The sequence below is a fragment of the Empidonax traillii genome, unplaced genomic scaffold (genome assembly GCF_003031625.1).
Source record: "Empidonax traillii isolate 1590-97213 ecotype Southwest subspecies unplaced genomic scaffold, ASM303162v1 scaffold242:size1152717, whole genome shotgun sequence".
In the NCBI taxonomy this organism is placed as follows: domain Eukaryota; kingdom Metazoa; phylum Chordata; class Aves; order Passeriformes; family Tyrannidae; genus Empidonax; species Empidonax traillii.
The window spans coordinates 482128-623059 of record NW_020955435.1 but is presented as its reverse complement, the minus strand read 5'-3'; the positions used below and the strand labels follow the sequence as shown (position 1 = coordinate 623059).

Genomic DNA, 140932 nt, shown 5'->3' with positions numbered 1-140932 from the left:
GTTGGTCAGTGCTGAGGATGGTGCTGAGCATTTGTACTGCTGTGTGACACCCAGACATGACCTGATTTGCCAAATTTTGGTGATGGAGACAGACAGTGAGGGTCCTGCTCGTGTCCCACGAGGTGAGGTGTGCAGCATCCCCCTTGGTGTGCATGTCACACCCCCTCCCTCTCCACTTGCACTGGCTGTGCCCTGGGGGAGCTACACCCGTGCTCTTGGAGCACATGGCAAAAACATCTCCAAACCTGGACTCCCCCCTACTGCTTGACCACAGTGCAAAGGCAGGCCCCAGCCCAGGATATCATCTCTGCTGTCTTTGGTGAAGAGTCTTTTCCAGTATTTAAAACTCCTCTGCCAGCTTGGTGTGGGACCAAGCAGGACACCCTGAGTGCCAGGCTCAGCCTGCAAACATGAGGTAGAGTAAGGCTGGCCTGAAGTCTCAGGTGAGGTCCTGCTCTCTGCACAGAGCACATTTCGCACCATTTTCCCACTGGAATTTCATCACCTACATTCTCAGCAAGGAAGACTGTTCCTAGTGAGGTATTTCTTTGTTTCCTCTGTTATTTGGACTGGAATCCACAAAGATGATGTAAGTGTGAATATATGTTTGTTAAAAAAACCTAAATACATCCCTGAGCTGCAAAGGCTGGGTTTTAAAGGGGCATCTGCCAGAAAGGGCTGAGGGTGGTTAATGCAGCCCATACCAGCCACTGGCTGAGAGGAATAAGCAGCGTTGCTGATAAGCTCATTTGATAAAGCTGTTGCTGGGCACTGCAGATGCAGGCTAAGTCCAGTCTTTAATATCCATCCCAGTCCTGCAGGCAGAGCTCTTAGGCAGTGCTGCCAGGATTATTGTAACCCTGTCTAGCTCTTGTGCAGCTTTCAGTGAGTCCTGACAAGTCCTCGTTGTGTGGTCTGACGTGTCACAGCTGTCACTGACCTGGACATAGATCACAGACCCAAGCAAATTGCACACACTGATGCAAGTTGGCTGCAAGATTCCACGGGCAGCGTGGACCCTCCTTGCAGCTCCGTGGGCTTATGGTGTCCTGTGTAGCTGAAGCAATGATTAAATCCCATGTAATCAGTCCAGCTGGTCACTTGACCACAGAAGTTGTTTCCTGTTGGCAGCTGCTCAAGTTGCCCCATGAGGTTCCACGTTGGGGCTGGGTTATAACAGCCTTCACGTCCATGAGCTTGTCCCACCATGAAAAACAGTGAAAGGGAGGGAGCTGTTTGAGGGAAATCTGAAGAGGGTGAGTGTGTGACCTCACCTGCTGGAAAGGGCACAGGATTGCTCTGTGCCTTGGTCCTCACACTGCATCCCTGGGGAATCATGCTGGGCTTGGGTGCTGCTGATTGCCAGGCTACACTAACCTAACTAAACAGCTGATGCCTTACCAGCTCTCATGGCATCCTGTCAACTGGGGAACTGGGAAGGGAGGATCTGGGCTCAGGGTGTTTTCAGGACATGCAAGACATGTGCCACTTGAAATGTGGCTCATCTCACTTCTGAGCCGGAGCAGAGATGAGTTGAAGTCTGGGATTTGCACTGGGTTGGATCCCAAAGCCCATGATTCGAAACCCAGTGCTCAGAGCTCCTTTCATGTGCTGCACTGGAGGGAGAATGGTCTGTTAGGGTTATACACCTCAGTATAACCCAGTCATCCCTGGGTTTATGGAGATGGCCTGAGCCCAAGCAGAGGAGTTCCTGGTGACTTCTCCATTTAACTCCATGCTGGGAGCATAATTTTCCAGCCTACCCTGAGGCAGGGTTGAAAGATCCTGAAGCAAAAAATAATTTGCTTTAGGGTTCTGCATGACTTGTCTTCAGCAGGAATATTTGAATGTCTGGTGTTGCACGTGGGCACCAGGCTGTGTGTGGAGGAGCACGGGGGCATTCTCCAGCCCCTCTGTCATGGTCCATGCATAGTCAGCACTTTCCTCCGCTGCTGACCTGGAGGTGGCAGATCCTCAGGGCTCCTGTAAATGCAGTGCTGATCCAGAAGACATTAAACCGTTATCTCTGTGTCTCACTCCATCAACATTTTTTTTTTTTTTCAGCCCGTATTAAAAATCCTACTATGGTTTTTTAGCACAAAAGGGGAAAGAAGAGAACCTTCTATGTTCAGGACATTTGGGACATCACTAGAATTTCATCCATCTGTGATTGGCCCTCAGACCGTCATACTCAATTTATTTCTCAGCCAAAGTTTTTCAGCCATCTGCTCAAGTGGAACAGCTTCCAGCATTTATTCCCAATAGTGCTCCTCTGAGGGAGCGCATGGATTTTCTCCAGTACGACAGCATCACTATTTTCCAAAAAAACCCTCAGCCCAACCCCGCAGTGACTGGCGGGGAGCCCTCCCTGCTCTGCACCCCGACCTTGAATTTTAAGCAATTGATCAAGAAAACACAGAACAGTTTCTCTTCCACTTAGGACCACCGTGACTGATGTTTTTTAAAGGGCTCCTCCGCAGAGATGTTAATGAGGTCGCCTTGGATACTCAGCTTAAAACGGTGTCACTTCAGCTTCTTTCATGTCAGCAGTCAACAACAACAACAACAACAAACACACAACAACCCATCAGCGGATCTGCTCGAGGAGGGGTGGGGGACTCCTGGCAGGTGACTGGAGCAGATAGCGATTCACAGTCCACCTGCTGCCAGCAGTTTGGTGCTGAGCCTCTCTGATTGTCTAGTGGAGCATCAACACAATGATCTCCATAATTATGATCTCCTTAAATTGAAAAAAAAAAGAAGATAGATTAAAAAAAGCCTGATTTTTTGAGGCTTCCACTTGAAAGTGCCCCAGGAAATGACTTTAAATTGGGAGCCATAAGAGGTTCAGGGACAGTCAGGGAAATAAAAGCAGAGGGGAGGCTGTGTGTCCTTAGGGAATTGTTTGCAAGGTTCAGAGACCCACTTGCATTACTGCTGCTTAATGAGTTACCATCCATCAGCTGAGCTGTGAGAGTGGACTATGTCCAGGTTTAAAAATCAGGTAAAACCACCTGAGGCAGGAACACAAGGCTGGTGCATTCAATGCTTTGATGATCTACCCAGCACAGTGCTCACCACACCTCCAAACGAGTTGTTTGTCTTCTCTGAACCTCACTCACCCTCCTAGTGAGCAAGGGTGAATTCAGTGACACATCTCACGGGTTCTCTGGAGCTCTGAGGGCAAACCTGGAAGCCCTGATGGAAAGGTGTAAGCAAGTTCAAAGGAGCAGCCTTAGCAAGCACCTTTACATGTGAGTAGACATCACACCGATTCCTCAACTAGCAGTTAATCAATCTAGAAAGGTTGTTATTATTTCTTTATTACATGCTTACTATTCCACTTACTGAGATTATATGGATATGGAGGGACTATTTCTCTATCCCTCACCAGCAGTGCCCAAACCTGATGACTGAGAGCATCCTCAAACCCTGAAGTAGATTGGTCACCGTGGTGTGAGCATCCTTTTCCTTTGAGGACCTCTGGGTGAGCCTGGCACTGTGTCTGGGGTCTCAAAACCCTGATTTAGATCACAGAACATCTCAGGTTGACAGGGACCTCAGCTGCACCTCCAAGAGTCCTTCTATCTTTTCTACCACCCCTTCCCTCAGGGAGCTGCAGAAAGCAGCTTGATCTTCCTCCTCCTGCTCTCCTCCAGGATGAACAAACCCACCTGGTTTTGCCTCTCCTCGTACCTCAACCAAACTGGTGGCCTTTGCTGGACCTGCTCCAATCTGTTGATGTTGTTTTTGTCCTAGGAAGCCCCAAACCAGACCCAGTGTTTCTGAAACAATCTCAGAAGGGCCAAGCAAAAGGGAATGATCACTGCCCTTGACATGCTGTCTATCCCTCACCAGCACAGCTGAAGGTGTAGGTTGCCTTTGCTGTAGTCACAGTACTAAGTCCTCTTTAACCCTTTCTTAACAGGAATCCCATCTCCCTTTCTGCAAAGCTGCCTCCCAGCCAGCTGTCCCCTAGCCTGCTCTGTTCCCTTGTGAGGTTATTCCACTAGGACTGTGCACTTGCTGTCACTGTCTGCCCATTTCTCCAGCCCATTGAGTCCCTCTGAACAGCAGCTGCAGCCTCTTGGGTGTCGAGTGCTTCCCTCCCCGCTGCTTCCTTTGGTGCCATCTGAAAACTTCCTGAGAGCTTGCTTTGCCAATTATCCAGGCCATCAGGGAAGCTGTACCAGTGCTGGCCTCAGTGCCAGTCCCTCCAGGGTCTCACCAGCAACGAGTTGCCAAGTGGGCTCTGTGCTGCTAAACATCACCCTGTGAATGCAGCAGTCCAACCTATTTTCCAGCTATTTTCCTCCTTTCCTATTAGTTGGATCCATATCTCCCCAGCATGGCTGTAAGGGGAGTATGCATCAAGGGCTTTATTACAAGCAAGGGAACCCATTTCCACTGTGTCCTGTATCCTCACAGCTGGTTTTCCTGCCATTCCAGGCAGTCAGGTCAGTCGGGTGTGACGTGTCCTGTGTAAATCCCTGCTGACTGTTCCCTTCTCATCCTTCAGGTGCTTGGCACTGACTGCTGGGAGGATTTGCTCCCTCACCTTCCCAGGGACAGGGGTGATGTTGGGCAGGCTGCAGTTCACCTGCTGGAGCTGGGTGTGAGGTTTGGCCTCTCCCACTCACCAGGAACATCCTGATTGCCACAACCTTCCAAAGAGATCAGACAGGAGCCTTGTCAAGACATCTTCCTGGTTTCTGAGCTGTGGCCCCAGCAGAGCATTTCCTCATGTTACCTCATTTGTTACCCTGAGGAAATTGTCCTCAAGACACCCCCCAGATCTGCTGCACTGCTTGCACCCAGCTCCACTGCAGTTCCAGGGCAGGGAGGTTGAAGTCCCCCATGTGGACCAGGGCATGTGCTCAATCAGGCTTTGTTCAGCTGGGTTCAAAATTCCTGACAGACATTCTCCTATCTAGAGCAACAGTTTTTTTCCATTTCACTGCTACTGTTTATGTAAAAGATTCTCAGAATCAAAGAATTATTTAGGTTGGAAAACACCTCCCAGCCCATGGAGTCCAACCCGTGCCTGATTTCCCCCCTTGTCCCCCAGCCCAGAGCACTGAGTGCCACATCCAGTCCTTTCTTGAACACTCCCAGGGATGGGGACTCCTCCACCTCCCTGGGCAGCCCCTTGCAATGCTTGGCAACCCCTTCAGTGTTCCTGATGCCCAACCTGAACCTCCCCTGGCACAGCTTGAGTCTACATTTCATCTACAGATCGTATTGATCCTGCAGTAGGCATGGTCTGTGCATACAATCAGAGCTGCTCCTTCATCCAGAGACTCCAGACTTCCTTGTCCAAATAGGCAGTGTGGTAGGAAGACAAAGAAACGTGAGAACACCAGGGATCATTAGTCTGAAGGAACAGAAAGTTGGATGTCACGGTGGTTTAGTTAAACTGCACTTAAAACAGTTGTAAGGACAGTCCTACTCGCAAAAGAAACAAATTTGGGTTTGGTTTCTTCTCGTTTACTGTGGACGTGAGGGAAGGTAGGATGAGTGGAGGCTGCTTGAATTCTGAACAGGAATGTCCACATAGACAGTTTAATGAAGTTTAGCTAATCCAATTTGCAAAGGTTAATTCAGATTCATTTTCCTGATTGTCTCTGTGTAGATAAGGCCAAGGTCACTTCCCCAAGGTGACTGGCTGAGCCAGGCACAGGATCCACACTTTCACCATCACTTTCCCAGGCTGGTTTGTCCCTGTCCACGTACCCCCTTCATACCCTTTGAACAGAAGAACGCAGTTTCTTACATTTTCCTCAGTGGACAGTGATTCTTGCTGATCAGCATCACTACAGACCCTTTTTCTGGGTGAAGTGCCCACTGTTACTGGGGCTGGAGCTCACACCAGTGCTTGGAGGTGAATTACAGCCCACATAAAGGAATTGGTGATGCTTTAATCTTTCCCTGGAATTCAGAACAGCCCATAGCATCTTGCTGGTAGAGGTGGGCACTTCCAAGCACTCCAGCTGGCTGACAATGCAGATCTCCTAAATCATCCCGATGCTGCTTTTTCTGACTCTCCTGGGCACCCGTGTACTTAACTACAGTTATGCAGAGTCTCCCAGCACAAGCAGTAAAAAAAGTTTAGGAAATGAACCTCCACTTTGCAGCCCAGCCAGGTGCAGACTGGGGTGGGTCCTAGTGCGGGGTGACATCTGTGCCACATCTCTTCCATCAGGGGTTCTCACCTCTGCTTCTCAGCATCTGCTGCTGGCCCCTGGCTGGCAACTGCAGTGCCCCAACTGTTCAAAAGGGATTGAGATCCAAAATGTAGATACTTTAGAGGATTTAAAAAGATATATATAATCTAACCAGAGCCGAGGAGCTGCCTTAGCCTTAACTGAAAACTTTCCCAATGGAGTTACAACCCTAGAACAAGTAGCTTACATCTCCTAGTACATGATGAATGGATGCAGGAGCTATTCTGAACAGCAGGCAACAGTGAATGGTTACATTTCCTTGGCCAAGATGAGGAAGCTTTAAGGAACTAATTAAAAAAAAAAAATCAATAGAGAGTCTTTTCCCACGATCTTTTGCCATGAGTCCTTGGCAATAATTTCAGTGCTCACTTCAAAGCATTGAGGTCTCTTTTCTGGGCTTCTTTCTACCATGGCAAAGGAGTTTACAAAGAGAAGTTGCTTGAGCTCAGTAGCTGGCTGTAAGCTTGTTGTTCTGCTTCAGGGAGGACTTGCAGTCCCCAAGTACTCGTGTTCAGGAATCTCTGCATGGGTTGTCTTGTAACCATGATGTGTTTCCACATCTCTGGCCCACTGCCATCATTAGAAGTTAAATTCATTTCCTCGGGACTTCCTGGGGTGTTCTGCTGCCCCAAAGCAGTGCAGTGGTCATTTCTGATGTGTCTCCACATAGCTGTCCAGCTCCTCTTGCCCTTCCTCACCATTTCAGACTCCTGTCTTAGGCCTCAACTACTCCGAACTGTCCAGGGTTTGGCCCCTGCTGCAAAAATGTGGGAAGTGAAGAATAAGACAAGGAGCAGCGGGAGCAGAGAGCTGGAGTGTGCAGGAACAGGCTGTGTTTCCTGCCAGCAGTGGTGAGAAGTGCTCTCCATCTTGCACTGTCACCGTAGCCTTTCCCTCCACAGAGTCCGTGGCAAAGCTGGAACGTCATCCAGTGGCACTCAATCTGTACTGCCCACGTCTGCAAAGCAGAAGTCTGTCAGTGCTAAAGGTGTGATGTTCTCTCTGTCCATGGGCATCTACCCATACTCTGATAATGCATCTTATTCACTGAAGAATTTCCCTAATTTCAGCAAAATTTTTCTTCCTTTTGGGAAACGTTCCCTCTTCTTGGTCTGGTTCAGCCACTCCAAGTGAAAGTCGAGTTCAAATCTGCCCTACAATTACTAAGGCACACAGATGCTGCATCTGCTCTTCCATCAGTGATCTGCTGCTACATTTTGCTGCTCTCTTCTTTTTCAGGTCTTAAGGAAGTCTCTGGGTGCACCTGCACAGCAGATCGGGGGAGCTGTGGGATCTGTGTTGCACGTATCCCTGAGGGACACATCTTTCTAAGTGGGAAAGGCCAGCTTCCACAGTCTCCCTGCCTTGTCTTCCCAGCCTGACAGCTTGGTGACAAGCCTGAAACAGAGTCTGAGCTCATACCCAAATATCTACAGGAAAATCTTCACCGCTGTTCCTCTCACTGGCCCGAAAAAAACATTAAAGGCAACCCTTAACTCTTCCTTTCCCTCCCTCCCAGCAGTCTATTCCTTTTTTGTGTGTGTAGCCAGAAAAAACCAACAAAAAATAATTTGTATGAAGGATCTTCCCTCTCCTCTTCTACTACTCTTCTTTCCAGAAGTTTCCTTTGAGGTAAAACAGGCAAGTTTTTTTACCTCAAGGAGCTGAACTTACCTTCCTTGTGGAAAGGGGGCTTTGAGCCACCTCAGACCATTCCTGCTTAGTGAAGAGAGAGCCAGTCACATTGCCCTGACTGAGTCACATATGATTTGCAGCACCATATTCTGGTCCAAATCTCTCATGCTACCCCACTACAAAGCAGGGCTTCCTTTCTTCCTGCAGCCCTAACAGGCTATTCCTCCAGCTCCCATGTGCTTGGGAAATCAGGATCCCAGAGTGTCCCACTGGCACTGCCCTGTGACAGCCTTTCCATCTTGCAGGAACCGGTATGTCTCCAGATGAATTCATAGTCCAAGACATGACACACACACACACTGATCACTGAGCATTAGGTGATGTAGTAATTGCTCATCTGCATCTTTCTGCTCAGTGCTGAGTGTCAGCTAATTCACATATTCCTGTTCTCAGTCAAAGCAGTGTGAGCTGCTCACACTGTGTGTGCCCAGGTCCCTGGAGTGGGTTGGCTTGCTGAGAGCTCACCCTGTGCCTAATCTGCCTGGTCCCTTCTCCATGTGCCACCTCCACATTCCCCTGGCATTAGCCAGGCTGACTCTGCTGGGGGCATCCCCAGCCCTGCCTCTCACCATTTTGCATTTGGTTTCTGTGGGTGCATTACTGGTTCAGTTCCTTGGCACAGCCCTTGCACTGCAGACACATTTAGGTATGGTCTGTGCACACTGTTACAAGGCAGTCGGGCTCTTCTGCAGTTGCAGAATATCTGAAAAGCATGTGCAGAGGAGTTCATGTAGCAAATAAGTGTAATTTTTTTACTTCATATAGGCCAAGGAACAGCTCTAAGGACAACCTTTCATTAGTGTCTGAACTGTTGGTCCTTTCTGCTTTGACCTGAAACATCAGATAATACTTAGGTTCCTAAAGAATTATTTTTTTTATGGGAGGGGAAAATATTAATAACACTGGGTTTAGTGGATCAATCAATTTTATTATGAACTAATACAAGATCCTATTGCTCAAGTAGAGACTCAAAAACCAGGATGCACTTTAAGACTAGGTGCTCACTGCTTCCCAAAACCTGTCCCATGTGCTCAATCTTCTCCCCAAAGCCTCTATCCTTCAGCCCTTTCCCATGGCATAAAACACTGCCTCAGTTTCAGGCTTTTTCTTGCTTATTTGAATTGGGAATTCCATCTGACACAACATAATAATCCTTGTGTTTGCTGTTGAGCTCCCTGTAAAGGTTCTCCACAATGCTGCCAGTCTGGAATGGTGGGCTGTGACGTCTTCTCCTGTTGTTGCACAAAGGTGCTTCTTCCATTAACCTGGGACAGGTCTGTAGGCATCTGTAGACTGAAGCCTACTTGATGGAAATGAATAACATGTTCTAGCACAAAAATATGTCCTTCCAGGAGATCCCAAGCAATAGGGAATATCGATTCCTTGACCCCCACTGTGAGGGCAATGACCTTCAAGGGACTGTGAGGAGTTAGCATCACTTCCCATTATCGAAAGGAACAGGAGATTTGTGGCTGGAATGGTGGATGAGAAACTAAGGTCTGGGGTCTATTCTAAACCTAATTGGCCTTTATGAGGGCAGGGATTTTCCAAGGACACTCATCAATGCTCCACTTCTTTCTTGAATGAAACTGCCTCTGGTGATAACCAGGAGTCAACTGCATGTGCATCTGCTCCACAGAAACATCTGTGCTGCTCAGCCATGGTATCAACCAGCACCTTTGAAAAGCCCAGGCAGGAACAAGACCTGCAGCAGGAAATCTCTTGGGGGCTGAGTTTCAGTGCCTTGGACATGGTGCAGCCAAGGGCAGCTACTTCCCAGCATGAGGCCCACAGTGCACAGTCGAGCAGTGTTGGAGGCAGGCAGTGGGAATTTCTCCCACCTGAAGGAGGCCCTCCAGCTCACAGGTTCTGGGAGTGGTTTTCCCATCACAGGACTGGGAATACCTGTGGGCTGCCACCTGTGATCTCACGCACCAGGGAGCACTCTGCTTTCAGGGGCTAATAAGGAAAATCAGGGCTCCCAAAGCTGAGGTTGTCCCAGTCATCAGTCATCTTGCCAGTGGGATTCACCCTCCCAGGACATCTGAAACAGGTCCTGGTCCCTCAAATTATTCAGTGGCTGAGCTCAGTTCTACAGGAGAATTTGATTTTTCCAACAGCTCAGTGCTGTTGTCCCCTAGTGAACAGATCAGGGCTGTTTGCTGCAGAACGTTTGTGTGTTCTGTTCAGTTCCTGCCTTGTCCTACCCTGGAGCTGCGGATGGTTCAGCAGGAGACAGAGTTCTCCCAGCACCAGCTGCAGCCCTCAGTCCATGCGTGCACCGGTCCCCGCCAGAATGCACTGGGAGCACAAAGGAGAAGGAAGAAACTGGCTCCTTGGCTGGTGTTTGTGTTGTTTACAAAGCCTCTTTTGCAGAGTTTCCGATCCCAGTTGGCCGGCGATGCCGGGCTGTCCCAGCACTGCTCTGCTGCAGAGAAACAGGGAGGGTGACCCAGCTCTCTCTTGAGAAGGGGCTGGCATGGAATGGGGACTCTGACAGCACCTACATCAAGGAGTCCCTGTGCTGGAAGCTGGCTTTCCAGCCAGGGATGCACCACTTTTGCTGGCCCACACTGGAAAGCCCTGTGTGCCAACAGGGGTGGGAGGATGGGCCAACCCCTGTAGCTCTCATGGATATAAAAGCTGAGGGAGCCTCACCTGCAGGTCTTGCAGTGGCCACAGACTGTACCCCTGCACCCCACAGCACCCTCGGGCATGGCAGAAGTGACCACTGCAGATGCCAGCTCTCCAGAGGAGGATGACAGCTGGGACACGGGAAGCTATGGCCACGGCTGTGATCACACATGGAAAGCTGCTGGTGACCAGTGTCTTTATTCCTTGACTCCGTTTTTGGTCACTGTTGATGCAAAAGATGGCTTCCCATCACATTTTTGGGGTGCTTCTGTTGAACAGTGTTTTGCTTTGGGCTGCCACAGATTGTGGCTCATCTCCTGGCTGGGCCTTGTCTGCAGGTGAGGCTGTGAGCTCCCTCAGGTGTGGACACCCTCAGCGAGGTGAAGTGCCTTCACACCACCCTCATCCAGGGAATTGTGCTTGTATAAACGATCAGGATCACCTAGATCCTGGTGGGCTTTGAATTTTGACCTTGTTTGCTGCAGGGAGGGGGCTGCAGGACTTTGTAGCCTAATGATCTGCCTCTCATGGGAAAGCCAACCTTCCCTGAGGGAAGAACAAAGGAAGATCCTTCAGATTTGAGGGGGAAAGGCCAATGTTATTTATTTTACAGCTCTGAGGAGGTAGACGGTGGGGCAGAGTCCAGGACAATTAAAATACTGACTGAACAGGGATGACTGCTCCAAGGTGGGCTTATTTTTAAAGCCTGCAGACAGGGAAACAAGCTGACATCACATGAGAGTTTAGAAATACGGCTGAGGAGAGGCCTCCTGCGTGGTGACTCCAGTACAAACCAAGGCAGGGCTGCCCAGTCTGGTCTCATGTCTGCTCTCCAGGATGGCTGGATTCCCTGCCAGAGGCTTGTGCTGTGCCCCTCAGCAAGCTGCTCAAGTAGAAATGCACAGTCTGTTTCCCTCTGCTGAGGCTGCCCAGGACTCTCTGCACCCCCTCGTCAGTGGGTACCCAGGGGATCCAGAGGGTCTGGAGGGAGGGGAGCTAACGGGCATGGACTGCACACTGCCTGCCATCCTCTGTCCTCCCTTGGGTTAAACACTATTGCTGATGTGCTCTGGAGCCGCTGAAATTACCAGGAGACCTTACCCGGGGGCGGGGGTGGGGGTGTGGGGTGGGTAGCATCAGGCTGTGTTTCTAGAGCGGGGCTGCCCCTGCCTATGAGGCAGGGGATGTGAGAGTGAAGGGCTGTGAGGCGTGGAGACCATCGCAGTGACGTGGGGACAGCACTAGGGCAGACTTCGGGGCTGCACGTCCCTCCTCCTGACCCCGGAACGCAGGGCACGGAGCCTGCCAGACTGCTGTCTGCAGGGGCAGGAGCAGGAGGGGGTATGGGGACCGCGATTCCTGCTGGCAGCGCTCTCGGCCCTGAGAGAGATCCCAGCGCCGGAGCCCAAGGAGCCCCGTGCCCGGGAGGGAGATGCAGATCCCGCCGGCTGTCCCCCGTGGGTGGGAGGGCTGCGCTGGCAATCCACCTCGGGGGAGGATGCTGCGGAGGGAGGAGAAGCTCCGGCACAGAGCTGACAGGGCGAAGCTGCTGGCAGGCGGCTGTCTCCAGGGTGGCTGAAGCACTGCAGCATCAATTAACCTTTGGGGAACTTCTGCCAGCGCCGCTCAGGCGTAGCCGCGGCTCCACCGTGCCGAGCGCTGGGGCGCAAACCTGCCCGCCGTGCCGCGTTCGGAAGGGCTGCAGCCAGACTACAAAAGCCCGACGAGGAGCCAGCCACCTGAGCCGAAGTGCCTCTGTCTCGCTCACTAGCCCCGCGCTAAGTGCTTTTATCTCCTCTCCTTGTGTTTACGAGGGTGGCTTTCTCCTTCGCGCGGGGGCAGCGCCGCGGAATGCTAATGGAGAGCGAGTGGCGGCTGCCCTCCGCAGTCCTTGGCAGGCAATTTCCTCGGGGCCCGGCCCCCGACCCCGCTGCCTCTGCAGGGAGAGTGTGACCCCCATCCTCCAGGCCTCCCTGTATCCCGTTCCTGCCCTGGCACCCACCCAGCTCCGTGGGACAGCGCCAAAATAGCCATTACCCCCCCGCCCCGAGCCGGAGGGGCCCTGGGAGATCCGAGCCCGTGCTCGTGGCTGTGCAGCTCAGATGTCTCTGCATCGCAGCCCTGCCGGTGCCAGCCGAGGGGCCGTGCTGGTGGGGCGGGGGCTCTTCACACGGCGTGTGTTGGCCCCCAGGCTGTGGTGAGCTCATGGTTCCTGCAGCTCCCTCCAGATCACGGTTCCTGCAGCTCCATCCCACGAGCGCCACGCTTTGTGTGCTCTTCAGGCACCTCTGGCCGTCTGGGAACACCCGTCTGGACGGGGAGGCTGGTGGGCAGAATGAGAGGGGAAGAGAGGGAAAATAACCACAAGGTTTTTGAAACACCAGCAGTACCAGGGAGGTGTCCTACGGGGAGGAGTCTGGCCAGGCTTTTCGATAAATCATGTGTGCTCCTGCACACAACCTCTCCTTGGCCACTCAGCTCTGCTCTTCAGGGAGCAAGACACTCCTTGGCCAAAGCCCTCTGAGGCAGTCAGGCATCAAATTCCTGGAAACGTGGGCTGAAAAAACTGCCCTTCGTCCCATCCTGATATGGTGACACTGCTGTCAGTGCCTGGGGAGCGAGGGGACAGCCAGGGTTAGCCCAGGCACCTCTGTCACTGTGGATGCTGTGGCAGGGATGTGCCCCTGTAGCCCCCAGCCAGGCAAGCAGCAGCAGGAACCTCCCTCCTTCACCCTAAAAGAGTCTGACTCTTTTCCTTCAGGGAGACCATAAGAATTAGGCATTTGAGGTGAGAATGTAGGATTCCCTGGATCCCATATCATCTTTCCCAAGGGCAGTCACCCCAGGAAGGATCAGTTCAGCCAGGGCAGAGTTGCCAGCACCCTCCCTTGGCTGCTCCCTGCCTCTGCCTCCACTGCCTGTTTTCCTGCTCCCAGCTTTCCCTTCGTGCTCCACGGGAGCTGTTTCCACGCTGCAGGGGAGCTGCAGGCAGCAGAGCCAAGAGGCAGCAGCAGCAGCACCTGGCTTGCTTCACATGCCCAGCCTGGAGACACCTTGGCAGCCCTGCCTGTGCCCAGGTCCTGCCCGGCGCCTGCCTGCGTGTGTTCTGTCACGGAAAGGGCCACATGGGCCACTTTTCCTATGATCTCACCCTGGCCAGCGCTGTGAGTCATCAGAAAAATGGTCCCTCTGGGGCCGAGCCAGAGCTGGCTGAACCGATGGAAAGACCACCAAGGCCTTTGGGACCAGCCTGAGCTCCACTGTGACAGCAGCCCTCGCAGTGGGGGACATGTGAGGGCAGGAGCAGGGCTGGGATCAGCTCCGTGGGGAGCACCAGGGGTGCTGCCACAGCAGCTCTGCCTCTCCTCCACCCCTGAGCCACCAGCAGTGGTGATGCTGCCTCCTTGGTGAGGAGTTCAGCTACCACAGCTCTGGGGTGGAGACCCAGCCCTCGCCCCACCGTGTGCCATCCTTGGCATCCCCTCCCTTGGCAGATGGTGATTTATAAACGCCCGGGGCAGGGAAGCTGAGGAGCAGCAGGGCAGCTGTGTGGCTCTGTGACACTGCCACAAGGTGGTTTCCAGTAAGGACAGCTCATTTCTTCCAGAGCATCTGAAAACACGAGCTGGAAATGTCCTTTGTAAGCGGCAGCCATGGCAAGTCTTCCCTGAGGTGGGGCTGGGCTCTTGGTCTTGTGTAATTGCTCACACTATGCAGATGTTTTCCGTGTGCCTGGTAATAAGCAGCTGAAGAGACAGCTCATTTACTGGCAGTAGCAAGGAAATGGCAAGGCTGTCTCTCTGGGTAGCTCCACTCTAGGAGATTCCCCCCCTCCCTGCTTCATGAATTAGGTGGTACTGGTTATTCCAGAGACTCCCACATATCCCTGTACATCCTTGCTGCAGCCCTGCAGGGAATATCTGCTTTCCCAAGGCTCCTGGTGCTCGGGTCACAGTGGGTGTCTGCCTGCAAGGAAGTATCTGCCAAACCGAGAGCTACCCTGAAACCTCACTTTGCCCACCAGCAAAAACACTACAGGGGAGGTTCCCAGACTCTCCCTTGAAGGGCATCACTGCTTTTATGAGGGACAGTGACACTTCTGATGCCACGTGGGTAACCCAGGCAAAACTGCCCCCACTGGTATCTGGTCTGGGATAATGCAAATGAAACCAAGAGGATCCAGGGCCTTTAGTGCTCAGGGTCTTACCTGAAAGGTGGCCAAGTGGCACATGGCCTTTGTCACCATGTCACAGATTCAGCACTGTGTGCAAAGGCTGTAAACTGCTGAATTTCCTTGTATTTCCTTGGACACATGATGTTTATGGACTAAGGCTGTGCTCTGCAAAGATCCTATGTTAATGGCACCAGGAGCTGGGAAAGAGAGAGATTCCTTACCCAAAGCATTCCTGGCAGCCTGATCTGTTCTTCTTCTTCTTATCCTTTCCATGGAAAAACACACTCTGAAGTCTACAGAAGGCATGTCACCCTCTGGCTCCACCAGAGAGGCTAACAGATAGCCCAGCCTTTTCCTACTGGCTTTTAGACCATGTCCCCAGTGGCATTGTGGTCTCCTTCTCACCTCCCTCAGCCATCACTTTCCTTTCTACTTCTGCCTTAAGGGGATCAATTTTATACTCCTAGCAAAAAGCTAAACTGAGGGGAAGAACCTCGGGCTCTGCACTCCAGAACTGGAATTTGATCTTAAGGGTCACAGTTATCATCTCTGGGGAAAACTAGTGGGTAAAAACCTGAAAACTAACTAGGTTTTAGGTCCAACTGAAGATGGGAGGTGAAGGGCAAGAACAGGAAGAGGCAGAAATAGTGTAGCCTCAAACACAGCAAGAGAGCAGCTTGGTGTGTCTTCTTCTGCTCTCTTCCTGTAAGACGTCTGTGTGGGGCTGTACTTGGCCACATCAAGTGTTTGTCTCCAGCTCCTGTTTTCATTTAAATGCCAAGGGTTCACTGACACCTGATTGTGCTTGTTCCTCCATGTCTGTGTGCAAAGAAATGGATAAAACCTCCTTGTCCAAAACCGGCCTTAGCAACCACCACTACTGCTGGGAACAGCAAAGCTTTTCCTGCTTAGTGAGGAGTGATGAAATCCACCAAAATCTCTCCATGCTGGTGCCCTGACAACACTGGGGGGGGTCTGGTGGCTGATAACACAAAATCTGGCACAGCAATGGGCAGAGCCTGTATGTTGATTTAAGCTCCTTTAAAAGGATGCAGTATGCCATCATCATTATATCATATTGCTGTCACATATGTGGGGTTTAGTCTGAGCAGAAACTGAATTCCCAGACAGCAGTATATCTTTTAGAACCAGGCTTAGCTAAATGCTTGTCATTGCAGGTTTATTAGTGCTGAATACAAGCAAGAGCTGCTTCAGCTTCTTATGAACTTGGTAAAATTTTCTGCATCTTTGGCTCTACCTATCATCTCAGGCTGCTTTTTAATCAATATCCCACAACTACACAGCAGCAGGTCCTTCAGCCACTGAGTATAACTGAATATTTGTAGTATATCCCAGAAATTCATGGTGTCACACATACCATGGCTTTGGAAGTTTGCACATGGTTCTTAAGCTGGATATTATGGCTGCATTTAGTGATATTTGCCACAGTGGACTGACTGGTAAGTTACCTTTAAAAACTGGAACAACTTCTTAAAGCCCTGGAAAGTGATGTTCTAAGAGCCTCCTCTTCTTCTCCACAGACTGTTACAGTTCTTCCATCTCTTCCTATCCTCCTAGTTCTGATAGTTTAAAACTTGTATCTCACAGATGTCCACCAGCAGGCAGTAACAGGTAGGGCTGCTTGGTGAGCATTAACCTTATTGCATGAGCAGGGAGATGTTCCTGTCCATGAAGAACAGAGCTGATCCAGCCCACAGTGGCCACAGGGTGTAAGGAGAAAAATCCAAGAGGTATATTTTCAGTCTCTGAAGAATTTCCATCTCATTGGGTTTGCTGAGGCAGCCCTGATGTTGTCAAACACTCTGCATGCCTACCCTGCTTTGCAAAGACCAAAACCATGTTACAACCAATTAATGCACAGACCAGTGCCTTTTTCATGACCTGTGAACATCAGCTGGGCCTTTTCCATACCAAGTGTGATAACAGTTCTTAGAGCTTTCTAGTTCCAAACCACTGAGGTGTCAAGAAGTGCCACACTGCCAGCCTGGGTCCAGTGGGCTGTCCCCTCTGTACAAAGTGTTCCACTGTCTAGTATGCCACGTTACAAGGCACAATCCTTGAGATGATGTGAAGTGGTGATGCAACACATTTTGACCAGTTTAAGCTATGACTCTGCTTTGCTTGGCACCTTAAAGTTCTGCCTTATAAACTTTGCCAGCGATGGAAAGAGCTCTTTTTACTCTTGTTTTGACAGTGGAATGGATGCCAGTTTGGGGGAAACACCATAAATATCCTTGAGTCTGTGATCCCTGGTGTTAGTATTTGCTGGCAGTCCTTTCAAGAGTATCTGATTGATAAGCACTCATCACAATGGTGAGTCCTGACATATTTTCAAGTGTTTACAGATGTAGGAGATAACCTTGTCCTATCACCTTTGAATGCCAGGTTGAGGGCTGGACACAGTTTATTGATAATCATGACTCCATCAAGGTCCACCATATGAGTGAGTCACAACTCATATGAGTGAGTTCACTTCATTTCCAAGACTCTTTAAAAGATTCTCCTCACATCTTCATCTTTTCATTGTTTTTAGGAGAGGATGAAGGATGACAGACTTTTTTTTGGTAGCAAAAGACCCCCCTATAAGTCACTTTCTAGATTCTTATAGATAATTAAAGAGAATAAAGCCATTCTGTTGTATAGGAAAGGTTACTTTTGTCTTTTGCAAGTGATCTTTTGGGACATCTGATGTGAAATAGGTTCTTAGAAAATTGTCCCAGTTGGCAGTTTACTCCATTTCATGAGCCTTTTAGTCACAAAATCACTGTTATGTTTCTGGCCAACACTTCCAATCATCACTAGATTTTCATCTGCTGCTGAGAGTGACCTGAAAACACACCAATGTTCCCCAATAATTTTCATGAAGGAATATTTCCACAGAGGTTTTCCTGGAAAGTGATGATTTGATCAAGTTTGCTGTGAGTGGGGTGTCAAAAGCTCCTTTGAAACACTGCTTTTAAAGCTGTGGTCAGCAGCAGATCCAGCAAGACATGCCAGAAAGTCAGCACCCAGACTGTGTGTGGAGCCACCTAAGTACCCACCTCTGCTGTAAGCTCATGACCTGCACCTCCCACCACTGCCAAAGGATGCAGATGCCTCCTGTAGGGAGCACTGAAGGTGGAGGAGTGAGGGGCCTTGAAGGATCCCAGCTATTTTTCATGCTCTCCCTCCCCTAATGTCTATTAGGCCTGTCCTACAGGTATGTAGACCCCTGGGTTTTGTCTTCCAACAGACTAGCAACAGCCCTAATCCCATCTCCTGACTCCAAGGAGCACCCAAGAGCAGCAGAATAGATCAGAGCATCACCTTCCTGCCCCAGCAGGATCTCCAGTCCTGCAGTGTGCCCTGTGTGCAGCCTGGACAGTGGCTCCCCCACGCAGATGGAGGCTGTGCTGATGGATGAGGGGCTGGGAGCACGTCCTGTGGGGACTGCAGGCACACTCCAGGTGGTGCAGGGACCTGGTTTTGAGGGTCTAATCCTACAGCCAACCACTTCTGCATTCCTACAGTTCCCTAGTGCTGAGCTGTTGCATTTTCCCCTCATGGTGAGTGGCTTCAGACAGAGCAGGATCTGTCCTCGGTGTCTGCATTGAAACCTGGTCAGAAGTGCTCAGTCACCAACAGTCCCCTCCCCTCCCCAAGCTCCTCAGTGCACTCCAGAGCATTGTAATGCCTTAAGATGATGAATACTATGCAGACAACACACCCAGCTGTCCAAGCAGACAGTCAACGGAGAAATGAAGATATGCCTGCCTAAGTAAAAGTTTGATTAATTGCATTAATTAGGCCCTAAGGTATGGTTCATAAAATAAGAGTACAACTGGTGTATTGGATTGGGGAATTGACTATGTGACAGGGAACAAACAGTGGCATGAACAGGAACTCTTCTCTGTCTGGAATGGCATGATAAATTATCAATTAAATAATGGAGAGTGACAAAGCTGCAGTCTGCAAGAGGCGACCTCCAGCCATCCTGTGGACAGCCTGGGTGAGTGACTCAGCCAGGGCTGGCAGTCTCTCCAGTGTTTCCATGCAAGCTTGTTTTCCCATGGTCCAAACAGCACAGCACTGGGCTTGTGGTGCTGTCTGCACCCTCAGGGCACTGCACCCTCATAGGGTGAGTGTGGCAACCCAGGGGCCCCTGGGCTCCTACAGGGACTGTACCAGAGCACCACACATTCACCTGGCTGCTGGTGTGCTCCTGCCATGGCAGCAGGACCACCTTCCACTGGGCAAGGTGGTGCAGAAGGATTAATTCATCCCAAAGGCACTGGGTTTGACTTTCCTGTATGCCCCACTTTCTCTTCTCAGTGTGTCTCCATCCTTTGGTCACCGTGGTCCTGCCCCAGTGGCAGAGCCACGGGGCAGCTCAAGCACAAGGTCCAGCAGCATTTCCCTTCCCAGACCCTGGGACTTTGTGCCAACCCTTTGTGAGGTCACAGCTGCAGCTCCTTCATCCTCCCTCCTGTCCTTGCTGCTCCAAACGATGGGCACCTCGCTGCTCTTGCCTCCCATCTCGCTGCAAATCCACAAGGGACTCGCCTGCTGCCAGACAGGAGCTTGTCTCCACCTTTCCAGGCAGAGGTGAGCGGCTGGTCTGTGTTTGTGGTGTGCTCCACCGCATCCATTTCCCATTTACCACCTGAGTGATTAAAGAGTTGCCAATACTCCAGGCTGGAGCTGCTCTCCCCGATCTGTCAGCGCCGCTCCCTCTCCTGTCTCGGCGATGCTGATGTGTGCGTGTGCTGCAGGCGCAGCTGTGCAGGAGGAGGCTCTCCAGATTCCTCGTTACCGGTTGTTATTAATGACTGTGCATTTCCATGAAGCCAATAGCAGGGACAGATGTATCCCCTGCTCCAGAAAGCTGATGAGAGATGCTGCCTCCCCAGTGGCACCGCTTCAGTTTCTTCTAGAAGAAGGTTCCTTCAGGATCATTTCCAGCAGTTCTCACTTTTCATGGCATTTTCTTGCATTCTGCTCTCTTTTCTGTTCCAAGATTTGTTCCATTATTATTTTTAGTGTTACATAAAGGCCTCAGTTGAGATCTAGGCTGGACCCTGACAGCACAACACCTGTACAAAATGAGTGAGCAGGTCTGTCACCAGTGCACTTGGCACACGATGTGGGGAACCCCAAGGGAACTTCAGCACTGACAATGAGGGCTCAGCAAGTGGTGTGGGCTGAGTAATCCCCTTCCTTCCCTTGGGAATGGTCCCTGTAAACAGAGGAGGGTGAGACTGGCAGCCTAGCAGGGGAATGATCACTCAGTTCCACCCTGACGAATGTCTGAGTCAAGAAGAAGTGCCCTGGTCATTAGTTGTGTTGTCTCCACTGTGGGTGTCCAGACGATGTAAGACATCACCTGAACATTTCTCTTGCCACATCCCCTCAGCAGGGTGGGATGCTGGGGAAGTGACAGCTCTCTGGTGCTTGGTGTCTTGTTCACTCTCAAACCGCCACCAGGATCATCTCCTCTCACCTCCTGTCTATCAGATTTCTCAGCCATCCATCTTGTACACTCAGAGAGGGCCCATTCAGACAGACCAACACTGACCCTGCTTGCCAAACAGAAACCAGAGCTTACTGAAATCCACACAGTCTGGTTTTCCCTCTCTTTCTTCCCTCCCTTCTCCACAATCTGATCTTTTTTGCTCTGGATGGAGCCCAAAGAGCAGCCTGGGACAGAGCAGTCACATTCATTAGTGTTTACTAAGTGCATGCTTAAGAAGGATAGATTCTTCCCAAAACTAAAGAAACAATTCCTGGTCCATTACTGCTTGTGGCTGCTATGCTGTAATGAGTGAGGATCAGAAATGGGAGGAAAGCTGGAGAGGGACAGGAACTGTAGCCATGGGATCTCCTTCACTTGGGATCCAGGCACATCCCTGTGGCTGATATAAACATATCTCTATCAGTTATCTTAATGACCTCACAGCATTTGTGCTTCCCTGTTCTTTCTTGAACACCTTTTCTATATGATTTTTGGGAGTTATAAGTTGTGGATTATCCAGCGCTTTCTCTCCAGCTTCCTCTGAGTCCTCTGTGTGCCATTCTCCTGAGCTAAGCAGGGCTGTTATTTCTGGACGACTGTCTCCTATCAGTGACAGTGACACTGCCAGTGCTGTGTCTCTGCCTGCCTCTGACATGATTTCAGCGAGTTGCTCTCTGTTCCCTGACAGATCAGCTTCTGGCAGGGATATTTGTGCAGCAGTGTCCCTATCCTTTTCAATATCAGGAAGTTTCTGGCATATGAACTGGGGACGGGTGGCTGCTCCATGAATTTCTCTCCTCACCTAAGTGGTTTGGTTGTAATACTACAGCCCAGGCTGCAGATGAGATACTGCCTTCACAAAGTGTGGATCCATTAGAAATTAGAAAGCAACACACCAGCAGATGATCTTTCCATTTTGCTTTGAAAAAAACCCCACTCATTCTGCAATTGTAAAGCCACAGTTTCTGTTAGAGAGGCTTTACACACCGTGGGGAGATTGTTGTCCTTGTCTCATTGGAGTCCTTGCAGAACAGGGCACAACATCCCACCCCAACTTTCATAGGTGATGCTCAGTGAACTTGCAGTCTAGCTGAAGCCTGACTTTCTGAAAGGTGCCCAGCCTAAAAGTTTTGGATGAGTGTATTTCCAACCGCAGACAATCTGGGAGAGCATCCCTCCATTCAGCAAACGAACGAAGCTTTTAGCTTGCTCTTGGAAACACAAAAATCTACTGGCAACGGGCATGCTACAGCAAGCAAACCTATGGTTGATTCATCTGTCTCTCTGCTCTTGCTTTGGGTGCCCTTAGTGAGGCAACCGGGTGGGAATTTGATTGGTGTCATCACAAAAAGCGGTCGATGTTTAACGAAAAGCTGTGAGAGCCCAGCTGCGTTTGGCTGCAGCCAGTACATGTTGCCTTTCAGTGCCGCCCTAGACCCATGGCCCCTCTCTTTTTGGGGTCCTACGAGCAGACCTGCCCTTCTGTCCCCATTCTCCAAGCATCCCATGCATTAGGATGTCCCACAGCACCCTGTGACTCCAGCTGCTGGTACCACTGCCTGTGGCTGCCCTACAGGAACTCTGTCAGCTGGAGCCCTTTGGAGTAGCCCTCCTGATACCTGCAACGAGCTGCAGGACAACCAGCAGCTGCTGTGTGACTGTAATTCAAGCTCCTGCCAGCTGTGGTGGCTTCCACGGGTCTGCCCAGGCTGGTGGGAGCACTGTGGTGGTTGTACTGTGCTGGGTGTTGTGCTGGTTGTCTTGCATGACTTTTTCTTCACCTCCTCTGTTTGCACCTTTCAGACATGACTGGGTAGCAGACAGGGAGCCTCCTTCCCCCTCCTCAGACCTCACCTGGGAAAACTAAAAGCTATTGGAAGTGTCCAAAGGAGGGACATGGGGATGGGGAAGGGTCTGGAGGGGCCATACAAGGACTGGCTGGGGGCACTTGGTGTGTTCAGCTGGAGGAGACTGAGGTCAGAGCTCACCGGGGTCTGCAGCTCCTCACGAGGGGCAGCTCCAATCTCTGCTCTGTGTGAGCAGTGACAGGAGCCAGGGAATGGCTGGAGCTGTGTCTGGGCAGGGTTAGGTTGGATCTCAGGAAAAGGTTCTTCCCCCAGAGGGTGGTTGGCACTGAACAGGCTCCCCAGGGCAGTGGGCACAGCACCAAGGCTGCCAGAGCTCAAGAAGGGTTTAGACAATGCCCTCAGGGACAGGGTGGGATTGTTGGGATGTCCTGTGCAGGGCCAGGGGTTGGACTGGATGATCCTCATGGGTCTTTTCCAACTCAGGATATTCCATGGTTCTGTGGTAACTGGGTGTGGCTGCCACTTTAAACAAGCAATCCCCCACATCCATCCATGTGCTGGCCTCCTGAAGGATCCCCATTCCTCCAAAGAGCTGGTGAAAGGCATGGGCTGTGGAATCTGCCAGACAGGACATATCTCCCAGCCTTATCAATCCCTCAGTGCTGATATCAGTCCCAGAGGGACTTCCTGTGCCAGGGCACTTTTTGGGTGGCAGACTAGATGAAAAAAACCTATGAACAAATGCAGCAATCCCCACCCATCCCCTTGCATCACGCATGGCAGATGCTGAATTCGTTGTGAAATGCCATCCGCTGTCCTGTTTATTCCAGATGAAAATCCCTTCTCCAGGGACTCTTTCTCCAGGCAAAATACTTCATTTGTGCAAGTACCTCAGAAGGAAAGACTCTGAGTCAGGTCACCCTGCTCTCTCATGAAGGCTGAGGAGTCCAGCTAAAGCAGTTACAGCACCCCTGCTTTACTTTCCAGGAGAAAAAGCGATCCTTCCCATGGCAGGGAGACAGCTCTGCCAATGTTTCCTTCTCATACCTAGCACTGGCAGTAATTTCAGCTGTGGCAAGATTCATCAAAGTTAATCATCTGACCCTCATCTACATGAGATAATTTTTCAGCGAGCAGAATTTGCCAGTAGCCTCAGCTGGCACCACGCAGACCAACATGAACAAATCACATCCTGTTCCAGGTCTGGCTTTCCAAATCCCAAGCAGGGAAAGAGAGCAGCGGGCGTCAGATCCTGAGGAAGACCTAGATTCAATTCAGCTCTTGGTGTTGGGCCATACGGCTGCCTCAGGTAGCTCTTCAGCGAAAATCTGACAGGCCCCAAAACTTCCCGAACACTTCTGGCCCTGAGTGGGGTTGGCATCTTGCACAACCTTCTGATCTGACAAGTTTGCCAACATCCTGAATGGTGAACATCTCATGGGGTAGGCGGTTCTTGGGAGGCTTCCACGCATCTTCTGTCGTCTCTGAAAAAACCTGTCTGAAAAAAATCGGTCTCCTTCTGGCTCTGCGTTCAGCCCGGCACCAAACCTATGGAGGCAGGTTCAATTGGAAAGGTCCCATCTCTGCAGGGGTTCGAGCCAAACCTGCTGATTTGATGTGAACAGTATGTACGAATGCCACTGAATGACATGTTTCCATGATAAAGAGCGTGGTGATGAAATTCCTCTGCGTGCCAAGGATGGAAACAAAAAAAGTCAGTGGGCAGCTGCAACACATCACAAGAGCTGGAAAACAAAACCCTTTCCTGTTCCCAGAGCAGTTCTTAAGGCACCTGGAAACCTCGAATTCCTGCCCCCTGCGAGGGACCTGCCCTCCCCTGGTACACATAAAGCACTGGCACTGTATTAAAGCTGAACAAATACACCACAGAGAATAGGGAGATATTGTTTGAGTGACAAAGGCTGATAAATCATTCTCTGGACTTTTTCCTCCATGCTTGGCTTCTTCCCATCGATCCATAGGAAATCAATGGGACTTTGCATGCAGAAATCCATAACCCAAAAGTCCATGCATTGATGACTTTGAGCAAGTCGTGTTCCAGGTAACACACCATTTGCTTTTGGTTTTTTGTCAGCATTGTTCTGTGGGGAGGAGGGTGAAGAAGGCCAAGGGTGATTTTTGATGTGGGGACAACAGAGCTGTTGTTCCCCTGGCAAAGCAGCCCCCAGGCCCACCCTGGAGAAATGTACAAGTATTGCCTGATGCAATTGCTCCATAGTTCTCAGGCCCCTGGAAACTCAGAGCAGGTAGATAATCACAGGGTATTGATGCAAATGATACCTCCCTGGACAGCTAATAAGTGGTGGGTACCTGAGGTTCAAGAATCCAGCAGAACCTGAGGAGCTTGCCCTGCCTGCTCCACCTCTGGCACCATCCCAGAGCTCCCTGTCTCTAAAAGAGGGGTGATAACATCGGTGTGGTCTCGGTGTATGAGCCTGATTTTCCAGCCTGAAGGCCATGTGTTTTAGACCTGTTGTGGTGGGTTGACCCTGGCCAGAAGCTGAACACCCAGACAGCTGCTCATTTGCTCCCTCCCCATGGCAGGATGGGGAAGAGAATCAGAAGTGCAAAAGTGAGAAAACTCGTGGGTCAAGGTAAGGCAGTTTTAGGAGTGAAACAAAGCTGAGTGCTAGCAAAGGGAAATAAGGAACTCATTCACTCCTTCCCATCAGCAGGAAGATGTCCAGCTGCTTCCTGGAGTTTTCAGGGCTTCAGTGCACGTGATGGTTACTTGGAGACACAAACAGCTTAACCATGAACAGCCCTGCTTCATCCTGCTCTCCCTGAGCTTTTATTGCTGCCATCGTATGGTCTGGAATATCCCTTTGGTAAGCTGGAATCAGCTGTCCTGGCTTTGTCTCCTCCCAGTCTCATGCCTGGGGATAGAATGGGAAACAGAAATCCTCAATACAATGGAAACACTGCTCAGAACTAACCAGAACACCAGTGTGTTATCAACACTGTTCTAATCATCAGTCCAAAACACGGCACCATATGGGCAGCTGTGAGGAAAATTCACTTCATCCCAGCCAGAATTACTGCACCCCAAAAGCTTTAGCCCACAAAGCCACTCTGTGCCTGGGGCATCACTTTCTGTCTGCCAGGGATGAAAGATTCACAGGGCTCTAAAATGCCACCTACACAAACAGGCCCACCGAGACCATCTTCCCCTGAAAATCCTCTGGTGATCGGAAAGGACAGACAGCCTGAGGCTGGAGGGAAGAGCAAGTGGCCAGATCAGGAGACCTCTATTTCACCTTGGTGTCCCAAAGAACAGTGGAGTCATTTACCTTCCCTGTGCCTCGTTTTCCCAGCTCCCAGAGCAGAAACCAGCAGCAGGGGTTGGTGGTGCCGCAGGGACGTCAGGGAGGGAAATGGGTGATGTAAAATCACTTGGTGCTGCTTCTGTTGTGCAGATATTGTGTCATCCTCCCTCTGTCCTTGTTTATCTTGGAGCTGCCTCTCCCACAAGACGTACCCTCCACCTGGGTACGGACCGGTTTGGTCCAAGACGCGCGGAAGTTTCCCGGCAGATCTGTGCCACAAGATGTGATGTGAACCTGCACAACATATGGTTCAGATCTCCTTATTTCATATAAAATGGGACTTATCTCTGCAATCCTGAACTAAACAGAAAGAGACACAAGCAGAGCCAGAAGGGAGCATCACTGCCACTCTCCTGCCAGTTTTCTGGGTCGGCACTGACTTACACACATCTCTGCACAAGCGCTCAGCAGTCAGCCAGTCTCACCCACCAAAACTCATTTCCAAGCATCCAGATGGGGACTGAGTCAGGTTCTAGCTGAACCACTTCCAGGTGGTGTACCAGGTAGCCCTAGGCAGGCCTTGTATTGTGCTCCTGTGCTCAGTTACACTGTCATGCAGGTCTGCACCAAGCAGGGTCCTCCTCAGCTTCAGGGTCCTGAACGAGCTCTGGAGTTGAGTCACCAGTGGCACTATGGACCTTGTGCTGGCAGGGGTGGGCAACAAGTCCCACTGTGTCCAGCCAGTAGCCTGGAATACAGCTTTGGAGCACGAACTCACCCATAAGGGCTTCTCAGAGTGAGTGACAGGCATGTGCCCAGGCAGGCAGGAGGCACTTTGCTGTCCTGTCCTCTGGCTACCTGTACTTCTTCTTAAGCCTCAGCCTTTCTGAGTCTGACCTGTGCTTTCACACTCTCCTTTATCCATTACTCAGCTGCAGTTATTCAGCTTGCTTTTACCTTCCTGAGTTTCAGGGCAGTGAGTAGCTCACGATTCAGCTGCTCTGGTTATTGGCTGTGTTTCCTCGCTTTCCTTTATACCTGTACCCTTAAGATCATTTCTGCATGGAAGTGTCAGCAGCCTCGTCTCTGTCCCCCTTAACCCCCTGGGACCTCACCTCCTGGTTCCCTGAGGCCACAGGAGATGCCTCCCAAGCCCATTGCCTTTCTCCTGCCACTCTCCTGCCACTCAGAGCTGTGAACTCTCACAGCTGCTCTCACCCAAGGTGCCTCCCACTTTCAGTTTGCAAAGATCCCACACCGAATGCATGCAGCCTGGAGCTAACAGATGTTTTTCCATCCCATCAGCTCAGAAAGAAACTGAGATTCCAATTTTTTTTTTTTTTTCCATCGCTGGTACCACCCGTACCAAAGGTTCTCTGGGATAAAAGCCGACTTGGCTGCACACCTGCTCAGCCCTTTTCTGCCCTACAGTCCTTCTGTAAAGGTCTAGTTATGCCATTTTCCTGCAGATGCTGCCTTAGGATGCAGAGTTGAAAATAAGTAACCTCTACAGTCTTAGATATCACGTATTTGTCTGATTGCAGGACTCCCTGGTCTTTCTCCAGGTCTCTTGGAGATGGTTCCAACTGAAAATGACTGCTACCTGACCATGAATCCCCACAGTTTACCAAAGAGCTGGTCTTTCTCTTTATACCTTGGCTCAGACAGCTGGAAAGAACAGTCACACTCACAAAAAAACACTGTTATTTTCCCAGAGGGGAGCTCTGAGTTCTGTGGAGAGACCAATCCGTGGTGATTACCCCTGACTGGCCATATTAGAAAAAGCAAAGCACATTAGAGAGCCTTTCCAAGCCACATGTCTGCACAAAGGAAGGACCAGGCTTTGTGCTGTTCCAGGGCAGAGAGACCTTTCTCTTCCTCCACGACAGTGGGAGACCTGTTTTGCTGTGGAGCAAAACCCGCCTTTGTGACCCACGTGCATCAGTGATCCAGACAGGCAGCCCTTCCCAGGGTGTCCCAGCCCACGTCCTCAGTGGATGGGAAGCGAGGATTTCTAGTCCTCACTTCCCACCCCTGCCACCAATCCTTCATTTTCCAGAGGGGAAGGACGGGTGTAAAAGGGAAAATTGCCTGTCACTTTTCTGTGCCCGTCAGGGCGTGGCTGCTCCGTGGCCTGTGCCAGGGCCTGCCTGTACAGTGTTAAGGGTAGGATGCCCTTTTTGATGATTCCCCAGAAAACACGTCCTGCTTGCTCCCTCCTTTGTAGCCAGCCCAGCTCTGCAGAGCTGTGAGTCACGCCAGGCAGCAAGATTTTATTCCTGTCATTACCACATCAGTTCACAAGGGAGCTGGTGGGTTGGGTAAGAAGGTGCCGTTTTCACGCCGTGTCTCTCCAGGCAGGGGCCGGGCTTTTCTCACATGTTTTTTTTACAGTGTCTCAGCAAATAAAACTCTGAGCACAGGGGGTCAGGACATGCTGCATATCAGCGAGGGAGATGTACAGCAGTTGCTGGATTCTCTATCTCCTGCTATCCCCTGTGGAAGCCTGGACCTCAGAGCTGACATGTCTTTCTGCTGAGGCCTCCAGAAGGACACACAAGTCAGCCTGGAACAGCAGGAGTCCTCAAACTGTCAGTAGAGGAGATGGGACACCACAAAGGGGCTGTTGGATGGAAGGTGGATTTGGAAAGCTGTGCATGACCACTGGCCTTTGATAAGACACAACCAGAGTTCCCAAGGAAGTTGGGAGAAGTACCTATCCACCCTCTGCTCATCCAGACCTACCCACCCTCCTGCAGACTGTGTCATGTTCAAGGAGGGATCCCACCTCCATGTTTCCCAGCAGCTGGGGAGTCTTGCTCTCCTGCCCTCACCATGTGAAACTCTCTTCTGACTTTAGAAAACCAGAAGTCTGTTGTCTAAGTGATTCATATGATCTCTTCCTTGACAAGGAAGGGAAACCTCTCACCTCAGAGACAAGCTTGTCCCAACAGAAGACACTGGTGGCTGCATCTGTGGGCTGTAAAGGGAGCTCAGATGTCAAGCTGAGAGTTAGGTAAAGAGCTGTGGGGTGTGAGAAGCTAACTTGGGTAGCTCATGGCTTTGTGGTGCATGGGACAGACTAATCTCCCCTTGCCCCATGCTGTTTCTGTCGCTGATCCAGTTGTTTGGCCATACTTCACTCAAGAGGGAAGGGGCAGAGAGTATCTGTTGAGCAAATCCAATATCTTAGGGCTTGTTGAAGGATTTCTTCACTTGACATCCAGAAATGCTCCAGTGTCTTTTGTTTTCACGTCAAGTTTGGTGTGAGTTGGAGACCAGCCCATTTTCTGGGCCCAGTGTGAGAGATTCTCACCCACTTTCAAGCTGACTGAGATCATGCCTAAATCAGTGTAAACCAATTGTGACCTGTGTCAATAACTTCTGCATTTTCCATTTTGCACAAACAAGGTCTCTACAGGAGCTGAAATCCAAGAGGGGACCCAGGTAAGGAGATAATAAAGGAAAATGACGCACCCAAGCTTTGTTACTGAACAAAAGGGAAACCAATGGCTTCTCCATCCATATCCATCACAGGCATGAGGACACGATGTTGGGAAGGGATGCCTGAAGATTTCTAGTCCAATCTGCTCAGAGCTGGACCATGGCCAGTGCTAATGGTTTGGCCTCAGAGCTTCTTGAAAGCACCAGTGCTCTAGTGACCTGTCAGGGCAAAGAAACACCCACATGGAGAAGACATTTTACGAGCAGAAGGACTCATGCACAACTTGTGGCCATGGCTCTTTGTTTTAGTTGTCACTGACTGATCAGCCTCTCACCTCCACAGGACTACACCCACCACACAGGGAAGGTGTTGGCAAAGGTGTCAGTCTGTGTGTGTCCCCATCACTGTGTCCACAGGAGAAAGGTTTCAGTGGGGTCTTTTTAGAAAACTATCAGAAAAAAATCTGCACTGACAGCCTCAGCACCCAGGAGTCATGCCCTGACTGCAGAAATTAGATATGCTCCAAACATTGACCAGGAGAGGCTCCAATAGTGAACAGCAGAGGCTCCAACAGGCAGTGTTAAGCAGATTGTTCCTGGCAGGACCTGACAGCATGGCAGTGCCACTTGAGTCCTGTCCAGTTTGTCTCTATCTTGGAAGGAATTGTCAAACCCAAGTGCAGCTGCTGAGCAAGATCTCCAAGTTACCTGCAGCTGGAGGAAGTTTTGATGATGCTGGGACCCAAGTCAGGAGGTTTTGCGATTGGCACTAACCCAAGCATTTCCAGAGGCATTGGTGGATACAGCCAATTGGTTTTTATTATTTAGGGATTAAAATATTCCATTTCCTGGGGCTGGAAATGGCAGAAGTCCTTTCTTCAGACCACGGAGGAGAGAAGAGAGAGGAGAGGAACTGACTCTCTGGGGCCAGGCCTGCATGTACAGACCAAAGAAGTGGCTCCAGACATGTCCCCTTTGCCTATTGCACCACACATCAACATTCCCCCTCCTGCTGGGCCTCCTGGCCCATGGCAAGAGCTGGCAAGAAGCTGCTTTGTGCTGGATAATTGAAGCCATGTGCTGGTAGTTATTATTTGGAACTGGGGAGGCTGAGAAAACGCATAAGCTTTCTTACCTATTGGCAGGAACAACATCATCTCTGTCCAGAGGCACTGGGTTGAACTGGGGGTATGTGAGGGATCATAAAATCATGGAATTACGGAATGCTTTGGATTGGAAGAGACATTAAAGATTATCCTGTTCCAACCCCCTGCCATGGACAGGGACACCTTCCACTAGCCCAGGTTGCTCCAAGCCCTGTCCAACCGGGCCTTGGACACTTCCAGGGCTGGGGCAGCCACAGCTTCTCTGGGCAACCTGTGCCAGGGCCTCCCCACCCTCACAGGGAAGTGTTTCTTCCTAATACCCCATCTAACCCTGCCCTCTGTCAGTTTGAAGATACTCCCCTTAGTCCTAACACAAATGCCCATAAGGTGTTTAGTAGCTTCTTCAAATCAGCCTCCCTGAGTTGAAAAATGGTTGGAATGGTTGCCTGAGAGCACACTCAAGGTCTCCCTGGAAGTTTACAAACCTCCTGATTTTTGTTTGCTAACACATTGTCTATTTTTATTGAAACTTTCTTCAAAACTGTTCAGAATTTGTCTTAGGCCAAAAGCATTCTGTTTAAATACGGTTCCTGAAAAAAAGTGAATGCTCATAATTCTGCAGAAAAAGGCAAATGTCAAATTGAATTCATGCCAACTCCACTTATTTATTACAAAGTGACAATATTTCCATTTAAGTAAGTTCCTGTCAAATATTTTGACCGGCTCCCCTAACCATGGCTTTAACTGTGATCTCTGTATCCCACCAGAGCCCGTCAAATGAACAGAGGTGAGGACACCGAACAGAAAATGCTTGCGAGTGAAATCGAGGGCAGGCAAGGAATTCCCTACCCCCATGATAGAAACCCACCCATTGCCAAGGAAAGCTCATTGCTCAGCCTTCAAACACTACAGCTTGTGCTTAATTTGGATACCACGGTTCTCCTGCTAAGAGGAAAAAGTGCCAGTCTTACTCCAGGCAAAAAAAAAAAAATAAAATTGGGGGCTTAGCAGAGCTGCCAGGCCCCGTCTCTCCGCAGGAGCAATGCCACGGTCGGCAGCAGTGATGGCTGCAGCAGGTACCGGATCCGGCTGAGATCCCAGCCGGCTCAGATGGATGGTGGAGAGTCGGAGATGGGTGGGGGAAGGCGTTTCTTCACACGCCGGGGAGCCAGTCTGGCTTTGTTTCTCCTTAAAACAGAAAGTTATTTCTGGCATGATTAACCCACAGGGTTAACATCAGCAGTGGTGGACGGGATAACCAGAGGTGGCGGCTGCAGGTGGAATCTTCAGACTGGACTGATCCCTGGTTGGGTGGTGAAGCCCTGGGTTGGGTCACAGAACCACATCTGACTGACAACAGTCCTGACCCAAGTGGCAGGATGGACCTGAGACCTCCCAGGAGACCTTTTGTCTTGTTGATTTTATTTCATGGCTCAGTCTGGCTCACTGGGCCATGTTCTCTGAGCTCAGGCGTAGCATCCTCTGCCAAGGGCTGCTGTGGGCAGGCATACCTTGGGAAAACACTGAGCCATTTCTGTGCAGGGTTTTTTTGGGGGACAGTGGGGTGAGCACATACAGGCAGGTTAAATGCTGGAGGCATTTCTTAGCCTACAGCCTCTGTCCCCATAAAGCTCTGGAGAAATGCCTTTCTTCACAGGTGACCTGAGGCTGCCACAGCTGGACGGGCTGTAGATGAACCTTCTTGACCTCAGGCCAGCTCAGGGCCAAGAAGGGAAGGTGGATCCCTCTTGGACCTCATCCCCAACCCCTCTGGGACCTCAGCCCCCACCCAGGCTCCCAGACTGGCTGCTTCGATTGTGCTCTGCCTTCAAACAAGGACAAATGAGGTGGAATTCAGAGAAGAGCAACAGGAATGATTACGGGGGTGGAGGTAATGGCTGAGGAGGAAAGATTTTGAAATTTAAAGATGGATAGCCAGGCTACAAACCTACATACAGAGACATTATCATCAGTCATTAAGCAACACAACACTTCAGAGCCAGGGCAGGCTCATGATTCAAGACAGCCCAGTCTCCAAAGTGCTGTAGCCCAGAGGAGCAGCACAAGGCCGGGCGGAAGGAACTCCCTCATGCTTGTGAGCAAGAGCATTTATTTTTATTTTTTTTTCCCCTCAACACAACATCTCACAGTAGAAAGTGAAATTCTGTTCAGCATTAGGCAGTACCACCGGGGCACCAGGGAAGGAGAACCTCAGGCTTAGCATCGGGACTCGATGATCTTGGAGATCCTTTCCAACCTTGGTGACTTTATGATTTGATGATTCCACTATTCTATGAATCAGTGATTCTATGATTCTATGATTCTATGATTCTATGATTCCATGGTCAGGGACACTATTGAGGAGCTGGAACTTTCTTGGTGTGGCACTGATCAGCCAGAGAAAGATCCAGAGCCCCATTGTTCAGGTTACTGAAGTTAGACTGGACAAAGCACCAGGCAGTGTCCAAGGGTGAGTAATCCACCAGTGGCTGGCAGGGGGACAGAGCAATCAGAGGAAGGCTTTCCCAGTGCAGACTTGCAGGAGAGGGGCCAGATTTGCCTCTGGTTTAACCCTCAGCAACCCACCCTCCCTGCAAAAGGTGATGTGCCGAGCCCTCCTCACACCTTCCCAGGGTTTGGGTCGCAGTGTGTTCCCACAAAGTTTGCAAACCACAAGCGTCACGTGGCGAGACGGGGAGGGAGAGAGAGAGCGGAGAAAGGGGAGCAATTAATATGCAGCTGGTGCACGGGCTGGAGTGAAAGAGCCGCCGGTGACCACCCGGAGCTGACGCTTAGAAACGTACAATAAAAGCCGAACGGATGGCTGAGTGCAGGGCCCAGCAAACCAAAACAGATGCAATAAGCTGGGGCCAGTGGAACCAGCAGCCAACAATGACAGCAGAGCCCATGGGCTGGGGGGCACGTGGTTGGCACAGAGAAAGGAGGAGGCCAGAAAGAAGCACAGATGAGCTCCGCCGAGGGAATCAAAGGCCTGCTGTTCCGAGAGCCAGAACAAACGGCGAGTGTGCTCCCGCCACACATGGCATCGACAGCGGGAGCTGCGTGGTCCTCGTGTCCCTGCAGGAGCCAGCCGGAGGCAGGCTGCTCCCAGCCTCGTCCTCCCTCCTGCCTTCCTCCGGGGAGGGCTGCCCTCAGCACACGCTGCTGCAGGAGTTCGGGGAGCTGCTCTCCCAAAGGGATCCTGCAGCCAAAACTCCCCTCTCTTCCACCGCCCAACCCCTTCCCATCGCAGGGCAGGGACAGCATCCTTCCCTCGCCCTGCAGGGTTTGGTCACCTGGGGCAAGGGATGTGCCAGCTTGGGGCTCACAGGTTGGATTTGCTGTGTGGAGGGACAGGGAAGGTTTGGGAAGGTTTGGGAAGGTTTGGGAAGGGCAAGTTTGGGAAGGTTTGGAAAGGGAAGGTTTGGGAAGGTTTGGAAAGGTTTGGGAAGGTTTGGGAAGGTTTGGGAAGGTAAGGTTTGGGAAGGGAAGGGAAGGTTTGGGAAGGGAAGGTTTGGGAAGGTTTGGGAAGGTTTGGGAAGGGAAGGTTTGGGAAGGTTTGGGAAGGTTTGGGAAGGGGAAGGGAAGGGCACAGAAACCAAGCCCAGGAGCTCTTGTGCCAGTGATATCCACAAGTCTGTGTAGGACATACAAGCACATGGAAAACAAGTGTTTGTGACTCACAGCAAACACCTGGGGCAGCAGATTCGTGTACCTGGTGAGGAACATCTGTATTTTGAACACCTCGCCCCTAACTTCATGTGCAGGGGTGCAAAGGCCCCAGGTCTTGGCTTCCTTGCAGCAAGCAAAGGACAGCAGGGCAGGTGTTGGGCATATCTGCACTTACACAACTTTCAGGAGCAGTAAACCTGCCTTGAACGTCTCAGGCCATTTAAAGAAAGATAAAAACCCCACAAACCCACCTGAAAACTCCCTTTTGACTCCTGGCATCTCATCAGTTTGTTTGTGCCCTCCCTTGTGAAAGACCATTAAAGAAATTTTTGTGAAGGGTAGGGTGGGGTTTCTTTTGAGATCCTTCTTTCTGCTCCCAATGCACAGCCCAATTTAGAGGAGTGTTGCTTCATCTCCCCAGCTCCTCACAGTTAACCTGTAGAGCAAGACAGCCTCTGCAGTGCTGTAACAACCCATTAGACAGCCAGTCAATCACATCAGTGATCACTGTAATGGTACATACACCAGCAGAGCCCTCTCCACCAGAGCTGGGCACAGCAGTGCACCAGCCGGTGCCCCCAGTGTCTTACCAAGGGATCAAAGGATATTAAAGAGGTAAAAATAACATTCTCAACCTGTTCTCTTCTCCAGTTGCCTTTTCTTCCTGATGGCACAGACATGGTGTGTTGAGGATGCTGTGGCCACGTCACAGAGCGTCCCCTCCAGGTGGAGCTCGGCTCTCTGGGCAGCTGCTGTCTAAAAACTCTCCTCTCACCAGGTCACCAGCACCCCCTCCACAGGAAGCCAAAATCAGACTGCAGGGTGTGCTGAAAGCAGAGGTGTCTGTCTCTGTCCTTACCATTGGCCTTCTTAAGCCCAGGGATGACCAATGTTGTAGTGGAGATCCCGTACAGGGTGTCTGGTTAGAAAGGATAAACTGTCCTGCTTCTCCTTCCTTTTTCATTTTGTTGTGCCCTGTCCTTAGGGTGTGATGGGTACACAGGACAACTCCAGAATTACCTCTTTGTTCCCAGAAGATACACTCTGTGGCCAATCCCTCAAAATCTAGATGAGAACAGCTTTAGAAAACTGCACCAGGAGATGTTTTTATTTCTTCTCCAGCCTGAAGCCCTCTGTGAAGAGTGTCGCCCACAGGCTTAAGCTCTTCTCAGCAAGCCTAAAACTCACTAAAATACATCAAAGCAAGATTCTCATACACACCCCCAGACCTCCCAAATATCCAAAGCCTTGCATTAAAACCAGCCAAACCAGCAAAAGTCTTGATGCCTCAAAACAGAAGGTTTTTCTGGAAGGGAAGCATTGGGTCTCCTCAAATTACTGGACATTGTGCAGGGGCAACTGGTAAGAGCCTCTGGAATACGCCACTCAGAGTGATCTAATTGTTTCTTCTGGCCTTGAAAATCATCTATCAAAAACACACCAACTTTGTACTGTGCAAAACCCCTCTTACAGATTTGGCAACACAGTGTCCAGACCTACACTAGCCATTGACACCACCGTGATGGATCTGCCGAAGAAAGCTCAGATAAAGGAGTGGTACATCTATAACAAGGAATATGGTACACATATAAATATGTGCAGACTTCAGTAAGCAATAAATCAGTTGAGAACCCCTTAGTGTTTAGAGAAAACCAAGCTATGTTCTAGTCAATCAATCTGTTGCTGAAAATATTATTAATGCCTGGCACATAGATTTATGATGAAGGCTAGATGGATGCAAAGGAAACGTTTGTTAGTGGGAATTTTTGATGACTGTGCTGAAATATCGTTCATTTGTGGAAAGAAATCTAAATCTAATCATCATGGTTATTTATCAGGGAACAGAGTGGTGTTCATCTGTTCTCACCTAAACATGCAGGATACCTGCAGGAGGGCTCTCCTGCCTCTTCTTTTGCCCTAAATCATACAAGTTAAAAATGGGCACCTGTACACCCAGCATCATGACAAGAGCTGTGCCACCATCACATCTTCCCAAAACATTTAGGGATGTCGGGCCTTGGTCTGTGTTCAGAAACCAGTGGCACAAAGTCAGCATGTAGAACATCACCTCAGTGAGATCTCCTGTGTCCCCATGCAGGGATGGACACATGAGGAGAGAAGGGAGCAGTCCCTTCTGCAGACCTTGCTGAGCACAGGGGTTATGGAGCTCAAAAGAAATATAGTGGAGCATGTAGAGAAAGCCACTATGAAGAGCAGCTTGTACAGGTACAAGCATTTCTGACACTGCTCACAGCTCTGTGGGTGGGCTGTAGTTGTACTGCTGTTGTACTTGGCAGTGGGGCAAGTCCCAGCCCCTCCTCATCCCATCCCTGGTGCTCCTGTTTCCACTTTGCCATCACCAGCTCCTGCAGTCCTCGAGAAGATGCCTGAGTGGCAATTAGACCCTGGAGTGGTCCCTCCTGTGAGGTGTCCACGGAGTGGAACAGCCAAGCTTTGATACCGAGGGATCTTTGCCAGGGATGCCCAGGGGACTGTGAGATCCTGTGGGACACAGGGGTCAGCCTGCACAGCAGGGCATGGCTAAACACAGGCATGGATGGAGCAAACACAAGGTGAGTTACTGCCTCCACAGCAGGAGGAGCTCGTGGAGGGGGACACCCAAACCCATCCTCCACCAAGCTGAGCAGAGCAGCTCCAGGACCACTGCTCCAGCCCCAACCTCAGGCTGAGCTCTGCCCCTCCAGTCCCATCCCCAGCCTGCCTGGGCCAGCCCTGCTCAGCTCCCTCGCTTCCCTTTACTGCTGTTTTTGTTTTCTTTCCACAGCTCGTTTTCTCGGTCATCCATGTCTCTGTGCATCATATATCACGCCCATGTGTCCGGAGGAAAGAAAGATCCCCTCCAACCCAGCAGCCCTGTAACGGATGGACCTTCCCGACTCGCAGCGAGCTGACAGCTTGTGAGAACAACAGCTTGAATTACTGAAAGAACTTTTCCCACTGAGTTAATCTGCAATGGATGTAGGTGACCTTCTAAAGGCATCTATTAATCAAAAAACCAGTGCCCATTCACTGTGCTAGGCTGAGCCCTTTGGGGGAGGGGGGGGATACTAATTTCCCTCCGAGATAAATCATAATTTGACAATAATCATCTGCCCTAATCACTCCGATTCTTCCCTTTAATTATTTGTACACACAGCTCTTCCTGCCTGAGAAACACAAAGGACGACAGACATTAAACGTGGTGGTGGGAAATGCTGGAGGCTCCAGCTCAAGCCTTAAATCCCTGTGTGGAGCAGAGCACCCAGTGGAGCTGAGCTGAGCTGCCAGGTGCACCCTCTGTCCAGGGTGCAGGGAGCAGCCTTTCCCAGAGGGGAGCCACTGCCTCCAGCCATAGGGAGAGCTGTGGTGCCCAGCCCAGGGACCAGAGTACCAAGGAGAGGGCTGATGGAGGGGAGGCAGCTGAGAGCAGAGGGGCTCTAGGGCTGTCCCAGCAACCCAGGGTGACATGCCAGTGCTGCGTCTCCTGGAGGAGACTGCCCCCCCACACAACAGCCATGAACTCTTCCCCTTTGGAGGGCTGGAATAACGGGAAGGTTGTGCAGAGCACGGGGTTAATGTCACATCAGTGTCCCTTGGATGCTGGGGAACCAGTGGACAGGACCATGGGAGGGAGGAAGGAGGGAAGAAGGAAGGGAGGGAGGGGTAGTTTGGGTGGCCTTGCTAATGTGTTGTCTTGGTCCAAGGCTGGTGAGGGATTCCTGCCCAGGGTGTGACCCTCACCCAAGGTGAGTGCACTGTGAGGGGTGGCTCTGGCAGGCACCAACACCCTCCTGCCCTGGGAAGCTCTCAGGTGGTGCCAGAGTGAGTGTGATCCATGGGCAAGGGCTCCACTTCTTGTCACCCCCTGCCACGCTGCCATCGAGCTGGGGGTGTGGAGCCAGATCTCATGAGCGCCTCCAGCAGCTGGTCCTTTCCCTCAGCCACCTCAGAGCCCTGAGGTCCCCAAGGCACCCTCCAGGTGACACAACGCTGTCTCCTTGGGCACCCAGGAAAGCAGAGGGGACATTGAGGGGGGTCAGGTGAGCATCTGGTCAAAATCTGCACCTGTGAGGTCCGAGTTTAAGTGGCAGGGGTGTGAGAATTTGCCCAGGCATGAAGTGAGGGCAGGGAGCTGGGTTTGCCCACGGCAGCAAGGGTGCAGCGGCGCTCTGCGTGGGACTGACTGAAAACTGCTCAGCAAAACTCCTTTTTCCGTAGATTTGTGGGATGAGGCAAACATTGCTCGCTGTCCCTGGGAAAATGGGACTCCTCCTTTTTCTCCTTGGGAAGAAATCCTCTAAAACTGGAAACACCAGGAAATGCCGCGCAGCATCTCATGGGAAGTGAGATTTCTCACTGCATCCACCTCCTCTCCCACTGGCCTGTGCCCAGAGCACGTCCCCCTGTTCAGGCAGCCAGGCACAGGCTGGGACAGGCAGCCTGGAAAGGCACAGCTTGTAGCCAGGACAGGGTCCCAGAGCAGCAGCATCACTGCAGAAACACACCAGCCACATTTCATCCTTTGTTTAACAGCGTTTGGGGCCAGGACTTTTCAGGATTTAAACATCTGCCCTCCTAAAAAAGACAAGCAAAATAGGAGACAGCCTCCCCGCAAGCTTCCCCAGTGCTGCTGGGCTGACTTCTGGTAATTTCCGTAGCCCAGGTCACTGTGCCGCCTCACAAGCTATACCACGGACCTACAGCACCGTATGCTGGCCTAGCTTAGCATCTACACAGCAGTGCCGCCTGCCGCGCTCGCTCTGTGATCCCTCGAGCAGAGCAGAGCAGAGAATCCATCCGGGCTGGGCCCGCGGGCGCTGCGGGCAGGGGTGATGCTGCCGCTCCCTGCGGTGGGACAGGCGGTGACCGCAGGGGACACCTCCAAGGAGCAGCACGGCAGCCCTGGAGCAGCAGCCCTTGTGTGCACAGTCCCCAGGAGAGCAGTTTCCCGGGATGCCCGTCCCCTGGTGTGAGCAGAGGGCGATGGAGCTCAGCCGTGGGTCTGGGCAGCCTTGTCCTCCCTGACCTGCTCCAACCCCGTCCTCCCCTCTGGGCTTGTCCCCTCTGCAGTGGGAAAGCTCAGTGCCAGTGTCAGCAGCCCCAGGGGGAGTGGATCCCCCCTTTGGGACCCCACGGTTGCCCCAGGGCCCCTGTGCAGCTGCCCCACTGTGAGCCCAGCCCAGCCCAGCCCAGCTCTGGATCCGGCCCCACCAGCAGCGCTCAGACCTGCCCCGCCCGGCACAGCTCAGCTCCCCATCCTCCCTCAGATGGGAGGGACACAGTGACCTTGAGCAACTCTGGAAGTAACCACATTAACATTGAGCTGGGGAGGAGCAGCCTGTTTCCCGAAAGTCTAATCCGTGGGACTCCCTGCCACGAGAGAGGGGCGGTGCCGGGAGCCAAGGATGCAGAAATAAAGCCTTAATACGACTGCCGAGAACAAACCGCATCCTGGAGGAAAACAGGCACAGTGGACTATGTGCCTGGCACCTTTATCTCCCCTTTCCCATCCCTGTGGGCTGTCTAGGGCTGACCAGGGAATACTGGAAGCTTGGACTGCAGTACTTGGGGACATGGTTTAGTGGTGGCCTTGGCAGTACTGGTTGGACTCGATGATCTCAGAGGACTTTCCCAGCCAAAATGATTCCCTGATTCTATGGCAGTGAGGCATCACGGAGCCCTTTGCAGCGCTGTGGTGCTTCCTGAGCCGTGGGGGACAGCTCAAAACTGCATGTTCCTTTGGAGCAACTCAGGGGGCAGAACCTGCGAGTCTGGGACACCATGAGTAACTTTTGGCCTGTCTCTGAGTGAGTTCTGCCATGGGCATGAGAGATGGATGGTTCCTCATGGAAGGAGAGAGCTCTGAAGTGCATCACGGCCCAAACCAGGAAGTGCTGGGAGAAATCTGTCCTCATAGAATCAGAGCTGGGTTGGAAAGGACCTTAAAGTTCATCTCATTCCAACCCCCTGTCAATACACAGTGTTGCCACGACCTAGACCAGCTTGCTCAGGACCCCATCCAACCTGGCCTTGAACACTAATTGTACATCATCTTAGGTTCCTCCTGTCCCCAAAACCTGCAGGGGCAGGGCTGGATTTAGCAGTGACCCATCCAGACTTTGCATGTGCAGCATTATTTCACCACGTGCTCCAGCTGCCCTTGCTTTGCAAAGGAACACATCCCACCATTCCAGCTGAGCCTCTCCTCCATGTGGGACGTGCCCACAAATGAGAATATACTGAATGCCCAGCAAGCAGAGAGGTGACTCCACAGCCTCACAACACCTGCTGTGCCCCTGTTACCTGTGGATCGGTTTGTGGGGCCCCGGTGAAGAGCCTGGGGGGAAATGGAGAGAACCTTTGTGCCCAAAGTCCAAGGATGCAAGAAACCAAACAAAATGTAAGAGGTCAGCAAACACAATGCAGCAATTAGCGCAGGCAGTGGGGAGGAGGGAGGGAGACAACACAATTTATGGAGCTCAGGAGAGGGAATTCTCTGAGGGCACCGATCACGCACTATAAATACCTTCAAGGTAATGACAGAACTGGAGTGAATTATTCACCATCTCTGATGATGGGAGGGCAAGAGGCAGTGACCTGGATCTGAGGAAGGGAAGTCTGGGTGGGGGGAAGCCTGGGCAGCAGGAACAGCCCAGCGTGGGATGTGCTCCCTGGGGCAGCCCTGCTTTCTGTGCAGAGTCCATCTCTAATATGTCCTTGGGCTGAGTCCACATCAAAACAGTGCTGGAAGGGCCAAGGCCAGGCTGTGTGGGAGCTCCCAGCCTGCCTGTCCCTCCTGGCACAGAGGGAGTCACTGAAGTTTCCTGCATGTGGTGGCTCTGGCCATACACAGAGTTTGTTGCTCTCCCAGGGCTGCAGCTGAGTGGGCAAACACCTTCCCTTGCCTGGGAGACCAAACTGCAGCCACCTGGCCCCACACAGGCAGGATAGACATCAGTTTGGTATTTGTGACAGCCACAGAGCTGGGCAGATTGGCAGGAGGGAGGTAGAGAAGCTATGGCTTTGACTTGGAAAGAAGAAGCAGGGTCTGGAAGTGCAGCTTTCAGCAAGGTCACAGCATCACAGGGTGGCTGAGGTTGGCAGGGGACTGGAGGTCACCTGGTCCAGCCCCCTCCTCAAGCAGGGCCACCCAGAGCCAGTTGCCCAGGTCCATGTCCAGATGGCTTTTAAATATCTCCAAGGATGGAGCCTTCACAACAGCCTGGGCAGCCTCTGCCAGTGCTTTGGTCACCTTCACAGGGAAAAAGTGTTTCCTGATGTTCTGAGGGACCCTCCTGTGTTTCCATTTGTGCCCATCAGCTCTTGTCCTGTCCCTGGGCACCACTGAAAAGAGCCTGGTTCCAGCCTCTTTGCACCCTCCCTGCGGGTGTTTGTGCACATGGGTGAGGGTGGGCAGGCCCTGGCACAGGTTGCCCAGAGAAGCTGTGGCTGCCCCAGCCCTGAAGTGTCCAAGCTGGGTTGGACAGGGCTTGGAGTAACCTGGGCTAGTGAAAGGTGTCCCTCCCCATGGCAGGAGGATTGGAACAAAGTCCCTTCCAATCCAAACCATTCTGTGATTCTTTGAGGTCTCCCTTGAGCCTCAAAAATGGAGATTTCCTGTGCACAGGCAAGAAACCTGCTGCATGCTGAGGGGCTTATTTATCTGCTGTAGACATGTGTGTCTCTGTTAAAGAGCAATGACCACAATGAGATTATATTTGAGGAGGTCTACAAAGGTGCTGTGCTTCTGCTGATGCTCTGGGCGTGGGCTGGAGTTCAGTCCTACTCCCTCTCCCTGTTGCCTCACAGCTGTGAACAGCTTTCCCAACGCCTGCTCTTTGTTCTCTCTACCTCTGGATTGCAGCCAATGACACAGCCTCCCACGGAGGAGAGGTGGGAATAGCTCTGCTGTCCCCTTTGTCATGGTGACCTCTGGAGGCAGAGGTGCCTCCTGCAAGTTCTGGCATCCCAATCACCCATCCTGCCCCTCATCCCCCCTTGGCTGCCAGGAGAGAAAGGTGGCAGAGAAACACAGTCCCCTGCAGCATGAACCCAACCTTCTGCTTTCTCTTTGCCTTGCAAGAGCCCAGATTTCCTGTGTGCAGGTGAACACTCACGCCTGGCTTGCATGGACCAAGTTTACTCACCCAGGGCAGACAAATAGGAAATGAATGCCCTCCTGGCTCCTGGAGGTCTGTCTACATCGAGATTTTCTGTGTGTGAGCACCATCCAACCCCCAGGGACATGCAGGGGACTCGTATTCTCTCCCTGGCTGGGTATTACACCACAGCATGGCCCTGATAAGGGAAGATACCAGGCTGAAGCCAAGTGGACAGTAAAATGTTGAGGTTGTCCTGATCAGTTATGGAGGACACCCATGGCCTCTGCTTGGAGATCCGCTCAGATCTCTGAAGCCTTTTCTATCTCTCTGCAGATGTCCTTCTCTGCATCTCCCTCGCGGGGGCTCTTCAAGTGCCTTATCATGGTCAGCAGGCCTGGGAAATAGCTAAGGGTCCCCCAGAACTGTTTTGGAGGGCAGGGTGGCACTGAGGCAGCCACGGTCAGCCACCCACCAACCTCACTCCTGGCAGAGGCAGATGCTGGATCACAAGAAACCAGGGAGATGAGTGGGTCAATCTGGGTGGTTCTTGCAGCCTCTCCAGGAAACAGTTAAGAAACAGTGCTCTGATCTCATGCTCAACATGCAGAGCCACAGCACCAGCCAGGACCCTGGATGTGCTGTCTGAGCCGTGTTGGTCTGGGCAGACAGACAGGGAGAGGCCTCTCTGTGGTGCACGGCTCGTCCATCACAGCCATGGGCAGGAGGTGGCATGGGCTGGAATGGCTTCTGGAGCAGAGAGTCTAAAGGACATTTGCTGGCTCTGAAACCCACAGAAACCACAGGAGATCCTGTTCCCTCTTAGCTGGACAGGTGGCCATAAGCAGGGTGGTCAGCCCAACTGCTGAGGGAGAACACAGAGGAAGATCCACACTGGAAGAGCATTAAGGCTTTGGCAGCCCTGGGCCAGCTGCCTGGTTCGTGTCTCCCATAGAGAAGGCCTGTTAAATGCACAGCTTCTGGACACTGCAGTGGCACGGAGCTGTATGACAACAGCAGGCAAACAATGATCCCTCAGACCCTGTTTGGTTCTCTCTTGCACTGGAAGAGACACAGTATCTGTCCCAGGCACTGATGCTGTAGGCAGACAACAAGGACATGGGTCTGCTCCAGCAGCATGGGCTTCACAAGCCAGAAAAAGAGGAAAAGCAAAGGAAACTGCCTCCTAAATATGAAATAAGTGGAGGCTGGCTCCAGACCCTCAAGACAGAGCTATAAATCTGCCCAGCCCTACTGCGAAAGTGTGAGACACCCTGGAACAGCCACATGGCGTCACAGTGTCCTTGATCTCTGTTTTCCCTTCCACCCCTTCCTTTCATCCCTGGCACCCCCGGAGGCACGTTCAGTCAGTCTCCCGGTGGCTCCGGCTCCTCAGGCTGCTCCGAGGCTGCTGCCCTGTCCTGCTGTGTTTTATGGCAGGCTGGTTCAGGTTGCATCGCTAATGGCAGGCGCAGGGGGAGGGCAGTCCCAGCCGAAGGACGAGGCTTCCAGCGGGATGTGCTGCACCTCTGCCTGGCCCTGCTCCCCTGTGCCCGTTTGGGAGGCACCAGGACCGAGCTGTGCAGGGGATGCAGGCAGGAGGGTGTTCCCCCCGGGGCTGGGGCCAGGTCATGCGGGTGACAGAGCTGCGGGCATGTCCCCTCACGTGGTGGGCAGTGGGACTGAGGGGATGTGTGACCCGTGACTGTGGTGGCCATGAGGGACTGCCCCAGGCTGGCTCGGGTCACAGGACCCACCGGGACAGCTCCTGACCCTCCGCTGTTTGCTGGGCTGGAATTTTCCTGGTGAGCTGAGATGAAAGGAGGAATTCTCTGGCTGCCCCGACGCCTCTTCCCAACGCAGAGCTGACACCGAGATGTCCCCTGAGAGACATGGCCTAGCCCAGCTCCCCAGCTGCTTTAAAGGCTCTGTTTTGGAGCCACAGACACCCCCCCTTGCCACAAGAGCAAGCAAGGAGACAGTCTCAAAGGCCACCCAAACCACATCCAGGCAAGGCCATTTCCCGCTTGTCCCCATTTGACCATGTCCTGGACGTCATCTGGAAGTGAGGGAATGAAGCAGAGAGGGCGTAAAGCCATCGCCTGGCTGTGCCCTGGTTTAGCTCCATGGAGCACAGGCGGAATCAGCACGGAAGCCACAACAAGTCTGTGCCACATTTGTCTCCTTTGTGTCCCTGGGCTTGCTGCACAAGGAGCAGGGGGAAGAGAAATGTGTTCAGTCTGTAACTAATGCCAGAGCCTAAGAAATGGATCAATTCAACCCCAAACAATTTGCAATGCAAAGGGAGCAGTTCTCCTCTTGGTTTACTCCTCCCCACGACCAAACACATGCTCCAGCCCCTCTTTCCCAAATCCCTGCCTTGGGAGAAAAGCAGCTCACGGCCCCAGCGCAGGCAGAATCTCCGCCCCCCTCCGCTGCCCCCACCCCGCAGCCGATTTAAATCCCTGGCGCTGGCACTCGGTGCCCGTCCACCCTCTGGCACCAGGAGCTGGGGACAGGGTGCCAGGGAGGGGGGCACCCCAGCACACTGCCAGTGGTGCCTGCACACAGCTCAGCTCTCCCTGTCTCCAAAGGTTTCTCTCCCGAGTGTGCCTGACTAATTAGTAAACGGAGCCTAAACCTTTTGGTCTCCATCGATCTTATCTTCAAACCCTGCAGACAACAATTCCTCAATCGATACCTCATTTAATTGCTGCCACCAGGCTGACAGCTGGGCTGCTGGCTGCGCAAGCCTGGCTGTCACATGGCAGGCTGCCAGTGCCACCTTCTAATCCCAAACTGATTTATCCTCTTCCAGATCCTCTGTCCCACCCCCACCCCCCACTCCTGACCCTATTCCCACCCCTCTCTCCCTCTCTACCTGCCTCCCCCCACGAGCACACCCACTCCTGTGATAACTCATCCCGAGCACGGCTGTGACCAAACTCGTGTTGGTGAACACCTGAGCACGAACAAATAGCCCCCAAATGCTGCTGAGACCTGATTCAACCTGTCCCCAGCCCAGCACTGCTGCAGGGGGACACCTGGATGTCACCTGTGATGTGTTACAGGCAGACAGGCAGCTCCTGCCCTGCACACCCCAGTACCAGAGCTGGCCTCCAGGCATCCACAGCTGGGCCACAGCATGTGCTGGGCATGATCCATTCGCTGGCTGCTGCTCCTGGCCAGCCCCTGGAGCTGGAATTTTATGGATGCTCCTGGCCCTCTGAAGAGCAGCAGATACAGAGGCAGGCCATGGCTGCTATTTTGGGCAAAGCTGCCCCGTGGAGTCAGGCACCGACTCCCAGCTCTGCACTCTGCTGAGGGCTGGGGGAGGCATGGCAGGGGAATCAGGCTCCTGTGATGGGTGCTCTGTGTTTGCTCTGGCTCAGTTTTTACTCTTGCTTTGATCATGATTTTTGCTGTAGTTTAATGACAATCATTGGTGCAACACACATTTCCTTCAGTGGCAGAAATGGGGAATAATTGCTGCAACCTGATCTTTGATCAGCTACGTGTTTGTCATCTGCAGCTCTTGATGGCCTCTCTTTGTGGCAGTGCTGATTGCTCTGCCCTTGTGTCCCCAGGAAACATTAACGTGTAATTTTGGAAAGAAATGGCACTTGTATATGAACACATCACCAGCAATACCACCAGAATGAAGCCTCAAGACTGAGACTGTGTTCCACAGTGCAAACCCTGAGTCTGAGAGCTGCCCAGCAAAGGGATGGGTGCCTTTTTCCAGTGGTGCCTGTGTGCTGTGCTCATCCAGGGTCACAGTGCAGACCCTGCCTGGCTCACACCAGCTGTCAAACAGCAATACCCACAAATGTGCAGCGTAAAATGCAGTGGAGATGTGTCCCACTGCACCCTCTGCCCATCAGTTTCTACCCACATACTCCTCTGAAGGTCGCTTGATCCATCTCCAGCTTTACATGGAGGCAGCAGCTTGTCCAGGCACAGCTGAACACATCCTGGAAGACTTCTCAGCCTGGATGTGGTGGGAGTGGTGAGCTTGGCTGGTCTGCCAGCAGTGCTGCCTTCTGTGATGTCCATGGAGACATATCTGGGGACTGATGGCTGATTTCCCTGAATTCCAGGGGAGGACAGGCCACAGATCTGCCTTACAAAGGGTGACTTATCCTCTGGGTACCACCAGTGGCACTTTGAATATCACCTGTCTTTGCAGTTTTGAGTAACTCTGCTCCATGGTGACACAGAGTTGTTCTCCTCCAAGGAAGAGGAGGTTTAGAGACATAAAATAAATCACCAGCCTCACTCTTGGCCTTTACTGGCATTCTCATTTTGTGCTAATTAAGAGGGATGAGGCCCTTGCCATGCCAGGTGCTGGAGATGGGGCTGGGCCAGGCTGCAGTTAAAGGTACCAGAATCCCAGATGTCTGGGTCAGAAACCAATTCCAGAGCCTTTCAGTCTGCACAGAACCTCACCTGTACATCCACAGTGTCTTCCCACTGAGCTCAAACAGCATCTGTGCAAGCAAGGCTGTGCCCTGTCCAGGGGCAATCCTAGGAGACAGTCTGTCCTGTTCCCATCTCCCAGGCCACAGCTCCCCAGCAAGTCAGGGGTGGAGTGGAATGCTCAGTAGCTCCATGAATAAAGGCCATGGAACCTTGTTGTCACGGCAGTGGGAGCGAGGGGCTCGTGTGTGATCAGCCACGAGAAGTTTGTGATCAGCAACGAGAAGTTGTTTTCACTGACAGCTTGGGGCTGTCCTGGGCAGGGACAGGACCTCCCCTCGTGGGAGAGGTGACTGGTGGCAGAGGAGACCCCCAAGGGCAGGGATGGGGTTGGCTCCCTGTGCCGGTGGTGGCCGGGAACGCCGATCCCGCAGTCATCCTTCACCGTGGTGCCAGAGGGTGCCTGACACATGGCACTGGGAGATCTGCAGTTGGCCCCGAGCGTGCCCCAGATGGTTTGATGCCAGGGTGTTTGCACACAGCTCTGCCATTTAATGGGGAGAGAAGGCAGAGCTGATCCCAGCTGAAGCCGCGCACCGAACGCTGACAGACTGTTTGTCGAGACACAAACATTGGCAAATGGCCCCGCTTGCCGTGCACTGAGAGTCACGGCACAGAGGGAGGGAACCAAGAGCAGGGATGTCTCTGGCAGGGACTGGGAGTCATCAAAGTGCAGTTTAGCTGGGAAGAAGGAAGTCGCTTTCCGGGGAGATTTGAAGCGCCCCTCTCCAAACAGGAGGAACTGGGATGCCCAGCTCCCAAAATTGAGGCTGGGGGCGATGGGGGCAGCTGGGAATGAACCAGTTTGGGGGATGGAGCATCCCACCTGTCCAGCCAGGGTGGTACCCCTGTGGCCCCTCAGGTTTGGTGTGTTCAGGAGTACCTCTCCAGAGAAAGCCAGACCCATCAGCACATCGGATGTGCCAGAGACTCCTCTCCCAGCAGGACTCAGGACAGCAGGGGTGTTGTCTGTGATCCGTGATTTTTTGGTAGGGTTGTGCCTTACTCACCAACATCTGCTGTTATCTCTTCTGGGACCCCACACTATGGAAAGGAGTGGCTGGGAGCTGTGGAGAAGGTGACATGGAAAAAATGAGTCAGAGCTGGACAGCCTGGGGTAAAACCAGGGACCATGCGCCCAGGGGGGGACGGGTCTGCTCTCCCCAGGGACAGGCTGGAACCTTCCTACACCGTGTCATGAATTTACAGGGGTGCTGTGAAGGTGAAAATCACCTCCAAACAGCATCTTCAGGCCTCTAGTGCATCCCTGGGTTTGGATCCTGGGAAAGCCAGGTCACCTTGCCAGAGTTCCCAGCCCAGAAAAGCCAGCTCTTCAGAGGTCTGGGTGGCAAGAAGTGCCTGAGCTGGAGAGCTTTACAGCTTCCCATCAAACTAGGGAAAACAAGTGCTGCTCCTCTGCTGATCTAGGAGCTTCATTTTGCCAGCAGGAGCCTTTTGTCTCTCAGAAGATCCCCCTGGCTGGAAGAAGAAACTTTGGAACTTAATTGTTAACCTGGATGGGCCTCAGCATAAGGTGATAGACTTTTGCAGACAAGGAGCCCTGTGCTTCCAGGAGCTCTGCCCTGCAAAACGCTGAACACCTCCCAAAGCAGCAGGGTCAGGGACAGGGGGCTCCCAGAGAAAGGAAAACATGGCCCACATGGGGGTGGGGGGCACAGAAGGGTAATGAGAGGGGAGGAGTTACCACCTGGCAAGAAGTACAAGCAGGGTAAAGCATTGTCATCTCTCTGGACACCACCGTGGGGCAGTCTAATGTCAAAGAGTCCATAGTTTTAAATTACCACTGATAACATACCAAAAATATCGAAATTTGGGGTGAAGGTTCTATGAACTAAGGGAAGGACTCTTATGGATTGATGCTCTGCTTTGGAGCATCATCCAAAATGTACCTGCATCATAGTGAGAGCAGTAAATGTGTCCCTTTCACCAAATTTCTAGGAAGAGGAGGGGTCTCTGCAGAGTGCAGGGCTTGGCTGAGTGGTAGACAGGGGTCCATCCCTCTGCCAGCCACCACCACAGTCCAGCCCCCACTCCATGCTGTCCCCCAGCCAGCAGCACCACCAAGGACTGCTTGGGGGACCCACCTGGAGATGCAAAGGCCTGGGAAAGCCCAGTTGGAGCAGCCATCCCCTAATAAGCTTTGTGACAGCAGCCCAGGACTTTGAACTTGGTGCCTGTGACTGCACAGGAGGCTCAGCCAGGTGATGCCAAAGGATGTGGGGCAGTGTGGTCAGTCTGTCTTGTTCTGTGCTGCTTTCTGCTCTCTCCTGGGGCCTCCTTGGTGCTGCCAACTCACCATTTGTGATGCTTCTAAAATCTCAAATCACATGATAGAAACAGTGGTGGCATAAAAAGCAAAGAAAGTTCTGACTTGTGGAAGCTACTGTGAAAAAGGTACAGGTGGAAAAATGCCTGTTGTGGTACTGAGGGGCAGCTACTCACTCTGTAAAATGTTAGAGTATGTGTCAGACAGGGACATACTGTTACCCCAGTTCAGTCTCTAAGATGGTTTTCCAGCACTGGGGGAAAGTCCTGGAAGTTGGCTCCTGCATCACCTGTTGTTGTCCTTCTCACCATCCCCTGCACTGGCTTTCAGTCCCCTCGTGAATTCCTTGCCATATCAAAAGAGAGGAGACAAAAAAATGGGCTAAATGAGTATTTCTAAACCAATGCAAACGCCCCAGGCAGCAGCTCAGCCCTGCAGTGCCCAGCTCCCAGAACACTCATCCTTGCCCTCCGTGTCTCCCCGCCCTCCCCTCTGCCAGGTGCCCACTCAGCCTCCCCTCAGCTCACTCGTGCCTGCCCCCTCCATGGCCCCAGCAAGGGGAAGGGGCTGCTAACAGAAATATCTTGCTTCAGTGTGGCCTCCCTGACCCGAAACCCTCCAGAGCCCTCTCTCCAGATTATTGTCACCCCTCTGCTGCTGAGCTCTGCCTCTCGGCCTTGACCCTTCTCCCCCCTGTGAGGAGTGGGGGGGGGGGGTGTTCTCCCTCGTGGTGCCTCCCTCGCTGCAGCCTTTTGTGTGATCTCCCACATCACCCTCCCCTCATCCAGAGGTTCTCCCGCCCGATGTGCCGGGCTCAGCGCTGGCACCGCGGCATCCCTTGGGATCCCGTCTCTTAGCAACGCCAGGGAAGATGCTGAGCACACGTCTGGTCCATCGGTCCACGGAGCCACCGTGCACAGGGCAGAGGGGCAGCTGCTGCTGCCTGGAGGGAGCACAGCCCCCCTGCACACCCCACCTCCTCTCTCCCCCATCCCCAAGAAGCGGGTGAGGGGCTCAGGAGGTTGAGCGCTGTGTGGTAAGATGCACGCAGGTACCCCCAAAAATGCCAGGGCGGCGGAAAGGATCCAAGAAGGTTCATTCTGAAGGTAACAATTATATAAACTTGCACAGGAGAAGCTGTACCAGGCTGCAAAGCAGCGCTGGGCCTGAGAAAGACAAACCTCATGTTTCTTCTTTGAGTTTTATCATCTCTTCTGCCCCATCTCTCCCCACTGGATGCAAAGACCTGTGGGATCTTCTCTGCCCTCACACATCCATGAGCGAGCTTCTGGAATGCAAGGGGGGAGAGAGCAGCACTGTTTGGAAAAAATGGCAGGGAAGCCTTTCCTAAGCAAAAAGACTGATTCCTTGGTAGCAAAATCTTCTGGAAAAAGGGTATTTACTCCTGCAAGCAGCAGTGTGGGGCCCCTCAACCTGGTACTGCTGCCCTGCTCTCCGGCCTACCCCACAGCTTTCTGAAGCGACATTCTGAAGCTGGTGCATTTCCTGCACCAGTGACATGCAAAACTCCCACCACCCTTTTTCTCTTCTACCGCTCCTCCACTGCAAGCAAAGCCCTTGGGAAGTGCTCAGCCTTCCCCAAAATAGCCTGGGAGGAGTGCACATCCCCCGTGTCCCGCTCATTCCCAGTGTCCCGTTCATTCCCAGTGTCCCGCTCATTCCCAGTGTCCCACTCATTCCCAGTGTGTGTCCCGCTCATCCCAGTGTGTGTCACACTCATTCCCAGTGTCCCTCTCATCCCCAGTGTCCCATTCATTCCCGGTGTCCCGCTCATCCCCCGTGTCCCGCTCATTCCCAGTGTCCCGCTCATCCCCCGTGTCCCGCTCATTCCCAGTGTCCCGCTCATACCCAGTGTCCCATTCATTCCCGGTGTCCCGCTCATTCCCAGTGTCCCGCTTGTCCCGCTTATCCCGGTGCGGGCGGTGCAGGCGCAGTTCGGGCCGTGGCCGCCAGAGGGCGGTAGAGGCTATGCCGGGCGCTTTGCTGCCCCCTGGCGGCCCCGCGCGGCGCCGCGGCCGGTCCCGGCTGTCCCGGGGGATTCTCCCGGGGGATTCTCCCGCTTCCCCATGGCCGCACGCGTGTCCCGGGGACACGGCACAGGGAGGCGACCAGGGCGAGGAGGTACGGGGTGAGTGCGCCTATCCCTCCTACCCGGGAGGAGTGTCTCCGGGAGAGGGGCCCCTCGGGGTGAGCGGTGCGGTCGGGAGGGGCGGCTCAGGTCGCGTCGGAGGGACGGGGGTGTTCCCCGACCCGTGTTATTCCAATGCTGGAGGGATGCAGGTGCCCCTGGACTGTGTTATTCCTTGTATCAGAAGAACGGGGGTGTCCCCGGGCTGTGATATTCCCATATCGGAGGGACGTGGGTGCTCCCCGGGCTGTGTTATTCCCAGTATCGGAAGGACGGGGGTGCTCTCGGGGCTGTGTTATTCCCAGTATCAGAGGGAGAGGGGTGCTCTCCGGGCTGTTTTATTCCAATATCGGAGGGATGGAGGTGCCCCTGTGCTGTGTTACCCCCGTGCTGGAGGATTAGGGGTGCTCCTGGGCTGTGTTATTCCCTGTACCAGAGGAACAGGGGTGTCCCCGGGCAGTGTTATTCCCAGTATCGGATGAGTCACCCGGGCTGTGTCACCCCCGTGCCGGAGAGAAGCGAGTGGTCTTGGGGCTCTGTTATCCCCCTTACCAGAGGCGGGGAGTGCCCCCTCTGCTGTGTTACACTCGTGCCGAAGGGATGAGGGTGCTCCCCGGGCTGTGTTACTCGAGTGCTGGAGGGATTAGGGTGCCCCCGGGCTGTGTTATCCCCGTGCTGGAGCGATGAGGGTGTCCTGGGTCTGTGTTATCCCTGTGCCAGCGGGATGGGAGTGCCCCCAGGCTGTGTTATCTCCTTGCCAGAGGGATGGGAGTGCCCCCGACCTGTGTTATTCCCGTGCAGGAGGGAGGGGGGTGTCCCAGGGCTGTGTTACCCCCGTGCCGGAGAGAAGAGGGTGGTCCGGGGGCTGTGTTGTCCCACATACTGGAGCAATGGGGTGACCCCGGAGCTGCGTTCTCGCCGTGCTGGAGGGATGGGGCTGCTCCCGGGCTGTGCCATTCCCTGGATCAGCAGTAGGGTGCAGGACAGGCTGCTCAGGGCGCTGCATACCCACCTCTCTGCAAGCCTAGCGGTGCCCCAAGCTGGATCGTCATCCCCTTACAGGCAGTGTAGGGAGAAGTGACAGGCACTGAGCTGGCTCTTCTTCCCTGAGAGCCTCTGGGATGGAGCACCGCGGGATTAAGCTCATACTCAAGTGGTCTCGTGCTATCTCAAAGCTGCAATGCTTCCTGGGCTGCTCAGGGAAGGACTTGGAGTAGGGGTTTTGGAGGATTTGTGGCCTGACAGAGGGTTTGCTGCAAGGATTTTTCTGCTCCCAGGTTCCTGGCCAGCTGCTCCCTTGTCCTTCTGTGTAAGGCAGCAGGCTCAACGGGGTGTCAGAAACATCCTTTCAACCAGCAGTGGTGTGTAAGACCCGAGCCAGAGGAGCAGCATCCCTGCCACATCCATTCCTGGGTTTGCTGCACTTCCCCAGAGTAGGGGGAAGGCTGAGGAGCAGAATTAGAAAGGTGTGATGTGGACAAGCCTGCTCAAGCTGGCTGGCAGCTCATCTTGGTCTGATGGACGAGAATTGCACTGGGAAGGTTTCAGGCCTTTCTTGGCAAGCAGAATGAGCAGCCTCTTGGCAGGTTTGCAGGCATGGGATGCTGTGTCTGTGGGATGGGGAGCTCTTGCTATGAGGAGCTTCTCATGCTATGAAATGCCTTCAGCCTCCAGTTCACTGTCAGTCCCTCTGGGTAGTGCAGAGCTTGCCTGTTGATCATAGTGGAACACATCTGCTTCCACCCCTTTGTGTAGATACCCTGGGGGAGACAGAGGGCAGGCTTAGAGGTATCAGAATGTTTGATAAATTAGGTTGCTTTTCTGAAATATATATATATTTTTTTTTAATTAAAGGAAAATGCTGATCATGTCTTCAGAACTAAGTTCTTATTTGTGAATTTGAGATGATTCCTTAGTCAAAATGCATTTGCATGGGATGAATGGCAATCTTGGAGTTAAAAAAATCGTTGTCCCAGAGTGAGAACTTTTGGTTCTTTCTGCCTGGCATCAGTGTGACAGCAAAAAGGGAGACATGGTTACTGGGTTAGGTGTGAGGGAGGCAGTGGTTCTGGGTTGCTTCCTGGGCTGGCAGAGGTGGTGTGAGGCTGTGAACAGCCAGCTTGTCACCTACAGTCAGCTCAGAGCCAGCTGCAGCCTTCACCCTGCTGCTGGCAAACCGAATTTCAGTGCTGTGATGAGCCCAAAGGCATCATCCCATCCCCATTCCTGGCACCACAAATGGGCCTGGGCACTCCTGGGCTGGAGATGGTGGTCTCTTCTGTCCCAGTGTTCTCTGTCACCCCTGGGATTCATCCAACACTATCACTCAGGGTCCTGGACTGCTCTCCCTGGGAAGGACTGTGACAGGGCTCCAGGGCAGCCAGGACACCTCCCTGCTTTACTGCTGCCTGAATCTGCCCTGCCTGCTCCTTCCTTCTACCCCAAATTGCCCTCTCTGGAAGCCACTGGAGCCCTTGCAAAGAAAGAGAAACCTTTCTGCACCTTTCAGCTTCATTCCAGGCCAGGGTGCAGACTCCCCTGGCCCAGAGCGAGGGGGTGAGCAGCTGAATTCAGTGCAGGGCAGGTAAAAGATGTTGTGGGTGGCAGGTTAAAAGGAACCTGACACTTGCAAAGTGATCTCTGTGGCTTTTCCCAGGGAGGGCCCAGCCATCGGGTTAGCCCAGAAACACTCACCTCAGTTTTGGGTCTGCTGAGGGAGCTGCTGTGGGCCCCACCAGACAGCTCTTGGCAAGTCTAAGAAACAAACCACACCTGGCAGAGAGACCTTTTCTCTGGAGGGCCTTAAAGCTCTCCGCAAAGGGACCTGGACGGTTTCCTACTGCCTCTTTTGAGAGCAGGAACAAGGAACGGGGATTTGAATGGTGTCCTGAGACCTGATGCTCTGGGTTTCCGTTCCAGCACAGGGTTCTAAGCCAAGAAAACTGCCTGTCCTGCCAAGGCCGGGTAGGAAACTGAGCCCTGGAGCAGCGTCAGCGGCGTGGCGTTAACTCCTCTCTGCAAGGAGCACTGAGGCTCCTTTGATGAGCTCACTATCTGCAGCAGTTACTTTCTTGTTTCCTTCCAAAAGTCCTATCCCGCCTGGCTCAGCCCCGGCCTGACACTGTGGAGCTTGTGAAGATGCTCATTCAGGCTCAGTGATGAACCTGAGTCACTTCTTAACCATGTCCTGTCTGAGCTGTGCTCTGCCAGTGAACTGCCAGCCTGGGCTGGGGGTGGCTCTGGGGGGCAAGGAGTCCAGCAGAGGTAGGTGGGCTTGAGCCAGGGGAGGGAAGGGTTGCAGAGCAGGGACCTTGAAGCAGTTTACAAGCCTTAAACATGTTCTGGAACAACAGCAGTGGGACACGTGGGGAATCTTCTTACATTTTCTCTTTGGGTGATGGTTTCTTGCAAAACCCTGTGTTTAGCAGATCAGGCAGAGGGGATGAACTGTTAGTTTGGGCACACATATCCCACAGGATCCCAGGAGTGGGATGTTTCTGGGGGTAGGACAGGTGCACTGACTGCCAGCAGCAAGTCTAGCAGTCATGTCAGAGAGACTGAGAGCTGCTCTGCTTTGATCATCTCAGCTGCTTGCCTGAACACACCACACATCTGCACTGGAGCTGTCTCCCATCAGGTGAGACGTGTGCATGGACCAGCTGCCTCCCCTGTATTTGCTCCTCCTGCTGCGGTGACCAGATGTCCTACTCTTTCGTGATGTTGTCCTACTTTCAAGTAGGTTATTCTATTTTTGCCTGGCCCTGTCCTTTTTGTGACTTTGCCTCCCTACGTGTCCTGTGCCTGGCTTTCCCCTGGCAGAGGCAGAGGATCTGCAGGTCGTGGTCCTGAGCAGTACAAGCCATTTCCCTCTGCTGTGCTTCTCGAGGAACTCGCACTGCCATCATCCTTGCAGACCAGGCACGAGCTCAGGGACAGGATTAGATGCTGAAGGTCCTCAGAGGGAAGGGTCAAGCTTCCAGCTTGCTTTAAGGGTCTTGAATGACCTTGCTTGAGCTGGCAGCCATGTGAGTGTGTTTGCTGTAGTTTATATGTCTTATCTTCAAGCGCCAGCACTTCCAGGATCTGAAAGAGATGTCTAAGCAGAGAAGGAAAGGGCTGAGCTCCCTCTCAGGGCTGAGAGTCAGCTGGGAATGGAAATGGAGCCTTGTCCTGTCACTGCAGACTGGCAGCTTGAAGTCTGGGTACTGCAGGGACCTGACTGCCAGCTCACAAGCCTTCCTTGGAAAACACCTTGTCTTTGGCTGCCAATCCCTGCTGTCTCTGATCTCTGACTCTGGCTCTGACTTCTCCTTCCCTTACCCTTTGACTTCAGTTTGAAAACTGCAGCCTCTTGTTCAAGCCAGCCACGACACTCTGAGGGCAGCGTGCCTGAAGGGCTCTGAGCCGCCCCAGGTGCAGTGCCGGTGTCCTGGCATGGCTGCAGCCGTGGAAAAGGGCAGTGCCCTGTTGGACAGGCTGGGAGGGAGCACTCAGGCTGGATGCTGAAGGCTGACGAGCTTTGGACCAGCGCTGCAGTTTATTTATGGCCTGCTTAGCAATCTCAGGCAGGCAGTGCGGGTTAAGGCATCTCCTGTCCTGGATTGACAGTACAGATCCAATTAGCCATGAAAGCCTCTAATTATTTGTCCTGAATTGCTCCGGTGGTAACCAAGGCTCTGCTATCTCCTCCTTTTGTCTGTGTCCCAGCTGGAAATGCCCCAGTGTCCCTGCATCTAGAGCAGCAAGTGTGATGTGCGAGCAGAGTCAGCACAATCTAATCAAAGGAGACAGGCCCCGGGAGTTAATGAGGGGACGGGCCCGCTTCGTTAACTTTGGAGAGTTCTCTAAGCCCCGTCCTGAGAGACAAAGGACTGAGATTGCGTGTGGCAAAGATAAGGCTCACGAGATGAAATGCTGCAGTAGAGGGGCTGCAGACCCTGGGGAGGGAAGGGGGTGGCTGGCAGGAAGATTTGAAAGCAGAAAGGCCCTTGCATCTCACAGGAGAGGAATACCTCCCCACTGAGAAAGGCTGAGAGAACTGGGATTGCTCAGTCTGGGGAAGGGAAGGCTCAAGGGTGACCTTACTGTGACCTTTCAGTACCTGAAGTGGCTACTAAAGAGCTGGAGAGGGAATTTGGGCATGGAGTGACAGGACAAGGGGGAATGGCTTCAAATTGACAGAGAGTAGGTTTAGATTGGACATTGGGAAGAAGTTCTTCCCTGTGAGGGTGGTGAGGGCCTGGTACCAGCTGCCCAGAGAAACTGTGGCTGCCCCATCACTGGAGGTGTCCAAGGCCAGGTTGGATGGGGCTTGGAGCAACCTGGGATAGTGGAAGGTGTCCCTGCCCATGGCAGACTGGCAGACCAATGGAGGTGGCCATCCCAGAGAAATGACCCTGGATCTCTGGGAGAGAACTGGGTCTCTAGTGGAACATGTCCTTGCCCATGATGACTTCTAAGGTCCCTTCCAACCCAAACAATTCTGTGATTCTGTGATTCTGATTCTGCAGCTTGGCCAATGCAGGACACTGGAAGGACATTGGCTGCAGGGAGTCATGGGCATGAGGTGGGGTTACACAAGAAAGGCCTGAGAATTTCTCTTTCCCAGACGTGTGTGCTAAGTTCCAGATGTGGATTCTCAACTGCAAAACTATTTTAAGGTGAAAAAAAGCTTTGCAGGGCACTTATTGCCTCTTCCTGCTCATTCTGCAGTAGAGGAGCCTTGGCTCTCCGCTAGAGAAAATGTGTCATTTACGTTCTTGGTAACCTTAACTCTGACCTGAAATGACAGCGAATGGCTCTCAGACAAGACAGGGCAGCCAGCCTTGCCTTGAAAGCAAAATTTTACACAAGTAACATTCAGCTCCTGTATGAGGGGCCAGCTGAGTGCTTCCACCATTGTTTCCAGGTCACAGGGTCCCCCCCAAAGTGGGTTTTACATCGTTGTCTTGTGATGCTGCCTGAAGGCAAGCCGTGTCTTTGCTCACCACGTGCACGTTTTCTCTTTGTGTGGATGGTTTAGCAACAGACCTGCTGGCAAAATGGCTCTGCCCCTGAGCCTGAGAGGAAGGAGAATCAGCAAGGGTGCCCTGCTGGGGGAGGCTGGGAGCTGTTCACAGGCATCCCTGGTGTGACACTGGAGCACCAAATATGTCCCTCTGACCTCCAGACGAGGGACGTTCAGACAGGACCCATCTCTGCCAGGGCCAGTGCCGGTCCTCAGAATCAGCTGACAGATCCTCCAAGCCTCTTGGTGTCCTTCCCCTGCAGCCCAGAGCCTGCCAAGTTCAAGCCAGAGAGCTCCCTCCATACAAATGGGGACGAGGGGGGCGGGCTGGTAACGTACAAAAAGTGTTTCTTTCCTGCCCGCCTGCAAAGGGGAGCTATGGAATTTTAAGCAGCAAGGACAAAACTCTGCTGAAGAGCCCTCTTCTGTGCTTGCTTGGTGAAATCACTGATCACAGTGGTGGGGGGGTCCAGGAAGGTGCCAGGCTTGCCCTGATTAATGGCCCTGTTGTTGTCTGCTCTAGTTTGTTGGTCTTTGCTCTGGGAGACCGTTTGCTGGAGCGGCAACTATTTTCCCCAGAGCAGCTTCCATGGGAGCTGTCCCCGTGGCAGGGGCTGTCCCTCTGTGTGGCCGGGCTGCACAACCCCAGCTCTTGGAGCTGGCCTAAAGGGCTGGCCCAAAATGTTCTGGGAACCTCCTTTATGGCCCCAAAACCTGAACAGGTAGGGAGGGGAGAGGTGAGAGGAGAATCTTTGTTCCACGGGGGAGCTTTCCCTTCTGCCTTCTAAGGGTGCCCAGCCTTGCAGCTCAGTACCCTGACGAGGGGCACCCACTTCTCATACCTCAGTCTCTGTTCTCTCCAGCAGCACCAATTTGGCTGGGTTGTGAACTCAGCAGCAGCCTGACTGGTGCTTTTCATCCATCACTTTGCCCATCCAGTGAAGCAGCTGTGCCCTGCACACCTCCTGTTTCCCACCCCGAGCTCAGAGCATCGGGCCCTCTTGCCTGTGTTTTTCTCCTTGAACCACTTAGTTTTAAAATAGAGCAATTATCTTCCTTCAGCAAGGAGCTTACTCTCTCCAATCTAGGGCAGTTTGGCAGCACAGCAGCCTGCACAGCTCTCCCTGGGTGCAGGGGTGAGTTCCCAGCGTGGGGGCTCCGAGGGCTGGAGCCCCTCTGCTCTGGACACTGCCTGAGATAGCTGGGGTTGTTCAGCCTGGAGAAGGGAAGGCTCCAGGGAGATCTTAGAGCCCCTCCCAGTGCTGAAATGGGCTCCAAAGAGCTGGAGAGGGCCTTTGGACATGAGCATAGAGTGACAGGACAAAGCAAGGGATATGAGAAGGAAGTCTTTTACAAAGAGTGTGGTAAAACACAGGTTGCTCAGAGAGTTGGTAGATGCTCTATCCCCCCAGATATTCAAGGCCAGGTTGATCAAGGCTTGGAGAAACCTGCTCTAGTGGAAGGTGTCCCTGCCCATGGTAGAGGGAGGGGAGTAGATGATCTCTTCAAGGTCCTTTCCAGCCCAAACCATTCTGTGATTTTAAGTGTGGGGTCCTGTCTGTGCCTTAGGATGGTGGTTGGGTCAGTGGTTTGGGGTCTGAGGAGGGTCATTACTGCAGCTGAACAGTTTGAGTCCTTGGTCCCAGTCTTTTCTTTGTAATTGCTCACAAGTCAGAGGGATGCAGGTTTGGAGGCTTGGCTCTTTGGGAGCAAGGCCAACACGTTCTGCCAGAGTTCACAGCCCTCCCTCCACTGCCAAGCCCCGAGGGATTTCTGGATGGGGAAATTTGTCCCTGAGTCTATGTGATAAGAAAACACAGCCCTTCAGACTTTTACCTACACATCTATCAACAAGTGACAGACCTGCTGGGACAGGGCTGGCAGGAGCTTTCAGAGGTGGCCTAAGGCACATTCGTGCCTGAAGATGGGACCAGTTCTTATGTAGGTTGCTGCCAACAGAGGCTTCTCCAACCTGCTGCTAAAATCCCTGCCTGTGACCCCCCTATCAACCCTAGATGGGGGGGTTGGCTGTGATTCAGGGTCCAGAATTGCTTGTGGGGTTAAATGCTCAAAAAATAAGAACCTTTGCAGAAGCTTGTTGCAGGGATTAGTTCAGTGATGGAGCACATTCTGCCAGCCTCAGCTGCCACACTGGCCGTGGTGGGAAGGGTTTACATCCTCACATGTGTAGAGCACCTAATCTCCTCTGTCTTGGGATCCTTCTGCTGTCTCACAACTCCACACTCGGCTGTTGTTTAATTAAAAAATAAACAGACAGGTATTCACAGGGAAAATGAAGCTGTTTTGTTCTTTGTGCGTCCTTGGTGCTCTCCTGGCATCTTATCTGGGGACAACAGCTCTAAGCCTCAAATTTGCATTTTTGCCTTGCAAAGCCAATCGTTTTAATTGGGAGCAAAGCCAGAGAACAGTGACTGTCCCATGCCACACAGAGTGGCTGTGGTGTTAGAGAGGAACAGTGCCTTCTTTCCCTTCTGCCCTGCCCGATGGGCTCTGGGGTTCAGGTGATGGTGGCTGTGGCTCATGTTTGGTTTCATCTCTTGGGTGACTGCTGAGGGCACTTGGATTGTTCATCTGAAGAAGAGGAGACTGAGGTCAGAGCTCACCAGGATCTGCAGCTCCTCACGAGGGGCAGCTCCAATCTCTGCTTTGTGTGAGCAGTGACAGGACCTGTGCCAGGGCAGGGTTAGGCTGGATCTCAGGAGAAGGTTCTTCCCCCAGAGGGTGGTTGGCACTGAACAGGCTCCCCAGGGCAGTGGGCACAGCCCCAGGGTTGTCAGAGCTCCAGGATTGTTTAGACAACGCTCTCAGGGACAGGGAGGGATTGTTGGGATGTCTTGGGCAGGGCCAGGGTTTGGACTGGATGATCCTGGTGGGTCCCTTCCAACTCAGGATATTCTGTGATTTCATGATTCTCTGACACAGCTTAGTGTACCTGTGCTAAGCCAGCCTGGACAGCAACCACAGTTGTGCTGTGAATTATGGTCAGGATTGTCAGGAGAAGCAGAGAAAGGTCTGTGTAGGGCATCCAAGGTCACATGGAAAGCCAATATTAGCTACTGATGATTTCTAGTGTAGTAGAGGAGAGCCAGCTGACCAGCAGCTAAAGGGCAGAAGCAAACCCTTTGTAACAGAGGGCATTTGTCCACGGACACAAGACCAGAGGACTTGTTCTTCAGCTGAGCTTTGTGTCCTCTCAGTGAAGCCAAAGCTCCAGCTCACACCCCAGAAGTTTGGGACCTACAGAGGAATCCCAGGTGAGCCTGAGGTACCACTCAGTATGTTCATCTGACCTTGGCAAACCTGGAGATGCCAAAGCATGGGAGGAGACTGCAGCCATCTCTGTATTCCCTGAGTCAGCAGAGCTTCTCCATCTGGTGGCTTTGGATGGGACACAGAAGAAAAAAGTTAAAAGGTAAATTTTCCAAGGTTGGAGAAATGGAATCTCCTTGATTAAGGCATTATAAAGCACTGTGATCATTGTGTCCACCCCAAGTGTTTGTCTTGAGCCAAGAATGGGACCTCTTTGGGGTGTGGACCAAAAGGCTGCCTGGTACAAGAAGCCCAAGCATCCATGGACACCCTCTCAGTGGATTAACTGGGGCTGGGTTTAAGGCATGGCCCAGGTGACAGAAAAATCTGGACAGGACTTGGTTGTTTTGAACTTCCCCTGCAGGAGCACCAGGCTTTTACCCCCAGATCACAGACCCCCCAAACACCCTCAGGGTTCAACCCATCTTTGTACCTGAATTACTCCATCACTATGGAGCAAGTGCAGTGGTACAGACCCAGCCATGGCTTTGCTAATGCCTGGAGGCAGATTAGTGCCAGCCTTTTCCTGGGAGTCTCTCACCTACAGCACCTCTGACTGAGGCTCGTGGCTTGAGCTCCACTGCTCCGACAGCAACACTGTGCATTTTTCATACTGGAAACTGAGATTTGCAGAGGTGAAGCGAGCTGGTAAAAGAAGTCAGAGCTGTGTGGAAGGAGAGGAAAAAAACCCAAGAAAGCTGTAAAGCTGCCATTTTAATTTGCTGCACTGTACCCTGAGAACATCATCGTTGCTGAGCTACCACCCAGGTGCTCATCCAGTGGGAGCTGCTGGAGATTTGCAAGTAGAAGAGCTTTAAACAAGGGACAACGTGGATTAAGCCTGACACCCCACCGGATTCTCCTTCTCTTGGTCCCTGATGTTCCTACAAGCACCTCTGCCACTTTGCATATAATGTGACCTATTGTATAAATACTTAGTCACTCTGTTGGGAACATTAATTATAGATGGAGAAGCATCTTTTGAAAGCTGCCTGTAGGTCTGGGCACCCTATTTCCATTAATTTTAATGAGAACCAGACATCCAAATCCCATTCGGTGGCTTTGAGCATCTCAGGCAAGAAGCTTCATCCGACACCAACCCCCCCACCCCCCACCCGCCTCCATTCTCCCCACTCTGCAATTTAAGAGTGAGATTTGCAAATACCTCACAAATCCTGCGGATGCCTGAGCTGCCCTTGTGCCATGCCATTGTTGTCTGCTGGGGGTGGTTGGCTGGTAGCTTCAGAAGTATTTATAATAAGTTCATTTAATCCATCCTGTTAGTTCTTTTCCTCTGCATCACCACATCTTCTCCCCCAACCCCCCCCCCCCAGCACTCTGACACAGCAATGCCTGAATGAACCCCCAGCCTGGGTGGGTTTTTTTTGACAGAGAGGCTTTTGATGCTTGCAAATGACAGCTGTGCAGAGCAGGTCTGAAATGAATGATTGAATTATCTGACTGATTAAAAATGTGCTGTGGCTTGGAAGATCTGACAGCAAGTATTCACCGAGGCAGCTCACATGAAAGGGAGCTGCGTGCACGGAGGGTGTGTGTTTGTGTGTGCTTTGGGAAAAACAGCCGGTGAGATGGGACAAACACCCAGAGGAGCAGCTTCTTAAGCTCAGCATCCTTTCCAAAGCTCCAAATCTGCGCTGAGGTGCTCAGCAGAGTTAAAACTCAGCGTGGTCGTGGAGATAATGATTATTTAGACAGACGTCACAGCGGTTTAGGAAATGGAAATTGAGCTAAAAAGTAGTGCAGGGCTGGGGAACTACTTAACTGCATCTCAGCACTCTACAGACCTGTGGCTGAGGAGTGATGAACTCTCCTGTTGGAAGCATGGTTCCATCCACTGTGCTACAGGCACATGCCCATGGTGTGGGGCAGCCCCAGGGGTGCCAGCTCTACGGGAACGTGTCCCATGATCCAGGCTTTTGACAAGCTTGGGCCTCTGTGAGATTAACTATGAATGGCTGGGAGGATGGAGAAAGGAAGCTTGGCAGTGGCTGTGCCCTCGGTGCTGTCAGTGATGGCAACAGCAGATGTGTTAATGCACGAGGGACAGGAACAGCCTTTCCAGACCTATCTCAGCTTCCTTCCCAGTCCCCACAGAGCAAACTGTCCCTTCCCGATGCCTCACAGAAATTCAGCTCAGCCAGAACACAAGGAAAAATATCTGGTAGTGAAAGGAATGAAAACATTAAAATTTAAAAAAAAAAAAAATGGTTCTTTGCAAATGAAACCTATTTTGTCAGCTCAACAAGTTCACAGGTTCCGATGGGAGTTCCATCCAGGGAAAAAAAATCACAGCATAAAGGTTACCACTGTAGTTCTTCATCATAGATGGTCTTCCGATAGTTTGCTGAAATTGATTTTTCCCTAAATTGTTTAACTGCTCATCATCTCCCTACTTGCAGAAGATCACTCTCTTCCCCTGACCCCTGGCTCAAAAGAGATGAAACACTGGGCTATAACTAATTGCTTTATCAGAAATAGTTTTGGTTTAGTCTCCCAGCCCAGCCACTGAGTAATTTGTTCTCTGCCCTTTGCAGTGCCATTAGCTGAGCTGATGCTGGGTGCCTGTAGCAGCTTCAGCCTTGCTGGTCGTGCTCCCTGTCCCAGTTCCAGTGGCCATTTCAACAGGACTGAATGCTGAAGCTACAATAGTCCCGAGGGCACACGTAGCTAATGGGAATTCATTGGCATCTGTGTCATCTCTCCATCAACATCCCAAAATGTCCCTCTTATTGAATCCACTCCAGCAACCCGGGAACGCTCAGAGCAGGGGAGGTGCTGGGATCCTGCTCCTGTGGCTGCAAACCTCATCACTGCTAATTGTCCCATTCCTGCCCAGCCCTTTCCCAGATGTGGGAGCCTCAGGCCCCCTGTGCTTCTGGCCCCCATTTCTCCCAGCCAGGCCCTGACTGCTGAGTGTAAATGAAACATCAGATCATTTCAGTGCCCTCTTCCACCATCTGAAAACCTCTATTTATCAACAGTATTTCTTTATTTATAGACAACATTTCTTTATTTTCTAGACAAGTGGTTGATGCTCCATCCCTGGAAGCGTTTAAGGCCAGGTTGGACGGGGCTCTGAGCAACATTATATTAATGAAATCATGGAATGGTTTGAGTTGGAAGGGACCTTAAAGATAATCTCATTACAACCCCCTGCCATGGGCAGGGACAACTTTCATTAGATAAGGTTGCTCCAAGCCCCATCCAACCTGGTCTTGGACGCTTCCAGAGTTAAGGCAGCTTCTCTGGGCAACCTGTGCCAGGGCCTCACTACACCCTCACAGGGAAGAATTTCTTCCAAATATCCAATTTAAACCTACTCTCTGTCAATTTGAAGCCATTCTCCCTTGTCCTGTCACCCCATGTCCTTGTCAAAGTCCCTCTCCCACTCTCATGGAGCCCTTTCAGGCCACAGTTAGGTCAGCCCAAAGCCTTCTCTTCTCCAGGTTGAACATTCCCAGTTCTCTCAGCCTTTCCTCATGGGAGAGGTGCTCCATCGTTCTGATCATCTTGGTGCCTCCTCTGGACTCACTCCAACAGGTCCTTGTCCTTCCTGTGCTGGGGATCCCAGTGCTGGAGGCAGGACTTGTCCTAATACCCAGCCAGGGGCTGCTCTCCCACTCTGGTGGAAGCAGTTCAGCCCCATCACAGACATTTCCCTGCAGACACCAGATCCAAAGAGGGGGGTGGAGAAACATCTTCCCTAAACAGCTCCATAACAAAGGGAAATAAAGTCCATGTTCCCAGAACAGCTTTTCAGCCTCAGGGATAGAGGAAGGACTCGTGTTGCTGCCAGTGCACAGCCCCACGGTCTCTAAAAATGACAGATGATAATTTTCTGTTACCAGAAGTAGTGCAATGAGTCTGGCTTCATTCTGGATCAGGCCTCAACTGGACAGATAAGAGTGAATTGATTACTGAACTCAGAATTAATAGTTGCCTGAACGCCCTAATTGCATTTGTTATGAGCAGAATGTGATCTTAAACTGATAATACATATGCAAGGCACTTGAAAGTGGTCAATTTTCCTAAGCTGAGAACAATTACAAGCAAGAAATGATTGGAGGAAAAACTGAGAGAAAATAATTTGTGCTCTAAATGAGGGTTGTTTAGGAAAACTTTGATAGATGCTGTCTCCTCCACAGCATGCACACAGATTTGCAGTCCTGGAAGATATTCTTAGCTAAGAATCTATCGTTGTTGAGGAAGAGAAAAGCAAAAATAATAACAGTAATAAAACCCCAAATAGAACAAGAAGGGATTTGGTAACAAAAGCAATGAATTAACTGTTACATAACGCAGAGACCTGGAAGGCTAATCTGGAAGAGCAGTCAATGAAAATTATGTTTGCCAGCATTAAGGACTATTAGACACTGCACATGTTTGTGTTTACAGGCATATATGGCTGTATGGGAAGAAAATAAATGCTGCCTGTTGGGTTTAGATGAAGCTGATAAAGAGTCCACTCTGATATTGCCAAAAAACCCAAGAAATGTCCAGCCAAAGGTTCATAACTCTGGAGAAAAAGCAGCCTGGTGGGTCCACATCCTACGGAGGGGATGGAAAGCTGCTTGTTCCAGCAGTAACCAGCAGCACATGAAATGGCAACGGGGAAACTGAGATGTTTGTACACATCTAGGTAGGACTAGAAAAAACCTACACCGAATGGCCTCCTAAGGAATGGCTGAGAGATCCTTTTAAGGTGTTTATACTTCATTGGTGTCAGTACCTGAGGTGTTGGGAGAAGGGTTGCCTAGAGAAGCTGTGGTTGCCCCACCCCTGGGAGTGCTCAAGGTCACGGGGGATGGAGCTCTGAGCAACCTGGTCTAGTTGAAGGTGTCCCTGCCCATGGTGGGGGGTTGGAACTGGTTGGGCTTTAAGGTCCTTTCCACCCCAAACCATTCTGTGATCCTATGAAGTTACATATCCAGGATGGAAAATAGGACGACATTTGTTCAGTGGGGGTGATGGATGGCAGAGAGGGGGAGACTCCCAGCACTGGAACATGATAAAAGATGGAAGAGATGCTGCAGAACCCTGGTAGCCAGTAGAACAGCAGAGTCCCTGTGGGACCTCCCAGAGCTTGCTCACATCCCTTGCTGAGGATACAGTTTCGTACACTAAAAGTTACTGAAATTAGGACAAGTCAGATGCTGCGAGTGGTCGGGTCTGCTTGGGGAGCTGGTTTTATGTCAGCAGTGGGCTCTCAGGAGGACAAGTGCGAATTCAAACACTCATGAACCCACATGAGCAGAGGAAAGATGGTGTTTTGGAGGACAGTGACTCATTTGAAAGTTGTCGTGGAGGAAGGCAGTAAGCAGAGTGCTCATCCAGCATCAGTCTTGCCTTCTGCCAAAGTCTGAAATGCCAGGAACGATGCCTCCCATATTCCAGGCTGGGATTTCCCAGGCAGAAGTGCCTACACTGGGCAGGGAATCAAATATCAACATGGCACATAAAAATGTGCTGGAGAGGTGACTAATCCCTGCACAGGAGATTCGTGCTGTGCAGTGTCCTCTTGGGACTTCCAGAGGGCTCTGGAGATCACAGTGGCTGTGCTGGGCACTGGCCAGGCTGGTACTCCAGTCTGAGTCCTGGCCCAGCACCCAAGAAGTTATTGAGGAGCTCAAACAACGAACTATGGTATTGAAAACCAGATTCATGTGGAGCCCTAAACAAGTTCCACTTGAATGTACAGCCAGAGGGAGGTTATAGGGAGAACTGGTCCCTCTGAGTTAATTGTTGGACAGTTTGTCTCAGGGTCAGGTACTTGGTGTAGCTCAGCACTTCTCTGTCTTCCCCCATACACCTGTAACTCAGACAACTTTGATGCACAAGTTCTGGGTGTGGACTTTCTGACCACATCTTACCTCCAAGGACAACTTTCCCCCCTCCTCATACTCCTGCAGGGTCCTCTGGGAGCGTGGGCTGAGCCCTCTGGATCTGGCAGTTCCTGCCATAAGCAGTTTCACCTGCAGGCTGGAGGCTTTCTCCTTTTTCCCCACACATAACTGGCAGCTTCTTTACTGGAGGACACACTTCACCTGGGTTTCCCAAACCCCTCAGCCAAAGGCTGTTAGGGCAGAGGCTCCTGGTAGTTCTCCTTTCACATCTCCCTCCCACCATCTCCTCTCCCATCACTGTGGTCCCTTGCTGGCTCTGTGACCCTTTTCCAAGAAAGAGCCACCCTGGAACAAGGCACTGCAGAGCAGGAACTGATGTGAGTGGGGAAGAGGAGCCAGCAGGAGGTCTCATGTTCAGTGCCTGAGGCTTCAGCCCCAGTCCAGCAAAGCCCTGTGCTCCAGGGGGTCTCTCCAGGGTGTGCACTCACATGCTCTGACACACAAACACACACACACAGGTGGATGCTTTCCCTGGACTCTCTTCTGAGAGACTCTCCTATTCCCCGTTCCCTCCCATCTTCCCAAACTCACAAACCTGTTAACAGCCTCTGCCTCAGGGCCCTGGAGGAGCCCTGTGCATGCACCCTTTTTCTCATGATTATCTTTAAAGCATCATTTCTGCCTGTCGTCCTCCCACCCAGGGTGGGACTGACAAATCTCAGCTCTGCCAGCCCCTGGAAGAGCCACGAGGAGCCACCTCTGATGCCCCTGATGGGAACCACCATTTCCATATCTCAGAGTTTGCTCCAACAGCTGCAGGCCAGACTTTTCAGGACAGATATCACCCAGAACAGAGAGCTGATTTTAAGTGTCAAGAGGACTTCAGACAAAGGCTCACAAGGACCGAACCTTTTTCTTCAGAGGGCTGTTATCCCCCTCCACATCCCCCTTCCCACACTACCTGCATGCAGCAAGGTCCACACAGGGCTTTCTCCTAATCCTGGCTTCCATCAAAGTGACTTGAACTGAAAGTCAGTGAGTCCCAGCTGGGAAATCCAAGGGATTTCCTGAGAAAAACAGCTGTGTGAGGACATGGAAGCAAACTCATTGCTGGGCACATGAGAACACTTGTGAAGGTTTCATAATAGAAATTGGGAAGGCTGAGCAGCACCCAGGAGCATCCTTGTGTGCCACACTAAGCATCATGAGCAGGGCATGGCTGGAAAAGTGCTTGTAACAGGGATTCACCACTTCAAACTTCGCCATTCAGCTGCAGTTATGGCACTTTTAAAATGGTGAGGGGAAGTAAATAAACCCTGTGGGGTTGGTGGGTAAGTGTTCCTGGCTTCTCCCCTCAGAGTGAAGGGGGAGCAGAGCCAGTTTTTGTGGTGCTGCCAGCCTTGGAGCAGCCTTGGAGCTCTGGTTCAGTGGATCCCACAGGGCTACATGACCATGAACCATCTCAGGACCACAGGCTCCCATCTTTTTTCCACCTCTCCCACCAGCCTAGCTGGAGTGTTCCCATGGTCTGTATGGGGTAGGTGTTAATTTTAGTGCCTACTGTGTGGTCTGCAGTGTTTAGTTCTGGTGCCAGCAGTTCCCTGTTGCCTGAAAGGCTCCCAGGTGGGTGCTTTGAAGTGTTTGGGGCTTGAGGGGTGGCCCCCCTGATGCTAGCATGGATTGAAGGTGTCCTTACCTTAGGATGCTGCCACCTCTCCAGAGAACTCTTGTCACAGGTGACAAACAGCACCTGCAAGTTCACATGCACATCCAGACAGTTCAACAGCACATCCAGAATTGCTCTATTTTAAGAGTTTTCTTAATTTAAAAAAATATTATGACATATTCGAGGCATCTAATGGAGATCTACCAGCAGAAATCTCAGTGCCAGCAGAAATCTCAGTACCCTGTGACTGCTGGGAGTACCCAATCAATGACAGAGACAAGCCCACTACCCTGCTGGAGGGATGAGAGGAGGTTTCTCCCTGAATCCAGCTGTTGATAGGCTCATTCCCAGAAGCAGAATGATTGATAACCCAGTTATTTGGAACCCACTAGTGGATGTATTCTTAGAAACTAGAACCTCATTTTCTCATGCTGCAAAATGTCATTTCCTAGGACTGGCTGCTCAGAAATTGGATTTTGTTCCTTGCCTTCACACCTGAACAACAGACTGATGAATATTAATTGTGCTTTTTCATTTTTAATTTTTTTTTTTAAAGCACCCTAACCTGATAACTGTTTGATTACAAATACAGTAGAGTTGATCAGGGAGAGAGAGAGAGCAGCAGGACAGACTTTTGTGACGGCATCAGGCGAATCTCTTGGAGGACAGAGCCCCGGGGGAGGTTTCAGTCCCACACCTGCATTTGCCTGGCTCCTTGCTGCCCTTGACCGTGGCCACAGGATCCATTCCTTGTGTCTCTCCAGCACTGTACCTTCATTCACTCTTGCCTTTGTTGGACAGGTCCCTGGTATAGCTGCAGGGTGGCTCATTACATGGATCATTACCCACAGTGTCCCTGGCACAGAATGCCGTGTGCTGTGCCGGGGTATCCCTGCTGGAAGGATACACGGCCGTGCCCTGCCGAGCTGCTCCAGGACATTATTCCACCTCATGGCTGGGCCTCGGGGTTGGCATGTCTGGCTCTCCATTGTAATGATGCTTTTAATTTGGGGTGTTGGGGATTTGTCTGCTCGCTCAGCGACGTGTGCCCTCTGGAACGAGCTTTCCAAGAGACACAGAGATCTAGGGAGGGGTTTTCTCCACGGAATCAAGAAGCCATTGGATGTGCTGGGACATGTGTCTGGGGCAGACACCAAATCCTTTCTCCTTGCCTAAAGGTCCAGTCTGGGGCGTGCCCGTGGTGCTTTGGCACCGGGGTGGGGACAGGGCTGAGAGTGGGCAGTTCCAACCCAGGCTGAGGATGAATGGATCGAGAGCAGCCCTGGGGAGAAGGACTTGGGGGTGCTGGTGGGTGAGAGGCTGGGCATGACCCATGGCCTGGGCTGATCCCACAGCATGGGCAGCAGGGGAGGGGGGAATTCTGCCCCTCTGCCCCAATCAGGTGAGACCCCACCTGCAGAGCTGCCTCCAGCTCTGGAGTCCCCAGCACAGGACCCGTGTGGCTGAGGCCACAGGAGGACACCAAGCTGATTAGAGGAATGGAGCACCTCTCCCATGAGGAAAGGCTGAGAGACTTGGGGTTGTTCAGCCTGGAGGAGAGAAGACTCGAGGGTGACCTTATTGGGCCTTCCAGTGCCTGAAGGGGCTCCATGAGAGTGGGAGAGGGACTTTGACAAGGACATGGAGTGACAGGACAAGGGAGAATGACTTCAAATGGAAAGAGAGTAGGTTTAAATTGGATATGAGGATTAAATTCTTCCCTGTGAGGGTGTGCTGAGGCTCTGGCTCAGGTTGCCCAGAGAAGCTGCCTCAACCCTGGAAGTGTCCAAGGCCAGGTTGGATGGGGCTTGGAGCAACCTGGGCTAGTGGAAGGTGTCCTTACCCATGGCAGGGAGTTGGACTGGATGATCTTTAAGGCCACTTCCAACCCAGACCACTCTGGGATTCTACAGTCACACATCCCTGTGCAGCACTCAGGCAGGTGGGTGCACCACCCCTCACCTGTACACCCACAAGTGGCCAAGAGGCACTGTTTGCCCTACACCAGAGGTCTGTAATTCTGGTAAGAGGGACCCTATAAGCAGGAAAAGCGTGGTATCCCTGTGCCTCTCCACCCCACACTGCCTCCCCAGGCATCTTGGTGAGCCAGGTGCCTGGATGAGCCTGTAGACAAAAGCACTGGCTTGGCATGCAGGAGATGTCAGGATGGAGAAGCGTCAGGGATGGTGAGCAGGCTCCTGGTCCAGCCCACAGAGGTGGGGGAGGCTCTGGAGGCAGCTGGGCAGGCAGGCACACGGGCAGCACCCCTGCTGGAGACCAGTGGGGCTCTTCAGGCATGGGATGGGATGCGTTGGGATGCGATGGGATGGGGCTGCAGCAGGGGATAGTGCCCAGGGGCACGGAGCACCCCAACCTGCAGTGCTGGGGTGAGCACCGAGGTGGGTCCTTGAGGCACTTCCAGTGCTGCACGTCTGCGTCTGCAAGTGCATCACTTGTTAAAGGCAGTGCGAGCATTTGGCAGGATTTCAACCCAAAACTTCAAGCCAGTCTCAGTTTGCAGGGTGACAATTTGCTGGCAGGAAGCAGACCAGTCCCTCAGCACTCTGCAGGTGTGTGTGTGTGTGTGGTGGGGACAAGCCCCAGGCACTCCGGGGATATCCCTGGCAGCTCCTGCCTGGCGAGCAGAGCGTCCCATCCAGCAGCAGGTCTGCTCCTGCCAGGGGCTCTGCCGGGGGCTTCGCCAGCAAGGGCTTTATTCCATCCTTTCCCTGGTCCATTCACCATGCCTCCTGCCTCCTCCCCCTCTCCCCGTCCCCTCCCACCCTGCCTGCTGGGTCCCCAGCAGTCTCTTGACACCTTGGGGGAAGGCTGGGAGGTGTAACCATCGCCAGCGAGCGAGCGAGGGAGAGCAGGAGACGAGGGAGAAGGAAGCCAATAACAGGGAGGTCTAGGAAGGTGGTGGAGGGGGAGGGACGGGGCCACTCCTCCATCGGTGGGACTGCAGATTATTTTGCATGGATTGTTGAAGAGAAAAGGGAGCTGCATTTGTGAAGGGACCAAAAATTAAACAGCTCATTGCTCGGGTAAGTGCCAGTGCGAGCTGCCCTGCTCTCATTGTCATGCCGTACATCGATACCCCCCTCCTATTTTGCTTAGTTCTACCGGGTTTGATTCTTGTTGGGATTATTTGATGCATCAGCTGTATGCTTCAGTTGCTGGAGACTGAACCTCCCCATACATGTGTGTGTGTGTGTGTGTGTGTGTGAAGATGCCCATTCTCTGGATAAACGCTGACACGTTTTTCCAGCCCTCAGTGTGGTGTCTCGTTTGCAGTGTTACCCCAAAGCGTGCCGTACACACACACACACACACACACACACAAATGGTGTTTGCTGTCCCTGCCTTCAAAATCCACTCATCCACGCAATTATTGAAGCTGAAAATCTAAAGGGGGGTGGGTGGAAAGAGGCTCTTAAATCGCAGTCCTCATTGGTAGGGGGGCTACTTCTCTTTATCCTGAGCCTGACACGGTCAGTATTATGTTTTATAACAAAGCTACATTTAAAGATCAATTCGGCAGTGGTTATTGCATCCAAATTACATGGTTGTCATGGAGATGGTACAGAGAAGCTGAAGTGATATGACTGCATCTGGACTGGAGTGGGGCTTCACCACCGAGTGAGATCCTGCCTTTGCCTCCTGTGTCTTTTTGTCTCTGCTGGGTTACAATTCCTTTTAATCTTGAATGAAGCGGTACCGTATTAGGGGATTTAGAGGTCGAGCTGCTGGGAAGGGGGTGTGTTGCCCCCGCTCAGCGCTGTGTTATTATCGTAATTGTTCCATTAGCATCCGCTTCTCCCTGAATTTCTTCCACGAGTCTGGGGAGGAGGAAGGCGTGAGGAGGACGGATAGTTTCCCGAGCACAGCTAAGGCTGGGAGTACTTTCCAAAAAGGATACCTGCCATGCCCACACCTCCCTGCCGGCTCCCACACCTTGGGGGACAAAAGGGAAAGGATGCTCTGGTTTTAGCCATGTTTATCTTCCATTTTGCTGCCTCAACTTTGTGGATACAGGGAGCCACTCACCTGCTCGTCACTGTGTCAGGGGAAAGGCATTTTTAAAAAATTATTATTATATTTGTTTGCTTTGCAACTGGTAATATGGATGTGTTGGCAGTTGGGAAAGAAAATCCATAATTTATGAGAATGAAATTTTTCCTGCCTGAGGCTAGCTGGAATACAAAGAGTATATCTGTGGGAAGGGCATGTTATATGTTACAGATGTGTATTTCTCTAGAGACTGGGAGTAAATCTCACTATTGTGCTCATCTTCATTATTTTGGGTGTTAGGCTGGCTTTAGTCAATATTTAATCTAAGCTCATTGTGTGCTCGCACAATAAACGTGCAATTTGGAGCCTAACTTTACATCTCTAAAATGCTTTGGGAATGCATGTGGCATTGTCTCCATAAATGCAATTTCACCCTTTTCTGTGAGACCAAGCCTATTGTGGGGATGTAAATATAGTAAAAGGCACTGGTGGAAGCAAGCCCATCAGAACGGCAGTGTTTCTCTAATTGTATCACTAAACATAAGACAGAATTAATTACTAGGATAAACAGAGCTTTGTAGCTGTTGGATCAGGATAATATTTGCATGGAGTTCCAGGCCTGCATTATAGTCGCTGGTATTATGGCTTAAATTCCCCCCATGCCAGCAGATAATGTCTTTTAGCCAGGAGTGAAGCATATTATCGTTAGATATTTTTGCATTAAAAACATGGTAAATCCCCATGTCCTTGTCAAATTGTCCATTGCAAGTGCTCCAAAGTGTGTGATTCAGCTAGGATTTTCCTTAACGTGCTTTTTCCTGTACAAGTCCAGGCAAACAATGGATAAAGTCTGAAAGTGGGCGGCCGAGCCCAGAGGGGAAGTCAGAGAGATGGCTGATTCACAAAATGGATGGCCCTCATTTTGTGTCCCTTTCCCCCCTAAAAGTTAGGCACAAGTGGAGTTGAAGTAGGTGGTTTTCCCTGGAGGCACCCTTGGTTCTGGGAGGCTAGAAGCCAAGCAGTTCTGAATTGATACCGAGTTTCCTCCTGTCTCAGTGTATTATCACTCTTCAGCCCACCCCAGGACGTGGCTGGAGTATTCTCTGGGGAAACTGAGGCTCGGGGTGGTCAGGTGGCTTTGCCAAGGTGACAGCAGCAGTGGTGGGCAGGGGATGCAGGAGCTTTGCCATTCACCCCTGCCTATGCCCACTGGGGCTGTTCAGTGCCTGGATGGTGCTGTTCTGCTGTCAGGGGCAGTGGGGAGCTGAGGATGGGAAGCAGTAACACCAGTTCATGGTGACTGGATGGTGTGCTTTGCTGAGGCCACTCAGGAGAGCTTCACAGCGGGTGGCAAGAGAGAGCCAGGCAGTTTTAGACCAGTTCCTGAGGTGCCCAAGATGAGGACATGCTTTTCTGACCCCAGGGTGACTGAAATGAAGCCCCTTTGGTGGCCCCATCACATGGCCCATCATGTGGCTCTTCACACGATGGACACTGGGCAGGAAATACCTGCCTCATTCCTCCTCATGGCTGCACCCAGCTCTGAGTGTGAGGCCTTCACAGGGGTCTTGGCTTTCTGCTTTCCCCACTGGTGCTGCTCACCTCTCATTTCTCTGCTGAAATATCCTGTATTGCTCTTCTGGGCTTCAGCTTATAGTACCATCCCTTCTCTTCTCTCCATCCTGTCACCCATTGTCCCCTTCCTCCATGGGTTTTCCCATCAGTGAAGATCCCTCCATCCAGCATTGCCACAAGCTTCTATGCCGTGGTTTGTGCCAGGGGCACACAGCCCTGGGTGTGTCAGGCCATCAGGTCAAAGGGACAGAAGTGAAAAGTCTCCTTTGAAGTCTGGAGTTGTCCCACCTCGGTGGTGTCTGTGGTTCTGCCCAAAGCTGGAGCTGTTACTCGTTGCCAGAAGGAGATGGAATCCCCTGATCAGCTCAGGCACCTGAGTGTGGCCCTGCTGACTTGCACAGGTTGGTGGTGTTGCCAGGAGGATGTTCCCTGGGCTGGGAGGGAGCTGTGGCTACTGCCAGGGAAGATTCCTGCTGAGGGAAAAGCTTGCTTGGAGGCTGTGTGTGAGCAGCCCCTGGCGTGGGTGATCTGCTGATGTAAGTGGCCACATCTCTTGCGGTTGCTGCTGCTCTGCTGCCTCGCAGCCTCTGCTGTGGACACACCTCTTTTTACCACATTTGCTGGGGATGGAAACATCCTCCTTGTCCTTTCGGCAGGGATTAAATGCCTTTCCCAGAGATGTGCTGGGCCAGGGTCCGTGGCAGGCTCAGTGCACTCAGGCTCAGTGGTCAGATGGACCCATATTAATGGTGCAGTGGTGGTGTCTCCACAGGAGGCTCGTGGCACTTCTCTGTGGTGGTTATGGTGCAGGAACTGTAGGTGAGAAGGGTGGGATCAGTCCTGTATCTCTTCCTCATGTCCTGTGACCCTGAGGAGGTGACTGGCAGGCTGGGTAACCATCTCACCCTTCGTCCTCACTGCTGTCCCTTTGTCTTCCCGCAGGAGCTCCAGGAGGTGAGTGGCTGAGATGCTCAGGGAAGTCCTTCCCTGCAGCCCATAACCTGGCCTTACTGACCCTGGGCAGCTTCTAGCTCTGCTCAAGGCCCAGGTAGGGACACTTGTGATTCCTCCTTTAGAGACAACGTTGTTCCCATCACTGATCAGTCCCAGTGCTCCTTCACTTGCTCCAGGCAGGGTCAGAAAACATAAGAGCCATAGGAAGCCTGAGCAGAGATGGTGCAGCTGAGCCTGAGCCCCTTCTTGTGCTCCGTGCTTTTTCTGGGCTGCAGGCTTCAGCCTGGCACTGGGCACAGTGTTTGTCACCCACCTCTTCACTGCTTATATGTCCTCCACTCCTTCCTCTTCCTCCTCCCATCACCTCACATACTTCCCTCAGGGTTTCTCACCTCTGTGGTTTTTCAGTCAGTCTTGAAAGGCCTGACTGGTGGCTGTGGAGGAGACAGGGCTGTTAGGTTGTTTAAAGGACCAGTGTGTCCCCATGTCCTGGCCAGGAGTCATGCTTGCACTGGGTCCCAAAAGAGGAGGCCACACCTGAAGGGATCCTCCCAGAGCTGCTCTGAGGGGTCCCATGTGAGCTGGTCAGGGTGTCACCTCTGTGGTACCACCAGCCTTGCTTCATCTCCTCCTCCATCCTCCTGTTCTCTGAGGCAGCCTGGGTGTCTCCCAGCAAAGGTGGATGAGCACAGGGTTCATGCCAGGATTTTCTGCCTTCCTCTACGTCGTGGGACATGTTCTGGTCCAAGGATCATCTCCCAGAGGCCCACTATGGCAAAGCACTGGTCCACTGGTTTTGCATCTCCTGCTGTCCAGCTCAGACACCTCCACATCACGGAGACCCCTGGTGTCTCCTGCAGCTTCCAGTGTGATGTGAGCATGGCAGGGAGAGCACTGGGTACAGGATCCTTCTGTGATCTTCTGGATGAAGTGTTCTCTGGACTGGGGGGCTCACAGCTGGATCTGGTGTCTTGTGCGGTCACTGCCCATCCCGTGTCTCCCTGAGGGCCCTGCAGCTGAGCTCCTCATCTCTCTGTGGCCTTTCTGTGGCTCTGTGATGGAGAACTGAATTCCCCCTCAACAGACAGAACCTTCAGCTCTGCACTAGGAGAGCAAATCCCCGTGATGCCCCCTTTTTTGGGTTTGGAAGCGTGAGCTCTCCTGATCAGCATCGAGCAGGAAGACCTGCATCAGGTCCAGGTGACTGCTGCACTTAAGAGTTCACTAACTGAACTGAAAAGCCCAGGGAAAATGATGTGAGCTCAGCTTCTCCTCCCCCATGTGCAGTTGTCTCTGTATTATTTTCTTGATATGAAAAAACAAATGTGACCCAAATATCTTCTTCTTTTAAATCCTTAAAAAATCGTAGGATTGCAGGGAAATGCTGTAGTACCAAACTAAATTGAAAGGTTGCATTTTTTGTTCTCTGTATTTGTTTAAGTGCTCCTAAGTCCAAGCATAAAGCTCAGTTCTTGTAACTTTTTAATTTATTTTTTTACACTTTGGGTATTTTTTTCAAATCCAGCTCTTCAGTGGTTGCAGCACAAATGAATCACAACTCTGGGTAAGGTTTAGCTGACCTGTGATCACAATTTTCTGCCAGTGAACAATTCTTCCAAAAAATGTCACATAGTTCTGGGCAAGAGCCTCATAGAGGTGAAGAGGGAATTCCCTGTGGTACCTTCCCACCTCCTTCCAGCAGCTGATCCAGACCTGGATGGTCCACTTACAGGGATCTCTGCCCACTCTGTGCACAGCCACTTGGTGTTGGCTGGTGCTGGACACAGGAGGGAAGGGTGGTCCTGGTCTAGTGGAAGGTGTCCCTACCCATGGCAGGGGGTTGGAACTGGATGATCTTTAACCTTCCAACCCAAACCATTCCAGGATTCTGTGGCACCTTCTCCAGTTCATCCTTGGCCTCTCCCCATTGCACGTCCTGGCAGCTCAAGGAGCATTTGGACAACACTCTCAGGCACATGGTGGGATTATTGGGGTGTCCTGTGCAGGACCAGGAGCTGGACTCAATGATCCCTGTGTATCCCTTCCAGCTCAGGATATTCCATGGATATGGAATATTCAGGACATCCAGGATATTCCATGAAAGATGGATTTGGCAGACTTGGATGAGGCCTGCCCTCGGTGTGCCACGAGGCACCGCTCCCAAGGCTGAGTTTACCTTCCCTGGTCTCTGCTCCTGCCGGGTTCTGCACATTTCTCCTCACATGGGCATTGGTACCCAGCCAGTGGGAGTGGATGGAGGTGGACTGGGCCCCTGCTGTTTTGGACACTTCTTAGGAACAAAAAGTAACCTGGCTATGGTCACAGCCCACCCAAGCAGGACACAGGCATGGGGAGAACAGAAAGGGTCTCTGTCCAGAAGGGGATACACCGTGCAGGGGGATTCTGCTAAATTAAAAATATATATTTGTCTTTGCTGGTACAACAGAAGCTATGGGAGCAGGCAAGAGGAAAGCGAGAAAGCTTTATTTAATTAGATTATGAGGCCCCAAAGGCTTCAGACTCATAAAAAAAATGAATTGATTTTTGTAATTGAGGATGGGGTTTCTGCCAAGTGCTGCTTTAATGAGTATTTAGGTTTTGCCTCCTAAGTTAGCAGCACCAGGCAAGGGCAGCTATCCGAGCCACTCCTCACCAGAGTCCTGAGCTTGGAAAGAGGAGCTGACTGTCTGCAGCTGGGAGTGTTAACCTGCCTTTCGAGGAAAGGACATCCTGTGTCCTTTCAAGGCTGTTTATCCAGGTCTCTTGGTGTTGTCTCAACACTAAAGCTCTCTCTTGTGCAGGTCCCAGGAGGCAGCTTCCTCCATTGCCCGGGTGTGGAAACTGAGGCAGCAGATAATCACAGGGCTGTTTTCCCTCCCAGAAGTAGAATTAATCTGCTGCAGCAGCTGAGGCAGCTTCCTAGAAAGGTGGCTCCTTCCTAGGGGCTGGTGGGACAAGTGCATGCACTGCTGGCCTGTGGTCTGATGGTGACTTTTGCCACCTTTGAGCTGGGCTGGGCTGAGCTCTTGGGGTGGGTTGAGGGTCCTAAGCCTGAAGGCTTGGCTCTGTTAGTCTGAAGTGTCCTTTCCTCTCCGTCCCTGCCCCTGCCCAGGGGTGTGTTGGGTGGGGGGTGCTGGGGCTCTGGTCACCTGCACAGGAGCTGTTGCTATGGAGACTTCTTCTGCAGCCCCCCATGTCTTGGTGACCTTCTTCTCTGCCTCTTCCCACCCTGAGAAATGAACCCTGCAGGGCGCTGAAAGCCTTTGCTAATCATTTATTAGCCCTTTATTTACAAATGTGCTTTGTAATAAAGCCTGACCTTTTCCTTTGCACCTTCTCCTCCTCTCTGTTGGGTGGTCCTGGCTGTTGGCTGCTCCTCACAGGCAGCTGCCAGCCCCCAGAGCAGCACCCATGGGGCTCATCCTGTACCACCTCTGCCTGGGATGGTCTCTGTGTGCTCACCCCAAGTCAGAAGACTGGAAAGAGCAAGAGATTTTTATCCCAGACTTTCGGACCTGCCTCTAAAGCCTTTTTATTTTTGCATGCAAGAATGCAAAGAGCTGAGTGTGGAGAGGTGGCTTCAGGAAGCCTGGATTTCCTGTGTGTCCACAGTGTGAGAGCTGGGATAATGTCAAGAGGAGGTGGGAGTGTTGGCCCAGTGGTGCTTGGGGACCAGGAGCAGAGTAACATCCCCAGGTGAAACACAGGAGGTTTGGATGTGCAGGATCACAGCGAGATCACAGCGTGATAGCAACACCTGAAATGTAGATGTGTTACTATTAGTGCCATCAGACCAAGGGAGGTGGCCACAGAATTACAGGAGCTCCAGGTAGATGCAGGGGATGATCCTGTAGCACCTGTGCTTTAGTGAGCTGGGTGTTTCCTGCAAGCACAGTCAGAAGGGAAGGGGGTCTTCTGCTCTCCAGATAAGAGCAAACTGCAAGAATTGCACCCTAGGGACAATGTCCCTTTAATTTTGCAGGCTGTGAAAACCAGAGATCCCCGGTCCCAGACACACGATGTGCAGTTTGCACACTTGTCTCGGGCCATGTCCCCCGCAGCAGCCCCGACTGCCACTCCTCGTGTGCCACGATGTCATTGGGTCACCGCTGAACCAGGCTGAGCAGCATTCAGCTCCTGAACCTGTATTTCATCTTTACAGCACACTTCATTCTGGCAGGCCCCTCTGGCCTCGCTGTGCATCACTGAAGCCTCAGTTCCAGAATGTAATTCATCAGTTCCTGAACTCATTGTCTGGTGCCCAAATGTAATGATGTCTAAGGAGCAGGAGAAAAGCCCTGAGAACACCTAAAAAAAAAGAGGCAAAATGACCTACTGCAGCCTGGTGTACCCTTGGCACAAGATCTAGTGCAGGGCATCTTGCACACTGGGAGGCTGGGAGAGCCCCGTGGTCCCAGAGTTAAACAGTGCACTGTCCTGGTGCAAAATACATCAGCCTGATGGTGCTTTTTTTGCTCTTCTTACAGTTCCCCTGAGGACAAGAAAGCATCCTTGTCTCTATAAAGCACCTTTACATCAGTTTAGGAATGTGTCTGTTAGAGGCTGACTCCTTCATGAGGGAAACCCCACTCCTTTTTCCTTGGTTCTCCAGCACATCCATTAAGGGCAGACCAAACCTCTGCACGGGAGCTGCAAAATGGCTCCACCAGGGTTTCAGCTGCACTTTCTGGGCAACTTGCTCAGTTTTCAAACCAAGTCAGCTTTAACATTTCGTGCTGCTCTGAGCCATCCGTGCCTAGGGGAGGCAGTTCAGGTCCCTGAATAGACTCCCCCAGAATTGGTCAGCAGTGCTGAGCAGGAGAGCCGTGTTCTCCTCACGGGTGTCTGCACCAGGAACATCGGCAGCTGGGGCTGCTGTCCCAGGCTGGGGGGTCCAGTCAGTGAGCAGCAGAGCGTATTCTTCTGGTTGTAACACAGACTTCTAATGCAGATCAGATGCAGCCTTTCTGCTGACTGAACCCTGGGGGCTGAGCTCAGCTGGAGATGTCTACATTTGAGCGAGCTGAGTCCCACTCAAAGTGCTTTTCTGTGTATTCAAGCAAGTTCTGGTATATCCAAGCTCTGACTAGCATCTCCTGTTAAAGATAATGAGAATTTGCCACATCCTAATGGAGCAGTGAAATCCTGCTTTTCTCTTAGTGGTTCCATCCCGGTCTGTGAGTTCTTTGAATAAATCTGCAATTATTTTTTCAGCCATTTCGTTGAGTTCCTGCACCCTGCAGACCACAGGCTGGGAGACTGAGAGAGACAACACAGGTGGGATGGACACACCTAAAATGTAGGTGTGCCCCAGGTCTTTTTTTTTTTTCTTGAGGGAAAGATGCCAGAGAAAGGAAGGGGAGTGGTTGTGTTACCTGCAAAACATGCACCCTTGTGAACAGAATGAGTGTGGCTCCTCCAGCAGGGAAGAATGATGAGCTGTCAGTGCCTCCTCGGTGTTCTACAGCCAACAGGCAGTTTTCAGAAATTCAGTGACCATCTGTTTGCCTCTGGAAGAGGAAGATTCGCTTGGCCCCCACTTCCTTTATAGGGAATGTTTTGACAGAGAAGGTAGAATTTTTGGGCTAAACCACAACAAAAAATGGCCTGCTGAAGAATTAGAGAGTTTACAGGTGGACTATTCACCGGGAAGAGGGCTGATGCTCACATTCTAGTCTGAGAGGAGGTGATTTTCCTGCAGCATTGTCCTGTCTGCTCCTCTGTAGTTGCTTCCTTTCTCCAGTTTGCCTTTTGCCTCCTGAATGTCTTAATTTGGTCCCAATGACGTCTTAAAGTCCCTTCATATTAGATCTCACTCTCCCAGGCTGCTCCTTGCGGGTCCCCTGGGCAGACAGCTTTATGCCCAAGTGGAGCTGCTGACTTCAGTGGAATTGCCATGTTTCGTGCCCTGACACCCTGCAATGTTAGGCAGGGAAGTTCCAGCCTTGTTGGCTGTCAGCAAATCTTGGCTGGGTCTGTGTTTTCAAGCCAAATAAGTGCGTCTCAGTCTGATTTGTGTGAGGGAGGCTGCTCCTCTTTTCCTTCTCCGAGACAAAAATAGAACATCCCCGCTGGGGTGACAGTTACCCAGCTGTTTGCTCAGAGATGGTTCCTTTGCCTCAGGATCAAAGTGGACACTGGTTGAAGCCACGTTAGGCTTTGCTTGCTGAAGCCACTTGGAGGGCTTAGCCCTACCTGGACAGCCTCCTGTCTTTCTCCACCAGCCATTTCTGGATTTGATGCCTTCTGGGCATGAACATCTTCAGCTGTCATGATTTCTGCTAGTTAGTCATGGGTGCTCCTGTTTTGGAGCCCTGCTGGAAATGCAAGGCTGGCCTGGTGGCAGCCAAGAGTCTGTAGAGCCAGTTGTCTGTCTGCACAGGACTCTCAAGGACATGGGGACCATTGGGGTGTTCTCTGTGGCCTGGAGAGTGCAGGGATGTGCTGGCAAGCAGAAAACATGTTTGATTGATAGAGCAGGGAGAGCCCTTTGGAGACCAGAGGTGGTGCTGGGTCATAGGTTGGACTTGATGATCTCAGAGGTCTTTTCCAACCTAGCTGATCCTGTGACTCTGTGACCAGGGCTGTTCTCTTTCTCAAAGGAGGATCCTCCTCACCATCCTCCAGCTTCCAGAGTGGCTGTCCCATTCACTCTAATGCCATCAGGTTGCTCCTGGTGCTTCCCTGTGGATGAAGGAGTGCTGTGTGGAAGAAGGGAGATTTCACACCCCGACTGACAAGTGTGGAGTTATCTGGTGTTGCAGGTTGCTGCACATCAGCTTTGGACACCACCAGCTGGCTCCAAAACAGCTGTGTCTGATGTTAGCACCCACAAAAGTGTGTTTGCTGTCTTCCCACTCTCCTGACAGGTTTGGGAGATGCTCAGGCAGACCTTCCTCCCTTCAGTGCTCCCTGGGTCACACTGAGCTCCCAAGGAGCCCAAAGCCAGGGCCCAGCCATCTCTGCACATTCTGGGCATCTGGTGCTGCTGGTCCCTGTGTCTCTTGGGCTGGAGTCCATCTGTGAGCAAACAGCTTGTCTACCAACTTCTGTGGACAGAGCATCTGCATCAAAGTCTGGTGCCTTACTAATCCTCATCTCTGAAGTTTATTGATAAGTTGGAGTGTGATGGGAAGTTTACCTCCTTTCCAAAACTCCATTTCATTCTGCAGTATTGGCCTCCATCACCCTGGATGTTTCCCCCAGTGGGCAAACAGGATGAACTCACCTGCTGCCTCCTGAAATCTTGCTGAGGCATTGCACAGGTTTGGTGTAGACAGACAGCATGGCAGGAATTTCCTTTTCTGGGGTCTGAGTCAGCTGCCAGCCCTGTTTTATTATTTTGGGTACTGGGAGAATGTGGGGAGGGAGGATCAAAGCAAAGGGAGGCAAAAAGAAGGGGAGAAGGCTGTTTCCATTTATGGGTTAGGAGAAGCAGTTGCAGCTCTTGTGGATTTTTATGGAAGGTAACCCTGGCTGTGGGAAAGCTGGGTTTTAATGAATTCATTTACAATGCTGCACGGAACTGAGTGGAAAGGCCCCATAAACAGCCTGTTTTTGTAAAAAAAACTACAGACAACCAGGAAGGAAGTCAAGTGCACAGCCACCTGAACTATAAAGCTGCCTCTCAAGAGAAGATGAGCACCAGAGCAGGTAGGCACAGGTGAGGATGGAGCCAGCGCTGAGCTTAACCAAGAAAACCTGATCTTCAGGGATAAGGTTTGCCTGGAAGAACCCTTTAAAAACTCCTGTCTTGAACAAGATGGACTGATCATGAGCTGTTTGTTCTGCCCTAAGCCAGAGCCACTGGGACCCACCTGTTACCCCTGCTCTGAAGCTCTCTTCTCTGAGCTGGGGGAGCTGCATGAAGATGGGGTGCCAGGGCATAGAAAGCCTCTGCCCCTTTTCCCTGCCTTTCCTCCCATGCCAGGGAAGGGATGGTTGGGATCCTTTGGTGTTCCTGTGACCTGCCTTTACAGCTGCAGCCTTTAGATCTGCACCACAGGCTCCTGCAGCTAACAACCACTTTGGACAGATCCACTTTGTGGGGAGCATCATCCTGGAGAGGCAGGAACAACGGCCCTGTGGGAGCTGCCCTTCTCCTCCTTTGCTGTTCCCTCTCTGGAGGCTCCTGGTTGTCTCTGGACCACAGGAGGATTCCTGTGAATTGCAGTGGGTTTCTGCAGGTGTAATCCATGGGGAGCCCTGCAAGGTTTCCAAGGGGGTCACAGTTTCCTCCTGCAGGAGTGAGGATCTCAGGGTCAGACAGACCCCGCTAACTGCTGTAGGATCTTTGCCTCCCCACAGTCAAATTGGGTGGAGTTTAAAGGAGCCAGGAGGATTACAGACCCAACACACTGCCTAGAACACAGGGATGTTCAGGTCTGTGTTCATCATCCTCCTGGGCCTTCCACCTCAAGCTCACACTCCTCCTGGGATACATTAGCTCACTGTCCCTGTGCTTTGGCCATTTTTTGTGGAGGTTTAAGCAACTCCTACCACCTCACCAAGGTGGAAAGTGAGGGTGCAGTCACAGAGTCACTGAATCACAGGATGGGTCAGGCTGGAAGGGACCACAGCGGATCATGTGGTCCAACCTCCTGCCCCAGCAGGGCCATCCCAGAGCACATGGCACAGGAGTGTGTCCAGAGCCTTCTGGGATATCTCCAGTGAGGGAGACTCCACACAGTGTCTGGACAATCTGTTAAGTGCTTGGTCACCCAAACAGGAAATTTCGTCCTCCTGTCCAGCTGGAACTTCCTGGGCATCGAGCCTGGGCCATCCTCTGCCCCCTCTCTGCAGCCCCTGACACACCCTGGGGAGAACCCCTCTCAGTGTCTGCTCTGGAGGCTGAACAGCCCCAGCTCCCTCAGCCTTTCCTGCTCCCAGAGATGCTCCATCCCATCAGCATCTCTGCACCCTCTGCTGGACCCTCTCCAGGAGCTCCCTGTCCCTCCTGTCTCTCAGGAACCCAGAACTGGACACAGTCCAGGCTTTCACCCCCACAGGCTTGAGCCTGTGACCCTGTTTTGCCTGTGAAGGGAGCAGTCAGGTTTCGTGATGCACACCCAGGGCTAGAGGAAGGCTCAGTGCACTGAGTGCTGCCTAGCCAAGGTGTCAATATGAAGAAAGGAACATGCCAAAAGTGCTAAATATATTTTTATTTTTCGCCGTTTGAGTAACTGCAGAAGAGTGCAAACAGCAAATCTGGTAAGGATTTCAAGACTCATTTTTATTGTTTTCTATGAGCAAAAAGCTGGTGTTGTTTCCCCAAGATGAAGTTTAGCAGGAGTCGTTTGGATCTGGATGTGTCCTAATTGCTCTGGGGACTCTAATAAAAATTCAAAATAGGGAGCTGTAGGATCTGGCTTCAAGAAAGAGTATGTTCCATGCACAGTGATTTCTGATTACCCAAAGGCTCTTTTTTTAGCATGTAGCTGGTTTATTTTAGTCTGTGGGATATGTTTTATCCACGGCCTCTTTTCCACACTGGAAGTGAAGGATGCAGTTTAAACTGTCAGGGATGGATGGGAACCACTGGGACAGCATCTTGTCCGTGAGCTGTGGCCATCAGTGCCCCCAGGGCTGTGCCAAGCGTGACTCTGGCATCAGTGAGTGCTCTATGTCCTTGCTGAGCCACATTTTCTCCCAGCCCAGGTGAGTGCTGGTGTGTGGCATCACCCAGGCAGGAGAACCAACACCTTGGCTCCAGCACGGGCAGGATGGTCCTGGTGGCTCCCAGAGTGCTGTACTGGCCCCTGTCAATCCCAAATCCCTCCCAGATGGCAAGGCTTGGGGATGTGGGTTGGAGTGGAGTACACAGAGCTCACCCCCATGGTGGTTGTCCAGCCTCTCCATGTCTGGAGCACATCTCTCACTCCTTCCAGCCTCAGATCCCAGGTGAGGAGCACTGCTGCTCTACCAGGCTTCCAGGAACCAGAATCTACAAGCCTGAATGCTCTACCTTGTCTCAGCAAGGCTAGGGCAAAGCAGGGAACTGAAGGATGGAGTGGCTTTCTCAAGTTACTAGTCAAGACTGTAACCAAAAGTGCCAGCATTCCTCTTAGAGTACCCCAGGCTGGTGGATCCCATCTGTGTCTTCAGAGGGAAGGGCATCTCCATGGACCCATGGACACTGGAAGAGGGCACAGCCCCACCTGAACCTCTGAGCAGTCACACACCTCAGCTCTCAGCTGTCAGACAGGATGGGCAATGTAGCCAGAGCTGATCTCCAGTAGATGCTGGATGACCTCTTCTGGTGGGTCCAGCATCTTCTGGTGGGTCCAGCAGGTGCTGAGAGCACAGGGAAGGGCTCCATAGTGTAGTGTCAAAAGTAACATGGTCAGAGGAACAGTAAGGGGAGAACAGAGACCACCCCTCAAGCTCTTCCTGCTTTTGCCTTTACCCTGTCTTGGCATAGCACCTTGGAGGTCATCAGTGTGTGGCTGAAGGCCCAGCCCAGCCCTCAGAGATGTTGCAGGTGAGTTATTAGAGTTTGGTATCATCAGGGAGGGACAGATGTACAGAACAGTTTTGTGCTGGGTAAATCTTTACTGTGCCCACATCCTGAGTTCACTGTTCAGCCCTGTTTTTCCTCCCTCCAGACTGCAACAGAGTGGTAGAAGTAATAGAGAAAATCCAAAAAAGGTTGTCAAAATACTCAAGGGGGTGGAGAAGCTGTTGCTGTCTTCTGGGAACAGGCTAAGAAGGCAGGGACTACAATCTGGAGAGGAGAAGATGAGAGGTGATATGATTGAGGTCTTCAAAATCATATGAAAACAAGCCCATGGAAGAAATAAAGGAGGATTTTCACAACCAGAATGGGAAAAGGTTTTTATTTTCAGCCATGTTGAAAGGGCAGAGGTCAAAGCAGAGACATAAGAAGGAGGGAAGGGACTTCAAAAAGAAGAACCGTGGCTGTGATCTCTCCATCTCTCTACAGGGCTGCCCTTCTCAAAGAAACCTCATGGTGTCCATGTGCACACCCTCTGCCCAGGCTGGTGTGTGACAGGTGTGTTTTATAAATTCATTGGTGAGCCAGGTTATTGAAGCACATCCATTCCTGTTCTCCAGCCACATTATGGATGAGATCTGCAGCCTGTACATCAAACAGCTGTTCCTGCTTAGAGGGGCTGGGAACTCGGAGCATGTGGTCCATCCCAGCAGAGGATGTCACTGGAGATGTTTTAGCCCAAGGGGTTCAAAGGCATTCTACAACAAAAGTGACCAAGAGAACTTTTAAGCTCTTAATAATTCCCCAGGCAAATGCCCAGAAAATCAGACCTGGCTCATTAACACTTCCCTCTCTAAGCAGAGCAGGAGTCTTGGTGGTGGCTGCGTGTCTCCATAGCATGGATCATGGATCATGTCAAGGAAAAGGGCCAAGCACCAAATATCTGCCTGTTGTATCTTTCCGCTGAAAGCTGCCACCAAAAATTGCTTCTTACTCATGCAAAACCTGGATGGAAAGGAGTCTTTTAGAAATTGTGATCTTGAGAGGTCTTTGCATTGGCCTGGAAGAAGGTCCTGGGGGACAGAGAGCCCCTCAGAGGTCTGCATTTTGTGGTGGTCAGCAAATGAAGTGTGAAGGGGTGCCTCCTGCCCCGGGGATAAAATTGACTTAGAAGGAGCAGGACCAGGGGTTCCTGACCTGGTTGTCTGAGTTAGTGGGACTGGGGTTCCCTCTGAGGACAGAGATGCTGAGATGCTGCTGGTGTGTATGGGCTTTATTCACATCACACCGAGCAAATCCCATCCTGTGGGGTTTTCTCTGGCTGAGGAAGCTGTTCCCAGTCTCTGCTTGCAGCACCATGAGGCAGAGCTGAGCCTGGGCTGGAGCAACCCCAGGCCAATGCCAGTGAAGGTCAAGTGAGTGTGGGGCTGTGTTAGCAAGGGCACAGCCAGCAGCTTGAGGCAAGAGCTGTCCCCACTGTCCAGGGCTTGTCTTGTGAGTCCACAATTACACTCCATGCTGGTGTTGGACCTCCAAGTACAACACAGAAATACACAAACTGAAGCTTGGGTTGGATGTGCCTCCAGGTGTCTGCATGGACTCACAAGGCCAAGGGGCTGGTGGCACCTGAGAGGCAGCACAGACTTCTCTCTTCCCCTTCCTGACAGCCTGCACCTCTGTGCACCGGGAGAAAATGTGCTGAGAACACTCACAAGAACTGCCTCATCCCTGATAGCACCAGGAATGCTGCTGGAGGACTTGGGAAAGGACCACAACAGCCCTTCTCAGCACTGCCCCCACCTTCGGTCCAGCAGAGCAGGGTGATGTTCTGGGTGAGACCTTCCGCTACAATTTTACTGAAACACCCAGAAGGGTCAGTCGTGCCCTGCATCTCCCAAGGCTGCACACAAGCAGGTGGGAGGTCCCAGAGTCCTCCTTCCTCTGGAATCTGCATCCCAGCATATCCCAGAGCAGGGTACTTTGCTTTGCCACCCCTTTCCTTTCCTGACATCCCCACTGCCCACTCCCTGCTGTCTGATCTGACTCTGAGCTGTTCTGGTGAGAATTTCCTTGTTTTCTCCTTCACTCCCAGCACCACAGGAGCCACATCAGAATGCGCCTCCTCCTCACCCCCTGCACATCTTGTGGTGCCAGGATGAGGACAGACCCCTCGTGAACACCTCTGCTATGAGGAAGATCTGAGAGAATTGGGATGGTTCACCTGGAGAAGAGAAAGCTCCAGGGAGACCTTAAAGGTCCAGTACCTAAAAGGGCTCCAAGAGAGCTGGAGAGGGACTTTTCACAAGGGAATGGAGTGACAGGACAAGGGGGAATGGCTCCACACTGCCAAAGGACAGGGTTAGATGGGATGTTGGGAAGGAATTGTTCCCTGTGAGGGTGGGGAGGCCCTGGCACAGGTTGCCCAGAGAAGCTGTGGCTGTCCCTGGATCCCTGGAAGTTTCCAGGGGTTGGATGGGGCTTGGAGCAACCTGGGATAGTGAAAGGTGTCCCTGCCCATGGCAAGAGGGTGGAACTAGATGGTCTCTTCCAACCTAAACCATTCACTGATTCTATCTTCACCAAGCCAGAGGAATGGGATGAGGGGCAGCAAGGAAAAGCAAGGCTGCTGCAGGAAGCAGCCCAGCTCAGCATGAGCTTGAGGAAAAGCTCATGCTCCACTAAGCAGCAGGATTCTTCTCCAAGCCTTCCTGTGTTGCAGCAGCCAAGTGGTTACACAAAACTGAAGTGGGAGCCTTTCCAGTTCCGAACGCAGGGAAGAAAATTAAAAATAAATCATTTCCCACCAGCCATTCAGCTTCAACAAAAGCTGGGAGACTTCCAGAGCCAGTCCCTGAAAGAGCTGCTGTGTGGTTTCCAACCCCTCACACAATCAGGGCAAACTTTGCTGCATCTCTGCCCGGCCTCTTTGGGACTGGGGCTTCCCTGCAGTGGATGCCAGCCCGGCTTCGCTGGCCCTCCTGCAAATCCAGCCATCATGGAATGGGGTGTTTCTGCTCTCCTTCACTCCCAACCAGCCCTACCCTGTCTCCCTGTGGTCCAGGAGCCGTGCAAGACCCGGGGCTGGAGCAGGGAGCTGGTGGCTGTGCTATCCTGTGGCCCTGGGCACATCCCAGTGGTGAGCTGGCGTTGCTGGGATTCTGGTAAATGGAGCCAGTAGCAGTTGGCTTGCTTGGGTCTGGCCTGCAGGAGAGGGCAGCATCAAAGTCCACAGGGATGGGGTCCTCAATCCCTTCAGCCTCTGTCCCATCTCTCCCACCAAGCCCCATCTCTGGGAAGGAGATGGAAAGGCCATGGTTAGCAATGAATCAGGGATGCCTTGGCTTCTTTAGCATCTCCTACAGCAACAATAGCCTCTTTCTAGCATGAATCCATCTTCTTCTGCTTATGTGGGCCTTATAGAGCTGGTCTGGTCCAAATCATGGAGCTCCTGCTTAACAAATCTCTACTACTCAGCAGCTCCATCACTGTGCCCAGTCCTGGCTGGAATATATGACAGCTCACCACTTTTTCTTTCCAGAACCATTTTTTCTATGCTAACCCGTGGACCATGGCTGGGAACAGTGGACATGCAAGGGTTGCCCACTCTACCCACAGGATATGGGGAAGCAGCAGTGACTTGAGAGGGTGCCTGAGCCTGCAGAAAGGACAAGACTTGTGAAAATCCACTGTTGGGAATGCACATATCACCTTCCAGCCCTTACCTGCATTGGAGAACACTTTGCAAAGCAGGAACAAGAAGAAATGAGTGGGGATTTGGGGAATACCAGCCTGCAGTCCAACACAGCCGGGCTGTAACGCTTTGGGGGAGCAAAAGGAGCCCCAAAGGGGAATCTCTGAATGCCAGCCCCCACCGTCCCTTCCCCCAGTGCTGCAGCGTGTCCCCTCCCAACAGCCTGGCTGAAGCTGTGACAGCTTTAGGCCAGAGGTCGAGCTGCATTTCAGTGCTTTCCAGAGCAGACAGAACAGTGTTGAGAGCCTGTTTTGGGGCTTTGTCCAGAACTGGTGAACTTTCAGCTGTTTGCTGGAGGCAGATGTGGACAGTTGCAACCAGCTGTTCCACCATGGTTTGTCTTCCAAGTTGTCCAAGCTGTGTCCCCACAGCCTGTCTCCTCTTCCCTTTGCCCATATTCCTTCCCCACGCAGGTGGGGATGGCAGCAGGTCATGGGATGGACTGTAGGGTGGGAGGGACCCTCTGCAGATGATGTGGGATGTGGCTGGGCTGCCTGGCTGGGTGTGGCAGGAGTTGGTGTTGTGACTTCAGTACAAGGCATCGCCACGAGGAGCTGGGAATGGAGCCACGGACTCCAGTTCCATTTACAATCCAACCTCATGGTTCCTCTGGAGTTTCTGGGAAGCCTCAGCCACTCCTAACCTGTGTGTGCTTCCAGTGGCTGTCACTGCAAGCATAAATCAAGTAGCTGGTGCCTTGTTGGGTAGTTTGTGGTGTTGATACACACCCAGCTTGCCTGCAGATTTCAGGTGCCCAGGGCAGCCTCCCTGCAGGTGTGGGCAGTGGAATGTGGAACCAGCAGGAGACATGCAAACCTCAAAAGGGTCAGGAGGCTGGGAGAGGCCTGGATCTCTCCTCCTGACTCTGCTCAGCTCCCAGCTTGGAAACACTGGAATGGGATGGTCGTCCTGGCTCAGCAATAGTCTGTCCCTGCATCCTGCCAGGGCTTCCCCGGTTCCAGCAGGAACCCAGGCCATGGAAGAGCATGACTAAGGGTTTAACTATTGACTCCTCAGCCTTCCTTCCAAACCACAAACATCCCAGGGAGACTTCACAGAGGGTGAAACAGTGGCATAATGCAGTAATAACAAAAATGTTATTTATTTTTTTATATTAAAAATGTGAGTTGGTTAAAGTTAGGAGGGATGGCTGGGACATCACTTACTAAGGTTTGCCAATATTTCTTACTCAGGCCTGTCTCCTAACTGCTTTTAGTTTCCTGTTTTCTGGTTGCATACAGCTGTGCCAAGCTTGAGCTATTGGACTGGAATTCAGCTTGGGTGGTGTCTTGTTCCTACTGAAGCTTTTGGATGGATGGCAGGGAATTTCAGCCCAAACCCTTTGGCTAGTTTTTAAAAAAATGGACTAAAAAAAAAAAAAAAAGCCACATGTTAAGGAAAAGACCAGCAAAGCTTTGCTGGAAAAGCTCTTCCAAAGATTTGAGCAGTGGATCAGTGTTGCGTGTTTGTATTATACCTTCACTGTGGTAAAGTTAAAATTTGGCCCATGTTAGGGTTTCAGTTTTTCTTGAGGTTACAGTGTGGTTATGCTCAGGACAGTGTTGGTAGTTTTGCAAGTAAATTCCTGGAAGATGCTGCATTGGCTTGGCCCTGCTGCCAGTAAATGGAAACACCAAGTGCCTGGGACTGATTTTCTGTCCTGGATTTGGTGAGAAAAAGATTTACAGGTTTTCCATCTTCATTTGGATGGCAGAAGGACAAGCTAGAAGAGACTTGGCCCATATGTGGGAACCTGAGGGCTTGTTTTGACTCCCCTTGTGAGGGCTCAGCTCCTGCAGGTGGGATTCAGGAGGCTGATGCGCTGGTGTCCAAGGAAGTCTAGGCTGGCCTTTCTCTTGTCAGGCTGGCACAGAATGAGGCTGAAGGCCTGCAAGGGCAAGCCCAAGAGAGGGTGTAAGCACATCCCTCCACAGGGACTCGACAAATATTTGCTGCCAATCTCCTCCGTGGGCTCTTTCCAGCCACTGGAAAGCAGGTGGCACATCTGGAGCCTGATCCACCCATCGCCTCTAGGAGCACACAGGCAGCAGTGCCCTGTCTCTCTGTCTCCATCAACTCTGTGCAAGTCTGGCCCACGACCTCAGGCAGCTGTCTGCAGGTGACACACCATCACTGGTGACCTGGCATGCTCCTCCAACCGGGAGTCACCTCACAGGGAGGCATCACTGCCCATTCCTGTGTTGTACAAAACACCCTGCTGGGGAAATGCTGCAACATCAGTGGCTTTCACAGCTAACCAAAAGCTTCAAAACCTCTAACCTGGCTCTTGGTTTGTTGGTGGGGCTGGTGGGGGGATCAATCCATGACACAGGTGTCTTCCTCTCTGGATCTGGTGGGTGAAATTGGACATTCAGTGGGATCATCACCAAGTTTCTCCTGAAACCTGCAATCACAGAGTCCCTTTGCTCTGCTTCAGCTGGTCAAGGGGGCGTTCATAAGATATCAGAAGTCCTACGTGAGGAATACTCTTGTAGTGCCATGTCTGAAAGCCAGGGAGGTTTGTGCCGAGGGGAGAGCACCTTGCAGTGCTCTGCAGAGAGCAGACCCTGGGGTGGGTCGGGGAAACAGCCCAATGTGGAGCAGCAGCAGGGTGGCAGGAGATCAGCAGGAATCTCCTCTCTGGCCTGGGTCTCACTGTCTGTGCTCCCTCGTTGCAGGCAGGGGCCGTGCCGGGATCGGGAGCTCCGGGCTGCAGCGGCTGCGGTAGGTGTGGCGATGCTGCGCGCTCTGTGACGGCGGGGGATGCTCACGGATGCGCCTGGAGGAGAGGTAAAACTGCCGGCGTTGCCTCCAGGAGGGACCTGCCCCGTCTCATGACCCTGGCATGTGCAACCCTTGAGGAGGGCTCCACCACAAACCCGTCCCTGCGGAGCTCCCCACTCCTCCCAGCTGTGGGAACAGAACACAGAGGCAGGGTTAGATCCAAGATCCAGGATTGCCTGGGCTGTGGGACCGGAGCAAAGTCAGCCAGAAATTGGGGTTCCCCTCACGATCTGTCCTGCTCAGCCAGCAGCTCAGCACATACCTGTGTGGATCTGCCCATACCCAGGCTGTAGAGGAGTGTCTGGGTCCAAATTCCATCTTTCTCTTGCTCAAGAGGAACTGGCAGCAAGGAGGAGGCTGCTGACATCTCCACAGGGTGAGGGGTTGTAAGGGCAGAGGCAGTTGCAGCCCTGCACTCCTTGTTACCATGAACTGATAGAGCGCTGAGCTGGCCAAGCAATTAGTGATTGTCCTGCTAATGAGAACTGCTGCTGAGCAAGTCAGAGCACCCAGAGCCCATTGCTGACCCCTGGACACCCTCATGGCTGCTCAGAGAAGAGGTTATAATCTCTGCTTTACTGAGCAACATGTTCCACTGCCTCACGACCCTCACAGTCAAGAATTTCTTCCTAAACTCTAATCTAAACTTGCTCTCTGTCAGTGTGAAGCCATTCCCCCTTGTCCTGTCGCTCTGTGCCCTTGTGAAAAGTCCCTTTCCAGCTCTCTTAGAGCCCCTTTAGGCACTGGAAGGGGTTCTAAGGTCTCCCTGGAGCTTTGTTTCCTCTAGGCTGGACAACCCCACGAAGACACATAATGTTTTAAAAATATCTGTGAAGACACATATTGTTTCAAACCAAAATCAGCTGGTACAGTGGCCCAGCCTGGGGGCCATACAGAATACTCCTGCTTCCAGAAGTATTTCTGGTGGCACTGGATTGCAACTGGGGGGATTACCATGGAGAAAAGCTTACATGGCACTGTGGGGCTACAGCCCTCAGCCAAGGATGGTGCTCGTAAGACTTGCAAGCTTTGCATCAACAGGCATGTTGGCCAATAAAGTATCTTTTTTTTTTTTTTTTTTTTTTTTTTAGTCGAAAAGCTACTTGTCTTGTTTGGTGCAATGAGACAAGCGTCCTTCCCTTGCCCTACAGAGAGAGCATCCCAGGGTACATTCAATCAGGACGCTTTTGCCAGAGTTTTAGCTGGCAGCTTGTGACACCCTTCAGCAGCACTTGTGTGCCGGGAAAGGAGAAGTGGTGCTCTGGCAGGCAGGATGCTCTGCAGAACTGCCAAGTCAGCAGGGAGAATCACACAGGTTGGCACGTCACAGCTGCTTTGAAGTGTTAGAAAAAGAATAAATCACACCTATTGCCTGCTTTACCTATTTCTCCTATTTCTGGTAGGAGGGGAATACTAGGGAGTAGCACCCTGATAGCCAGCCCGGGAAAGGCAGCAGTGCCACATTCCTGTCCCCAGCCCTGGGCACTAACAGCCTGCGTGGGACAGGTCTCTTGTGCTGAGGCTGGGGTTGCCTTCCGCACCGCAGATAACCCAAACTCTGGAGAAGCAAGCCTTCAAGTGTAAAGCGCCAAAGCCTCAAGTGAACCCCTGCAGCTATTCCTCCAGCTTCGTGGATGCAGCTCTCCGTGTGATGAAGGCAGGAGGTGCTGGCTAGGAAGGGTTCCTGCCTTTGAACAGGAGCACAGACCCTGGCAGGTGTCCACAGGGGTTATGGGGACAGCAGGAGAAGGTGGGTGCCCGGGCCCCGATGTCTCAGGGCCTCAAGGGCATATTTTCCTCTCTGGATCTCCCTGTGCCCAGTGGGTCTCTAAGGTCCTTCCTTATTTTTGCGGAGGAGTGGGGGCTTCAGATCGCTACCCTGGTGCTATCAAAATCCCGTGCCGTTCTGACAGCCCTTGCCGGTGTCCATGACACGCTTTCTTTTCCCTTGTAGGTAGTGCCGAGCCTGAGCTGAGCGCGGGGAGCGGTCCCGCAAGCGCTGGGACAACGAGCGGAACATGAGCGAGAGCAGCCCCGTTCCACGGTCCGCCGAGCGCCAGGAGTGCGAGCCGCATTCCTCGGGCTCGCCGGCGGCCCCGCCGTCCTGCAGCGATGGGGACGAGCAGCTCGGCCAGCCCCCGGAGCCTGCCAGCGGCAGAGCCAGCCCCCGGCGCGATAATGCTCAGCCCTCCCGAGCGGAGGGGGAGCGCGGGGCCCCGCGGGACGAACATCTGGAAGCGGTGACAGAGCCAGGCGAGAGGCACAGCGAGGCACAGGGACAAGGGACAGGCGCTGCCAGCCAGAGCCCCCCTGAGGACGGGGCAGTGCTGGCCAACGGGGTGGACACAGCGCCGGTCACGGGGCCGGAGCAGCCACAGCAGCAGCAGCAGCAGGACGGGGACATTCCCAGCCGGAGCAGCCCGGATTTGGGGGAGAGGGGCTCCCCCAGCCCGGAGATACCTAGAGGGGCCCTGAGCAAGGAGAGGTGGCACAGCGTCCTGGGATCCTCGGAGGCTCTCAGCGCTGACGAGGCTGAGGAGCAGTTCGGGTGAGTGCGGAGCCGTCGGCTCAGGGCTGGTTTATGTGTGGGTTGTTTTCAAGGCTCCTTGGTTCGAGTTACTCTGCTCCGTGTGTAACTCATCAGTTTAAGAAGCTGCAGCTGCTCTCATGGCTGACTGTGGCTGTTCCCTCTTGTTTCTCTCTGGGCTTCTCACAGAGTTTTCCCCTGTTTATGACGTTTCTCTCTGGGCTTCTCACGCAGTTTTTCCCTCTTGCAAATGCAGAAAAGCTGTGATTAGAGCCAGCCCGCAGAGTCACTAATGTGAAGGAGAAGCTTTTGGGATCTCGAGGGTGCTGGGTGCCGGTTGTGCTCACTTTGGGCGTGTCTCACAAGTTGGGAATTCAGCTGCAGCACTTAGGGCAGAGTTACCTGAGATTATTTAGGGCAAGTAGAAGAGCCTGGGGATGGTGTAGAGTCAGGCTTGTCTGGGGGGATCGGTGTGCTCTGGAAGTCCCTGTCAGTATGGCTAGTTCTGGCAGTCCCTGGGCTAGCAGGTGACAGCTGTGCATCCAGGAGAGGGCAAGGCACTGAGCTTTGCCCTCTGCTGCAGCTGTGACAGGTGTTACCAGTGCCTGGGTGGCACAGGGGCAGCAGTGTGAGACAAAAGATATGAGTGTCATCCTACTCTCAAGTGCCTGAGACAAACCAGCACACGTGCAATGCCCCTCGGTCCCGGAGTCCTCTCTGCTGTCAGCCTGGCTCACAGGAGGACTCTCCAGGCTGGGGAAGATTTTATGCCTCTGCAAGTTTCTAGACCTCCCTGTGGCTCTGCAGGTTGGGGGTGAGGGGGAATGACTGGTCACTGGGATGAGGTGGGGTGCTTCCCATGCCATTCTTATGGGAGTGGTATGGATGCTTCCCTTTGCCACCAGAAATCAGCCAGGGCTCTGGAATTCTAGCCCCCCAGGCTTGATGCCCGTTGTGAATTTTATAGCCCTGCCTGTGTACCTACCCCGGGGTGGGAGAGATGCTGCAAGCAGGAGGGGCTGGAGAAGAGGAACAGGTGTCTCAAAGGTGCATGGCCTTCTGAAGAGAAGGTGTGGAAAGGACAGGGTGGCCGAGGTGGCCTGTGGAACAGCTCATGGCATTAGCCCAGTGCAGGCTCCAGGCTGAGCTGGTTGTTCGGAGCGTGGGCAGGAGTGTCAGCAGAGCTGGGGAGCCACACAGGGTGTGGGCTGACAGCAGGAGTCCCTCCTTCTTTGCCTCTCCGGTGTTGAACAGGCTCCCCTATAAAAACCTGGTGGTTTGTTTTACTCAAAGCCTCCCACAAGAAGCAGCAGCACCGTCCCAATAAACACAGCTGAAGGTATTGAAGAGTATCCAGTGCAGGCTGCTGCCGTGTGGAGAGCTCAGGGAGCCTGTCCCCAGGCAGGTCCCACGAGCCCTATAAGCTATGCAGGCAGATCTTGAATATCTGCAAGTCTCTCAGGTTTCAAGGGAATCATATTTGCTTGGTAGGTGGCTCCCTGGCAGAGGCTATGAGTTCAAGAGGAAGCTAGGAGTGGTCAGAGAATGCTGCTGCAATCACTGGAAGTGCAATTATTTTAAGGTACTTGGGCATGAATTGGGAGAAGTGGCAGGCTGAGGATTTGGAGATGATGCAACCTGACTGGGCTCTGCATGCACAGCCCGTGATCTTATGCTCTAAACATATTCACTTGGATAGCAAATAAGCCTTTTGGGAAGCTGAATGCACAAGGGACAAGTCACACGCTATATTCAAAGGCAGAAGGGCAGCTGGAAAACTTCAGGGACGCAGCTGAAATCTGGGAAAGCACTTACTGCCTGCGGATGGGGTGAGCTCGCCGTGTTCGAGCTCATTAGGACTTTGACCACCACTCTTTGGGCTAAATGGCAGAAACGTGTGGCTGGGCCAAGCACAGCAGGGAGCTGGTCTGCCCTGCCTGTGTGGACTGTCTGGCTCTCCTGGATCAGTGTGGGTCAGGAAGAGCGAAGCTGACAGATGGACCGAGGCACTGGGAAGTCACTGTCATCCTGCATCACCTCGGAGTTTTCCCCAGGTTTTTTTTTCTCCCTTTGGGGAGTTGCAGTTTCTGCAATGACCCATTCTGGATATAGGAGAACCCGGCCTGATGCTTTGCTGATGAGCAGTCAAGTATTTGTTCCTGATGACAAATCACTCGTCATCATCCACATATTGCTGCTGGATGCATTTTGTCCCTGAATTTTGAAGTACTTCAGAAGGAGGGGATGAGTCCTGCTCTTCCTGCAGAACCAACGGGGAATTAAAGGGGGAAAAGTCATCCAAGGTCTTCACTCCATGGTGGAGCTGGAGAAAAGAGCCATGACTGCCCTGCTGAAGGCAGGTTAGTGTGTCTGTGCAGGACATGGTTGGTAAAAAACTCCAGGAAATACAGCCAAAGCTTTAGTGCTTGTGCTGCAGTTTGTCATTAACTGAATCCCTTTTTCCCCTTTCTGATTTATCCCGTGGCATCCACTGCCAGACTGACACACCCTTTGTCAAAGCCCCCGTGTTCCTGTCATGGTGGCTGTGTTGGCTAGAGATCTTTCACCTTCCCAGAAGCCCCCAACATTGGCCCTGCTGCTCTCAGGGAGGTCACAGCTCTGCAGCCAAACTGAGAGCCCACCAGGGGATGATACTCTCTGCTTTCAGCCCCATGGACTCATGGAAAAAAAAGTCAAAATTTTAATAGAGAAAACCCCACGTTTGACTTGTAGACACACTTAGTCCCTGCAGTTTTGGGACTGCAGCCTTTGCCCGCAAAATTCGTCCCATGGCAACCTATAGCTGTTGAAAAATTCAAATTCCATCGTATGAAATTTCAGAGAAACTTTGCAAAAAGCCTGCGGTGCCAAGGCAAGAAAATCCTGATTTCCATCTTGTGCTTCTCTGGCAGGACTTCCCCACTCCACCAACACAGCGAACTTGTGACAGCAGGTTGAACGTGAGTCACATTGTTGGGGTGTCCAGTGCAGGGCCAGGAGCTGGACTCGATGATCTTTGTGGGTCCCTTCCAACTCAGGATGTTCTGTGATTCTATGATTCTCTGACAGGCTGTACTTTATTACAACTAATTAACCAGTGAGAAACGAAATGTAAACGACTCAGTGCATACAACAGCAGGGTGGTTCAGCTCAGCCACCACCGGGTGCCCTGCTCTGTGTGCCTCACTGTAAGCAACAGACTGGCATTCCAGAGGTGGGGAAGGCAGCACAGGCAATTTAATACCATGTTCCTTCAAAACACTTACAAAACCTTGTGGTTGCAATGCAAATAAATGCACAACTCCTTATTTCAGCAAAGCAATTGCCTTCCCTGCCGTGTAATAAGCAGGCGACACCTCTCCGTGGGGAGGCAATGTCGGGTTCATTCACACGAGCAAGGTCTTTCCCTGTCTCCTACCTTAGCCTGGCTTTCCTTGTATGGGATGCAGGTGGTGCTCCTGGATTAGTGTAAACTCTACAGTCTCTTTGTCCTCTGTGTTCTCTGGGACTGTGCAAGGAGAGATGTGATGTGCTTGATGCCCACTGAGAGGGACTTTTCACAAGGGCCTCTAATGACAGCACGAGGGGGAATGATCTTGAGATGAAGGACAGGGATAGACTAGAGATAAAAAAGGAATTCTTCGCTGTGAGGGTGGGGAGGCCCTGGCACAGGCTGCCCAGAGAAGCTGTGGCTGCCCCAGCCCTGGAAGTGTCCAAGGCCAGGTTGGATGGGGCTTGGAGCAACCTGGGCTAGTGGAAGGTGTCCCTGCCCATGGCAGGGAGTGGAATGCTGGGACATTTGCAGGGACACAGACTTTCTCCTTTTGCTGCCTGCTGTGAGTTTGGGCTCAAGGGATAAGTAAAGGTCTGGAATATAGAAGGTCTGTGGTGTGAACAGTCAGTGGAAATGATTCTGTTCAGTGTGGGGAGAGGGTGGGAGCTGTCTGGCTTGGGGTTATGGCAGTGGGACCTGCTAAGTAAAAACCAGGAGGTGCGGGGTTTGACGGCTGTTGATGGGTGTGATAGCCAGGAGCACCCAGGAGAACACCCACAGGCACAGCTGCTGTGCACAGCACCCTGGAAATGCCTGCTGTTCCCCAAACTCACGGGGATGGGCCCTCCTGCACAGGTGCCCCCACACAAAGCCATTCCATTGGTGGTTGGACTGAAGCAATGAGGGCCAAGGGGTGGTGTTGTGGCTCTCTTGGAGCACCTGCAGAAACCATGGAGCCCCAGGGTTTTCTTTGGTATATGGAGGACACAGAGGCTGAGTAGGGGAAGGGACATGGGAGTTCACTGGGGATAGAGGCTGTTGCAAGAAGTTTGGCAACTGGATAGGCTGCCAGGCAGGTCCAGAACTCCCATCTCTGCGTGTAATTTAGGCTGGAAAGTCCTTCCTGTCACAAGGAGATGAAGGTTTTAAGGTTCCTCCTGCTTTGTGGAAGGGGATCTTTCCAGTCCACATTGTCATGGCCAGGCAGTGCAGTTCACCCTTCAGGGAAGGATGGATTTCTGAAGACAAGCAGTCCTGGGGATGAGGGCTCTTTGGGCTGGAGCTGCTGCCCTCTGTCTCATTTCTGCTGTTTTGGGGCATGGCCAGCTCTGATGAACAGGGTGACAGTTTTCCAAAGCCTTGAGTCAAGGCTTTAGAATCCCTTGAATCCCATAATCCTTGAAGTCAAGGATTATGTGAGTCTCTGGAATCATGTAAGCTTTTACCCATGTGGCTGCAGAGCTGGGCTTGGAAACAGCCTCTCTGGTGGCTCAGACATCAGAGGGAACTTCAAAGGGTGCAAAAACTTGGGGTTTGGGGCCTGTCAGGTCTCATGACTGGTGTAAGCCACACATGGTTGTTGCTCTCCTTGCACAGCCCTGCAGGTGGGTCTGTCCTGCTCCCTGCTGTGCTGGGTTGCCCTTCTCCTGCTCCAGCATCTCAAGGAAGGGAGGGTAGCACGGCACAGCCATTTCATGGGCCCTGACCTGCTTGGGTTCCTCAGGCTCTTGGCACACTGAGAAATAAGAAACCCGAGAGCACAGCTGGCCTCTGTTTTTCAGTGGCTCTCACCCTGGCACGTCAGAAACGGGAAAATCTGCCTTTGCTCGAATTCTTTTCCATGAGCACTTTTCTTGCAGAGATGGGGAACAAGAAGCCTGATAGCTGACTTGTGCCCACTCCTCAGTACCACAAAGGGGCTATTTGCTCCTCTGGTTCTCAGTCTTCCCTCCTTAAACTGTTATTTTCTGTTAGTTGTCCATTGTTCTTGCCATGCTATGACAGTTTTTGGTGGTTGTGAATTCTTGGGGTGAAGAAGTGCCTGTTGGCAGAGCATCTCCCGTCCTGCAGGTGTGTTCAGCAGTAGATAAAAGGCTATTTTAGTTCCAAGTCCAAGCCAGAGCACTGTTATGTGCTGCTGTGAGGAAAGTGAACTCCGTGGCAGGTGGAGGAAATGTTCCCATAGCTTTTACCTGTGTCACCCATGAGATGTGGGACTGTGACAGGGCAAATGGCAGCAGTGGCTGCTGGGAGTGGGGGAGGAAGGTTTCACCTGAGACCCTGGGGTATTTCAGGCAGGTCCTGCTCTGTTCCATGAGCTCTCCAGGTCTCTCAGACAGAGACTATTGCTGGATTTGACTCAGATCAGTTCTCCCAGTGTGGGTTTGTTTGAGATGTGTGCTGGAATGAGTGCCCCTGCATGCAAAGCCAAGCTGACAGTCATCCAGCAATCCTGGAAGCTGTGCTTGTAGGTTCTTGCATCTCACAGCCTGTAATTCTGTGCCTGAATCCCCCAGGCCATCTGTAAAGCAGGATGGAGCCTCCCCAGCCTGGGTGTGTGTCCACCACCTTTCACATCCCTCTCAGTGGAGAGAGCACTGTTTGGAGGCAGCCTTGCACTTCCAGGGTACCTCATCCAAGGGAAGAAGCTGAAGTTACAGCACGTGGATTGCTCCCTGAAAGCTTCTGGATTTCCTCCTCTGTAAAAGGGATCAAAGACATTTGCTGCTGACATCCAAACTTAGATGAAATATCCTCAGCCTTCAGGATTTTTGTGCTTTTGAAGTAGCTGTAATTGGAACACTTAAAGGAAGATTAAATCCATTCTGGCATTGGATCCAGTAGCAGGTGTCATGTGCAAATGCCTCCAGTTCAGAGGTCTGGCTTTTTACTGGGACATGAGCAAATTAAGGGTTGATTGGGCCTGTGGGATTGCTCATCACAAAACTCTGCCTTTTTCAGTGGTAGAAACTCGTAATAAAATCAGGAACCAAGCAGGTTAAACCACAGAAAGGTCTCAAGGGCCTGTAATCACAGGGTCCATTTCTGCCTCTTCTCCTGCCTCCCAGCTCCAAGTGGAACAGGGCAGGAATTGTCTTGACAGTATTTTTATGTTTCCCCTTTTGGTCCAGGTTCGCTTCTGGCGACGCCAAGCTGAGCTGCAGCGACGATGACAGGGAGCATTTTCAATTCAAAGACATCAGGGATGGCTTCAGCTCGACCTTCGAGAAGATTGTTGAGTCTGACCTTATGAAAGGGACATACTACAGCAGCCTGGACTCTCTGGACGTGCTGTCCCTCACAGACGAGACCGACAGCTGTGTCAGCTTTGAGGCCCCGCTCACCCCGCTGATCCAGCAAAGGGCCAAGGAAAGCCCCGAGCTCCTGGAGCAGAAACTGGCAGCCCAGCAGAGAGAGGCCCTTCACCACATGGCTGCTGACAAGCAAGAGCAGGGAGCAGCAAAGCCAGCAGAGGGGGATTTTGGGAGCCCTCTAAGGCACTCCATTACCAGCAGCAGGTCGGAGAACGTGCTGAGCCGGTTGTCCCTGAAGAGTATCCCAAATGGGTTCCACGTGGAGGGGTCGGAGGAAGATGCCACCAAGATCATTAACTCCATCAGGTAAGACAGGGAATTTCTTGGGCAGTGGCTCCTTGTCTTATGGGATCCCAGTCCCAGAGCTTTGCTGCCTGTAGGTTAGGAATGCACTGGGGACCAAGGTCTCATCCAATCAGTCCAGCAGGGCTGTGTCTGAGTCCTCCCTGTGCTCAGAGCCAGGACCCCAAAACACAGGTGAGCTGCAGGATCCTGAGGAGTCCTGTGATCCCAGGAAAAGCCAAAACTCTGCAGTTGGTGGTCATGTTGGCTCTGGAGGGCATCACCATCCTTCTGGCTGCTCACAAACCCCGTCTGTCCTTACAGCAGGGGAAGCTGAGGCTTCTCTGGGCAGCCCCCTGACAGCCCCCTGACACCTTGGCAGGTTGGGGGCAGTCAGGTGCACTCCCAAATGTGCTCTAAAGTGCAGGGAAGCCTCAGGGCTTCCTTTGGAACTGGGTACCCCTGTAAAAGCCTCCCTAAAGGTTCTTCTGCAAGCAGTGAGGAGATCAGCAGAGACTTCATCCTCTGCACCAGCTCACACCCAGTCCATCATCCCTGGGAGGCAGCAGCTCATCTGTAGGGCACTTCCCTGCATGAGGCAGAGCAACATGGGAGACCTGGAGCAAGGTTCTGTGTCCAGCTCCCAGGCCTTCAGTGAGTCACACTGATCAAAAACAAATCAGTAGGTGCTATAACTGGCCCTGGACAGGAAAATAAAGGGCTGTATCCCCACCTCCATGGTGCCAGCAGGGCTGCTCAGAGTGTTGTCCATGGCAACAGTTGGCCACGAGGCCAGCAGGCAGCTGGGAGAGGAGCAGCCCACCTGTAGCAGCAGGTTTGGTGCCAGCCTCCTTGACACCATTTGTACAAGTGCAGGTTCCTCCTTCTCCTCAGCAAATAACCTGAACTGAAAAGCATATTATCTATCCCTAAAATTACCTCAATGTCCACAGTTTGGTATCCCTTCCCAAACCAGGGGAGAGAGAGGAAGCTTCAAAAGGTGTTGGGGCTGCTTATTCTGATACATCCTCATTACTCAGGGAGAAGTGACTCTCTCTGCAGCCTTTATTTGAAATTAAATTCAATTTCATTTGACTTGTCCAGTATCCTGTGAAGAAAGATAATACACAGGTACCCCCAAAATGCCAGGCAGTGGAAGGATTGTAGGAAAATTTATTTCCAAAGTGAAGAACTTTAAAAACATCAACCTCAACAGTGTTTCAAACACCAGGCCTGGGGAAAGACAAACCTCCTGCTCTTCTCAGAGCTTTAATCATCCCTGGATCCCCCCAAGGTGAGGGCCCTTACACATGTCTGCAAGTACTTATCTTTTTCTCATACTAGGGAGAGTTTCTCTAGAATGAAGGAGAGGAGAACATCTCAATCTGTCTCTGGGAAAGATGCCTCTTCCAGGCAGGAAAGTTTTCCTAAGCGAAATAAGCCCTGATCTCCTCGTAATAAACCTTCCAGAAGGATCTTCCACCCTTACAGTCCACCTCATAAACACGTGGGGGTTTTCATATTTTTTTCGTGGGGGCGAGAAGAAATCAAAATGAGGCGTTTTTGGGGTGGGTTTCACGGGGTCACGTGGCTGCCCCTTGAGCGTCTCCTGTTCCCGTGCAGCGACGCCAGCCTGAAGGACACCCTGTCGGACTCCGACTCCGACATGGGCAGCACGGAGCAGCTGGACCAGGGCAGCACGGACACCTTGGCCAACGGCTGCAGGGCGGACAGCGAGGCTGCCAAGAGGTTGGCCAAGCGCCTCTACAACCTCGAGGGCTTCAAGCGCTGCGACGTGGCACGGCAGCTCGGGAAAAAGTGAGCAGGACCAGGGTGGGAGAGGGTGGCAGAGGGGGAAACCTGGGGCACAGTGCTGGGGAGGGTCTGGGGAGCGCTGGACACAAGCAGGGAGGGGCAAACCTGGCTGCTTTATGGGGCTGTTGGAGGTCCTTCCAGTTGAAACTGGCCCAATGCCCTTAAAATAGGAATCCTACAAGCTGCCTGAGATGTTGGGCATTAGGTGCCACAAGCTGCTGCCCATCAGAGCTTCCTGCCTCTGGTAAGGGCCCAGCAAGACTACAGCAATCCCCAGGATGAAGGTTTTAGGATCCTTATCTGGATTGTCACTGGGATCCCTGCCAGTCCCCAGGTTTTTCATGTCTGCACCCCAAAATCTTCCTGCTGCATGGCCTCCCAACCCAGTCTGTAAGATGGCAGAAAGGGTTTGCTGGAGAGCAACACCCAGAGGTCCAAGCACTTCAGCTGGTGGATTTGCCTGAGTAGAGCAGAAGGGAAATAAAAAGTGTTTATTCAAATATTCAAAAGTGGGAGAGTTGCAGAGATTTCTAAGAGACAGAGTAACAGTAATGAGTGTGGCAGTAACAGATTATTTTAGGATGCCAGTGGGTGTGAAGGCACCAATCCCCATCATCCTTTGCCTGGATCAGATATAACCCATGTTGCTGGGATTTTTTCTTTTTGTCCTTGAAATGTCTCCCTCCTGCCCAGATCAGCAGAACACACCTTGTACCTCAGTGAATACCCAACCTTTCAGTACCCAGGATGGCCTGTGACTCCCAGCTAAGTCCTGGGACAGAAGGAGCCCAGGAATGGTCTCCTGGAGAGGCTCTTTGTATCACCTGGCAGCATCCCCATCCTTCCCTTTTGCTGTGGTTCTTGCAGCAGGTGCATTGCTGGTTGCTGCTGCCTCAGGTCTAACATCCTTCTCCTTTCTTTCAAATTTGCCATGACAGCTCATTGAAGGGGAGGGAATTTCCAAGCAGTGGGTCTCTGAGTCTATTCCTTTGCTTGTTCCTGCCGTCCTCACTCACCTCTGCAACCCTCACACCTGGGGAGGGTGCTGGGTGACCCACATTTGGGAATTCACACAGCCTTTGAAATTAAAGTTTCGCTTTGATCAGCTGGGTTTTGACATCTGAACCATTTCCTGGCGTTAAGACCTGAACAGAGCTGTGGGCTCTGGTTCTGGAGCAGGAAAGGGAGAAGGATGAAGATAGGTGTGTGTTAAGTTGGTCTTTCTCACGTAAGACAATGTTAAGACAAACCTGTAGCGGTGGGAGCAGGGTAAATTTAAGTGATGCTTTGAGGTCAGCACAGTTTAGGAGGGCTGTGCAAAAAGTGAAATCTCATTTTAAAGCTATTTAGCTTGTTTTATGCCCTTTTTTACTTTGTGATCATTGACAATTTTCTCAAAAACGACAAAACAAAAAAAAGAAAACAACAAAACAAAACAAAGGCAAAAACATTGATCGTTGTCAAACAAGCAGAAAAGGCCTGATAAAGGTCTACAGAGCTCATCTTCCCTTTCACCTCAGTTTGATGGAGGTCTGTGTGGCAGTGCCACCATCCAGAGGATGCCAGGCATGTTCCCATGGGAAATGCCTTGCAGGGCCACCAGCCAGAGGATGGCAGGAATGTCCCCATGGGAAATGCCTTGAAAGGCCACCATCCAAAGGATGGCAAGAATGTCCCCATGGGAAATGCCTTCTTGTTCTTGTGGGAATGTCTCTGTGGTGTCTGAGCTGCACGGTGGAACTGTCACCCATTCCTGCAGGGAGGGCTGGGACTGGCACAGAGAGAGAGGAGGAGAAAAAATCCTGAATAAGGAGACCAGAGCAAACGCCTCAGCCCAGCTTAGTGTGGGCCATGTCTTGCCCTGGCCGCTGCTGAGTTAACATCCCATGGCCTGGGATGTTAAGTGGCTCTGGAGCTCAGGGAGAGGATTCCCAACAATGTCCCTGACCCCCTGGCTAGACACAGGAGTTTGTGGCTTCCTGGGGGCTGGCTGCCTTCAGGTGACCTGTGATGCTGTCTGGTTCCCTCAGCAGAGCCAGCAGCCCCAGCCTGGAGCTTCTCCAAGCAGAGAGGGACTAAGGTGGGCACACAGGAAGGTGTGATGGGCACCCAGGCTGGGGACTGCTGGCACCACAGCAGCTGGCCCAGACCCCTTGTCCTGGGATTCACAAATTCCCTGTGCAGTCCTGGCCTTCAGCAAGACCCACTGACTGAGCTGAGCCTGGGCTGCCTCGGTGGGAGCGTGGGGAGAAGGGGAGCTCCCACCCACCTTCATCCTGCCTGGTCTAGTTAGAAATGTAAATGAAGGTGTAGCTCCGTGTGTAGGCCATGGAAACATCTCAAAAGCAGTTCAACCCACCCAAAATCTGTGCTGGGTATAGACATGCCAAGTCTTGTTGCTTTAGGGAGCCTTAGGCAAGGCCATTCTTTCAAGCTGAGCTTGAGAGTAAGTGTGGGAATCAGACACTGCTCTCCCCTGCTGGTGGCTGCAGTGCTGCAGCACGTGGCAGCTGTTGGTCTGTGCCCAGGGTGCCCAAGCAGCTTCCCAGGACACCTGGTAAATGGATGTCCAAACAGAAGGACTCAGAGAATCATGGAAAGAATCATAGAGAGGCTTGGGTTACAAGGGACCTTAAAGCTCATCCAGTTCCAACCCACTGCCATGGGCAGGGACACCTTCCACTATCTCAGGTTGCTCCAAACCCCCTCCAACCTGGCCTTGGACACTTCCAGGGATGGGGCAGCCACAGCTTATCTGGGAAATCTGTGCCAGAGCCTCACCACCCTCATAGGGAAGAATTTCTTCCCAATATCTAATCTAAATCCACCCTCTGGCAGTGTGGAGCCATTCCCCCTTGTCCTGTCACTCCATGTCCTTGTCCCCAGTCCCTCTCCAACTCTCCTGGAGCCCCTTTAGGACCAGGAAGTGACTCTCAGATCTCACTGGAGCCTTTTCTTCCCCAAACTGAACACCCCCAGCATTCCCAGCCTGGCTCTGTGGCAGAGGGGCTCCAGCCCTCAGGGCACCTTTGTGGTCTCCTCTGGACCTGCTCCAGCAGATCCACATCTTTCTTGTGCTGAGGACCCCAGACATGGACACAACACTCCAGCTGTGCTCTCACAAGGGCAGAGTAGAAGGGGAAAGTCCTTTACTCCTAAGAGACTGAAACAGCCCCTGTGAGGGGCTGACTGGGGGCAGGGAGAGCACTGGCTGGTTCCCAGCACAAGCACAGCCAATGCATTAGGTCTTCTGCAGGCTCAGAGCTCAGAGGATACCAGGGGAGGTCTGGATCTTGCTCACCCTTTGCTGCAGGGGTGACATCTCCTTTCACAAACACGTGGTAACCTTCTGCTATGAAGTTCCAGGACAAGTGGAGATGTCTCCCTGGGAAGCTGGCAGGAATCTGCACACCAGGGGCTGTGACACTGCTTCAGGTGAATGCTTTGGCCGTGGGTCCGTGAGGTCCTTCCCACAGCTAGCAATCCCAAAATGACAGGGTTGTTTTATGAGTGTGAGGCCTTGTGGCTCTGTACAGCTTCGAAACACTCTCCTGCACAACCCCCAGCATCAATATTTATCTCCTGCCTCTCAAATCTCAGCCTGGGACTCTCCCCTGGAGCTGTCCTGCTGCTCTGCCCGACCCTGCTGTGTGCTGTGCATCCACGCCAGAGGCTTTGCATCATCCACCTCACAGCAGAGATGAGATAATGCCGTAGGAAAAGCAATGAATTCTGCTCTAACACATCTTGGCATGAACTTGGATGTGGAATCCTCAGCAAAGCACTTTGCATTTTGTGAGGAGAAGGAAAAGGAATTGTGTATGGTGAAGGCTGAGCATATTGAGATCATGTCCGATTTCTTGCCCGCTATCATTGATTGCTCTTGCACTTCCACTGAGCTGTGCAGATAGAGGAGTTTAATAGGCCCCATTCTGGCTCTAAAGACAACACATCTCCAAGCATCCTTCAAAAATGTGGCAGGGGAGTGGTTTCTGGAGGAGCATTCAGGGATGAGCTGGGCCAAAACTTGGCTGAGCGCTCCTGCTTCAGCTTCCAGCAGCATCCACCTGCCATGGGAGCAAGGTGCTGTGGTGAGAGGGTGGGATGGGAGCCTACGTGGAGTGGAGAGCAGGAATGTTGCAGTGGGAGGAGGGGACACATCCAGCAGTGGGAGAGAAGTAGGTGTTGGATGAGCACAGGACATCCTTATGGCCTCCTCCTCATGGAGGGTTTGGAAGGAGGCTCTGCCTGGCCAGCAGCACCACCAGAGGGGTGCAGCAGGGGAGGTGCCTCTCGTTCTCAGGTGTCTGGGGCTGCCTGCAGGCATGTTACTGTCCTTTTTAAGCCCAGAGAAAGTCCCCCTGGGTCTGGGTTCATGTCTGCAGTGTCTTGCTGGGATTGGGCTGGTCAGGAGGCAGAGGTCTGCTGCTCCTCTTGTGGACAGTGTCTTCTTTGCTGATGAAAGGGCTGACTACTCCCTCTTTAATTACAGCAATGAATTTAGCAAGTTGGTAGCAGAGGAGTATCTCAGCTTCTTTGACTTCACCGGCCTGACCCTTGACAAAGCACTCAGGTGAGCTGGGCTCTGGGGTGGATGGAGTAGGGCAGTGGGGATTCCTCCCGGCTTCCCAGCACCGTGGGGGCTTCCCATGTGATAGGGGCAGGCACTGGGGGGAGCTCCAGGCTGTCATTTGGTTTGGTGTCATCTTTGGCACAAGATGCTGCTGCCAACAGTGCACTTCAAGGGGAGGGTCCCCGACCTGCTCCCCCGTGGTGGAGAGCAGCTTTCCCAGGAATCCCATCCCATACAAAATCAGAGCAAGTGGGAGCAGCCTCTTCCCTTGGGATGGGCAACCCATCCTGGTGCCATCGAGCCAGGGGCAGGTCAGACCTCAGCTGGCAGCGCTTCCCTGCACAGCTCAGCGAGGTCTCTAAGCATCCCTTTCTTCCTGCAGGACGTTCTTGAAGGCGTTCCCGCTGATGGGAGAGACGCAGGAGCGGGAGCGGGTGCTGATCCATTTCTCCCGGCGGTACTGCCAGTGCAACCCCGAGGAGAGCACGTCTGAAGGTACAGATCCCTGTCCCTGGGATCCTGCCCTGGCTGTTACCCCTGCCCTGGGAGGGACTGGGGATACTGGGTGCTGACCCTGAGTGGAAGACCTTTCCATGCAGATTGAGGAAAGCTGTTGGCCTGCCCCACACAGGATTTGTGTTCCCCACATGCCCAGCTGTAGCACAAGAATAGCACAGATGGGTAAAATTCTGGGCTCGCTGCAGCTGCAGATTTTCTGAGCTACTTTCAGCCTCTCCACATTATTTTTTAAGTGGATACAGTTTCTTCTGACATTTTTAGGTTAACGGTTGGACTTGATGACCTTAAAGGTCTTTTCCAACCTCAACGATTCTACACTTTCACCATCCCTGGAAGTGTTCAGAAGATGTGGCACGTGGAGATATGGTTTAGTGATGAACGCAGTGGTGGGTCAGCAGTTGGACCTGATGATCTTAGAGGTCTTTTGGTTCCATGATTCTGTGGGAAAGGTCATTCCTGGTGCACACACAGACACACACCCAGACATGAGCGTGCCCACGTCTGCACTTACATAAGTGCCTCTACACACCTGCTAAGAGGCATCTGGAAATGGCCCCCCTCCCTGGGTGGAATCAAGCTGCTGCCCTGCTCTCAGCTGCCAGTTATCCTCCCTCCATCCCCTCCCCATGCAGTACCCCAGATGTGCTCAGACCTCCTGCTTGTCTCCACCTCGCAGGCTTCCCAAAGGGCAGCAGTACCTCGTGCCACAGGAACCCTCCAGTCCCTCTGCTAAGCTAACTAACTGGACTCTCACTGTTCTCAAAATAGAATGACCTTTTTGCTTTTGTCAGTGCTATCCCAACAAAACACAGCTTTGGGTTTCATTTCCCTGCATTTGTGTGATGTTCTCCCCACAAAGATGAACTTCCCTGGGAAGGGTCCTTCACCTGGAGACATTAAACTTCAGGTGACATTAAACTGCAGGTTGCATTTTCAGCAGCAGTCCCCAGCTGAAACATCCCACATGCCAAGTTCTGACTCCTCTCCAACACTTCCCCCTGGAAGTGATCCCTGGTTCTGTTTCATCCACCTCCCAACCCTACAGTTGAGGGCCGTGGGACCTAAATGCCACATCCAATCATTTCCTGAACACCTCCAGGGATGGGGACTCCACCACTTCCCTGGGCAGTCCCTTCCAATGTTTAACCACTCCTTCAGTGAAGAAATTCTTCCTGATGTCCAGCCTGGACCTCTCCTGGCACAGCTTGAGGTCGTTTCCTCTTGTCCTCTTGCTTGTTGCCTGGGAGGAGGGGCCGACCCTGGTTTTTCTCCCAGAGAGTGGTGTCTTGTTATTCCTTTCCTGTACTGATGAAGCCCAGACATGGAAGAACTACATGGTTGTGTTGTGGCTCTCAGCTGTGTGAGCTGAGAGGGAAAGTGAGTGCAACTGAGCCAAGGAACAGCGAGACAATGGCAGGTTTTGGGACACCAGCTCCACCTTGGGGCCATGTGGGACATGATTTACCTGACCAAAGTTATATAGCAATGCCTAAAGTCGGCCCAGAACCTCCCACAGAGACTTAAAAAGAGCTTGGCCTTGAGCAATGGAGTGCTCAGGACTTGTCACTGTTCCATACAGCCCCAAGAGCTTAGAGACTGCCGGGGCCTGATGGCCAAAGACCTCAGGACAAACCCCTGAGGCCACCATGATCAACTGGGGCAAACCAGCTCTGTTTGCCAGGGTCTCTGCCCCATCTGCAGTGACATCAGGACAAAATGGAAATCATGGAATCATAGAAGGGTTTGAAAGGACCTTAAAGATGATCTAGTTCATGGAAATGGAGTAAGACTTACTAGAAAGTCTGGTCTTTAGAAAGCTATTGGCAAAACTGCTTTAAAGACAGTTCCCTTGTGATTGCTTCAGGAAAAGGGAGAGTTTGAGGGAGGAGAGGGTGACTTTGTATTTTTTTAAACTCTCTGACACAGCTGAATGAAACAGATATTCTTTAAGGTCCCCAGCTGTAGCAACTGGCCTTGGTTCTGCAAGAGGTGGGCTGCCAAGACAGCAAACACCAAAACTGCATGGGAAGGGGAGTAATCAGCAATAGCTGTGCGACTGTTGTGTGTTTCAGATGGGATTCACACCCTCACCTGTGCCCTGATGCTGCTAAACACAGACCTGCATGGCCATGTAAGTAGTCCTTGCAGATGTATCCATCCCTTATCCGTTCCCAGTGCAGGGCTCTCTTCCCTCATGCTCAGTGTGTTGCTGGAAAATTGAGATAGGTTGGCAGAGAGTCCTTGACCTGCTCCAGGGGTGATTTTGGGTGCCAGGCCCGGACCTGGGCACAGTCCACACCCAAATGTCACTCCACACTCAAGCCAAAGGCCTATCTCCTGCTGACAGCAGTTATCCTAGAGAGGGACAGGCAGTGCAACTTTCTCCCCAGGACCTGTTGCACACGTCAGCCCTGCCCCAGGAGCTCTCACTGGGGTCTTCCCCACCACTCTCTGTTGGTCTGGGAACAGCAGCACCAGTTGTGCCGCAGCTTCTCGTGCTGCACACACCTGAGGCTCTCCTTGTCCCAGAAACTGCTGCAAGGGGGTCAGTTGTTTCACACAGGTCTAGACTTCATCTTTCCTTCCCAAAACATGAAATAGGTCCCAACTGGTCCTTTTCCCCAAGATGTAACAGGAGAATTTCATACTAGAGGGGCCTCCAGACAAAGAGCAGTGTGAGCAGAGCTCAGTGCCCAAAAGAGTGGCTGGAGAAGAGCAGAAGCTGTGAGATCTCTCACCACCTTTTAGAGGCTTCTTCTGGTGGAGCAGGTTGGATTCGTTCTCAAAAGGTCAACCAGAATGTGTAGAGCAGAGGAGAGTGGGAGGAAAAATAGCTGCAGGAAAGAAGATTAGACCTGTCCAAGGGGACTGCACTGGGACACTGTGCACCTTTGGAGACCCACTCCCAGCCACTGCTCTGGGAGTGGACCCTGAGCCCTGCTCAGAGCTGAGGTGGAAGGGCTGTACTCCCTTTCCAGGGGTAGAGGGGCTCCTCAACTCTCAGGTTAAGAACCTTCTTTCATTGCTCCTCTGAGAGCTCAGACCTGGAGCTGCAGAGTCCCCAAGGTGGAGGGGACACGGAAGGGAGCAGGGGAGGAGTTTGTTACAGCAGCCTGAGCGTGTGGAACCTGCACACCCCTTTTCTGCCCCACAAACCCAGGATTTTCAAGGTCATCGTCAGGCTCCTCTTCTGCCTCCAGCTGGTAACCCTTTGCTGTCCATCTGCACAGGCTTGCCCTGATTTTCTTTCATTAGCCTGTAGTGAGAGACAAAGGTGCAAAGGCCACTAACTCCATCAGGGCCATCCTGAGGGTCCACCCGGGAGACCCTTCCCATAATTGCAACACAGATATTGTCCTCGTGGCAGTGGCAAAGTGTCAAACACAGCAGCCAGTGAAGGGAGTTGCTGATTTTTGCAGGGGGATCCTGGCTCCAGATGTGCACTCTGACATCCTTTCCAGATGTGGCCTGCAACAAGCTGCCAGACTGCAGCTGCCATGGCCTCACCCTCTGGAAACAGGGAGCTATGACCAGTGTCATCCTGGCCACTGGGTCCATTCCCACCCACATGGCTCCCAGTAACCCATATCTGCATTCATCCTTCAGCCAAAGTTAGAGCCAAGGAAGTATTTCCAACAAAGAATTTCCATTGTGGCAGAAGGCAAACTGTGTGACTTCAGTCCAAAATAATCTTATTTAGTCTAGATTTTTTTAAGGAAAAAACAAATCCAAGATATGCCTCTGGGAAGACAGACATTATTGAAAAAAAACCTACCTAAACCTCCAAAACCTTGCCATTTCTATTTTTCATTGACAAGCTGCCTAAGAGGCCTGGTAAGAAGAAATGTTCTCATGATACCTAGGCAAAGAAAAAATAACTTCCTGTTGACCAGCTGTGGAAATACCTGAGCTTTTCTTTGAAAAAATCTTCTCTTTATTTTTCTGCATGTGTAACATTAATTTCTTCTTCTCCTTTTCCTCTTTTTTTTTTTTTTTTTTAATTTTTTTTTAAAATTTCCTTCTGCTCCTGGAACCTCTCTTTCTGCTCTTTAACCCTTTACCAGGTGGTAAGTGCAGTCATTCTAGTGTTTTGCTTTGAAGCACTGGCATTTGACTTGTGGTTTTTTTTTTTTTCTTTTTCTGTGTTAAAAACAGTAAGGGTTTTTGTTTGTGTGGATTCCTAAGTGATTGTGCAATGTTCTTCCCTTAGCAAGCCATTAGCAGCTGATATGCATCCCATGAAATGCTCCCGGAGTAAAGCAACCTCCATGAGCTGCTGTGTACCTGGGAATGTGTGACTTGATCTGCCGGCCCTTCCTGTTAGAGACGCTGCCATGATATTCCATATCACCTTTAATTTTGTTTCCTTTTTTTCAACCTTGTGTGTGTGTGTGTTGCAGTGTTTTCCGGTGCATTCCCAGAGTGGGAAGTTCCTCTGGGGAGGAAAGGGGGGGGTTGATGTGTGTCTGTAAAGGGGCAGTTCCCCACAGCAATGTCCCTGGAATGCTCTAGTTCAGCATTCCAGCAGTGACCTTGACACATACCCCGAGTCCGGCCTGAAGGGAACGAGACTGGCTTTAAAACAGGAGGTTTGCACCTGCCACAGGTGCACTCAGACCCTGTTTCCAAACTGCCCAGAAAACTTGCTGTCTTTAAACTGAGACATTCCCCATTCCTGGAAGCACCTGGAGTTGGTGTGGGAAGCCAGCAGTCACTAAACATTCCAAGCCTTGTAGTATAAGCCACCTTGTTGCAACCCTCTGCCTTGCTCTGCTGGTGCTGTTTGAGCTCCAGGAGATGTGATGGCAAAGTTAGAACTGCCCTGCCCCATCTCTGCCCTGTGGAGGCACAGCTTTGGGGTGTCTCCTTCTCCACTGTCAGTGTTTTCCTCCCTGGCCATTAAAGGACAGTGACAAATCAACATGGGATCCTGGGCAGCTCCTGACTCCGTATGTCCATCATCAATCTTACAAACCCTGTGATCCCCTCCTTAGGCCAAGCTCATGGGTTGGTGTTGGCATTTCTGCTGTGTTAGTGGCGCTAGGAGAGTTGAAGAGCTCTGAGGTATGAGCAGCCACTGGCATCACCTGCAGCATGCCCCCAGTCTGCCCACAGCAGGTTTGTGTGGCCCAGGGCTCGTTAGTACAGGCTGGTCCCCTTCAGTGAGGTGATTTTGTTCCTGCAGCCCAGAACACCTCCACTACCTTGGTCCCATCAGAACAGTGATCCCTCACTTCCTGCTGGATCAGAAATGGAATTGCCTGGGTATTTTCCCCTGAAGAAGAGTATTTGGGAGAGGTCAAAGGGCCTGAGTGGAAGCACGACCTGCTAAGGGCATGATGCTCATGCTGGGGAGCTCTGGAGATGTGCTGCACTCACCACTTTGAGCTGAGAGGTTTGATTGCTGGGGCCTCCAGCCCAGAAGCTCAAGTGGTTTAACACCTCCCAAAGGGAATGCTGGGAGAGCACTCCAGCAGCCACCCTTCACACCTTCTATGTCCCAGGAAACTGCTTCTCCTCCTGGGGCTTTCTCATGGCACCTGCTCTTCTCACGGAGCACCCAGCTCCATACTCACCTGCACAGACTCCTAGTGCTGAGATTTGGCAGCAAGGAATGCCTGGCTACAGGTCAGAGTCTTCTGGAGGGGGATGGAGCCATCCTGGACACTTCAGGAGATGGTCTGTGATCATCTTGGATGAGCCAGGTCAGCAGCAGACGGCTGAGGCCAGGAGGGGGCAAGAACCCAAGTGTAAACAGGGGAGTTACACTGGATTGAAATGATGGGATGGCAGAATTAGCCCTGGCTATCTGCCACCAGATCAATCTCATCCTTGGGGCTGTCCCGTGCAGGGCCAGGGGTCAGAATTCAGTGATCCTTGTGGGTCCCTTCCAGCTCAGGATATTCTATGACTGTCATGCACCTTGTCTCTGCATCCCTGCATTCCCATACAGTGTCTGTACCCATCCACCTCTGCCCATCCATTCCCAAACTGTCTCCACCCATTCATCCAAGTATCCAGCCCTTCTCAGCTATTTAATCCACTGTTTAATCCACTGCTGGCTGACAGGCTCCCCATCCAGCACAACATGGTGCTCTCTCATGCTCTGACTGGTTTCTCATGCTTTGCTGCATGGCCTGGAGCAAGCAAAGGTGGGACAAAGTTCTTTCCTGCCCGGGGGACATATCAGGAATAGTAGCTACCTGTGGCTGTGAAACAGCCTCTCTGGCTTGTTCTGTTGCTGGTAAGTGACTGATGTACCATTAAATAAAAGCCAAACGCCCCCATCCATGTCAGGCTGGACAGGAATGAAGCTCTACCTACTCAGAGGTCCCAGTTCAGCAACAGATGTAGAACATCTGAGTTTTGAGGTGTGCAGACACATTCCCCTGGGGACTCCATCCCCTTGTGATGACCTTGCTGCATCTGAACATGCTGTGTAAGAAGACACCCCCCTGTAACCTCAGAGTGGCCCTTTCCGGGGTTTTCCTGGGATCCCCCACACTTGCTAAATGCTTTTGCAGTGTTTGAAAGCTCGGGCAGTCCCCGGTGCTGATGCTGTGGATAATGAGGCACTTGCGATCACAGAATCGTTTCCTTGCAAGTGTTGATCAACAGAAGCTGCAAAGTCTTTGTCCTGGGGTGATTTTTTTTGTTCTCTCTGCTCAGCTGGTGTTGATGTGGAGGCACTTGCAGGGTTTTGTGTTTGAGTGGCTGACTACAGCCCACTTCTCAAAGCAGCAAGTGTTGGGAAGTGTTTAAATATTGCTGACATGAGGTTTTATTGCATCAGGGCCACCCCAGCATCCTGTGCTGACAGCCAGCATCAGTCCTGCCCCTGAATATGCAGTGCTTCGACCACCTTACCCACCAAGGTGATTCCCAGTATTCCCATCCTTGCTGGACCTTTCTCATCAATTGTTCTGGTTGTCAAGGAAAGGGCATATTTTCAATTAGCTGAGTTTCCACAGTGTGGCTGCTGTCTCAGGTGAGCTCAGAGATGGTCTTGCACCAGAGAAAGAGACAAATCACAGAATTAAAAGGAAGCCATCCCTTGGGATGAAGGTATGTCCCAGACACATAAGTGAGAAATGCAAAACAGGACCTGTGAGGCTGGTAACTTGTGTTATCTCACTGTATCCACTCACTTCCAAAAATGTGCTGGCCTCTGCATTCAGTGCTGTATCGCCACAGCAAGATCTCTTTGGGCAGAAAGACCAGTGCTGTGCATCTGCTTCCCTGCCTCAGGGCAGGGGTGGGAGTAGTCACCTTCTCTCTCTAAATTTGGTGCCTCAAGGTCTCAGACAGCACACCTGCCTCCCCCTACAAACTTCCCTCCTCGTGAAGGTTCCTTGCTGCGTTTTTAATGTTCTCTTTCGCCCTCTTTCCTCTCTCCATCCACACAAGCTGGATTTCTCCTTTCTTTTTCGTGTCTGAAATTCATGGCCAGCGAGCACACAAATCTCTCTTCCCTCTGCTGGGCTCTCAGCACGTCTGCAAGGCTTCCTGAGCTCCCCTGCAGCCCATGTGCCCTCTGAGCCCTGGCTGGCAGCAGCCTCTGGCTAATGGGGGCCGTGGGGCTCCCCGTGATGGCTGAGCTCTGTTGTGCCAACCACGTCCCCAGGCACTGCAGATTTGTAACAGTGCTTTCTTCTTCTTTTTCTTGATCTCTCAAGGGTGCCAGCTCATCTGGAGCTGGCACCAGCAGGAGGCATAATTAAGAGTATCAGACAGAGCTGCTCAAAGGCAGCACTTGGCTCCCCGTGTAGCCCAAGAGTGTTTGCACACACAGATGACAGGTGGAGGGGGGCCATGGGGAGCTAATCCCGAGGCCTCACTCTTTCCTGACGTTTTCTTTTGGGGAGGAGCCTCCAGGTCATCTGCAGTGCCCGTTTGTGGGCAGGTTTGTGGTGTCAGTCTCTGTCAAGGCAAACAAAGAAAAGCAAAATGTCCCTATCGGTGCAGCTGGACAGGAAGGAAATTCTTCCTACAGAAAGGTCCCAGTTCAGCAAGAGGTGTAGAACATCTGAGCCCTGAGTTTTGAGGTGTGCAGACACATTCCCCTGAGCATTATGTGCCCATGGGATGACCTTGCTGAATCCAGCAGGTGACCTGCTGCGTAAGAAGACACCCCACAGAGTGTCTTGCCCTGCAGGGCACCTCCTGTATCATCTGCTACAGCTTCATCCCCTGCCAGTGACCCAGTGAGGCCCTTCCTCTCCCTCACTGAGCCCCTAAACAGGGCTCTGGCTGCTGTTCTTGGCCATCTTCCCAGGTCCTTCTGGATGGCCACCCTGTCCATACCTGGATGGGAACCATACCCAGTGTCAGGATGCTGTTGGGATCCTTAGGACCTCTGGTGTGAACTCACATTCTCCTCACTAACTCCACCGTCCGCTCCATGCAGTGACACCCAGGGTCTGTCCTTCACACGCTGCAGGGTGTGACATGACATGGCACTGCAGACATCCACCTTTCCTTTGTGTTCCATCAGACTCCTTTCTTTCAAAGCCTGCAATTTGCACTGACTCCTCCACCCCTCCGCTCCAGCCCTTTGGAGAGGTGGGATTGCAGAGGGAGGCTTGGGAAAAGGCTGAGAAGGGACTCACCTGGCTATGGTGAAGGGTAAAGGGCTCCTTGGGAAGGCAGGTGCCACAGGTGATGAAACCATGATGGCCTGGAAGCTTCAGCACCAAATACCCTTGGCATTAGCTGGTGGTGAGTGTGTTCTAGGTTGTGAGATTCTCCCCGTGTATGTGCGTTGTCCTCTCACACCGCTGCACTCAAGTTCATGCAGTACCATCTGGACCATCTCTTTTTGTACCAGCAATGGAAAATAACATTCTCCATGAAGGACCAGCATTCCCTTGCCCGGTGCTGGCTGTCTCAGGTGCTGGCACGGCATGCTCACACAATTTCACACACAGCAGCCTTGGAGCCCCATCCAAGCGTTGCCATTGCAACAGAGTGGTTGCTTTCAGTTTTGAGACACAGCCCTTGTGCCAGGACCAGCCTGGATCACTTAAGAAGCCTGGAGCAAGAGCTGGAGAGGCTATTTTCAGGTGTCTCATCCCCACCATTAAAAAAAAAAGAGGTTATTTGAAACATTTGGCTGCTGGCATGAGCAAATAAAGCAAAGAGCCCAATAGAAAATCAGATCAGAAGCCCTTTCAGCTCTGAGCTCTTGGGACAAACCCAGGCTTTCAGCACCACATGTTAAAACTGTTCTTTGAAAGGCACTGATTAAAGTCAAAACTCTCCACAAGATTAATGAGCTGCTTCTTTGCCTTACAGAACATTGGCAAGAAGATGTCATGCCAACAGTTCATAGCGAACCTGGACGGGCTGAACGACGGGAAGGACTTCGCAAAGGATTTGCTGAAGGTAACGTGGTATAAATAGACAGTGGGATGCTGTCGTTATTATTGCAGTGCCACCCAGTCCTGCTGGGACACCCTGAGCCCTTCAGTCAGCATTTTCCAGTGCACAGTTTTTTCAGGAGAAGAATTATAACCCCCATGGATGTCTCTGCTAAGAGGTCTGCTCCCCGGTGGTGTTTCGTCCAGATTTGTGGCATATCTGCCCTTAGAGCATGCCAGGGGCCCTTTTCCATCCAGCAGCTCTGTGATGCACACAGAACAAGGTGCCCCCCAACCCCAAATATGACCATCCAGCACTGATACTTCACTTCCATGTAATCAGATGCAGTGTTCCAACACAGCTAGTGCAGTACCATGGGATATTGGTTAAACACCCCAAAAGTGAGTATTTTCACCCTATCCCACCCCTCCATGTGGTCAGGGCCACCTCCACATTCTGCTTTCCTAGCCCATTCCAGCACAGGAAGAGCTGGAAAAGCTGATCCCAAGGTCACTCATCCCTCCTCTGATACTCAGTTCAAGCCTCCCCTTTCCTTTCCCCTAGTGAAGAAATCAAAGGTGTTGTGGCATATCCCTGAGTCTTCTACCATCTTGTGTAGGCCAGGAGTCACTCAGAACTAGGTGCAGCAGCCCAGAATGAGTAAAAAATCTCATATGCAAGCTCTTGAGCAAGGTGGCTGCCAGACCCCCCTGCTTCTGATGTGCCCAGTCCAATACCCAGTGTGTGTCACACAGACAAAAAGGGGTCTAGCAGGACAGCAGTTGCCCTGGTAATTGGTGAATGCCTCTCCAGGACACTTCAGCAAGGAAGGGATCTCTCCAGGCACACAGGCAGAGTGTGGAGGAGGAGATGATCTCACAGCCAGACATGACTTCCACAAGAGACACAGCTAATTCCATGTTCTTGTTTCAGACACTATATAACTCCATCAAGAATGAGAAGCTGGAGTGGGCCATGTAAGTATATGCTAAGCATTTGAGAGATAGTGTGTCTCTTTCCAAGTGGCTGGCAGGTCCTAAGTCATGTTTTCAGTCCCATAATATTTCCTGCCAACCCCTTAATCACTGAATTGCCCTCTGTAGACAAATGGAGTTTATTTACGGCTTCAACACAAAAGAAGTTGGGGAGGTTGGTGACAGTCTGTAGATCCACGATCTAAAGGAAGGGAACGCCCTCTTTGTTTACCATTACACAAGTAAAATGCTGGTCCCTCTCCAGGTGCTTCAGGAGTCTTTGCACAAGGAAAAGGTTCCTTTGGTCACTGAGACTTTCCACCTCTTCCTCATCGGTTTGGGTTTTTTTCTGGAAATAGAGAATCACTCAGGAGAGAAGGGACCTTGTGATATTACCAACCCAACTCCCTCCTCAAAGTATGGTCAACTCTGAATTCAGACCAGGACACTCAGAGCTTTTTTTCAGTTTACTCCTGAAAACCTCCAAGGACGGAGAACCCACAACCCCCCTGGATCAACAAACCAATACTTAATTATTCTGAGAGTGGCATTGTTTTCTTGTCTCTGTTGTTTTGCCTTATGCCCGCTGACTCTTGTCCTTCTGCCATGCACCACAGTGAAGAGCCTGGCTTTGTCCTCTCAATAACCCCCTCACACGGGGAGGGCTGCCTGGAGGTCCCCCAAATCCACCTCTTCTCCGGGCTGAGCAAGTCTAGTTCCCTCAGTCACCTCTTACACAGCCCTCGGGTTCCTTGGTGGCCTCAGCTGGACTCTCTCCACCTTGTTGGTGTTCTTTCCTGTGCTGGGGGCCGGCGCTGTTTGCTGTATCACGATATGATGCAACGAGCACAGAGCAGGGGATCACTTCTCTCCGCCTCCTCACTGTGCCGCTGTTACACAGCCCAGGGTGCTCTTGGCATCTGTTTCTGCCAAGACACACTGGCTGGCTCCTGCTCACCCTGCTGTTCACACGGAGCCCCGGTGAAGCCCTGGGGTGCTCCTAGCCCTCTCAGCAGTGGCCCTGTACCTCTGCTTTTTATGTCATCCACAAACTCAATGAGATGCACTTTGTCTTCTCCTCCAGATGAAACAAGCCTGGAAAACAGCCGGCATGGTGCCTCCCATCCCAGGTTCACACAGCACCTTCCTCAGCCCTTATTCCCCTGCTCTGACACTCATCCCTTCCCAGAGCACAGCCAGGACCCTCAGCGAGGCCCCCAACACCAGTGTCTCCTCATTGCTGCTGATGGCAAGCCCATAACAGACCTGGGATCCTAAGCTAATACTGTGGACGTTCCCTTTCCCTTTCTCTCTTTTCCTTTTTCTCTTTCCCCTCTCCCTCTTTCCTTCTCCCTCTTTCTCATTCCCTTTCCTTTTCCCTTTCCTCCTCTCTCCTTTCTTTTCCTCTCCTCTTTAATCTCAGACCTCTCTTGTCATGGGACCGAACAGGACCTTCTGTGCCTTTAACCCCATCACCTGCTCTCTCCCTCGTATAATCTTGACCAGAAAAGCATCTGGAGCTGCTTTGGTCCTCCCTCCCTCCCCACCTACCTGGGTCACGCTTTGCACAGCAGGAGCCCCCATCGCCCGCCGTGCCCGGTGGCAGTGGCTGGTGTCTCCTTCCGCAGCCAGCCCTGGGAAGGCAGAAGTTTCTTAGCGGGTCAGGTACCACCGGTTTCCCTTTAAAGCCCGTCTTTCCCGGCACCTGCGCGTGGGCTCTGTCGCGAGAGGGAGCTCCGAGCTCCGCAGCCGCAGCCGGCGGGATGGTTTATGTAAGGGGAGTTCAGCAGGAGTGCATCCATCTGCCGCTGGATGCGGGCTCTGGTTACACAACGCCCGCCAGCACAGCTCCCTGCTCGGGCACATCCCAGGGATGTCACCCCCCCACACACACACACAGCCCGCGTCCCGCTGCAGCATCCAATCCCGTCCTTCCCTCCTCCACCCACCCCACGGTATCCCTGCAACCCCTCACTCACCCCACACCAGCCTGGGATCAAGAGACCCCTCAGCTCCTCAAGTGCTGAGAGATGCTCCCCGATATGGGATACCTAGGGCAGAAACTCCCCTGGCATGAGGTGCCTGGGTCAGAGACTCCCTGGCAGGGGGTTCCTCTCAGACACCTGGCACTGAGTCACAGCCTTGCACAGGCAGGACCCTCTCCTCTCTGCTTGCCTCTGCCTTCTGTCCTTGTCCATCCCAGGAAGGAAATGCCCTTGACCGCAAATCCCACCAGACGGGCAGGTGTGTGACCATCAGCCCAGCAGCACAAAGGACTCTGAGGGGTCCCTCTTGTGCAGCCCAAAGAACTGAGCCCCACTAACTCCTCACCCAGATGTAGTGTCTGGGCCCTGCCTAAGCCCCAGGACTCCCGTGGGTGCTGAGGGCTGAGAAATCATCCTTCTCTTCCACAAAGTGTCTGATGCTTTGGCCACCTGCTTGTGCAGGGGGGCAGTGTGGTGTTCCACTGCTCACATCCCAGACAGTGGATTCACCTCTGGGTCACTCCTCAGCTGTTCCCTTGGGTCCTGGTCCCAGTCTGATCTCAACCTAACATGACCACACAAGGCATTTAGACACTGACATTTGTCACACAGGATAGAAAGTCTCTGTTTGCTCTTCCTCCTTGTCCCAGGGACACTGGGAGCTATCACTTCCCACACAAGTTCCAGTTTCTATGTGCCAGAGCAGGTTTTACTCCAGACAGGAAGAGACAGGCTTGGTGGAGTCAGTAACACTTTGCTAAGATGCTCAGCTCTTGATGTTCAAGGTCCAGGACCAGGAGATCTGTGAGGAGAAGCAGTTTTTATGGAAATGACCAGCATTTCTTGCTCTTTGCCAGCTCACCCTGAGGACACAAATGGGGAGCTGACGCATAACCTGTTCCAGGGTTTGTCTTTTTTTGGTCAAGTGGCTCATCACCCTAATGTCTGCTGAGCTTTTGTTCTTCAGAGCTGCAGAGGACATTCCTAAAGGTCCTTCAGTATCTAGGAGGCCGCAGGTGCTGCCTCTCAGCAGTTGAGAAATGCTGATAAATACCTGGATTTCAGCAAAAGCTCCCCTTAAGCTCTGGTTTTAGGGCATAGAATCACTCTCCCTGTGAAATGCCTGTAGTCCTCAGCACAGGGTGTCTGCAGTTTCCTGGGGTTCAGACAAGCCCCCGTCCTCTCACCCATGCTGAGTAACCTCACAGTGGGACCTCTGGGACAGTTATTTGTCACGCACACTCCTCCCAGCTCAGACCACCACCACTGGCACTCTCTGTGTGCATTGTCCCTGCATCTCCTTTCTTTTTCTTTCCCTGACCCACCCCACGTCTTCCCCACTCAGTCTCTTCTCTGATTTCGTTTCCAAGCGATGAGGACGAGTTGAGGAAATCCCTCTCGGAGCTGGTAGATGACAAATTCGGAGCCAGTGCGAAGAAAGTGACGAGGATTGTTGACAGCAGCAACCCCTTCCTGGACATCCCCCAGGCGCTGAACGCCATCACCTACAAGCACGGCGTCCTCACCCGCAAAACCCACGCAGACATGGATGGGAAGAGAAGTACGTGTTGATGGGACAAGGGGAGAGCTTTTCCCTGCCCTTCTCCCTGGCATGTCCTCACTGCATCCCAGGGAACACAAGAGAGATCCCCTAAAGGGCCAGGACGCAGGGAAAGGAGGGTGTTTTGAGGCATTTGTAGACATGAATGTTTTCAGGAGGCCTCAGTCTTCTCACTAAGGAACTGAACAGAGCCTGCCCCACACAGACAAATCTGCTCTTCCATCCTGTTCATGGGCATATTCCCAATCCCACTCTGTGAGCAATGGGGTCAGGATGTCTTCCCCAGCCCTGGCCTTGGGGACAGTCTGGTCTGCCAGGCTTTGCTCCTGTCCATATCCTGCCATGTGCTGGCTGGGGCACAGAACACCCCACAGCTCTGCTATCAGCATGTGGGATTACAGGCAAGGTAAAGGAAAAGATATTTGGGAGCTGTTAATGAGCTGTGATTAATTAAACCTTGGATAATCCCTTTTGCTAATTGATGTGATTGGCCCAATCACTGCAGCCAATTTAAAGTCTTCAGATGAGATTACCACCAAAGGCCTCCCTTGCTTCCAGCACTTTCCTAATATCCTGTGCTTGGAGGATCTGCTGTCTTGTGGTGATGTGGATGGCTCCCCTCGCCTTCCACCCCTCTCCAGCTTCCAGAAAGCTCTCTGTCCCCAAGTCCATCAAGCTGGCTGGTGGCAATGCTCCCTCCTCAGTGTCAGAGAAGCTGCTTACCCAGGGGTACAGCTGCCCAACTGCCCAGAAGCAGGGGAGTCTCAGGGGATGTCTCTACTCCACAAGCATTTAGTCCAAGGAGCCCAAACCTGGGCTTAGAGGAGCAGAGACTCCCTGCAGGTGTCCAGTGGTGCCCCTGGAGCAGCTCATCTGTGGTTTTGACCTACTTTGTTCCTGCTGGGAGGCTGCAGAGCCCAGCTACTGTCCCTCAAACACATGTCCCTGCAGACAAGCCACTCGTGAGCAAAAGCTCAGAGGTGTATGAGGTCTGGGCACCACTGTGTGCCTGTGGTGGGTCAGGAGAGGGGTTGGGTTTGCCAGGAAGGTCAGGCAGCACCAGCAGGAGCAGACATGTACAATTAAATATTCTTCCTTTTTTAGCTCCCAGAGGAAGAAGAGGTTGGAAGAAATTTTATGCTGTGCTTAAAGGGACCGTCCTTTATTTACAAAAGGTAACCATGGGGGATTATCCCCTTTGCTGTCTCGTACTGCCAGAGCTGAAGGAGCATTTGGATGACACCCTGAGGCACAGGGTGGGATTGTTGGGACTGGCCTATGGAGGACCAGGAGTTGGACTTGGATAATTCTTGGAGGTCCCTTCCAACTGGGGATATGCTGTGATTCCATGATTTTATGTTTAAAGTTTATAGTCTTCTTCATGACCTTCCTGATCTGAGTCCTTCCATGGGCTGCCAAGCGACACTTTCTGCCTCTCTTCATCTCTGTTCATTGTGTAGCCACCTCTAGTCAACACAAGCACAAGTCCCAGCTCCTCATGGAAACCAGAATCACCATGGAATAGCTTCCCTGCATGCTGTAGGATGAAACTTGGATGCTAGGAGGGTTTGCTAGAAAGTTTTCCGTGGGAAAATCCGAGGAGATTGGATAGGGTCTCACTTCAATGTGAATCCCAAGCCAGCCCAGGATGCCAAATGTCTGCTAATAATGCAACAGCATAACCCACTGAACTAGGTCTGAACCACCTGAGCAACACACGCCGAGCAGTAACCCACTGAACTCACCTTGCTGGGGCAGAACTCCCCATGGGCAGGTGCTCCTGCGTATTGCAGCATCATCTCCACAGCAATGAGAGTAAACAAACAGTGGATTATATAAGAAAGGCAGAAAGATCCTCGGGGCAGCACGGAATTATGACTCAGAGCTCGTAGCACACCCCAAAGATTCCCGTGTTTTGCCAGGTCCTATGGCAGATGTCGAAAAGCCGGTGGAAATCTGGCAGCAGCGGATGGTAACTTGCAGTGTGGGTTGCTCTTAGCCCAGTGGGGTTGTCAGAGCCCTGCCACTCTCTCCTGCAGCTGAGGGAGAGCCCAGATCTAATCCAGCCCTCCAAGTCAGCAGCACTCTTCTCACATCTTGGTCCTTGTCTCGTTACGAATCTTCACCTGGAGGCCACTGAAGAGTCCTCTTGCTGACCACAGGTGATGCTTGAGGATTTGACTTGTACAGAGCTACCATCAACATTTAATTTTATGACAGTTTTTCTATGGGAAAAAAAAAGAAATTTCAGTGGTTGCAGGAAGCTTTTGGATCTAAATGGATTTTTCACCAAGGACTTCTCTTGGGATGAGTCTGTTGGGAGGGTAAATATTTCCTCTTGAGTGGAAGAAGAGGAGCAGGCAGTGATGTCTTCTCTGTGGTGACCAGTGACAGGACTTGAGAGAATGGCCTGGAGCTGTGCCAGGGCAGGGTTAGGTTGAATCTCAGCAAAAGGTTCTTCCCTCAGAGGGTGGTTGGCACTGAACAGGCTCCCCAGGGCAGTGGGCACAGCCCCAAGGCTGCCAGAGCTCAGGAAGCAGTGTTTGGATAATATTCTCAGGTGTGACTCTTGGGGATGGTCCTGTGCAGGACCAGGAGACTCAATGATGCATGTGGGTCCCTTCTAACTTAGGATATTCTGTGATTCTGTGATTGGGAATGAAATACATTTCCAAAATGGAATTATCTTCCCATTCTGGATCAAAATCCAGTTTCCTGAAGATTTTCTTGACTGCTTGTACAGCAGCAGGAGGAGCCATGATGCTGACACTGAGTGTCATTGCTGCTCCTGAGGCAGAGGGGTTGGAGTTTCTTCGCTGTTTCAAGGCTTGCAGCAACACCCACCCATCAATATAGTTAATTATGTTAGTCCAAGGTGTTCAGGATTTAAAAGAGAGCGAGGATGAGGCTGACATGGCAGTTAGAAGACCAATGTTCTTATCTCAGTGACCTTCAGGGGCAAATGGTTAAGACTGAGGGCTTTCTTTATGAACAAGGACTGAAGAAGCAAAACACCCAAGATTTGTTTAGGTAATGAAAGTGTCTGATAAATAACAACCATGGCTGATGTGTAATTAGCAGGAGGGACCAGAGTTGCCAAGAGTGCCCCAAGGGAGCTGCATTTGGAACAACAACAGTAATAAAGCTAAGGAATGTTTGGGCAAAGGATTTGGGCAAAGAGGGGTTTCCAGACTGTGTTATAGTCCTCTCTGGGGGATTCCTCGCGCTGGGCTTTGCTGTGGACAGTGTCTACCATGCCTGCAGAGACAGAACAGAAGGATGGGACCATGAAGACAAAGTCTTTTCCCTGTCATTTCCAAACCTTCCCAAAGCTATGAGAGTGGATAAACATCCACCTGCCCTGTGGAGTCCTGGTGCCATTTCTTGCCTATGGGGTGGTTTGCAGAGCAAAGGGGTTGCACAGTACAGAGGGAAGGGGTATGCCAGCCTCCAGGATCTCAGCAGAAGATGCCTGCAGATAAACATAAGGTAGAACCTGGCTTGAGCACAAATCACTGGGAAAAGATTTTCTGGTGTGAGGACAAAGTACCTGCCTGCAGACCCATTTGGCTCATGGAGCACAGATTCAGCCTGTTCCACTTTTTTGCTCAGACCAAATCAAGATCTGGGCTTTAATAGTAAATTCCCATGAGTTTCACAGGAAACTCCCCTGCATTTGGTTTGAGGAGCAAGTTGAGTATAAATAAGAGTGAGAGATACAGGGAAAGCTGGGGGGAAGAAGGGCCTGGGGAGGTAGATAAAAGGAGGAACAGCCAGACAGAGAGGTGGACATAAAATGGGCAGAAGGGTGGGTGGGTGAAAAGGTAGAAGTGGGTCTGACAGAAACAATTCAGGCAGCAGCCATGAATCTGCTGGTGAGGAGATGTCACATGTCATTGACGTGCTGGTGTTAATTGCTGGATCAGCATGTTGGAGCACAGTCTGCTGGAGCAATTGCTTGATCCCCTAAAGGGCTGCAGCACATTTCTTGAGGAAGAAATGCAGGCTTGGGAGCAGGGCACACCTCTCCTGTGCACTAATCTGCTCTGGGCACTGACTCACTCCATGGCCTTTGGCAACTTACTTCACCTCTGTGAAATGGGGATAATAACCCTTAATCACCACGCGTGGAGGGGTGTTGAGAAGAATGATGGAGAGCCTGTAAAGCATGAGGTGCTTTTATACAGAGGTACTGGAAAGGGTGCAGGTTTTCCCTCAGGTTCTGCCCTTGCAGTCCCCAGCCACGAGGGGGTTCCCAGCAAAGCCCTGAGCCACAGATGCTGTTGCAGGCAGGCCCTTGCCAAGACAGTGCTCCTGGGAGAGCCAGGTCCTTGTCAAGACTGGAAAGTGCACAAGGGTTAGTATTCCTTATTAAATGGTTTGTTTAGGCTGGTAGATGTGAGGTGAAGAAAAGGAAGAAGAGGAGAAGCCACTCACAAGCCAGACCATGAGGAATCTCTGTCGCTCCATGTCTGTATTCCCAGCACTGCCCAGGGCTGGTTCTGAGGCCAGAGGAGAGGGCTGCAGACACACCGAGGCTCTCTCACCACATCTGGGTGCCCTACAAAGGCAGGGACAAGATGTAGGGGCCTTTTCTTGACAAAACAAGCTTTGAGATTACTGGTGGATCTCCCACCACCTGCTCACAGGGGTGGGCAGCAGGGGACAGTGGCCCAAAGCTTTCAAGAGCACAACCATGGCCAAAGCTGAGCCCAGGCCAGGAGGTGGTCGTGTGTGTTTAAGCAGAGCCTTGGTGCAGCAGGGAAGGCACGTGAGTGGGGAATCTGGCTACACCATCAGCATCAGGAGCTGAGAGGAAATTTAAAGGGATTCTGAAACAAAGTGTGCACACCTGGGATCAATTCCTGCAGAGGATATCCCCGAAACAGACCCTGGAAAGTGCTGACCCCCACTGTCCTACACCTGGAGAAGCAAGGGAAAAATCGACATGTCACCATTCAAGGGCTGGGGGCTCAGGGTAACTGGAATGATGTAGCACAGCATTCCTTTGCCCATTTCCCAGTGACAGGTACCTGTGGGAATGGTGCAGGACACATATGACAAAAATTCTGGAGCCCCTGATAGCAAATCAGCCTCTTTGCCAGGAAATGTATGGCAGGATAAGACCACGGAATAAGATTAGTGATACAATATAGTGGACAAAACATTGCCTGAAGTTCCTCCAAACATGATATCACTTATGTTTTAGTATAGATCAGTTTCTTTGAGAGTTAAACTGGAATCACTTCACTGGAAGTGTCTCTGTTAAATGTTATGTTTTTGGACACATCTCTCGCTCAGCAGCAGTTTATGCTCACATTTGAACTTACAACAAAGCTCAGAAAGGGTGTGAGGCAAAACGAAGAGAAGCTGCTGGAGACTTCAGAGCAGAGCTGATGTGATTTGTTGAAGGGCAAAGGGATTATTCTCCAGGGAGAGGCTACGTGGAGTAGGTTACAGTGTGGTGTAAGTACTGGGCACTGTGTTGGCTTCAGACGTGGGAGGCATCAGGCAAGCCTTGGGGATGTCTGTGGATGGAGCAGTTTAAGAGCAACACAGACATCCCTCAGCATCATCAGCCATCCACACCATCATGACCACCACAGCACAGGCACTGGGATGAGCCTCCTGGAAGGGTCAGCCCATGCAGTGACCTCCAGCACTTTGCACTCCTGCAAACAGGGAGGCAGAAGGTGGAGAGAACCCTCTCCATTCAGACTCCCGCTGATTTACTGGGCCCAGCCTTGGAAAAAGAAGATTTGGCTTTTCCTTACATAAACACGGAAGCCTGAGAGCCTGAAATCCATAAAGCACTACCTGATGACTCCATTCAGGCTGAGGAGCTGCCTTAGTCAAAGCACTTTGCAGTTGTGGCAGGTTCTTCTTGTCATGCGTCTTTAAGCCGAGTTATTTGTGCTGTATTTTCAGAAAGCTTATCTTGAAATTAGAGATCATGGGCAGCACAGTCAGATTTATTCAGATCCAGAGAGCTTCAGCCTTGGAAAAACATCCTGAATTGGGGGATCTCTACAATATAGGAGGCCTGAGCAGCAATGTCGCTCTCAAACAAGTATTTCTCTCCAGGTGGGGGAACACATTAGGTCCTCCCAAGGCAAAGCATTTGTTTTTCTTTACTGCAAGGCTAACAACCCATTCCTCTGGCTACTGAAATCCTTTATACTACCCATCTGAAGGCCCACCCAAACACAGAGGGCCTGCAGCACCCAACCTTCCTCTGCTGGAAAGCCAGGGCTATTCTTTGGGGTTCACCAAGCCCAGGAGTCCCTCCCTGACATTTCTGGGTGGCCCCATGGCATTTTTTTTTTTGCACAGTGCCAAGTTTCAAATGCTGATGAACACAGTATGGCAACCACTCTTCTGGATGGGATGATTACTTCAAAAAAGGAGGGAAGAAAGGCTTCAGAAGCTTGTTTCCTGTCAGTGAGCCACATCCATGGGCTGGGAAGTGCTGGTGCTCTGAAGAGCAACCTTTCTCGCCCTACACCAGAGAACAGCCTCACTGACCGTGGTAACCATCTGCAGCATGTCTCTTCCTGAACAGCTGGATTTGTATCACCAGGACACAGGAGAAAACCATCTTTTTGCAAACTTGCAGAACAAACTGAGGTCTGGCTTGAAAGCTGAGGAGGGGCTGGGACTGATAGACCACCACCAGACAGAGCTGCCCTGGTGCTCACAACCAAGGGCAGTCAAGTAGAGCAAGTTGTAGAGCACAGTAGTCCTGTGGCACTGTAACCTTCCAGGGCAAGGCAGGCCCTTCCAGGGGCACCCTGTCCTGCCACGCTCAGGGTGATGGCGAGGTGCTTTGCTTTAGCCAGGCCGGGTTCTCTCACATCGCCTGTCCGTGTGTGTATCCATCCATCTTTCCATCCTTCCATCCCACCATCCAGCTGGACCAGCTGTTGAGCTGGCAGGGGTGCAGAGTGAGAGAAAGGGTACTGTTTTAAGTGGCCATGAGCTCAGTCACTGGGAAAGCAGAAAGTAAACATTGACTGGATTGAGTGGACTCCGCTTTTTCCCAAAGAGTGCTGTGCCAAGGTCATACTTGCAGGATTCCATGTTTGGCATTTTCTACCTTGTTATAAAATACACACATATATAGTTATTGCCTGATTCCCTACTTGTGTGAAATTGTCCTTCAGTGGAGAAAGCAAAGCAGAACTCAGGGAATGCTGCTGCAATTTGCAAGTGCCAGTATAACAAATTAGAGGGGAGACTGTGCCAAGGGGGTACTAAAGGGAGACCAAGAGTGGTTCAGGTGAGCCACACTCAGTCTGGCAACTGCCCAGCAAACCCCACAGATGTATGGAAGATGTATGTTTGCAGGGATGCTGCTGTTCCAGAGCCCAGACCCTCCTCCACACAGAGCTGGGGTGATAGGACAAGGAGTAGTGGGCTCAAACTCAGGTTCAAACTTAGGTTAGATAAATGAAAAAAATTCTTTGTTGTGAGGGTGGTGAGGCTCTGGCACAGCTTTCACAGAGAAGCTGTGGCTGCCCCATCCCTGGAAGTGCCCAAGACCAGGTTGTGTGGGGCTTGGAGCAGCCTGGGCTAGTGGAAGGTGCCCCTGCCCATGGCAGGGTGTGGAATGAGATGAGCTTTACGGTCCCTTCTAATCCAAACCCTTCTGTGATTCTATGATTCTGTGAAGCTGGAGCACCAGGCCAGGTGCTCACTGATACCCACTGAGGACTGGGAATTGCATCCCAGCTCGAGCTCTGAGCTGTGGGGGCAGCTCTGCAGAACCCTGGCCCTGCCTTGCGCCTTCCCCCGAAGCCTCAGGCGTGTGCCATGTTAGAGATAACTATTGCTAATTATGTTCGAAACTTTCATCTCCTTCTTCACATCTTCCAAGTGAACTTAATGATGGAAGCAGTTGCCAGATGTTAATTATTATCATTATCAGCTCCCAGCATTTACTGTACAAAGCAGTGCTTTTTCCTGGTCCCGGCACTCTGTGATTATAGCACGGGTGGGGGGAGAGAGGCAGGTTCATTAAAGCAGCCCGCAAGTGTTAGTGTAGTCATTATCCAATTAACGTTCCTCCTCACAGGACGAATATAAACCTGACAAAGACCTCTCTGAAGTGGATCTGAAGAACGCCATCCGTGTGCACCACGCCTTAGCCACAAAAGCCTCCGACTACAGCAAGAAGTCCAACGTGCTCAAGCTGAAGACAGCTGACTGGAGAGTCTTCCTCTTCCAGGCCCCGTGAGTACCAGCTCTTCCCTGGATGGGCAGCCTGACCTCCTGCCACTGCCAGAGTCCCCCTGACCTGCCCAGGTCAGCACACACGTCAGGGGACAGGGCTGGGGGGAGCAAGGAGCTGAGGGACTGCTCAAAGGACCTGGTTGTAGGTCACAGTTTCTTTGTAGCTTTGTGTCAGTCCTGAAGGTCTTTCTCATCTGTCACCAGGCTGGGCTGAGCAGGATGGGCTGGGATGAAAAGGGCTGAGTAAAAGGCTCCTCTTGCTAACTTCAACTAGCAGTGAAAGGGAGAAAATCCATGTGGTGCATGGAACTGAGGAGGGGATGGTTCCCCTCATCATCCTTTGATGGGAAAATATCTAAAGCTCCTCAGAGAAGATGTCTCAGCCTGGCTGGATCTTCTTCCTTCCTTAGTCCATTGCAGAGGAAAGTTGTGCTGTTCATAAGTGTCAAGTGTGATTGAGTCATTTCTTCTGTCTCATGTTTTTCACATCTGCTGAGAGAAGTGACATTGGAAGTTGGGCTGGAGTGCTATCAAGATAAAGATTGACATCTGAATTTCCGCAGCAAAAACCCCTGGCAGGGTTGGGGGAGCAGTGCCTGAACAAATTTGATGAGAGACCTTGGGTAATGTCCCACCAATCACACAACCGAGGGATCCATCCTGCTCCCTGAGACCTCTGTTGTGTGGCTCTTGCTCTCCAAAGAGCAGGACATCCTTGGCCCTGGCCTGTCCCCAGCTCCTCAGGAATGCTGACAGAGCTGATGAGGAAGGCAGGACTGCCAGGATTTAGAGACACACAGCAGCCCTGAAATCACTGGGGCACTGTGGAGGAGCCAATTATCCAGGATTCCCCTCGGATCACAACCCAGGGTGGCACGAAGTGGTTCAAAGCAAAGCCACTGATGTCCCTCCTGAGCATGGGTGGCTCCAGGACCATTGTGAGCTGGCTAGTCCTGGGTCAGGAGCGTTTACAGACACCCTCTCTCTTCTGCCCTCCTCCATAACAGGAGTAAGGAAGAAATGCTCTCCTGGATCCTGCGAATCAACCTTGTTGCTGCCATTTTCTCTGCTCCAGCCTTCCCAGCTGCAATCTGCTCCATGAAGAAGTTCTGCCGCCCTCTCCTGCCTTCGTCCATGACCAAGCTGTGCCAGGTAATGTTGAGAGAAGGAGTGATGGAGGGGTATCAGCAAGCCCTTCAGCAGGCAGCTCATGCTGAACTCATCTGCAGGTCCCCCTGTTGCTGCCTGATGGGCACACTGAGGTGCTCAGGGCAGGAGCAGGGCAGTGGAGCAGGTGACTTGGACAGACATGGAAAATCCTGGTGTCAGGCCAATGCTCCCTTTGCAGTGGCTGTAAACAGCCCTACCCACATCTGCCTGATTGGCTGTTGGTTCTGGCTTGTTTATTGCTCCTTGCCCATCACATCCCAGCGCCTTCCAGTTGCTGGAGTTGAAAGAGCTGAATAGTTCCACAGTTGATGCTGCAGAGCCCAACAGCTCTGCAGGTTTATTGTGTTTTTATTTTATTTACCTGCAGCCCAGGTTTACTTTACAATGAAATATGTACTTAGAGGTGGCAGCCTCTTGTTTCTTGAGCTTAAAAGCCACAGGCGAAGGGGGAGTCTGAGTCTCACTCAGTAGAGAAGTTTCTGGAAGCAAGAGGTCCCAGTGCACAAGGCCACAGCTGCCCAAGGCTCAGCTCGCCAAAAGCAGCTGCCATCCAAAGTGGAGCTTCTGTTTCCCTATGCAGGGAAATCCCAACACATCTTGGCACCTCCAAAAAGTAGGGACACACTGCCAGTGCCCCCCAGCAAAGGGGAGGACAACCTGAACTGGTTGACAGGGCAGAGATACAGCTCCTGTCAAGCGAGCCAGATGTGGCCAGATGTCACCTTTCTCAGAGCCCAAATGAGGAGGCTGCTCTTATCTTGAAAGGAGCAAGATGACCAGCTGGACAGTGCTGGTTCTGCCTGGCTGTTAAAGGACGTGGAGCATTTCACGTTTATGATGCTAAAGACGCCCAGACGCCAAAAAAATCCGCTCTTGGCACCTGAGATCCCCGAGGGTTGGACTCACTCAAATCCCTGTGTTTCCACTGCTCCTTATCAGATGAATTTGCAAATTCACAGCACACCTTTGGCTCTGGCACAGTAGCTGAGCTTTTGTCCTTGCAGAGAGAGCTCCCACATCCACAGGCAGGCGGTGCACTTGGGTGCTGCACTCCCACGTTTTAATACCTGACAACTCTTCTCTCGGCAGGAGGAACAGCTGAGGTCTCATGAAAATAAAATGAAGCAGATTGCAGACGAATTAGCAGAGCATAAATTACATCCTGTAGAGAAGAGCCTCAAGTCAAAAGAGGCTGAGGAATACAGACTCAAAGAACATTACCTAATATTTGAGGTAAAGGAACTTTCATCTTTTCTGTGATAAATGATACCTTGGCTGATTGAGGAGAACTGAGAACTGCGGGGTGGATGCTGTGGGCCTGGGAGAGCATGAAAGGAGAGAGAAGGACAAGAGTTCCCAAGCTGGCTGGGTGTCTTGGGACAGGAGCAAGCCTTGCTGTTTTGCACTGAAGCTAAAAAAAGACATAACAGACATTCTCTCCCCTCTGTGATTTCTAACCAGAGGAGGGGAAAACTGATGAGAGAAAGAAAATCTTCCTTTACTGTGCCAGATCTTGACATTTCCTCAGGTCCCAAGTAAGAAAGTGGTTCAATTCTCAGTGTGCATCAGTCTTTTGCAGCAACATTAATAAAAAGTGAAGGGAATCCCTGAGAGAATTAATCTTGTTTTGCTGCAACAATTTCTGTGAATAAAGCCAAACCCAGCATTACAGCTGATTACAGACTCTTTGAGGATGCATGTAACTAAGTTTTAGCTCTCTTTAAAGTCTTAATAGGCATTTAATTGTGGGACAAATGGGATATTTCGTTCCAGTGAGAGTTGAGCAGAAGATTCCTGCCACATAGGTGTCAGTGGGAAGGGACTGCTGGAGGCCTCTAGTCTTGCTTCCAGCAGGAACTTGGAGTATTCGTAGTCTTAGCCCAGACTGTGTGTCATTTAGTGGCTGAGCCTCAGAAATCTCCAGGGATGGAAATATTCCACCTCCCTCATGCCAGGGCTGCACCACCCTTTTGTGTAACACCCAGACTCTCCAAAGCCACAGCTTCTGGCTGCCGGTTCCCTTGTCTTTGTACCAACCTTTCAAACAGTTGCTGCTGCCTCCCGTTTTCCAGACATCTTGTTTTGGATGCCTGCAGAGGAGTCTCCATCCGAGCATTTCTCTGGGCTGCCTTTTCAGCCTGCAAGGAGAAGCTGGCACTTCCAGAGTATAATTCATCTCATCTGCCTTATGAGATGTGCTCTAGAAATGCTTGTTTCTCTGGGCTGACAAAGAAGCCAGCACAGGCTGCCTCTGAGATGTTAAGAGAAAGGATGGGTATTGCCCAAGTCCTTAAAAAGACCAGGCACTGTGCTGAGGTTAAACCTGGGGGGTGAGATTGGTGGGATCCTGACGGTACAGGATGGGTTTTCCTGCAGCAGCAGATGGCATTGCCACACCCACCGTGGCTTGTACCTGTTGCCAGGCTCTCTGTTCCCTCTTTCCCTGCAGAAGAGCCGCTATGAGACGTACATCAACCTGCTGTGCATGAAGATAAAAGTGGGGACGGATGACCTGGAGAGAATCGAGACCAGTTTCTTCAAGGTGGAAGCTGAGGACCTTGCTTTGAGGAAGACACATTCAAGCCCTTCCTTGAGCCAAGGGCACCTGTCCAGCAGCTGTAAGGCAGAAAAGGACATTTTAGAGCAGAACACTTAACAAGGAATGTGCGCACAGGGGGATGAACCGGCGATGCTCTGCGCTCCTGGACTAGATCGATGAGCACAATTTTACTTAGGAAATTATCTGAGCAAAACCGTAGACATGTATGACATGGGGATTGCTCTAGTGAAAGAAATCAAAGAAGCTTTAGTTGACACTCTCTGACAATGCTCTGGCATTTCAGCATCATCTCTTCTTCATTCCCAACAGCACCAGTGGCTTTTCTTTCCCTCCTGCTGCAGCCTGCACAACAAAGGGATGTTGCTGGTTCTTCAAGGGCCAGGTTGCTCTTCTCTCCACCAGCCCTCTCTCTCCGCCTTCCCTCCCTGGAGTCCCCACCGGTTCATGGTCACAGTCCCCGGCAGTGCAGGAAACTCAGCTGAGATGACGTGGTCTGTGGCACCACCAGCGCTCCCAGAGAAGGGCACAGAGGGGCAGGAGCACGTCCCTCCCGTGAGGGGAGCACCCTTCAGCACGTCTTGACACGAGACGTGGGTGTCGTGAGCTGATCACGGACCAAGTGAGAGGTGTCTCCAGCGTGGCACATGGGAACATCATCTGCCCCTGGCAGGAGAGGCCTGGAGTGCCCTCTGTCACCTTATCCTTTTTATATATATATATATACATATGAATATATATAAATAAATATATATATATAAGGAAACTCTAACGTGGGTTTTTAACCTCAGTGTGCAAGTGAAGGCAAAGCTGCCTGGGGAAGTCGCTAGGGGCGTGGAGGGTCTGACCAGCCCACCAGGATGTTTTAAAAATTGCAGTAGCCTATGTATCTTTTTTTTTTTTCCCCTTTTTCTCATTTTTTTTACTCGAATGGAAGTCCCACCTGGCTTTGCTGTGGAACATCGCTCTCCCATTCCTGCTTATCCAGACAAACTGGCCAAGTGGCTGCTTATTTGGCAACCACAACATCCACCACTTTGGGTTTGAGGCACAATTGGAGCTGTGCAACAGCTCCAGGGAACCTTTGTGTGCAGGAGCAATCCCACCTGCCCATCCCTGCTGGATCCCTCCATCCTGCGATGCACATGCTGTACTCTTTTAAGTGGGGAATTGTGTTTCTGTTCCTTTCTGCTGTCTGTGGTCCAATGATTTGCTGTTGTGCTGAAGTGATTCCTCTGCATTTCAATGCCACGACCGTCCTCCCACGCTTTATTTATTTCACAGTTTGGTTTGGTCCTTTATTTCAGATTGCTTTTCTTTCCCCTCTTTGCATTCACAGTAATCAAGTTCCAGTTTTGAAGGATCTTGTAGCTGCTAATTACAGTCATTTATTGTTTATCTTTTGCAGCATTTTTTAAAACAAAAAGAATAAGATTTATTTGGACCTTCAACGTTTGAAAGCGTATGGACTACTGTTTTCCATGATGGTTCATGACACTAAAAACCTCTTCCCAACTTTGTCACCTCTTCTTTTATCTCTGTTTCTTTGTACAGTTTGATAGTTTATTTGAAATGATGCACTAAGAATCATGTAAAAAAAAAAGAATAACAATAAAGCTGAATCTGTTGGTAAAGAGAATTGGTCTAAAGCAGAGTTCCACCGTGTGGAATCCAACTCTGGATTGATCCCAGATTTCACAGCACCAGAAGGCCAGGCTGATACAGGTCTTTACCAACACCTGCTGCACAAAAACCAGGATTCTATGGACAAACAGCACTAGAAAATGGCAGTTTCTTTCCACAAGTGGGTTACAACCCCACCCATCCTCCTGGGGGCTGAAAGCACTGGCCTGCCTGTGCTTTGGATGGATGACAACCCTAGAGCAGGTGTGGACAGATGGACTGCTTTGGGGACACATTCAGGAACTCTTCTCTCCAGCTGGTGCATCCCCGGTGTGTCTGTTCATGTGCAGCCTAGAGAGTTATGGGAGTAGAAAGGAAGGTACCAACACCTGCACTGGGGGTTGGAGATGTTCTTGGGGGAGAGGAGGAGCCCAGGGCTACACTGAGTGGCTGTTTCTGCAAGGCATCATTGCTTTTGTGTCAGGTACTGTATATCCCTTGCTCTGAAGGTCTCCAAGATGCTCCTACTCACATGAAGTGTCTGGTGCCCAGACTCCCACAGTGGAGAAACCTGGACCTAACTCCTCCTCTCCAAAATCCCAGGCATACTTTGTACTTCAGCTCAAGCATCCCTTCCAGAGGGCAGTGGCATCTCCAGTGTGTCTGAGCTGCCACCAAGAGCAGCTCAGCCCCCTGGTTGAAGGTGCCAATCTGCAATCCTCAGCTGGGAGGAGCTTGCAGAGAAAAGCAGGATCTTGCAAAGTCTTGTCTGGGCACCAGGATAAGGTCTCAAAGCCTTGAGACTCAGCACCCCATGGATGTGGAAAGGGGTGGCAGCTGATGTCAGACAGCCCCTGGCAAGACAGCTCTGAGGGTAAAAACTTGCACTTTGAGGGTAAAACTACCAGCAGTTTGCCAAGGGCACAAGTCCTGATCCAGGTTGACACACTTGCAGGTTTAGTGAGAGCATCTCACCTGCTCAAGGGCACTGAGAACAGCCAAAAATTCCTCGTTTGACCAATCCACATCCTCAACTTGTGACCTGGAAGAAAATAGTTTTTTCCTCCCTCTTTCCCCCCCTGGAGGTCAAGGACTCAAGCCACCCACCACTAGGAGAGAAGAGCAGCATCTCAGAGGAGTTAGAGAGCCACAACCTTTTCTCTTCCTGGAGGTATCCAGATGTGCTTTCTGGCACATCCCCACCCTGTGCCAACCCCCCTAGCAGCCACCACGACTGCTCTGGGCCTCACACAACCTCACCTGACAGTGGTGGTTCAACCTGACCACTTCTCCTGGACACAGCACCAAATTCATTTCAGAGGGACTTCTTTGTGGGGGAGGCTTTGTGCCCCCAAAACCGGGATCTGGTGCTCCCCTCCTGCTTGTGCCACCCGATCTGTGTCAGCAGAGCAATTCCTTCCCCTCTGGGAAGGGCAGCAAAGGCATTACACAGGCAGAGCAGAGCTGGCAGGAGGCTTCTGTGGCTCCCCCCACCTGTGAAAATCGCTGTAAAATATTTACGGGCGAACCCTGGGAATACACATGGTTGGAAATGAGGAGGCTAAAAATAAACCAGCCAGGGGAAAAAGGAGAGAGATACAGGCTTCCTTCAGAGGCAATCGCAGAGAAAATTGAAGTAGCGTAACTGCCTCTAAATATAGCACACAATTATGGGAATCAAGGGGCACGTTTGACGAGAAATCACCACGAAAAAAAAATCCTGAGGCTGCCATGGCTCAGAGCTAGTGATGTCTTAGCAATGCAGAGCATCACAGGTCCCTGCAAACCACGGAGCAGGGAAGGATCCCCTTGTGCAGGGCAAACCCCCAGCTCCTTTCTGAGCGACCCAGAGAGCAGAGAGCAGCAGGGATGCCCGGTGGGGATGAGCTGCACTGATGTTTGGCCACATGGTTCCTTTGCACCCCAGGGCTGCTCTGCACTCCAGCCCAGAGCTTGGCAGCAGGAGACCCAAGAGCTGCACCTTCCTACAGGAGAGACTTCTCCATGAATGGAGCTCACAAGCTCACAGATCCTGAGGAGAACCACGGATGCTTTGGGAACTCGATGGTCCCCCACCTCTTTTCTATTTCTCTGGTTTCCCCAGGGATCAGCCTTGGTGATCTCCCACTTGTGTCTCTTCCAAGGGGTCGGGTGCTCTCTGTCTGTTCCTGTCCATCTCACTATGCTCCAGGAGCCACTGGAGGAGATAAGACGGGAGACCAAAGGCAATGGGAAGTTGGAGCATTTCCCCAGAGCAGTGGGGGAGTAGAGAGCTGCAGGTACCACTGCCTTCATCCAGCAAGGCTTGGGGCTGCACAGAAGTGGGGCATGATGTGTTCAAGGGTTACATGGCACACGTCACCCAAATCAGGATGTGACCCTACCACCTTTATCCCCAGTCCTAGACATGTAAGACCTCCTTGGGTGACATGGGCCCTGTGGCAGGAGGGCAGGGTCCTTCAGCCTTTGACCTTCTGTGTAATTGGTGTTGAGATGCCTTATTGAGGGTGAAGTGCTGAGCCCTCTGGTCTGTCTGGAGTCCCCTCAGCACATGGGATGGGTGTTAGGGGTGGCCTGTGACCCAGCAGGGTTAGCTCCAAGGCAATGGGCATCCTGGGGGGGGGCGGGTGGAGCAGAAGAAGCCCAGGCTGTGGGTGTGGTTAGCTGGGCCTTCAGCATGGGCAGCACTGTGAGGGGTGGGGGCTTCTCTCATGGCTCTGTGCATTCAGAGAATCATAGAATGGTTTGGGTTGGAAGGGACCTTAAAGGTCATCTCATTCCAACCAGATCATCTAGTTCTAAGGTCATCTAGTTCCAACTTATCCATTCCCACAGGGTTGTCTCAGACCAGCGTGTAGCAGATCCCTCTCCTCCTAGGGGAGTTCATCTGGGACTTTTGGGCACCTCCTCATCTCACTGAGCAGGAAGAAGGGAGCGAGATGTGAGCTGGGCTGAGCCATGAGCTTGCCCTCAGGGGCTGTGATGCCTGTGAATACACTGTGTTGTCAGTGAGTGCCCTACAGGGAGGCTATCCAGAGACATGGATTTGCCATGGAAGAGCTGAAGAGGGGACCTGTTTTGTGGGTGGGCAGGTGTTGTACGACAGCACAGCACTGGCAGGGTTGGACCCAACATGTCTCCACTCTGCTGAAAAAGTCATTGAAATGGGTGCCAGCATGTAGCACATGCCACACATCTTGGCCCCTCTTGGAACAACTAAAAGCTGCCACATTTGGAGTGAAGGAGGATCTTCTGGTGTGCAACTGGAGAAGGAATGGGATCCACCCGAGAGATGTGAGGGTGGCATTCACTCACCTCAGTGGGTCTCCAGTCCTAAGCCCTGCAGTGATGGTCAGATTTCCATGCCAGGTAGGAAAGCACCTACCTATGGGTCTCTGTGGGCATAAAGATCTTTGCTGAAACAGAGCATCTTTCATATGAGGAAAGGATGAGGGAGCTGGGACTGTTCAGCCTGGAGAGGGCTCAGGAGGATGTTATATATGTACAAATACCTGATGGGAGGCAGTGAAGAAGAGGGAACTGAACTCTTCTCAGCAGCGTCCAGTGGCAGGACAGGAGGCAATGGGCAGAAAATAAAAAAATAGTAAATACAGTCCAAATGCAAGAAGACACTTTTTTGCTTTGAGGGGAACCAAGCTCTGACAAAGGTTATCCAAAGAAGTTGTGGTGTTGCCATCCCTGGAGATATTCAAACCCTGATCAGGCACAGGCCTGGGCAAGTGGCTCTGGGTTAGCTGAGGTAGCAGGGAATTTGGAAGAAATCTTTTCCAACCTCAACCAGTCTGTGATTCTGTGGATGGTACCTGTTACAGCTCCCCATTTGCCCCCACAAAGGGCCTGATATTAATGCAGCCCACAGCTTGTTATTTCTTATTTTATTTATAATATAAAAAATGTTCAAGTGTTAAACAGTCGAGAGTTCTGACATTCAGACAATCCAGAGCAAACTTTGACAATCATCTTATGACAAATTAGCAGAGTATTCTATCTGACCCCATCATGGGTGAGGAATAGAGGGTTTAGTTACTTTATTGCTAAAAGTTAAATGAAATAATACACTGTCAATTGTTGTATTATCTTCTCAGTCACAGCTTCACCATGCATCCAATCTACAGTATCTGAAATGCAAAGGACATGCAGAAGTAAAAATATAAAAAGAAAAAAGTCAGGCTACAATGTAAACAGGTTTGCTGCAGAGAACTGAGGAGAGAGGGGCACTTCCACGGGGGTGCTCTGCCGCCTGGACACGCAGGACTGTCTCTTTGCGCCGCAGAGCCGATGGTCAGAGCTGCTCCGAGTTTGGAAACGCGACGTCCATCGCCGATGGCGGGACGTGACGGTAACAACTTTCTTTACAATTACATGGCACGGCAGTAGGGGAGGATCCGCTCGCTGGGCTGCCCCTCAAGGGGCCCTTCCCATCCATGGCAGGGGCAACAAGCGGGGCCAAAAGTGCTTGGGGTCCTGCCGAACCCTGGGGCAGCACAGCCGGCGACCGCTCGGCACCGCGGCCAGGGGGACACACAGGCGGCCGTGCCGCGCCTTGGGAGCACCCTCTGGGTGTCCTCCTGGCAAGGATGTCACGCAGGATGTCACAGGGGACACCACAGCCCCACGGCGCCATGGCTACACCGCTCAGCCAAGGGGGGTGCCATGGCCAGCACGGCACCGGCACAGCAAGGCAGCCACGGGCAGCGGGGCTGGACAGAGCCCAACCCGCTGGGAACACCACACAGAGCCTGCCCAGGACGGATTCAGCGACCCGGATTCAGCGGTACCTGACAGGGTGTGATCCACCACGGTCACAAGGGTGTCTGCCTTGCCTGACTACAAACCTGTGCCAACCCAGCTCCAGACCCACAGGTGAGATGGCCAAAGGTTGGGAGATACATTGTAAGGGCTGCTGCTGCCGTGCAATTTCATTTTGTCTTCCTACCTGTGTGGCAAAAGAAACGTTATTTCTTGCATTTCAGCACGGTGCTTTTGGGGTTTCTTTTTCTCCTGATTTAAGCAACAATACAAGTATTTTACAGGGCAAGACAGATCCCCGTCAGACATGATAATGGAAATGCTCCCACTCATGTCCTTAATGTGTGTTTAAACAATACTTTAAAGAATAAGATCATTAATAGCAGGGTACGTGGGGGGGGGGGGCAAAGTGGCGAGGCTGTTTTCTTCCGACAGAAGAGCGCCCTTGTGACAGGTTGTCTCCCAAACAAAAATCTATGATCTTAAAAATGCTACTGAAACAGAATCCTCGGCATGAATCCCAGCACTAGCATACAGCAAAAGGCACCACGATAGTTTTGTTTTCTATTTTTAAGTAGTCAAAAATTGGCCCACTTTTCTTTGTTACTTTATTGTTTGTTTTCTTTTCTTCTTCTTTTTTTTTTTTAATCTTTTTTTTTTGTTTTTTTTCTCGGAAGCTGTAAATCAAGACATTACATATAAATAGAGATTCCCTATAAAAAAGTCATTGTTGTTAGCTATTATAAGACAACTTTGCTAAAATGAAAATAAAACATTTTATTTGTTATATTTTCCCCCTCTTTTATATAAAATAAAAATATTTATTTTTTTGTGGTTTTTTGTGTGTTTTTTTTGTTTTGTTTGTTTGTTTTTTTCTGTTCCTGTTTCATTGTTTTGTTTTGTTTTGTTTTGTTTTGTTTTTTTGTTTCGTCTCGCCTCCCTCCTCGGCCTCCTCCGTGTGGTTGTGTCTGCGGGTGCGACGAGCCTGGGAGGTGCCTAGAGAGGGTCGGGGTCCGGTTTGGGCGCCACGTGTGCCAGGCTGCCGCGCCCGCTCTCCCCTTGGGCGCTGTGTCTGCTGCAGGAATAGTGAGTCCGGCTGTTGCCCGGCCGGTGCAGTGGCGGCGACTCTGTGTGCGCCGCCTCATTGTTCTGAGTGCTTAGGAACGGGGTGCTCTCGGCCACCAGCTCCTCGTCAGACTCGCTGTAAGAGGCGCTGCTCAAGGAGAAGGAGTCCCGGACGGCTCTGGCTCTGTGAGGGATGTGCCCGTTCAGTTTGGATTTTTTCCACCGCCTGTTGCTGCTGGCTGTTTTCTTTGGCTGCTCTAGCGCTGTGACGTACTCCTGCGTCGTCTCGTACTCGTCGTCCTCTGTGATGCGGAAGGGGCTGGAGGGAAGGCTCCCCATGCTGTCGTTTAGGTAGGTCTTCCTTTG

General features: G+C 51.9%; 2 protein-coding genes across 7 annotated transcripts in view; one reads left to right on the top strand and one right to left on the bottom strand.

Annotated features, from left to right (window-relative positions):
* The first annotated feature begins 50477 nt into the window (after positions 1-50477).
* Positions 50478-134747, top strand: PSD2 (pleckstrin and Sec7 domain containing 2). 3 transcript variants are annotated; one of them, XM_027888636.1, is made up of 16 exons: positions 50478-50570; positions 90860-90971; positions 92920-93513; positions 99898-100386; positions 101986-102180; positions 106670-106750; positions 107133-107245; positions 109342-109402; positions 116563-116653; positions 117563-117606; positions 120959-121149; positions 122254-122324; positions 129224-129381; positions 130389-130533; positions 131641-131784; positions 133001-134747. In XM_027888636.1, the coding sequence occupies exons 3-16, from the start codon at positions 92984-92986 to the stop codon at positions 133205-133207; spliced, it is 2520 nt and encodes an 839-aa protein (XP_027744437.1). In that variant the 5' UTR covers positions 50478-50570; positions 90860-90971; positions 92920-92983; the 3' UTR covers positions 133208-134747. The 3 variants fall into 3 exon arrangements, with proteins under 3 accessions (XP_027744437.1, XP_027744439.1, XP_027744438.1); XM_027888638.1 differs by lacking the exon at positions 50478-50570 and adding an exon at positions 70301-70481 and having other exon boundaries at positions 109342-109400; positions 116564-116653; XM_027888637.1 differs by lacking the exons at positions 50478-50570; positions 90860-90971 and adding an exon at positions 70301-70481.
* Positions 134748-140119: 5372 nt separating this feature from the next.
* NRG2 (neuregulin 2) overlaps positions 140120-140932 on the bottom strand; it is a 157144-nt gene continuing 156331 nt past the window's right edge. For all 4 annotated transcript variants that reach the window (XM_027888608.1, XM_027888609.1, XM_027888606.1 and 1 more), the window contains one exon: positions 140120-140932. This exon is cut by the window's right edge and continues 223 nt beyond it. In XM_027888608.1, the coding sequence (XP_027744409.1) occupies positions 140498-140932 (435 nt within the window). In that variant the 3' untranslated portion in view covers positions 140120-140497.

Excerpts from the sequence above, each read along its gene's own strand:
- PSD2 (XM_027888636.1), top strand. The coding sequence starts at position 92,984 with ATGAGCGAGAGCAGCCCCGTTCCACGGTCCGCCGAGCGCCAGGAGTGC. Across the intron at positions 93,514-99,897 it reads GAGGCTGAGGAGCAGTTCGG|GTTCGCTTCTGGCGACGCCA; the intron begins GTGAGTGCGGAG and ends CTTTTGGTCCAG. Across the intron at positions 131,785-133,000 it reads AACATTACCTAATATTTGAG|AAGAGCCGCTATGAGACGTA; the intron begins GTAAAGGAACTT and ends CTTTCCCTGCAG.